General features: G+C 44.0%; 5 protein-coding genes, 1 long non-coding RNA gene and 3 pseudogenes across 9 annotated transcripts; 3 read left to right on the forward strand and 6 right to left on the reverse strand.

Moving 5' to 3' along the window:
• Positions 1-2,063: 2,063 nt before the first annotated feature.
• LOC114210297 (interferon-induced protein with tetratricopeptide repeats 5 pseudogene) lies at positions 2,064-5,421 on the reverse strand (annotated as a pseudogene).
• Positions 5,314-30,785, reverse strand: LOC114210299 (antiviral innate immune response effector IFIT1-like). 2 transcript variants are annotated; one of them, XM_088020008.1, is made up of 3 exons: positions 30,623-30,785; positions 21,794-23,260; positions 5,314-5,374 (listed from the first exon to the last, which is right to left on the reverse strand). In XM_088020008.1, the coding sequence occupies exons 1-2, from the start codon at positions 30,625-30,627 to the stop codon at positions 21,823-21,825; spliced, it is 1,443 nt and encodes a 480-aa protein (XP_087876134.1). In that variant the 5' UTR covers positions 30,628-30,785; the 3' UTR covers positions 5,314-5,374; positions 21,794-21,822. The 2 variants fall into 2 exon arrangements, with proteins under 2 accessions (XP_087876134.1, XP_027960376.1); XM_028104575.2 differs by lacking the exon at positions 5,314-5,374 and having other exon boundaries at positions 21,520-23,260.
• A 10,159-nt stretch (positions 30,786-40,944) lies between these two features.
• Positions 40,945-45,439, forward strand: LOC114210259 (triosephosphate isomerase-like; annotated as a pseudogene).
• A 239-nt stretch (positions 45,440-45,678) lies between these two features.
• LOC114210298 (protein IFIT1 homolog B-like) lies at positions 45,679-73,588 on the reverse strand. Its single transcript, XM_028104574.2, has 2 exons — positions 73,506-73,588; positions 45,679-48,334 (listed from the first exon to the last, which is right to left on the reverse strand). The coding sequence occupies exons 1-2, from the start codon at positions 73,532-73,534 to the stop codon at positions 46,915-46,917; spliced, it is 1,449 nt and encodes a 482-aa protein (XP_027960375.1). The 5' UTR covers positions 73,535-73,588; the 3' UTR covers positions 45,679-46,914.
• Positions 66,581-73,589, reverse strand: IFIT3 (interferon induced protein with tetratricopeptide repeats 3). Of its 2 annotated transcripts, XM_028104572.2 has the most exons (3): positions 73,506-73,588; positions 72,851-73,124; positions 66,581-68,516 (listed from the first exon to the last, which is right to left on the reverse strand). In XM_028104572.2, exons 2-3 carry the CDS (start codon positions 72,859-72,861, stop codon positions 66,998-67,000), a joined length of 1,530 nt encoding a protein of 509 aa, XP_027960373.1. In that variant the 5' UTR covers positions 72,862-73,124; positions 73,506-73,588; the 3' UTR covers positions 66,581-66,997. The 2 variants fall into 2 exon arrangements, with proteins under 2 accessions (XP_027960373.1, XP_027960372.1); XM_028104571.2 differs by lacking the exon at positions 72,851-73,124 and having other exon boundaries at positions 73,506-73,589.
• Positions 73,590-78,581: 4,992 nt separating this feature from the next.
• LOC148162229 (uncharacterized) lies at positions 78,582-83,263 on the forward strand. Its single transcript, XR_015767063.1, has 3 exons — positions 78,582-78,961; positions 80,901-81,075; positions 82,999-83,263. It is a non-coding gene; the product is annotated as an uncharacterized LOC148162229 (long non-coding RNA).
• A 485-nt stretch (positions 83,264-83,748) lies between these two features.
• On the reverse strand, positions 83,749-91,191 carry IFIT2 (interferon induced protein with tetratricopeptide repeats 2). Its single transcript, XM_028104576.2, has 2 exons — positions 91,007-91,191; positions 83,749-87,042 (listed from the first exon to the last, which is right to left on the reverse strand). The coding sequence occupies exons 1-2, from the start codon at positions 91,009-91,011 to the stop codon at positions 85,641-85,643; spliced, it is 1,407 nt and encodes a 468-aa protein (XP_027960377.1). The 5' UTR covers positions 91,012-91,191; the 3' UTR covers positions 83,749-85,640.
• An 8,669-nt stretch (positions 91,192-99,860) lies between these two features.
• On the reverse strand, positions 99,861-111,602 carry LOC114210370 (interferon-induced protein with tetratricopeptide repeats 2-like). 2 transcript variants are annotated; one of them, XM_028104648.2, is made up of 2 exons: positions 111,416-111,602; positions 99,861-105,160 (listed from the first exon to the last, which is right to left on the reverse strand). In XM_028104648.2, exons 1-2 carry the CDS (start codon positions 111,418-111,420, stop codon positions 103,654-103,656), a joined length of 1,512 nt encoding a protein of 503 aa, XP_027960449.1. In that variant the 5' UTR covers positions 111,421-111,602; the 3' UTR covers positions 99,861-103,653. The 2 variants fall into 2 exon arrangements, with proteins under 2 accessions (XP_027960449.1, XP_087876047.1); XM_088019921.1 differs by lacking the exon at positions 111,416-111,602 and adding an exon at positions 106,595-106,786.
• LOC114210251 (small ribosomal subunit protein eS25 pseudogene) lies at positions 108,836-111,213 on the forward strand (annotated as a pseudogene).
• Positions 111,603-142,898: the final 31,296 nt, after the last annotated feature.

A 142,898-nucleotide genomic window follows, 5' to 3' on the forward strand; every position in this document is an offset into this window, starting at 1 on the left:
TTTGTCGTTGATTAGGAGTTATTTGAAAATGAAACACAAAACTCTGTTGGAGAGTGATGTCACCAAGATGGTGAAGTAGGGGATCCCGCCGCCCCCAGTTGAGATCCACAGTTACACACCTTATTCATGAATAAAACCAGCTCCGGCAAAGCTCAGGTGTCCGCTTACCAAAATTCAGCAACAATGGAAAAAAATAAAAAATAAAAACCCTGAGAATAACTTTTCAAAGAGAGGAAAAGAGCTTCGTTTTGTCCCCTGATTCCACCTGCCCTGGCTGGCGCTGCTCAGTGCCCACAGGGAACTCCCAGCCAGAAAGGGTTCTCCCTGGGAAAGGAAGAGCCCGGTGAGCACCCAGCTTTCTGAGCCTTTCAGGGCAGCATGCAACGGACCTCCTTTGGTTTTGCTGCACCCAGAGACCGGCAAAGCTAAGACATGTACAGATGGCTAAAACAAGGAGGAGCAGGAGCTACAGTGTCAGCAGATGGCGGTAGTGATCCCAGTTCCCAGGGACCTGCCCTGCTGAGGACCCAGGCAGCTCTGGTCACTGAAGAAACCAGTGGCCACTCAGTACTGTAGTGATGTGAGAATGTCTCCCAACTCATCTCATCTTGTCAGCGCACATCCGAGCATCTGCGTGTCTGCCCAGGTGATAGTAGACCCAGGCGTAGTTACCCCAGGTGACCAGACTTCGGGTTTCTGCTTGATCCGAGTGCTCCCGCTGGATCAGCTCCTCCGCCTGGCGCAGGTGCTCCAGCGCCGCCTCACTGTGGCCATTCAGGTGTTTTATGTAGGCCAAGAAATTGTACATTGTCGCTTTGGACTCAGGGTTTAGGAATTCAATCTGGTGACATACTGTATCTTCTAGATCACCTGAGACGCTGTCTTTCTTAAGTAAGTTCCATGTGAAATGGCATTTCAGCTGTGGAAGGATTTTCTCCAGAGAATCCTTGTTGGCCTCACTGTGGAGAAAATAAACACGGTCACTGTGATGGCACGCCTGCTAGACATTGCACCAGGGACGCAGTTACAGGTTGATTTTGTGTGTCAGCTTGCCAGGCTGTGGGACCCCCGATGTCTGTTAAACATTAGTTCTGGGTGGGGGGAGGGGGTGTGACGGTGTCCCCAGGAGAGATTAGCAGCTGACTCAGTGGACTGAGTGAGAGCAGACTGCCCTCCCCCGTGTGGATGGGCCTCACCGCGTCTGCTGAGGGTCTGAGTAGAACCCAAAGGCAGAGGAAGTGTGAATTCCGTCTGTCTGGCTGTGTGAGCTGGACATTGGTCTTCTCCTCTCCTTAGACTGGAGCTTATACCGTCGGCATTCCTGGTTCTCAGGCCTTCAGACTTGGACGGGAGCCCTACGGCATTATCCCTCCGGTTCTCGGGCCTCTGGACTCTGACTAGAATTACACTGTTGGCTCTCTCCTGGGTCTGTAGCTTGTGGACAGCAGGCCACGATTATGGTCCTCGGCTTCCAAAATCATGTGAACCAATTCTTTTTTTTTTTTTAAGATTTTATTTATTTGACAGAGAGAGACACAGCAAGAAAGGGAACACAGGCAAGGGGAGTGGGAGAGGGAGAGGCAGGCTTCCCGCGGAGAAGGAGCCCGATGCGGGGCTCGATCCCAGGACCCTGGGATCATGACCTGAGCCGAAGGCAGACGCTTAACAACTGAGCCACCCAGGCGCCCCCATGTGAATCAATTTTTTCAATGTTTTAATATCTAGTGAATTTTAAAGTCATTTAATAGACTTTAAAGTCTAATATTTAATTTTAGAGGCTTTTAGCTGTATTATTGTTTTGATATCATAATTGTATCTTATTGTGTATGGAGTCCATACTTGGGAACATAACCTTAATTCCAACATTATTCCCAGTGACTTGCTGCAAAATAAAGTATGTGCTGCAAAATGTGATAAATACTTCTTCTAAAAAAAAAAAATGCTTCTTCTGACAGGATAGGACTTCATCCTGAATTTCTGAAATACTTGATCATTCCCTTCCCTGTTCTTCCTTCTTGAATAAACAAATGAAGTTAGTAAAATAAAAACAGCAGAGACTTAAGTAAATCAAACTTTTAAAAAATTTTAATTCATGAAATACATTGCAGTATGGATGTACGTTTGAATATGCATAGAAAACACATCTGGAAGGATACCTATTGTTCACGAGTTACCACGGGGGTATGGAGTTGGGTTAGGGTGAGGAGTGCCTTACTTTTAAATTCATATGCTTCTGTCTGTTTAAAATTTTACAATGAGAATTCATCACTTTTGTAATAAAATCAGAACAGAAATTTAAAATAAAAATAGTAACAATAAGTAAAAAGTAAACATCCATAGTAGTCTTTAGGCAGTGGCAGTGCAGAGAATCAAACCACAAGGCACACTTTTCCACTAATACTGTGGTGGTAAATATAACTGTAGATGATAATCAGAGAAACAACTTTAAAGAAGCCACTTTCATCAGCATCTCAACTTAAAAAGCCCCCCAGGGATAAGAGTCCTTAAGCAATAGACCCTTCAAGGTGGATATCCAAGCCAAAAGCAGGGCTTAAGTATTCCTGAAAGATCTACAGGAAAACATGTAAATCTGAAACCTTCAGGTAAAAGAAAAAGCTATCCAGAAGTAAGTTTGGAATACTAAAGGAGTTAACGAAAGGCCAGAAATTGGAGGTACAAGAACCACCCAGTCCAGACTCAAAACCAAATCACTGAAACCTTGGTAATCTATGGATGTAGAATGGGGACATCTATTTTACCCATTTTTTTAAATCATTTTTCCCAATTTCTCAATCTGCTTTCTGTCTCAATAATTTAAACCCCAAAACTCTGCAGTTTTAGTTGGAATAAAATTAATTCCATTTAGGTTAGGTTTATTCTTCTAGTTAAAAGACCAGAGAAACTTGAGACTAACGATTTTCCATTGTTCATTTTTTTCTCACAACTGTTTCTAGTTATGCAGTGAACATTTTGGGGAGATAACACTTCTGATTTCTCATGGGTCCCTAAAGTTCTATATTTAAAGAAATCCTTTCCCCCCTATTTTAGTTTTTTTCTCCTTTTATTGAAGTCATCATAGATGGCAGACTTTTTATTATTATGAACTTTTTCTTTCAACAAAAAGGATTCTTTAAGTGACTGTTAGGCTAATGATTAAATATCCTCATCAGAGTCAGAACTGGATAGGATCCATCTTTTGCAAGCTGCATAGTTAAGAGCTTAACTAATATAATTTTGCACTCCTGAAAGAGCGTTCTTGACCTAGGGGTCAAAGGCTTATGCAGGATTATGCTTCCTGCATAAGTGAGCAATATGGGAAATATGACAAAATTTAATCAGAAAGTTATTATTATTTAAAGATTTTATTTATTTGAGAGAAAGTGAGGAAGGGGGGAGGGGCGGAGGGAGAGGGACAAGCATCAAGAGTCAAAACACTTAACTGAATGAACCACCCAAGTGCCCCTAATCAGAAAATTATAAATAGCAGAGATAAGGGGGATATAGTCATAATGGCCATACCATTTTTGAAAGGTGCATCTGGAATGTTTTTGTTTTCAAATGGATACACTATTTTAATTAAAAAAAAAAGCCAAAAGATTCGTCACATTTAGCATGATGCCTGGTATACAGTAAACATTCAATAAAAATTGGTTCTATAATTTACAATAGGGGGCACGTGGGTGGCTCAGTTGGTTGAGTGTCTGCCTTCGGCTCAGGTCATGATCCCAGGGTCCTGGGATCGAGCCCCACGTCGGGCTCCCTGCTCTGCGGGAAGCCTGCTTCTCCCTCTCCCACTCGCCCTGCTTGTGTTCCCTCTCTCGCTGTATCTCTCTGTCAAATAAATAAATAAAATCTTGAAAAAAAATGGATTAAAACAATAAAAATATATGAGCCCAAAATGGTAAGAAAAGCTTAAAAGCAATTTCCTAGAGTATATATTTAAATAGAAAGTCGAAGCTCACAGAGAGCAGCAAGGAGCTCTGCATTTTCTGGATCTATCCTCTGGGCCCGCTCATAGTACTGAGCAGCTTGCCTCTCTTCTCCCTCCAGCTTGTAAACAAGCCCCAGGGCACATAACTGCACATCTGAAGCATCATGACCAAGTCTCTTCAGAGCCAGTTTCTTCAGAACACTTGTCAGTTTGGGACGGAGGGATGATTGGTCACTGATCTTTAAGGCCTCTAAATAATGGTGGATGGCAGTACTTTCTGACTTACAGTGAAATTCCTGAAAGCGGCCGTAGTAGTAGTGGATCTGATGTTTGTGATCATCAGTTATGTTCTCCAGATGAAGCACTTTCTGGAAAACTTCTTCAGCTTTATTACACTGGCCTGCCTCGACATACATGCTCGCCAGGGCTGTGTAGACAAAGGGGAACTTGAAGTCTCATTGCACAGCTACTTTGAAATGAAAGATAGCCATTGTAATAAGCCTGTCCATCCTCAGTTTATCCTCCCCTGTAGGTCTGTTGCCTGTGGCCTCCTTGATGTCGATCATTTGCGCCCGATAGCAAAGTCCCATCTGGTGATGCAGGAACGAAGACATTGGTGTCACCTTCAAGGCCTTTTTCAAAACTTCAAGAGCTTTGTCCCAGGAATTTTTTCTCCTGTAGAATTTGGCTGCGTAACGAAGGACATGAGGTTGGGAGGATATTTGGTCCAGGATTTCTTCAATATACCTTTCCCCTTCATCTTCTGCTTGTACATCTTGAAGCTTCAGTGCCAGTAAAACCTTAATGTAGGTGTTACCTGGGTTCAGGGAGACAGCCTTCCTCAGCGGGCCCAGAGAAAAGCTCTTTATACACCCGTGTCTGTCAGTGTCGTCCAGCCGGTACACTGTGATGGCATAACCGATGTTAAATTCTGGATTGTCAGGTTCCACTTCCAGAGCCTTCTCAAAAGCCACTTTTGCCCTGTGGTAATACTTTCCTCCAAATTTCAAGAGTGCCCACCCTTTCTCACAGTCAATCTCAGGCCTGTCCGACCTGTAGTCAGAAGGACTGGACAGTTTCTTACAGGTGGTCCCTATCTTGTCTAAATGCTTCTGAGCTTCCTTAAGCTGGTCCATGTGATAATACACCCAGGCATAGTTTCCCCAAGTGACCAGATGTCGCACTTCTTTGTCTGAGTGCTCTTGCTGGATTATGTGTTCTGCTTGTTCCAAGCATTCTAGGGCATCTTCATTTTGGCCTTTTAGATGTTTCACATAGGCCAATAGGTTATAAAGAGTAAGTCTGGATTCTGTGGTGACAGATTCAAGCTGCTGCCCAATTGTATCTTCCACATCAAACAGAATGTCTTCCTTAAGTAAATTCCATGTAAAGTGACATTCTAACTCCAACAGAATGGCCTTCAAGGGGTCCTTAGGAATTTCACTGTCAAAGATAAAATCCTTTTTATATTTTTGAAGAAATAAGTCCATTTTTAAACCTTAAACATTGTTCTCTGCTTAGCAACCAAATTGATCTTCTGTTGGAATTTCCAGTTGAAGCACTAGGCCCCTATAACTTTATATTAGTTTCCTCTGTGTACAGCTATATCCTAGAAATATTTCATTAAATTCTCATTATTTATTGCAAAACCAGTTCCACAAAGATGGCTGGGTATCGATTTCCTTTTGGCAGTCACTAACTGTGCCAAGTACCACTTATTTTTACAGAGAGAAATTTAAATGTTTTGTTTACTAGCCTTGAAAATTGAGTATCATAGATCTGTAAACAGTCAATAACAAACATCAAAATTCCACTTCTGTGTTATCAATAGGAAAGGAAAGAAGAATAGTCAGAAATAAGAAAAAGAAGTACACTGAAGGAGACACGGAAGCCATACCAATACATCATTTTTGCTGAGGGAGGAAGGAAACCCCACAGAGAGAAAAGGCCCAGAAATAGACAGGAACAGGTCTGTCAAGAGATGGGGAAAGCATTTTCGGTAGATAAAAAGGAGAGTAACAGATTTCAGAGAAGATAGGGAAAAGGCAAAAGGAGGCTAAGTAATAAGCTCAGTACGTTTTTTTTTTTTTTAAGATTTTATTCATTTGAGAGAGACAGAGAGGGCACACAAGCAGGGGGAGAGGCAGAGGGAGAGGGAGAAGCAGACTCCCCGCTGAGCAGGCAGCCCACCCCGCGGGGCTCCACCCCAGGACCCAGAGATCGTGACCCAAGCCGAAGGCAGACGCTTAACCATCTGAGCCACTGAGGTGCCCCAAGCTCAGTAGGTTTTGCTATAAAGCACTACCTCCTTTTGTCCTCTGGGGTTGTGGGCAAAAGTAGAGGCTAAGGGCTATTATGAACTTATCAGTGCCCTTAATATTTACTTCACAAATATTTGCCCAGCTCCCTTTGTGCGAGACCCAGTATAATTTCTGCAGAGCCCACTGGAAACAGGATCTCTGAAACTAGGAAGGTGAAGGGGAAAGGAAGGGAAAGGAAATATTTATTCATTATGAACAGCCTTCTATGTGCAAGATCTTATAAATAACCCTGGGGATGGAACCCTGAACGAGACACAGCCCTGCTTGTACAGAGCTTATAAGTAAATAGTCAATAACAACTCAGCATTCCAGCCAAGGTTCACGGAAGTGACCCGGACAGTGTACACAGTCCAATGCTGTGGACATCTCTGGCTTCGATTTGGTGAGGATCCCTTCTCTTGGATTTCATTTCTGGAACATCCTCTCCTCTACTATCGGTCCATGTGATTGGAGATGGGCGGTGCACCATTCACTCCGGTCTGGGAAAACACACGATATTCCAGCCATTCCCTGGTCCCAGTGATTTACTCAGAGATAGTCCAATTAAAATATCATTTTGCTGAAATGAGGCTTCGCTAGAAGTATGTCTCTTCCTTCTAAAAATTTTAAACTGGTAGAATATAGGTTTGGGTTTCCTGGTGGCCATCTTTCCAGACTTGAGTATGGCCTGCCTGAGAAGGAATCTAACAGAGCGGAAAACAGAGCTTCGACAGGAGGAAGGACAGAATGCCCAAGAGAGTGACTTAACAGCCTTGCCTGGATCACCCTGTCTACCCCTGAACTTCTCTTAAAGAAAGAAAGAACTCTTTCTTTGTTTAAGCTAGTTTGAATTAGGTTTCTACTATCTGCAATGGACAAAGTCTGGATTAATATTCCTAGTTTTATTTGTTTGTTTTGTTGATGGTGGTGGTGAGGCAGTCAGGAAGGACTTTCTAAATCTGCCACTGGCCGTAATTAAGAAATATACAGAAAAAAATTCCTTAAGGCTTCTCTCGAACAGAGAAGTGCCCTGCTTATGGGATGAACCGGGTACACTGTGTGTGAGAACATGCATGTATATTCCCCTTTCTACTGTACACAGGACCCCCACCCCCACATGTATTTGTATAAATGTTTATGGGCAGAAACATCAAAACATTTATCGACCACCTCGTCATCCGTGCCAGTTCTAGTTGTAGTGGATACAGTAGTGAGCAAGTAAGTTCGAAAAAGGCCCTTTCTTCATGGTAATTTCACTCTGGAAGAGGAAGGAGCCAAAGGAGTTGAAAGAAAAGAAATATGGAAACAAATCAATATGGAAACACAAATGGACAGCATGATTCCGGATAGTGAGGAGTGTTAAAAAGAAAAAAAAATCAGATTAATGGTATTAAGTGGTGGTGGTATGTGTGTGTGTGTGTGGGGGGGTACTTTAGTTAAGATTGTGAAGGAACAGCCCATGTAGAAAGGAGCAATTGAAACAGTAAGATCTCAGCAATGGAACAGAAGCAGCCCTCAAAGATCTGAGGGCAGAATGGTCTAAGCAACCGCTTCTCAACGAGGGTGCTTTTGCCGTCCCTCCCCCGAAACGTCTGGTAATGTCTGGAGACAACTGTAGTCATCGCACTGGAGGAATGCTACTGGCATCTACTGATCAAGGCCACGGATGCGGCTAAATATCTGACAGCGCACAGGGAGGCCCCACGCACCATGAGTTATCGAGCCCAAAATGTCAGTCATACTGAGGTTGAGAAACCCTGGTTTGGGCTGAGGAACCAGCAGGTGCAAAGGCCCTGAGGTGGGAACAGACTCGAAGTGTTCAGGGACCAGAAGGAAGGAAAGTAGGAAAGTGTATGTGATGCATAGTGAAGGGGAAGAGTGGGAGATGAGGCATGGTTGTAGCAGGGACAGAGGTGCAGGGCTTGCAGCCCATGACAAGGAGTATTAATTTTACTCTGGTTGTAATGGGAAACGACTACAGGGAGATTTTTAAGTAGGGAAATGAGAATGTTTGATACAGGCTTAAAAAAAAAATCCCTCTGGCTGCTCTGTGGAGAATAGACAATGGGGGTGGGAGCAAGAAAGGAAGTTGGGAATCTGATAGGGAAGTATTTATTCAACAAATAATTATCCAGAGAATTTATTCAGGGCACTGTTCAAAGTGTTGAGATACAGCAGTAAACAAAACAGGGGAAAAAAAAAAAAGCCCTGACTTCATGTATCTTACATTCTAATGAGGGGTCGGGGTGGGGAGGGTGTGCCATAAGAATATCCCAAAATAATTGAAAATATAGAGTATGTGAGATGGGTAAGAAGTAATAAGGAGAACAATAAAGCAGAAAAGGAGAAATGGGAGGCTGGCAGGGGGTCAAATAGGTGGTTAAAATTTAAATAGCATGGCTGAAGCAAATCTCCCTGAAAAAGACACGAAAGCAGCTGCTGAGGGGATCCAAGGGGAGTGGGAGCTAGCCAGTGCTGGGGTTGCAGTGGAGGTTTAGTGGGGTCTCGGTGGTTATGTCCGGGACAGAGCTGGCAGCTCTTTCCGATGGGTTGGGTGTGGGGTGGGCCAGAAGGAGAAGAGGGAACCCCGGGTAACGCTTACACTTTGACTTCAGGAACTGAGCGGGTAAGTCGAGAGGACTATTTGCAAATGTTAATTTTGAGATGTCGGATGAGACATGCAAGTCAAGAGGTCGTGTATGAAGTTGGATATTAATGAAGAAAATACTGGGGATGAAGAGAGTGAAGTTAGAACTAGGGATATAAAACGGGGAGTCACTGGCATGCACATCAACTTTAAAACCGTGAGTTCTAGAATGAAATTACCCAAGGAGTGAGCACAGGCAGAGAAGGTCAAAACGAAGCTGTACTACACTCCAGGTCAAGCAGAGTAGGAGCAGGAAAGGAGGCCAAGCACGAGCAATGAGTGAGGGAGCTGGAAAGCACTGGTGTCATGAGAAGAACCGGTATTGTTAAAACGTCCATACTACCCAAAGCAATCTAGAGATTTAATGCAGTTGCTACCCAAATACCAACAGTTTTCACAGAACTAGAGCAAATAATAAAATTTTTATGGAACTGCCAAAGACCCTGATCAGCCAAAGCAATAATTAAGGAAGAAGAACAAAGCTGGAGATACCACAAACCCAGATCTCAAGATTTACTACAAAGCTGTCGTCATCAAAACAGTCTGGCACTGGCACAAAAACAGAGATCAATGGAACAGGAAAGAGAGCTCAGAAATAAACGCACGCTTACATGGTCAATTACTCTTCAACAAAAGAGGTAAGAACATACAAAGGGAAAAAGTCTTTTCAACAAATGGTGCTGGGAAAACTGGACAGCTACTTGGAAAAGAATGAAGCTGGACCACTTTCTTATACTATACACAAAAACTCTTAGGGGCGCCTGGGTGGCTCAGTGGGTTGAATGACCGACTCTTCGTTTCGGCTCAGGTCACGATCTCAGGGTCGTGGGATCCAGCCCCGCATCCAGCTCTGCACTTAGCACAGAGTCTGTTCGAGATTCTGTCTCCCTCTGCACCTCCCCTCACTCACGCATTCACGCGCTCTCTCTCTCTAAATAAATAAATAAAATCTTCTAAAAAATTAAAAAAATAAACTCAAAATGGATTAAAAACCTAAATGTAAGACCTGAAACCATAAAACTCCTAGAAGAAAATATAGGCAGTAATTTCTTTGACATTGGCCATAGAAACATTTTTCTAGACATGTCTCCTCAGGCGAGGGAAAAAAAGCAAAATTAAACTATTGGGACTACACCAAAATAAAAAATTTTGCACAGCAGAGGAAACCATCAACAAAATGACAAGGCAATCTACTGAATGGGAAGAGATATTTGCAAATGATAGGGGTTAATATCCAAAATATATAAAGAACTTATAGAACTCAATACCAAAAAACCCAAATAATCTGATTAAAAATGGGCAGAGAACTTGAAAAGACATTTTTCCAAAGAGGACATACAAATGGTCAAGAGACACGTGAAAAGATGCTCAACACCACTAATCAGGGAAATGAGAACAGCAGAGTTTCCTGAAAAAACTTAAAATAGAATTACTATATGATCCACTACTGGGTATTTACCTAGAGAATATAAGAACACTAATTTTATTTATTTATTTATTTTTAAAGATTTTATTTATTTATTTGCCGGAGAGAGAGAAAGCATAAGCAGGGGGAGTGGCAGGCAGAGGAAGGAGAAGCAGGATCCCCACCGAGCAGAGAGCCTGACATGGGGCTCGATCCCAGGATCTGGGATCATGACCTGAGCCGAAAGCAGACACTTAACCAGCTGAGCCACGCAGGCGCCCCAGAACACTAATTTAAAGGGATACGTGCACCCCTATGTTTGTCACAGCAGCATTTACAACAGCCAAATTATGGAAGCAGCCCAGGAGTCCATTGATAGATGAATGGATCAGGAAGATGGCGAGATACACAATGGAGTATTACTCAGCCATAGAAAAGAATGCAGTCTTGCCATTTACAACTACATGGATGGAGCTAGAGAGTATAATGCCAAATGAAATAAATTAGTGAAAGACAAATACCATATGATTTCACTCATATGTGGAATTTAAGAAACAAAACAAATGAAAGGAAAAGAGACCAACAAAAGACCAGACTCTTAAAACACAGAGGAGAAACTGGTGGTTGCCAGAGGGGAAGTGGATGAGGGGATGGGTGAAGTGGATTAAAAAAAAAAAAAAAAAGGAAAAAAAGAAAAAATATCCATGATGTCCATGATGTCATGAAAGCCTAAGGAAGAAATATTTATTTCAGGAAGGACAGATGGCTATCAATATGTAAATGAGTCTAAGAGGTTGAAGAGATTACCGTTGGTGCTGTAGCAGAGCTGTGGGGGACCTTGATGAGCATTTTACTAGAAAGGCAGGGCTGAAAACATTACTGGTTGGTGGGACAATGGGAGGTGAAAAAGTGGATATGGGGAATATAGGCCACTCTTTTCAAGGAATTTTACTATTAAGGGAATAGACAGAGCTCCATCTGGAAGGAGGCTGAGAGAACTGTCAAAAAAAGTTTTAATCATGAAATTGTTAATGATTTCATGATATGTCAGTGGGAATGATTCAGTATCAGGGGAAAGAATGATGCCTGCAGCAGAGAGGTGAGGATAATTGCAAGGAAGATGGAACATGAAGCAGAAGTGAAGCTCTACATTGTTAATACTCAAATATTTTAACTCCAGCCTCAAACTCGGAACCATGGTTGCCATGCCCTTCATCATCTGTCCCATGTCTACGTCTCTAGCCTCATTTTGTACAATCTCCTCTTATTCATTGTGCTCCAGTCATACTGGCCTTAAAAAAAAGTTTCTTTCCTCCGCCAAGTCTATCTACCTCAGGGCATTTGCACCTGCTTTTTACACCCTTACTCTGAACTCTTCCTAAGAGAATTCTAAGGATTACTTAGTCTCATAATTCTGATCTTGGCTCAAATGTCAGCTCTTCAAAGAGGGGTACCCCTGACCACTCTAGCTAATGCTGCACCCTCACCTTGCCAGTCCTCCTAAAGTCTGGTATATCTCATTTTCCTGTCCTGCATCACACTCATATCAATATTTGCTGGGAGCTGGGAAGGAGAAGAGTACTTTGAATCACATATGAGATTGAGGTTTTAATCTAATCTACTACTCCATGAATTGTTTTCCAACTTTTATAAAAACTAAATTTCATCCTTAATGACAATATTGTCTTTAGCACACATTTAAGATAATTTGTAGATTATTAATTTCAGTTTTATAATTTTCATATTTATTCTCACTCTCTCTGTGTGTATCACCTTTTAGTGATTGTAGGTTCTAAACCAGAGCTTGCCAACAGAACTTCCTGCCATGACGGAAATGTTCTTATGTGTGCTGTGCAATATGATGGACACTAGCCACAAGTGACCACTGATCCCTTGAAATCTGACTAGGATGGCTGAAGAACTGAATTTTAAATTTTATTTACTTTTAATTAATTTGAATAACCACATATGACTCGTGGCTCCTGTATGAGACAGGACACAGGAGATACTGGGCCTGGCCAGCTTCCTAGAACAAAAGGCCTCCAGAACAACAGGTTAGAGCTCTCCTTTTAACTTAAAATTGTTTGATATTTTATTCAAGGTGAAGAGCTAAATTAAATGGCAAATCAAGATAGATTTGAAAAAACAACTTTATACATATGACCTGGGCTCACTGCTGATTTGGCTCAATAATGTAAATGCTGCACCATTTATAATATATGATCCAGAATCAATCAGATGAGCATTCAAAAAACAAAACAAAACAATCCCCCCACCATAAAAAAACAGAAGCTGCCATTCATCACTAGTTTACTGCATGCCAGGCAGTGTGCCAAGCACTTCCAAATTACATTTAATTTTTATAACATTTTATTATTTTCACAGTTGTATGGATGAGGACTGGGGGACAGAATTTAAATTACATGTCCGAGGTTACTCAGCTATGAAGTGGCCGAGCTCAGGTTCAAACCTGGTTCTGCCTGATTCAGAGTGCATAAAGCTAGTGTCTTTCAACCATAATGCTATTCTACCTCTTTAACATAAAAATTGGAAGTTGTTTTTTAGAATAGTTTACTTTAAAGTATAGGATATATGTAATGTATTTAAAATTCATTTTGCCTGGGGAGGACCTAAAAAGAAAATGTGAAGGGATTTTAGAGCAGCTTAAAGAACAGCTAAGAGGTCTGTTTGGCTGCCCATGGGGAAGGACAAGCCAGGTATTTAAAGGTCTCAGGTTAAAGTGATGGTTTCAAATATGAGCCCTCAATCAAAAGTCCCAACATTCTACATTATTGCGGTCATTTTAGATGGAGCCGCCTCTCACCAGGACTTGCGGTGCAGAGTGCTTGAGATAAGAAGTGGCAGAGGGATTTCTTTAAGGATGATTAGTGGCTCTCTCAAACAACGAAAGAGCTAGGTAAATATATATTAAAAGTGATCCAGGGGCACCTGGGTGGCTCAATTGGTTAAGCATCTGCCTTCAGCTCAGGTCATGATCGCAGGGTCCTGGGACTGAGCCCCGCATCGGGCTTCCTGCTCAGCGGAGACTCTGCTTCTCCCTCTCCCTCTGCCGCTCCCCCTGCTTGTACTCTCTCTCTCTCTCTCTGTCAAATAAATAAATACAATCTTTAAAAAATGATCTGAAGGAAGGGCATTGATCTTAGTTATCAAAGATACAATTATCATCAAAAGAAATGAATTAAAATACTTTATTCCTACAATCCAATAAAGACTTCCTCATATACCCTGATGACCTTCCAGCATACTTCTTCAACTTCTGATCTCTCCCCTGAACTCCAGACTTCAGGAGTTTTTAGTTCACATCTTCAATTAGAAGTTCAGTTGGCCTCTGAAATAAACATATCCAATACAGAAACCTGGACTCCTTGATCCTGTTCCTCCTCTCTTCCCCATCTTGTTTGACAAATAACCTAGGAGTAATCTTTGATCCCTCCATTCCTCTTGTCTTAATCCCTCATCCAATCCAGTACAAGGTTTTGTTAATTCTACCACATCTCAAATCCATCCACTTTTCTGCATTTCCACTGCTGTTTTCCTAGTCTGAACCACAATCACCTTTCCTTGGGGCTGGGGCAAATCTCCCTGTTTCCTGTCTTTATTCCCCATACAGTCCTGGTAAACTTTTGAAACTATAAACCAGATCATATCAGTCTTCTGCTTACAATCTCCCAATGGCTACCCAACACCCGTAGATACTAATCCAGCCCTTGCCATTTCCCACAGGTCCCAAAGGAGCCTGGCCTTGCCTACCCGTCCGACCTTTTTCCTCCTACTCTCCTCATTCACTGTGTTTGAGACATACTGGACTTTTCTTCCTATCTCAAACATGTCAAGTTTAAGGACTTTTATACCTGTTGTTTTTACTCTACTTGGGATGCTCTGCTTCTAAATTTTTGCGTGACTAGCTCATCCTGTTACTCAGCTCATATATATCCTACCCAAGAGGCTGCTGGGGCAGAACTATCGAAAACGGCCCCCTCCATTCTAGGTCACTCTCTTAGCCCATTACACTATTTTATTTTCCTTGTAGCTCTTATCACTTTCTGAATTATGCTGATTATTTACTCACTTACCTATTTATTTCTCCCATTTAAATATAAACCCCATGAGTATAGAGACCTTATTGTGATTTTATTTTTTTCACCTCTGTGTCTGCAGCATCTACTATGCTAGGCAGATAATGGAAGCTCAATAAATATTTGTTGAATGAATGAAACTGTAGATAATATCCTGGCAGCTCCTGGCACATCCAGCCCCGAAGTTAGGCTTAACATAAAAAGCACCTGGACTCCAGATGACGAACTCCCGCTAGTTCTTCCCTTCCTGCTAATGGCTCCAAACTTTTTCCCACTGCGGTCTTCCCTATCCCACTTGGCTTTATATCTTGGCCAGCTCTCTGTCTGGCCCTGTGTTTGATTCTGAAGATAGGGTTTGGACTGTCTTCTGTGGTCCTGACTGGGAAACCTGGTATGATTGTCCCTTGGTGAAGGTTAGTGGTTTCTTTCTCCGGTGCAAGTGCACCAGAATCATGGCAAGACAACCCCTTAACAGCCTGCCCAGGCCCCTGCCCATCCACACAGTACGGTGGCACTCTGCTTCTGTTTTGAAGGTCCACCCCAGCCCAAGGAGGTTGAGGAGGGCTGTCCCAGGGAATATGAATGTGGCCGTGAACTATCCAAGGGTCACTCAGTCAGCCACTGAAGTGCTTTGCCCAGACCTTGGAATTTGTATACAACTGGATGCCATGATAAGTTTTACTTTTTAAACTTTGTCCAGTTAATTTTCAAACTTTGTCTCTGGGAAGCTGGCAGAGAGAGGCTCTTGTGTCTGAAAGAGGCAACATTTATCTTTAGGCAACTTTGATTTTTGGCCAGGAAGGAGCAGCCTTTCATTATTCTTGGGGGACAGTCCCCAGTGGGGTTCACTGGCTTCCAGGCCATCCCACATACACATACAGGGCACCCCTTTTTCCTCCTTTCTTCAGGCACCTTCCTGAAACCTCCCTCCCTTCCTATGGATGTGAGAGGTGGGGCACTTACTAAATTTCATTTTTTTTACTTCATATAATAATCATCAGCATTTGCAAATATTAACATGCTAAGCAGTTGATTAACTCTTTCCACAGTCCTAAGATTTGGATGCCATTCATTTTTACGGATAAGAAACAGACTCACAGAGTTTAAGAAATGTTGCTTTGGGTCATCCAACTAGTAGGTGTTTGGAGTCAGGACTTGGAACAAGAATTTAGCCTCTAATCCCTCAACTCATTAATGCAGACGGTTCACTAATCAGGTGCAGGGCAGGGTGCTAGCGCAGCGCACACAAACCGGGTGAGAAAAACAGCCCTGCGCCTTAACTTGGTAAAGGAGACAGCTACAGACATCCGCACAAAATCGCGGACTGGGCGGATCACCAAGAATCTGTAGCTCCCAGGAGGGGACGAGCTGAGACCCCGAAGTTAGAAAGGCACCAGGGCGGTAGCAGCAGGTCCAGGTGACAAGCCGACAGTGACAGTCCCGGAAGGGAGCGGGAGGCCAGTGCAGGCGGGGCCCGGGCTCGCGCGGGCGCCCCACCCCGATGCCCGCTGCGGGGCGTCCAGGGCTCGCCCCCGAAAGGACCGTGGCGCAGCGCGGGCCACGGAGTCCGAGGCCTACGCGTAGTTTGGGAACAGAAGCGGAGAAAATCCTCACTCATGGTGGTGGCAGGCCGTCCTGGGAGGCGGCCGTCCCCTCAGGCTTTCTGCTCAGGATGGGGAGCCCGGGCTACTGAGCGAGGGGAGTGAGCTTGGGGCGCGGGCAGGCGTAGACGCTGCCGGGGGCGCGGAGGCGGCCGGGCCGGGAGTGCGGTTCCCGCGGGCAGGCGTCTGCAGCGCGAGTTTGGAGCCCTGCGGAGCCTTCGCCTTTATGAACATAGGCGCACCGAGCGGGAAAACGAAACTAGGTAGTCACTCTGTTCCTGGACTAGGCGGAGGCCAGATCCAGGAAACAGAAGCTCTTGCAAGATCCTGGTGTGGGATTTGCAGCGGGGCCTCTGGCATCTGGTCTGGGGTCTCGCCTGCCTCGCCGAGTATGCACAAACTCGAGTGACTTTTTTTTTTTTTAATAAAATGACAGGAGAGGGGCACCTGGGTGGCTCATTCGGTTGAGCGTCTGCCTTTGGCTCAGGCCATGATCAGGGTCCTGGGATCGAGCCCCGCGTGGGGCTCCCTGCTCTGCCGGGAGTCTTCTTGTTCCTCTGCCCCTCCCCTTCACTCATGCGCGTGCGGGCTCTCTCTCAAATAAATAAATAAAATCTTTAAAAAAATAAAACAACAGAAGATTATTCCGTGTTATTTTTATTGTAAGGGTGGCAGTGATGCTCTTTGTATCTCTCTGCATCCTAAGCGGAAATCCCTGCTTCCCGTCCTGATTCAACAGACAACGTACCCATTGCACAGGTGGGCTGCTGTGTCCCTGTACCATTACTCCCAGCGGTAAAATTTGATAGCTTTTGCCGAATGGCTTTGCTGAGAGATTTCTACACCCCCTACCCAGAGTTGTATGACAGTGCTTGTCTTCTGTGCCCTTGGCAGCCGTGCTTTGCTTAATATACTTCTAATAAAGGTAGGGGTGGTATTGGGACTCTAAGCAGAAAATGCCAAATACCCATACACTAAAATTTTTGCCCCCTTCGACTTCAATCATTCATTCATCGATTCAACAAATTATATTGAACTGCTAAGAGCCAGACATTGTGCCAGACACAGTCCGTACAGCAAAGAAGAAAACAGACAAGGGACCTACCTTCATGGAGTTAATTTCTGGAGAGAGTAAAGATAATGAACAAATAAAGCATTGTGTGTCAGATGGTGCTATGGAGAAAAAGCATGGATAGGGTAACAGTGCAGGATGTTTTCCATTATAAATATGTGGGGGAGGAAAGGTTTCACTGAGTGACATTTGAGTAAAGAGCTGAAGCAGGTGAAGGAGTGAGCACTGTGGTTATGGGGCCAGAGAAGGATGTTCAGGCAGGGAAAGTTCAAAGCACTGTGGTTATGGGGCAGGGAAGAAAGTTCAAACCCCGGGAGGTGGGAGCGTCCTTGCTATGCATGGATGGTGTGGTTGGAGTGGCAAGAGCAGGGAAAACATCTTAAGAAATAAGATCAGAGTGATACTGTCATGGGCCTGTTTAACTGAAGCAGGAAGCCACATTTTATGTATTTATTTATTTTTTAAAGATTTTATTTGTTTATTTGAGAGACAGAGTGAGAAAGAGAGAGAGAGCAGGAGCAGGGAGAGGGAAAGGGAGAAGACTCCCCACTGAGCAGGGAGCTCGAGGTGAGGCTGGGATCCCGGGATCATGACGGGGATGAGCCAAAGGCAGACGCTTAACCAGCTGAGCCACCCAGGTGACCCAGGAAGCCACATTTTAGAAAAGGTACTGAACAGTTTGTTGTGGGTGAAAAATAAACCCACAATTTCCTCCTTACCAAGGATGTTGAAAATTTCAGTAAGCACTCCAGTGCTTGAAAAATTTTTCAGTGCGTTATTTTCTGCCTCATTCCTACTTCTTTCCCTTCTTTTCTCTTAACCATATCCGGGCCAAGAGATTGTCTTTGCTTATTACAGTTTAGATGGATAGCAACTAAGTAATCAGAGGTAAACATGAAAGGAAAAAAAAATCCTGGTTATCTACTTATATTGTTTAGGAATTCAAATTCAGAAACACAAAAGCCATCTGTAAAAATTTCAAAGATACATTTTCAGGATTGAGAAGAAACACGCCTGGCTGTTGAGTGGGTGTTGAACATACCAAAATTACTAGATGGAATTTGAATATTGATCTTTTTTCACAGACTGTTGGATTGGGTGAGTTCTTAGGAAAATCAGTAGTGCCTTGTCTTTTGAATTTATTCTAATCAACACGTAAAACACAACAGCTACCAACAAAGGGACATAGAAAGTGAAACATGGCAGGTGATCTAAAATCTGCTTGGGAAACCAAAACTTAAGCAATAACTCTTCTCAGAAATAGGTGTAGGAGAGGATTTCTCAATGTTGGCGCTATTGACATTTGGGTTGGATAATCTGTGTGGTAGGAAGCTGCCCAGCATTGTGAGATATCGAAGCGGCATCCTTCCACATACCCACTAGATGTTAGTAGCACCCTGCAGTTGTGACAAGCAAAATTGTAAATTGCCAAAGCAACTTTTTTTTTTCCTCTCAGGGGCAACTTTCTCTTCTGCCCTCTCACCCTCCCTGCTTGAGAATCAGTGCTATAAATAATACCCTCCTGTATTTGTTTACATTCATTTGAGTTAGTCCTCACAACACAGCCTGGAAGAGATAGAGCTGGATTTCAGGTAGGAGAGGAAGAGTGGAACACAGATGAAGAGCAGTTGGGGACGGAACTTGAGTTTAAGAGGAGGCCTGGTTAAAAGGGTAGATATCAAGGGGCATGTCAGAGCAGGCCCACTCCCTTCAACCTGGGACTCTGGAGTGGAGGTGGCTGTATCACATTTGGTCTGGCTGGGGACAAGCCACAGAGCTGTGGATTCAGACTGAGGGTGGGTCATTCAAGCTGGGGCAGGCTATGGGTACGGGCCCTCATTCCCATTGCAGTTCTGGCACCAGCAGCATCATGAGAATGGAGACATCAGTGGCCAGGGAGGGTCCGCAAGGAACTGAAGCTTGCAGTGGTGTGCAGACAGCAGTTAGCAAAGATCTGGCCTGGGGCACCTTCACAGTAGTGAATAGCAGGAGCTGTGGCTTGGCCCGATTTAGGGGACATGAGAGATATTCCCTAGGCACTTGAAGAAATTTTGGAAACTCCAAATAAGGACACCAGCTGAGGTTCTGTCAGTCATTTCCATGGGAGGAGCCAGCTCCCGGAAGTCAGCTGTCAATTTAAAGAGACTTCTTGGTAATGGCTGGAGATAGTCATGTGTAAGCTTGGCAGTAGCATTTTCAATACTAAAAAACATCTGTTTTTCTGGATTTGCTGCTTGTTGTTTTTCTCTGCAAACATCAAGACTGTTGCAAACGTTAGAGCTACTGAGCCCAGAGGGTGCAGAGAACTCCTCCAGAGTAGGGAGGGAGGGGATAGAGAGATGGTATTAGGTTATAAGACACTAATAACTGTGGTCTTTGCAGATTGTCAAACACACCTCACACAAACACATCACATAATCCAGAGACTTATTTTGCATGAATGAGCTCTGCTTTTGGGTGATAAATGATGGATAGAAATATCTGGGAAGAGTTGCCTAGTAGAGAATCAACCAATTATCCAACAATTATTTACCTTCAGTATTTCTCACTCTGGGAGAGTTGGCAGTGGTCAGACTTCTTTTTAGGACCACCTGGCCTCCTGCCCCAATCATAAGCACTCTAAGATGCCATTTTTGTTCGATCTAGTAAATCTCTGGTTTTAGTTATAAGTAAGTGCGGAAGATTGCATCTCTGTAACTCTGATGTCTGCCCTTCAATGATAAAAAAAAAATCTGGTCCCTTCAATTCCTATAGAATTCTGGTAGAAATCCAAAGGCCTGTGCAGTCTGTCTGTGAATTCCTTGAGGACTTGTAGTCTTGTGGATTAGGGTCCCCACCAAGAAATACAGGCAGCCTCTAGTAGTTGGAAAAGGTACAAGAGGGCTTGTCCCCTAGAACCTCTAGAGGCAGCGTGGCCATGCCAACACCTTGATTTCAGTCCAACGAAACCCATTTCAGACTTCTTACCTCCAGGACTGTAAGATAATACATTTCTGTGGTTTTAAGCCACCGAGATTGTAGTCATTTATTACAGCCACAGTAGGAAATAAATATACCCACCCCCAAAATGAATGTAAGAATGAAAAAGGTCATGTGGTTTCCTTATTTTTTCCTTTTAAAAATATTCCTCGGTGTGCAACCCCTTTTAATAAAATGTCATAATCAAAAATGATTGTTACTGATGGTCTCTCAGATCATTTAGTATCCTTTTCCTATTTTTTTTTTTAAGATCTTATTTATCTATTTGACACAGAGAGAGAGAGGGAGAGCACAGGCAGGGGGAGTGGCAGGCAGAGGCAGAGGGAAAAGCAGGCTCCCCACAGAGCAGGGGGAGCCTGATGCGGGACTCGATCCCAGGACCCCGGGATCATGACCTGAGCCGAAGGCAGTCGCTTAACCAACTGAGCCACCCGGGCGCCTTCCTTTTCCTATTTCTTGATCAGACTGGAAAATGACTGAATAAATAGTGCTTCAAAAGGCATAAAACTAGAGAAGCTGCTTGGAACAATTTGGCAATGAATAATTGAACTTCCATGCATCTTCATGGAGAAAGCTGACCTTGAATTGACTGTGCACTTGTTTTACTGTCTCTCTCTCTAGATTGTGAACTTCAGGAGGTTTGGGGAAATGTCTGCTTGCTCCATTGAAAGATAGCAGAGTATGCACCCCCAAAATATGCCACGTTGGCATATGGATTATTATTTTTATTTTTAAAGATTTTATTTTTTTTTTCAAGAGAGAGAATGCGCATGCACACGAGCAGGGAGGGGGCAGAGGGAGAAGCAGACTTCTTCTCAGGGAGCCCGATGTGGGTCCAATTCCAGGACCCTGAGATCGTGACCTTAGCCAAAGGCAGATGTGTAGCCGACTGAGCCACCCAGGCACCTGGCATATGGATTATTTTCAGCTGAAGGCAATTAAGAAGCAGATGTAAGAAAAACTCTCTGCAATCCCCCTATCTGCCTGAAAGCAGTACATAAATTGGTAAAGGTATCCCCTTACCCTCTCTACTCAGCAAGAGAGAAGTTGATTGCCTGAGACACCTCTAGGCCCTTATCAGCCCAGAGTCACTACCAGAGAAATCTACATGACAGACCTTATTAACTAGCTCTTATTTTCCATTAATCTCCCCCATATATTTACCTTCCTACAATTTGCCACACTAGAAACTCAAGGTTCTTTTCCTTTTTCTTATCCCTTCTCTAAATGTAATGTTCGTTTGTTAGGATGTTATGTAAGTCCAAGTTCTAACCACCCTTTGAGTTACTCGTCACTGGGAGTTCCCATGTGTATGTGAGATGCATGTGCTCATAAACCTCTGTTTTTCTCTTGTTGATCTGTCCTTGTCAGTCTCATTCAGGGTCCTGGCCAGTGAACCTAAGATGGGTAGAGTAAAAAGATTTTTTCCTCCCCCACATCACCATATTCAGTGTCTAACACTGAAAACTATTTGTTGATAAAACGAATGAATTAAACATTTTATTTTATGTAAGTCCAGTGCTTTATCTGCTACAAATCTACTCAAAAAACTGTTTTTCTACTAGATAACATACACAGAGAAATGGTTCCTCTCACTCTCACATACAGAAATGTATATATATCTGTTTCACTATTCACTATTGAATACAAACAATATTTTATCAGGTTTGAGTATAAATGTTAAAAACTTGTATCACTATAGTGGATTACTTAATATGTTTCTGAAAGTAGCAAGCAGAAAAAATGATTAAACACATTTACCTAAAAATCAAACAAAATGTGAACGTGGTTCATATTTCCACGGCTAGGGATTGTGTCTCAGAGTTCCCAAAGTCAGCAGCCAGCCACAGGGCCTGCTCATAGTACTCCAGGGCCTTATTCATTTCTCCTTTGACTTTGTAGATGAACCCAAGAATGCTCAAGCTTTCTACATCTGATGCATTTCTACGAAGTTTCCTTAAAGCCAATTTCTCCAAAGAATTCATACTTTTATCCTTTGACAATGATGCCTTCTCTATTTTTACTGCTTTCAAATAATGGATAATTGCATTGACCTCAGATTTCTTTTGAAATTCCTGAAATTGACCATAGTGGAAATGTATCTTTTGCAGTTTTTCTTCGTCCAGTGATTTCAAGCAGAACGCTCTTTGGTATGTGTCTTCAGCTCTTTCGTAGTCGTCAGCTTCTATGTACATACTTGCAAGGTGTATATAAGCAACTTCAAATGTGGGCTTTTGTTCCAGAGCAAACTGAAAATGAGATATGGCCATTCTTACCATTTTGTCAGAATTTTCTTTAACGTGTCCTCTGGGCTGCCAGTTGGCAGCTCTCTTTATTTCGATCATTTGTGCCCTGTAGCAAAGCCCTATCTGGTGGTGCAGGAAGGCAGAGGAGGGGGTGGCCTGCAGGGCCATTTTTAAGAGCTGAAGAGCTTTGTCCAGAGAGCCTTTTCTTCGGTAAAACTTGGCCGCGTATCGGAAGACGTAGGTCTGCGAGGACGTGTTGGTCAGTGCTTCTTCAATGTGCTTTTCTCCTTCAGCTTCTTGGCCTATGTCCTGAAGCTTCAGGGCAAGGAGAGCCTTAATATATGCATCTTCTGGATTTAGCCTGATGGCCTCTTTCAGGGTCTGCAGACAGAATGTCTCACTAACCTGTGTTGCTTTGTTAAAGACGTCCAGGCGGTAGGTGGTGATCGCATACCCAGTGCTAAATTCAGGGTTTTCCGGGTCCACTGCCAGAGCCTTCTCAAAGCAGGCCTTGGCCCGTTCATAATTCTTTCCTCCACATTTCAGCAAGGCCCATCCCTCCTCACAGTCCATCTGGGGACACTCCATCCTGTAGCGGGAGGGAGCCCCGAACTCCTTGCAGGTGTTCTCTACCTTGTCCAGGTAAGCCTGGGCTTCTTCGGGTCTTCCCATGTGGTAATACAGCCAGGCGTAGTTGCCCCATGTAACCAGAAGTCTCACGTCTGATTGGGCACCACGTTCCTGCTGGATTAAGCCTTCAGCCTCCTGCAGGCTCCCCAGGGCTTCCTGGTTCTGGCCCGCCAGGTGCTTCACATAGGCCAGCAGGTTGTGGATCCCCACATTGTATTTGGTGTCTAGGAAATCAATCTGATCCAAGATCCTGTTTTCCAAATCAGGCAGTTCGGTGTCTGCAACTAGCAACTCCCACGTAAAGTGACATCTCAGCTGGTCCAGCTTAGCTTTGACCTCATCCGTGTTCTTACTGTGAAAACAAAAACAAAACATTTTCTTTGTTGAATGAGGAACAATCAATAGAAAGAAGTCAAATAAAATGCCTCATTTTTGGAACTTAGCCTTGGAAAGGGCATGCCTGCTGTGGTTTTCCTTAGAGTCCTTATATTTCTAAGATCTGCACGAACTTTGGATGCAGCTTGTCTGGTCCCATACACTGGCTTCACCACTTTCCACCAAGTAACCTCTCTGTGGTTCAGAGTCTTTTTGGTAAGACGCGGACAGTAACAGACGCACCACACTTGAGTCTGGAGTTGGGTGAAAATAAATACGCCTGTTTTTGTGAAGCATTTAGAGCATACATCTTACGTGCTATAATAAGAGTGTCCTGTGTTCCTATATCTCTAATCAGGAGAGAAACCAGTTAGAGAGGTAGAGCCTTACGAAACATTATTCACTTCAGGACCTTAGTCTGTAGATTTTGCAACAAACGAAGACCACCTAAAAGGGATGATATTTGTTCAACCAAGTTTTGTTTTCCCCCACTTTTTATTTGGAAATAATTATAGACTCACTGATATTTGCAAAGAGAGTACAGGGGTGCGGCGTACCCTTCCCCCAGTTTCTTCCAGGGACTGGCCTTACCGATCGACAGTACCATAGCAAAGATACTGACTTTGGGAAAATATCTGTCAGTTCTGTGTCATTTCATCGCGTGAGTGAGTAAATCCATGGAACCACCACCTCAGTCAGGTGCAGAACTACTTTATCATCACAAACATCGACCTCATATTATTCCTTCAGAATCACACCTGTTGCCCTCCCTTCTCCTCACCAAACATCCCTAGCCTCTGGTCACTTGTTTTCATCTCTACAATTCTGTCACTTCAAGAATGTCATATCATGGAACAATACAGTATGTTACATTTTGAGATTGCCTTTTTTTTTTTTTCCACTCATCATAATGCCCCCGACATCCATCCAAGTTGTTGAGTTTATCGATGGGTCATTCCTTTTCACTGGGGAATAATATTCCGTGGCATGGGCATGCCATAGTTGGTTTACCTATGCATCTATTCTAGGACATTTCCATTGTTTTCAGTTTGGGCCTATTACAGTTAAATGTACTATGAAGAGCTGTGCACAGACTTTTGTGTGGACATACATTTTCATTTCCCAGAGATAAGTGCCCAGGAGTGGCATCCAGGTCATATGGTTAGCGTGTGCTTATGTTTTTAAGTAACTGCCAGACTATTTTCCACAGTGACTATCATTTTACATTCCTCCTAGCAATGCATGAAGGATCCAATTCTCTGCATTTTTACCAGCATTTGGAATTTCACTTAAAATTTTTTTTTCTTAGCTGTCTTAATAGGGGTTAGTGATATCTCACTTGGGCTTAATTTCCCTTCCCTATGGACTAGTGGTGTTGAAAATCTTTAGTACTCCTTTACCATCCACACATCCTCTTTGGTGAAATATCTCTTCATTTCTTCTGCCTGTTTTCTAATTGGATTGTTTGTTTTTTCATTGTCAGGTTTCAAGAATTCTGTATAGATTCTAGATATGTGTCCTTTGTGAGGTATGTGGTTTTCAAATATTTTCTCTCAGGGTGTAGCCTGTGTTCTTGTTTTTTGTTTTTTTTTTATCCTTTAATAAGCTCTTTTGAAGAGCAAAAGTTTCTATTTTTTTATGAACTATAATTTATTGATTTTTTTTCTTTCATGGATCATGCTCTTGGTATGGTGTCCAGGAACCCCAGAGCAAGCACGAGGTCCTGAAGATTCTCTCTTGTGATTTCTTTTTCTTTTATTTAGTTAATTAATTAATTTTTAAAAGATTTTATTTATTTATTTGCCAGAGAGAGAGCATAAGCAGGGGATGCGGCAGGCAGAGGGAGAAGCAGACTCCCGGCTAAGCAGGGAGCCTGATGCGGGACTTGATCCCAGGACCCTGAGATCAAGACCTGAGCAGAAGGCAGACATGTAACCGACTGAGCCATCCAGGAGCCCCTTTAATTTGTTTTTGTTTTTTTTTTATTTTAAAGATTTTTTTTTAAAGATTTTATTTATTTACTTGACAGAGAGAGGGAACACAAGCAGGAGGAGTGGGAGAGGGAGAAGCAGGCTTCCCGAAGAGCAGGGAGCCCGATGTGGGGCTCGATCCCAGGACCCTGGGATCATGACCTGAGCTGAAGCCAGACGCTTAACGACTGAGCCACCCAGGCGCCCTATTTTAAAGATTTTTATTTATTTATTTGAGAGAGAGCGAGAGAGAAAGAGCCAGTGTGAGCTGGGGGAGGGGCGGAGGGAGAGGGAGAAGCAGACTCCCCACTGAGCAGGGAGCCCAATGAGGGGCTCGACCTCAGGACACTGAGATCACAGCCTGAGCAGAAGGCAGGCGAATAACTGACTGAGCCACCCACGCACCCCTCCTGTGATTTCTTCTACACGTTTTACATTATATCTCTGATCCATTTTGAGTTAACTTTTGCATAATGTAAGAAGATTAATTTGCTGGCTTATTTTCTGCCTATGGGTATCTGATTGTTTCATCACCATTTGTTGAAAAGACTCTTCTTTCTTCGTTGAACTGCTTTTGCACCTTTGTGAAAAATCAGTTGGCAGTAATTATGTGGGATTATTTCCTGGTTCCTTATTCTGTTTCCCTGAGCTATGTATTTATCCCTACACCAGTACCATATAATTTCACTTATCATAGTCTTAAAATTGTGTGGGATGATTCCTCTCACTCTATTCTTCTTAAAAATTATTATCCTAGTTCCTTTGCCCTTCCGTATAAATTTTAGATTAATATTGTCTATATTTACAAAAAATCTTGCTGGAGTGTTTTTAATATTTCTTTTTTTAAAGACTTTATTTGAGGGAGAGAAAGAGAGCGTGTGTGCATGCAAGAGCATATGAGGGGGGTGGAGGGGCAGAGAGAAAGGGACAAGGAGACTCCTTGCTGAGCAGGGAGCCTGACTGCAGCTCGATCCCAGGACCCCAGGATCACGACCTGAGCTGAAGGCAGACGCTTAACTGACTGAGCCATCCAGCTGCCCTGTTGCTGGAGTTTTGATAGGAATTTTATATCAGTTAAGGGAGAATTGACAGTTTTGCTATGTTGAGTCTTCTAGTCCATGAACATGCTATATTTCTGTTTATTTAGACCTTTGCAGTATACAAAATCAACATGTAAAAATCAGTTGTGTTTCTGTGCACTAACAATGAACAGCCTAGGAAGCAAATTAAGAAAACAATTCTTTTTTAATAGCATCAAAAGAATAAAATACTTAGTAATAAAGTCAACAATAAAGCCTTCCAGTGAAAGGCTCGTACACTGGAAACTACAGAACATTGCTGAAAGAAGGTAAGGAAGACAGAAATAAAGTAAGAAGCATCCTGTGTTCATGGCCTGGAAGCTTTAATATTGTTCAGATGTCAGTAGCGCCCAAAGCAATCTACAGACTCAGTGCAATCCCTGTCAAAATTCCAATGGCTTTTATCGTTTGTTTGTTTCAGAAATAGAAATATCCATCCGAAAATTCAGATGGGAATCTCAAGGGATCTCAAATAACCAAAATGATTTTAAAAAAGAACAGAGTTGGAGGTCTCATACTTTTGGATTTCAAAACTTACTACAAAGCAACAATAATAAAAACCAGGTGGTATGGTCATAAAGATAGACTTATTGATCAGTAGAATAGAATTGATAGCCCAGAAATAAGCACTCACATTTATGGTTGCATTAGTCTTCTAGGGCTACCATAATGAAGTACCACATACTGGGTGGCTTAAACGGCAGACATTTATTTTCTCACAGTTCTGGATGCTGGAAGTCATGAATCAAGGTACCTACTGATTTGTTTCCTGATAAAAGCTCTTACTGGCATCCACATGACTTTTCCTCTATGGTGCATTGGATTGAGAGAGAGTGAGTGCACTTCCTCTTCTCCAAGGAGATCAGCCCTTTCAGATTAAGGCCCCACCCTTATGACCTCAATTAACCCTTAGTACTTCCTCACAGGCCCCACCTCTACATACAGTCACAGTGGGGGTTAGAGCTTCAACACGTGACCAGAGGGACACAATTCAGTCCATAACGATGGCCAAATGATTTTTGACACATGTGCCAAGACCATTTAATGGGGAAAGGTGTTTCAGTGACTGGTGCCAGGGGGTGCCTGGGTGGCTCAGTCAGTTAAGCGTCTACTCTCGGCTCAGGTCATGATCTCAGGGTCCTGGGTCCATCCGGCTCCCTGCTCAGCAGGGAGTCTGATTCTCTCTCTCCTTCTTCCTCTGTCCCTCTCCCCATTCATGCTTGCTCGCTCTCTCAAATAAATAAAATCTTTAAAAAAAATAACAACCCCCCCCAAAAAAAAACAAATGGTGCCAGGAAAGCTGGATATCCACATGCAAAAGAATGAAGTTGGATCCTTATACTGTATACTAAAAAATACAAAAACCCTCAAAATGGACCAAAACTACAAAAATCTTAGAAGAAAATAGGAAAAATCTTCATGACGTTGGATTTGGCAGTCTTGGTTAGGACACCAAAAGCACAGGCAACACAAGTAAACAGAGATTAAATTGGATTTCATCAAAATTAGAAATGTTTGTACATCAAAGAGCACTACTGACAGATGAAAAGACAACCCACAAAATGGGAGAGATTATTTGCAAACCACATATCTGATAAGGGATTAATATCCAGACTATATAGACAACTCTTGTAACTCAACAACAAAAAAACAAACAACTGGGGCACCTGGGTGACTCAGTCAGTTAAGCATCCAACTCTTGACTTTGGCTCAGGTCATGATCCCAGGGTCCTGGGATCGAGCCCCCCATCAGACTCCCCGCTCATCAGGGAGTCTGTTTGAGATTCTCTCTCTTCCGCTCCCTCTGCCCCTCCCCCTACTCACGCTCTTTCTCTCTCAAATAAATAAATAAAAAATCTTTAATTAGAAAAAACACAACAACTGACTAAAAAATGAGCAAAGGATTGAACAGACATTTCTCCAAAGAAGATACCAGGTGGCCTTAAGCACATGAAAGATGCTCAACATCACCAGTCATTAGCAAAATGCAAATCAAAAGCAAAATGAGATACCACTTCATACCCATTAGGATGGCTGCTATCAGCAAAACAGAGAAAACAAGTGTTGATGAGGATATGGAAAAATTAGAACTGTTGTGCATTTCTACGGGGAATATAAAATGGGGCGGTTGCCATGGAAAATGGTGATAATTCTTCAAAAAAATTAAATAGAATTGTCATATGATTCAGCAGTGCCACTTTGGGGTATATACCCAAAAGAAGTGAAAACAGAGACTCGAACAGATATTCACATACTTATATTCATAGCAGCATTGTTCACAATAGTCAAAAGGTGGGAGCAACCTAAATGGCCATCAAGAGATGAATGGAATATATATACAGTAGAATATTATTTAGCCTAAACATGGAAGGACATTCTCACACCTGCTACAACATGGATGAACCTTGAAGACATTATGCTAAGTGAAATAAGGCAGCCACAGAAAGCCCCTTCTTGCATGCTTCCATTGATATGAAATATCCCCAGTAGGCAAATCCATAGAGAGAAAGCAGATTAATGGTTGCCAGATCCTGGAGCAAAGGATGAGTGGAGAGTGAATGCTTAAAGGGTATGGGGTTTCTCCTCAGAGTAATGAAAATATCCTTGAAGTAGATACTGGTGATGGTTGGACAACATCATGAATGTACTAAATACCACAAAATCATATATGTGACAATGGCTAATTTTATCACACCATAAAATATTTTTATATATTTTATATATAAGTATATATATATTATATATATATAATATATTTTATCATATATACCTATATGATCACAATAAAAAATCATGCTGCTAACCCAGGAGAAATTCTACAAGTGATACATACATATTTTTCTCTAGTACATGTTGAAATAAACACAAAAGCATTAAAACAAAAACTAATTAGTATGCAGTCTGAAATGATCTCATGAACCCCCCACTGGTACACTTTTAAGAAATTTAGGGGCACCTGGGTGGCGCAGTCATTAAGCGTCTGACTCTTTGGCTCAGGTCATGATCTCAGGGTCCTGGGATGGAGTCCCGTGCTGGGCTCTGCACTCAGTGGGGAGTCTGCTTGGGATTCTCTCTTTCCCTCTGCCCCTCCCCTGCCTCTCTAAAAATAAATAAACAAATCTTTTTTAAAAAAAGAAACATTGGTTTGAAGGTTAAATAAGGTATCACTGAATAGAGACTCTGGCTCATGTCTCAGCTCTATCATTTGTTATCTGTGTGATCCTTAACGGTTCCAAATCTAAGATTCATTATTGCAAAATCAGTATGATCCGAGTACCTGCCTCACTGCTGTCTTTTGAGGGTTAAATGTAATAATTTACATAATACTTTTAGAAGCCAGGCTGGCACTTAATAAGCATCGAGGAAGTGACAGCTACTTCTATATTGTTAGCATTATTGTTATTTCCTTTATCGATGGTAACCCATTCCATCTGCCTATAGACCAGGGAGGAGGGTTGATCATAGGCCTGTAATTATGCACTTTCTGGAACTTCTGTCCCTTCAAAAGTTTGTCCACTGGAGCACTGAGGGGAAATTTGCAAGTCGATATTAATTAAAATTTTTTTAGTCTGTTGATATCAAGGGTGATTTAAATCAAGATTCAGTTTAGACAACATAGAAATTCCCACATTAGGGCCGTTAGCTAAGGAATATGTGGATGTTCCTAAGTACACAACTCCGATCAAGCCCCGTGGCCAGGATATCAGGGATCTGCAGACCACTGGCTTCCATAGGGAGAGGTAGTCTGCGCATCTTGAATCCAGTCAGGTTGAGAAGACCTGCCTTGGGAGCCCAGCAGCACAGACAGTGAGAACCGAAGTCTCCAGAGGAAGGTCTTGTTCTCTAGGCTGTGAGCTTCTGCTACCCCATGCCCACGGTATTTTCCTCAAGAATCTGAGAGAACCCAGGACTGTGGCTCCTACAGCTATGTGGGTCCCTTTTTTCCCCCATAGTGAGGAGCCAGCAGAAAGCACTGTCTCTTTCCAGACCAACTGTCAGACAGTAGTGAGTGTAGGGAAAAGAATCTTAGAGACTGGGGGTCATTTTCTCCCTTCCTAGAAAACTCTCATCCCACATCCCTCTGCTTCTTTGGGCTTTATTACGAGGTAAGCTTCCTCAGGGTAATGCTAACACAAAGGAAAATGCCTGAATTAATGAACACTCTGTCCCCAAGCAGATGCTCAAATAGAAGAGTAAGGAAACTTGAAGGGAAGTTTACTGGAGATGGTTTTGATTAACAGTTTTTCCAAAACTTGAGACTGAAAGGCGGGGGAGCAGAAAAATCCTTACCTCATGGCTGTGATGAATTAGACAGTGGTTCTGCAGTGTTTTCCTCTGAGATCCAGCCGGTCTTGAGGATGCTCTGGACTTAAAGCTCCACCTCGGGGCTTTATAAGATAAATAGCTAATGAGTAAGCTGTGGCCGTGTTGTTACCAAATTAAACTGGAAACCAAGATAAAAACCGAAAGTGGAAACTGAAACTAGTTAGCAGAGTTCCAGCTTGGGGAAAATGAAACAGGGATGGCTTTCTTTGTTCTGTTTGAAAAAACCGATTGAGAGGAGGCTGGTGAAAGCAGTTTCACTGATAAGGCGAATTCCTCTCTCAGGTTCTGCATGGCCTTATAGAGAGCTGGTTGGGGGCAGGGAAGGGGGGTGCACGGGGGAGGAATGCCAGGCACGTATAGTCCACTGAGCCTGGAGCCAGGGATGCCTGTGAGAATCGGCTTGTGTGAACTTGCCAAGCTCATGCCCCAAATCTGTGCCTTTGTTTGCTCATCTGGAAACAAAGTGTCCCTTTCATAGGATAAAATGCTGCATATATATTACTAAACTGGAGTCTCAACCCAAATTTGCTGTGATTGACCAAGAGGTTGTGTTTTACTAATTCTACTCTGCCTTTGTTTTGCATACCCTTCCTGAGAATGGCCAATGACAGTTAAGAGCCTGTATCTAACCTCTTCTTTGTTCACTGGAACAGAGAAAATATCTGTGTTAGCATCTTGAGACTTCAAACAGAACACTTTAGGCCTTAATGACGGTATTTTTAGTGCTCTCTGGGGTAGTGGTCTAAAGTGTTCTTACTTCTCAGCCCTGACTCGCATAGGTGTGCAGGAGCACTGTCCAGTTCTGTCCAGTTCTCTAGGTGCCCGTGGCTCTGTTTATTTATATTTTTAAATTTAATTTAATTTTATTACGTTACATTAGTCACCATACAATGCATCATTAGTTTTTGATGTAGTGACCCATGATTCATTGTCTTCGTATAACACCCAGTGCTCCACGCAGAACGTGCCCTCCTTAATACCCATCACCAGGCTAACCTGTCCCCCACCCCCCTCCCCTCTAGAACCCTCAGTTTGTCTCTCAGAGTCCATCGTCTCTCATGGTTCGTCTCCCCCTCCGATTTCCCCTTGTTCATTTTTCCCTTCCCTCTCCTAATGTCCTCCACGCTGTTCCTTATGTTCCACAACTAAGTGAAACCATATGATAATTGATTTTTTTCTTGACTTATTTCACTTAGCATAATCTCCTCCAATCCCATACATGTTGATGTAAAAGTTGGGTATTCATCCTTTCTGATGGCTGAGTAATATTCCATTGTATATATGGACCACATCTTCTTTATCCATTCATCTGTTGAAGGGCCTCTTGGCTCCTTCCACAGTTTGGCTATTGCGGACATTGCTGCTATGAACATTGGGGTGCATATGGCCCTTCTTTTCACTACATCTGTGTCTTTGGGCTAAATACCCAGTAGTACAATTCCTGGGTCATAGGGTAGCTCTATTTTTAATTTTTTTGAGGAACCTCCGTACTGTTTTCCAAAGTGGCTGTACCAACTTGCATTCCCACCAACAGTGTAAGAGGGTTCCCCTTTCTCCACAACCTCTCTAACATTTGTTGTTTCTTGCCTTGTCAATTTTTGCCATTCTAGCTGGTGTAAGGTAGTATCTCAATGTGGTTTTGATTTGAATTTCCCTGATGGCTAATGATGATGAACATTTTTTCATGTGTCTGTTAGCCATTTATATGTCTTCTTCGGAGAAGGGTCTGTTCATATCTTCTGCCCATTTTTGACTTGATTATTTGTTTTTTGGGTGTTGAGTTTGAGAAGTTCTTTATAGATCTTGGAAATCAGCCCTTTGTCCGTAGAATCATTTGCAAATATCTTCTCCCATTCTGTGGGTTGCCTCTTTGTTTTGTTGACTGTTTCCTTTGCTGTGCAGAAGCTTTTTATCCTGGTGAAATCCCAAAAGTTCATTTTTGCTTTTGTTGCACCAGCCTTTGGAGATGTATCTTGAAAGAAGTTGCTGTGGCTGATGTCAAAGAGGTTACTGCCTATGTTCTTCTCTAAGATTTTGATGGATTCCTGTCTCACATTGAAATCTTTCATCCATTTTGAATTTATCTTTGTGTATGGTGTTAGAGAATGGTCGAGTTTCATTCTTCTGTATATAGTTGTCCAATTTTCCCAGCACTATTTATTGAAGAGACTGTCTTTTTTCCATTGCATATTTTTTCTTGCTTTGTCGAAGATTATTTGACCATAGAGTTGAGGGTCCATATCTGGGCTCTCTATTCTGTTCTATTGGTCCAAATGTCTGTTTTTGTGCCAGTACCATGCTGTCTTGGTGATCACTGCTTTGTAATATAGCTTGAAATCAGGCAACGTGATGCCCCCAACTTTGTTTTTCTTTTTCAACATTTCCTTGGCGATTCAGGGTCTTTTCCATACAAATTTTAGGGTTGTTTTTTCCAGCACTTTGAAAAATGTCATTGGAATTTTGATCAGGATGGTGCTGAAAGTATAGATTGCTCTGGGTAGCATAGACATTTTAACAATGTTTATTCTTCCGACCCATGAGCATGGAATGTTTTTCCATCTTTTTGTGTCTTCTTCAATTTCTTTCATGAGTGTTCTGTAGTTCCTAGACTATAGATTCTTTACCTCTTTGGTTAGGTTTATTCCAAGGTCTCTTATGGTTTTTGGTGCTATTGTAAATGGAATTGTTTCTCTAATTTCTCTTTCTACAGTTGCGTTGTTAATGTATAAGAGAGCAACTGATTTCTGTGCATTGATTTTGTGTCCTGCCACATTCCTGAATTGCTGTGTGAGTTCTAGTAATTTGGGACTGGAGTCTTTTGGGTTTTCCACATAAAGTATCATGTCATCTGCGAAGAGAGAGAGTTTGACTTCTTCTTTGCCAATTTGAATACCTTTTATTTCTTTTTGTTGTCTGATTGCTGGACTTCTAGTACTATGTTGAACAATAGTGGCAAGAGTGGGCATCCTTGACGTGTTCCTGATCTTAAGGGAAAGGCTCTCAGCTTTACCCCATTGAGGGTGATATTCGCTGCGGGTTTTTCATAGACGGATTTTATGAACTTGAGGAATGTTCCCTCTATCCCTGTACTCTGAAGAGTTTTAATCAGGAAAGGATGCTGTATTTTGTCAAATGCTTTTTCTGCATCAATTGGAGGGACTATATGGTTCTTCCCTCACCTCTTATTAATGTGTTCTCTCACATTGATTGATTTGTGAATGTTGATCCACCCTTGCATCCCGGGGATAAATCCCACTTGGTTGTGGTGGATGATCCTTTTAATGTATTGTTGGATTCTATTAGCTAGAATTTTTCTGAGAATTTTGGAATCCATATTCATCAGGGATATGGGTCTGAAATTCTTCTTTTTGATGGGGACTTTGCCTGGTTTGGGTATTAAATAATGCTGGTCTCATAGAATGAGTCTGGAAGCTTTCCTTCTATTTTTTGAAACAGCTTCAGGAGAATAGGTATTATTTCTTTGAATGTTTGGTAGAATTCCCCAGGGAATCCATCAGGCCCTGGGCTCTTGTTTTTTGGGAGGTTTTTGATCGCTGCTTCAATCTCGTTACTGGTTATTGGCCTATTTAGGTTGTCAATTTCTTCTTGTTTCAGTCTTGGCAGTGTATAGGTTTCCAGGAAGGCATCCATTTCTTCCAGGTTGCTTAATTTATTGGCATATAGTTGTTAATAATAATTTCTAATAATTATTTCTATTTCCTTGTTGTGAGTTGTGATCTCTCCCCTTTCATTCATAATTTTATTTGGGTCCTTTCTCTTTTCTTTTGGATAAGTCTGGCCAGTGGTTTATCAATCTTATTAATTCTTTCAAAGAACCAGCTTCTAGTTTTATTAATCTGATCTACTGTGTTTCTGGTTTCTAATTCATTGATCTCTACTCTAATCTTGTTTCTCTTCTAATGCGTGGCTTAGGCATCGTTTGTTGCTTTTTCTCTAGTTCTTTAAGGTGTAAAGTTCATTGGTGAATTCGGGATTTTTCTATTTTTTTGAGTGAGGCTTAGATGGCTATGTATTTCCCCCTTAGGATCACCTTTGCAGTATCCCATAGGGTTTGGACCAATGTGTTTTCGTTCTCATTGGTTTTCATGAATTTTTTAAGTTCTTCTTTGATTTCCTGGTTGACCCAAACATTCTTGAGGAGAGTGGTCTTTAGCTTCCAAGTGTTTGAATCTCTTCCAAATTTTTTCTTGTGATTGAGTTCCAGTTTTAAAGCATTATGGTCTGAAATATGCAGGGAATAATCTCAATCTTTTGGTATTGGTTGAGACCTGATTTTGACCCAGTATGTGCTCTATTCTGGAGAAAGTTCCATGTGCACTTGAGAAGAATGAGTATTCTCTTGTTTTAGGGTGGAATGTTCTGTATATATCTATGAGGCCCATCTGGTCCAGTGTGTCAATCAAAGCTCTTGTTTCTTTGTTGATTTTCTGCTTAGATGATCTGTCTATTGCTTAGAGTGGACTATTGAGGTCTCCTACAATCAGTGTATTGTTATCAATATGACTCTTTATTTTGATTAACGGTTGACCTATGTAGATTGCTGCTCCCATGTTGGGGGAGTAGATATTTACAATTGTTAGATCTTCTTGTTGGATAGACCCTTTAAGAATGATACAGTGTCAGGGCGCCTGGGTGACTCAGTCGTTAAGTGTCTGCCTTCGGCTCAGGTCATGATCCCAGGGTCCTGGGATCGAGCCCCGCATTGGGCTCCCTGCTCTGTGGGAAGCCTGCTTCTCCCTCTCTCACTCCCTCTGCTGTGTTCCCTCTCTCGCTGTGTCTCTCTCTGTCAAATAAATAAATAAAATCTTAAAAAAAAAAGAATGATACAGTGTCCTTCTGTGTCTATAACTACAGTCTTTAGCTTAAAATCTAATTTGATATGAGAATTGCTACCCCAGCTTTCTTTTGAGGTCCGTTGGCATGGAAGATGGGTCTCCATCCCTTCACTTTCAGTGTGGATGTATCTTTAGTTCAAAATGAGTCTCTTGTAGACAGCATATAGATGGGTCCTGTCTTTTTATCCAATCTGCAACCCTGTGCCATTTTATGGGAGCATTTAGGCCATTCACATTGAGAGTGATTATTGAAAGATATGAATTTATTGTCATCATGTTGCCTGTGAAGACCTTGTTGCTATAGATTGTCTCTGTAAATTTCTGTTGTATATCACTCTTGGGGTCTTTCTCCTTTTTAGAATCCCCCTTAATATTTCCTTCAGGGCCGGCTTAGTGGTCACATATTCTTTCAGTTTCTGCTGGTCTTGGATACTCTGCATCTCTCCATCCATTCTAAATGACAGCCTTGCCAGATAAAGTATTCTTGGCTGCATGTTCTTCTCATTTAGTACCCTGAATATGTCTTGCCAGCCCTTTCTGGCTTGCCAGGTCTCTGTGGATAGGTCTGACGTTATTCTGATGTTCCTCCCCCCTGTACATAAGGAATCTCTTCCCCCAACTGCCCTTAAGATGGTTTCCTTGGTTCTAAGATTTGCGAGTTTTACTATTACAAGCTGGGGCATTGGCCTGTTTTCCTTGATCTTGGGAGGGGTCCTCTCTGCCTCTAGAACACGAATGTTTATTTCATTCCCCAGATTAGGGAAGTTCTCAGCTATGATTTGCTCAAATATATCTTCTAGTCCTCTCTCTCCCTCCACCTCCTCAGGGATCCCAATAATTCTGACATTGGAACGTTTCATGGTGTCACTTATTTCTCTATTTTCATGGATTTTGAGTCGTTTTCCCCTGGCCTCCTGTTTTTCCTTCTTTTCTATTAATTGGTCTTCTAGATCACTAATTTGTTCTTCTGTCTCGCCTACCCTAGCTGTTAGCTTATCTAGCTTAGATTGGATCTCATTGATAGTTCTGCCAGTTCAGCTTTCATTTCTGCCCTTAGAGACTCTATGTTGCCATTAATCATTTTCTCCATTCTAGCTGTTGTTTTCACAATTGCTACCCTGAATTCCATCTCTGACATCTTGGTTATATCTGTGGCAGAAGTCACAGTCTCTGAGTCTTTCCTATTTTGGGGGTTCCTCTTCCTAGTCATTCTGTTGAGGGGTGGTTGAGGGAATGTACAGAGTCCAAATTATTGACCACAACCGAAGCAAGATGCACCTGTTTTAAAGGGACCTTAGGGTTGCTGGACTCTTGTTTTCCCAGCGTGTCTTCTGGGGGAGGGGCCTGCTGTGCTGTTACTCAGGCAACCTTGTTTCGGCAGAGTTGCCCTGCCCCCTGTGGGGCAGATAGGATCAGTGAAAACCATTTTTGGGGGGGGGCTTTTGTTCTCTGGCAGCTTTCCCTGGTAGCTTCCCGGGTCTCTTCTGAGAGTCAGAGCAGAAGAGATTGTTTCCCACCCTTGGCCTCAGAGCAGAGAGATCGAAGTCAGTTCTTCAGTGAGCTCTCCAGGCCACACTATCTCCATTTCTGTCTGTGCTGCTATAAACTGCAGCAGCCTGGGTTGTGTGCCCCTCCGCAGTGCTACCAGTCCTTGCCTCCAATTCAGGGCAGGTCTCTGCCCTTTGTGCTTCTAAAACCGCCAGCCGCCCCCAGTTCGCCCACATCGCCCCGCTGCTCCGGTTTCTGTCTGGGGGCTGCCCTAAAGTCCTTTCCCCGCCACTACCGGTCTGTGAGTCTGTGCCCTGTCCCCAGCGCGTAAGGCTATCACTCACTGGCGGTGTAGGGTCCCCATGGCCAGGCTCCCTCCCCCTGCCGTTTATCCTCCAATATCTGCCCACAGAATCATGGCTCCCCGCTTGTACCTCAAAACCAAATGCCTGCGATATTCTGTTTGTAGAGATCCAGACCTATCTTCTTACATCTCAGGCTGATTTTGTGGGTGTTCAGAGTGGTCTGGTAGATATCCAGCTCAATGCTGGGGACCAGTTGGAATAGGGTCCCCTACTTCTCCGCCATCTTTTCCTGAACTGCCTGTGGCTCTGTTTAATCGGCTGAAAGAATAATAGGTGCTGGGGCGCCTGGTGGCACCATTGGGAAAATGTAGGACTCTTTGGCTCAGGTTGTGATCTCAGGGTGGTGAGATCGAGCCCCACGTCAGGCTCCACACTCAGTGGGGCATCTGCTTGAGATTCTCTTTCCTTCCTCTGTCCCTCCTGCTCATGCTCTCTCTCTCTAAAATAAATAAATAAATCTTAAAAAAAGAATATTAAGTGCTTATATAGATTTAGTATTCATAACAACTCTCCAGACTATAATAGCAATTAATCCAAATAAGTTTTAAGTTCATGTGCCCTAGAGTTCATCTTTTCTGTTTTGTTTTGTTTTTTTTTAAGATTTTAGTTATTTATTTGAGAGAGAGAGAAAGCACAAACCGAGGGAGAGGCAGAGGGGGAGGGAGAAGCAGGCTCCCCACTGAGCCGGGAGCCTGACGTGGGGCTTGATCCCAGGACCCTGAGATCGTGACCTGAGTTGAAGTCAGATGCTTAACCGACTGATCCACCCAGGCACCATACGGTTAAACTTAATAAATGAAAGCTAACTGAAGTTTGTTGGTTTAATTAAAACAGGCATGTTTTCAGAGTTACCAGCATTAGATGTAATGCAGATAAGCAACTTTTTCTACCTGGGTTTACTAATCATACAAGATCATATTACCTCTGTTACAGAATTTGTCAGCAAGAAAGATAAGTTAAAGATAACAGTTAGCTGTTTAATGTCTTGTGAAATGTTCATGACTCATCTAAACATAATTATTAAGAACAAGTGAATTAAGTAGATGTAAGTAAGATAAAGTTTACAAATTAACTTTCTGGCAATATTAATGTCTTAAGAAATAGTGTCCCCAAATCTTTTTGGTAATTTAAAACCTTGGAGTTTTGCTGAATTAAATTAGTTGGTGGCTAGTCATTAAATATTTATTTAAGTCATTTCCTAATAAAATAATATATTGAGACATTGATTGCTATGCATAAGTTTATTTGCTTTTGGCTTTTAATTTTTACAGAGAGATTGTAAGATTGTGTGTGTGTATATATACCTTATATATATTTAGGCCTATTAATAAATAGGTTTTATGATAGAAGAATTGAGATTACTATGAGGAGGAGTATACTTCTAGAATTTTGTCACTTTGGTTAAATTGATAAGTATTGTTTCATACTTTCCTGTGATCCTATTTAGCCAGGTGTCCAAACCTTCTGATATTCTTTATAAACCTCCCCAAATCAAAATCTAAATTAAGTCTTTTTGACCGGAAGAAACATTGGGGGGATTTTTTTAAGAGAGTCCCTGGAGCATTGAACAATCTATTAAATTAATTAGTCTTATCTGATATATTAAAATACATGGGAAGCATTGTCAAATAAAAAGTAATCCTGGGGCACCTGGGTGGCTCCATCAGTTAAGCATCCGATTCTTGATTTCAGCTCAGGTCTTGATCTCAGGGTCATGAGTTCAAGCCCTTCATTGGGCTCCACACTGGGTGTGGAGCCTACTTTAAAGAAAAAATAGTCATACTAAACCTTCTTTATGTTATATTTGCATGATGTATGTTAATGTAATGTTCCAAAAATTATATGAAATTCCTAACATTCTGACACCAGTTAAATGAGAGACTGTTCTTCTTGTAGCAGGACATTCAATGTAGCTTGCCTTCCTTTAATCCACAGCTGATAAAAAGGGATATGCTTCAATTTTACAAAAGCCTAATCAAATCCATAGAGGATAATCCTACTTTGGTAGAATAGCCTTTCCACAGTGTGCTCCTGGGAGACCAAGACATTGAACATCAGAGCCTCCAACCTGGAGATATGGTTTATTGGAAAAGACATCTCCACAAAGACTTCATCCAACCTCCTCTGGTGCCACAAAATTAGAAGGCACTGATTCATGGATTCATGGTTCTCATTCTAAAAAGGCTCCAACATCCAACTGGATGACCAAATCAGCTGAAAACCTCAAACTGACCACATCCCAGAAAAGAAGCAGACGACATCTGAATATATTTTCCCAAGAGCCAGGACCAAACCAGTACAATAACTCTTTCATAACTATCAAAATCTAATGGAAATTCCTAAGCTCACTGAGATTTTAGACTATTGTTTCTCTGTATAGGAATTCTTATGATTTTTGCTGTTTTACACTCAGTAGGACTTCTTCACTGGTGGTCACTAACTCTTAAAGGTGTCTGTATACCTAGTGTTCTTCCCTCCCTGTCTTTACATATATCCAACCTTCCCCCCATGGCCGCCCATCCCTAAGCTTGCCAACTCAATGAAACTTGTGGGACTCTCCCCCAAACTGACCCCTGGCTTGAGCTCACCTCCCTTCATTGCCTGTTAATGACTTTATGAGTACTGTCACCATGTCTGGTTTGATGTATGCACCTAAGGGGTATATTTTTCTTTGTGGATATGATCACCAGTCTTGGGCTTATGAATGTCTTGATAGTTGGAAAGGCTTTGGTGGCATGTGTTTTTGTTTTTTGTGGTATTTAACATTCTCTTTAACTTTCTCAAAATGGCTACAACCACTATTCCCGAATCTCACTCAAGAAGGAAAAGAGACTTACCGAGAATAGATGATTACCCTGATGAGGAACTTTTTGAATATGAAGACAACAGCTGTGGTCATAGCCAAGGCTGTGACCTTCCTGCCACATATTCTGGGGATCATTTTAACCAATACCTTGGAATCATAAATTCATGGCTTGGAGTAGACCTGGCAGACTTAGAAGTTATGATGAGAAACCTTACCAGAACTGTTAACAGAAGAGCTCGCTCCGCTCCCTGAACCATTAAGACCCAGCAGAAGTCTTTAGGTTTCCTAGCCCAAGTGATCCTTGGTAATAGAATAGCATTAGACTGTTTATCTGTAGCTCAAGGAAGGCTCTGTATCGTTGCTAACACCTCATGTTGTACATGGATAAATACCTCTTCACAGGTAGAAGCAGAATCCCTAAGTTACTCAGATGAGCTAAATCCTTAACAAGACATTCATGTTTTACATCAGAATGGTTTGATTTTAATTTCTCCTATTTTTCTGCCCCTCCCCCTGCTCCTGCTCTCTTGCTCTCATAAATAAATAAAATCTTTTAAAAAAATTTGTTAGGAGGAGACAATTAGACTTGCTTCCCTGGAAAGCTGAATCTGGGGCATGTCAGAGCTGTCACATAGGCATTTGGGTCCCCTTGTCAGCCATGTTTTTTCATGTGGCCTGAAAATAATAAAAACAGAAGAAGCTTGTTGAGAGAGAACAGCAAGTGGTTGAGATGAGAGAACAGAGAACTGAGGTAAGAGATGGAACGTTCTTATGGTGCCTTTCGTCCACAGCTTCACCATCAAGAGTCAAGGGCCAAGGACTGTGCAGTGTCTTGTGGGGTTTCCAGGTGAGTATGGAGTTGAATGAAACTGGATTACCAAAGACTGTGGACCTGCCACCATATTGAGGGGTGTTTCTAGTGGTGTGAAGACTCAGTGACTGGTCAGTGTGTGGACCCAGATCTGCCTCACACCCTACAGGAGAGCTTCAGCCCACTGTTGCCCGTGATGGAGGTTGGTGGCTAGATTCTGGATGGCTGTGTAAGAAAGGAAGGATTAAGGAAGGTAGCTCCATTTTCAGTCAGTCTCCTAACTATAGAAGGAATCTACTGTAACATATAAAAACCTACTCTTACTAAAGTGATCAAGATTCTCGTGGTTACTTTTGGTTTCAGCCTGACGGAGATAAACAAGCCACTTGGTTCAGGAATGAAGGAAATGAGCCAAATACCAAGAAAGCCTCTTAATCCCTGATCACTTGGACAGGAGCTAAGAGCAAGGTGTTGTGGTTTGACATAAGAGTGCCCAGCTCACCGCCCAGCTCAGGCCTCACCGGTTATATAAGCTTCCTCGGAGGCATCCTGAACTAGCCAGAAAGTTCTGCACAAATAAAAACTTCTCAGTACCTGAGATAGGTTTATCCCTGTGTTCTGACAAATGCTCAGGCAGTAAGCAAATGCCAAAATACATGAATTAGAAAAGCTCTCCTGTTTTGGGAAACACGTGTCTTTGGAATTCTTGTGGAGAAAAGCGATTGGGGGGCGCCTGGGTGGCTCAGTTGGTTAAGTGACTGCCTTCGGCTCAGGTCATGATCCTGGAGTCCTGGGATCGAGTCCCGCATCGGGATCCCTGCTCGGTGGGGAGTCTGCTTCTCCCTCTGACCCTCCCCCCTCTCATGTGCTCTCTCTCTCTCTCTCTCATTCTCTCTCTCAAATAAATAAATAAAATCTTTTAAAAAAAAAAAAGAAAAGCGATTGGGTTTGTAATTTTCCAAACGCACTGGATAGCATGCAGAGACATAGACAGAATGTTTGTCATTGTTGTGAATTTGGCAGCGGTCCCAGTTCTAAGGGGCTTTGGCTCAGAGAGAACAGATTCTCAGAATCTTGTCCATGGGTGACATTAGAGAGATCAGAGAGCAAATAGCCAACAAAGGACACACACATACACGCCCGTGTGTGTGTGTAGAAAACTAAACTTTCAGAAAACGAAATTTCACCACTAGGCGATGAGTGGTGTCGGACCAGCTCCCTGAGTGAATGACCAGCTGGGATGAGTTGCTTCACCTCCATGAGCCTCAGACTCCTCAGCTGGTAAAAGATGATTGGATGTCAACCCTCACTGCACACTAGAAGCATCTAGGGAGGTTTTAAGAATAATGCTAATGAAGGGTCCTGGGTGGCTCAGTGGGTTAAGCGTCTGCCTTCAGCTCAGGTCGCGATCCCAGGGTCCTGGGATCAAGTTCCTCATTGGGCTCCCTGCTCAGTGGGGAGCCTGCTTCTCCCTCTGCCCCTCCCCCTGCTCATGCTCTCTCTCTCTTTCACTCTCATAAAAATAAAAGTCTTAAAAAAAAAGAATAATGTTAACTAGGCCCCATCCCAGGCCAACTGAGTACATGTCTGGGAATGGGCCCCCACTCCTGTCTCTGTGTTAAACAGAAATCCTCAGGTGATTTTGATGTACACCTGGGCAGGAAGCAGGGCCTAGATGATGCCTGTAATCTACTGTATAACTGAGATTCCCTGAGTGATCTGAGACTCCATCCCTGGACCTACTTCCTGTTCTGTGTGGCCCAGATTCAGTGTCTTCATTACTCTGTGCCTTATTTCCCCTCCTGCACCATGGACAATTAACCCCACAGTCTCCTCCCGATCCACAGGATGGCATGGGAGAAGAATGGAATTTTGAGTGTGCGGACCACTATATAAAAAGCATGTTCTTGGCTTTTGGGATTATTCCCAAGTACTTGCAATTACAACCGTGAAGAACTCAAAGACTCAGAAATCCTTTGTTGTGAATGGTCTGATGGATTTCACATCTTCGGCTCTTCACGCATTCTCTCAGTCCACCTTGACCCCCAGTTTGGCCTATTGCAACATATTCAAGTACTAACTGAATTTTATCATTGTCTTTTTGACATTTCAGGCTTATTTTGAAATATTTACGGGTTCACAGGAAGTTGTAGGAAGAGCCTTGTATGCCTTACACTCCATTCCCCCCCAAACCCCCACCCCCCCAATGGCTAATTCCTATATAACTGTAGTACTGGCTCAAAACCAGGAAAGTGACATTGGCACTGTGTGTATCTTTTAAAGATAAAACAGATCATGAGTTCACCTTACAAATTCAAGTTTATAAGATTTTTACTTAACCTAATTGTGTATCTTTTCTCCTGAACTGAATGTCTAAGTGAGGCTGGTATTCATACGATCTATTCCACAATGTGCTACAACAGCCTCAGAGTAAGAAAATCAACAAAACAACCTTCAAAACGATTGCTGAGTAGAGTTTAAGATTTTTTTTTTTTGCTTTTCTTTTTGTCCATAAGATATATCCTTCTAAAAATATAGAGATAAATTACAGCGTACTGAAAAATCACGGGGTGGGGGTGATACTGGCCTTCTGTGTGTTGGTTCCAGTGCCATGGTGCCCTCAGGAAGTTCTTCTTGGTGGGGAGCACTGTAAGAAGAGTCTGGGGGGACGCATCACCTCTCTGAACACTGCCAAGCTGCGGCAGATGCCTAGGTAGTTTGTGTGCCCCCCACGGCCACATGGACTTGGCCGGCAGAACCCCAAGACCTGGCTGGGAGAACTGCTGCCCAGTGACGGACGGGGCCTTCCCTGGGTGATCAGCCCTGGCCCTCCTGAGGGCACTCAGAAAAAAGGCCTGTCTCTGGGGAGTCAGATGAGCAGATAGGGCAGAAAGGGGCCCGCACCCTTGCAAAGGGACTGTAAGTAATCGCCTGCACTGGGGAGAAAGAAGCTGAGTGAGAGGGAAGCTGGCATCACTGAGTAGGCACTTTTGAGCAAACCAAGGCCACCATAGATAATGCAGAGGACTGGAACAAGGTTGTCCTGGCCTATGAGCTCATGTGGGCCATTGGTACTGGCCAGACTGCAACAGGAAGTACACGAAACACTCCAGGGATGGCTTAAGTCTCACGTGGCTGATGCAGGGGCTCAGAGCATCCTGTTTATGTTGAAGGTTCTGGGACTGGAGCAACCTGCAAGGAGCTGGCAAGCCAGTCTGCTGTGGGTGGCTTCCTCGTGGGTGTTGCTTCCCTCAAGCCCAAACTGGGGGACATCATCAATGCCAAATTGCGCCCCTTCCATTTACCCTACTCTTCCTGCTCAGCCAGGGACAAGGTAACTCAGAGGCCCAATCACTGCGTACCCAACTGCCCCCCAAAGCTGCACATGCTTCTGGATGGTGTCACCTGCTCCCTCTTGTGGCCTAATCCAAACTGTACCCCTTCTTTACTTTTACCCCTTACCCTGTAATAGTTGGGAGAGGCCTTTCCTTTTCTGCTTACCATCATGGTTGGCACCACACAGGTGACCAAGGTGGCTTCTCCTTGGCTTGAGAGGGGAAAGGGGTGGAGTTTGTTCGTGGGTCCCCTTGGTCCTCAATGAGAGCAGTAGAGAGACGCCATCCTCTTCTCCCGACTCGTGCCACAAGGTCGAGGGCTGAGAGCCAGGGGTGTGACTCTGTCCCGCGGTGCCAAAGACTGTGTTATATGTTATGTGTTTGCAAAGTTTCACGTGTGGGGAAAAGAAACACCCGGCACGTCAAACAAATCACTTGGAATATTTTCTCTCCATGCACTTTTATCCTCTAGCCCATATATATTTTGTTTCCCTTGCCTAATTTTGGTTTCCCTTTTAGATATGGCTTTTTTTGACCTTTCTATCCTAACCGTTTTGTTTTGAGCATCATCAGACAGAGAAAAGTTGACAGAACTTTACAACAAACACTAGTATACTCACCACCTAGATTCTACAGTGACATTTGACTGTATTTGCTTGATTCCATATCTACTCATCCATCAGGCCTTGATCCATTAATTTATCTTCGTTTTTGTTGTGGTGTAAGAAAGCAATCGGTTCCATTAGCTGATAAAACACGTCAGCATGGGACACCTGGGTGGCTCAGATAGTTAAGCGTCTGCCTTTGGCTCAGGTCATGGTCCCAGGGTCCTGGGATTGAGCCCCGCATCGGGCTCCCTGCTCAGTGGGGAGCCTGCTTCTCCCTCTGCCTGCCACTCCCCCTGCTTGTGCTCTCCAATAAATAAAATATTTTTTAAAAATGTCAGCGTGCATATTGTGATGACTTTAGTCCCATCTTGTTTACAAGAAAAAAGACAGTATTCCTGCTCTAGTAGTTTTTTGCAGGTTAAATATAATAAATCAGTTCTTTTTTAGTAGCGACAAAGTTGAAAAGGGTGCTAATTACGTTGTTTTTTGTTCCCCAGATGTCTTCTGAATGACCAGCCTCCACACCAGTCAGTTCCAGCTCTCAGGGAAAAACCAACCTTACAATTCCATGGCCTGTAGAACTAAATCCCTACCCAATATTTTAAAAGATTCTTGGTGGTGTTTGTATTCCCAAGGTTTCAACCCCTCTGACCTTCTATTGCCCTAGACGTTGCTTCTGTTTTTCGACTTCCACCCAAACATAGAACATACATCTTTTAAAAAATTTCACCCATAAAATTCACTCAAAGACTTTGTTAGCTTATCAAGTGGTTAATTTTACTGAATGTTTTGGGAGAAAATATTTTAGTTAGAAACTGGAGAAGGTTGTATCATGCACCACACAGCAAGCACTTAAAAACTGCATTATTGTATTTGTCATGTTTAGCTGGCAACTCTTAAATAGGCTTTTCCCTTATTTGTCTTTCCCCAATACACTTTAATTTTTCTTAGATGTGAGTACATGTCCAGCCACATGTCTGGAACACATAGATCCTTTGTGATTGCCAGTGGCTGGACAAACGTATACGGAAGAGTTTGAGTTTCTTATGAGGTTAGAGATTTGACTCACTGAGCAGCAGGTCTTGGCTGCAGGAGGGCCCTGGGAAATGGGCCCTGGGGCTGGAACATGGTAGTGACCCCCTGAAGTCCCTTCTCCTTTTTTTCTTTCTCATCTTTGCTCATTTGCTTTGCCTTCAGATCTGATAGGTCAGTGCCCCTGGCCATATGAAAAAGATATCCTTTCTGTTTTTGTTTTCTGTTTCCTATGCTTTTTAACTTCTGAGTGGGTAGTTGGTGTCAGATATTTTCCAAATACAGAATGCATATGTGCACAAATATGCAGGAATGCGCCTGTGTGAGCTCAAGAATCAGCGTGTGTGGAGAGGGATGTGTGAGGCATGTGTATATGAGCAGCCTGTGCCCCTGGTTCAGGATCACCGTCTCCAGGAATTCATGCCTTGAGTGTGTGAACCAAGCAGCAGGAGTGTCTTTGGACCAATGTGTGGGCCTCCTGTGGTTATGTGCCTGCAGATACACGGGTGCGTGCACACAGCTACACTGGCATGTGACTGGTGTGTGGGCCCAGGAGGGGCTGAAATCTTCCCTGTTTAAGACTCCTCTGTCCAGGAGACCAGATGGACTGAGGATGGAAGCTGTTCATTCCAGATGCAAAGCCAGAAAGAAAAGGACTCTTGTTGGTCTAGCAGGTAACAGGTGCCCCAAACAGCATTCATTGGCCTTGGCCAATGAGCACAGGGATGTGTTATAGAAGAATGGATGCTCCTTTCATGGGTGCATGGACAGAAGGGGAAAGAAGGGGGGAGGGGTCAGCGAGGAAAGAAAGAGGGGGGTCAGCAGGCAGCTGAGTCTGTGTTCTATCAACTGTTTTGTATTTCAGCATGTTCTATGTTTCTGAAAGCGGTGATCAGCAAAGATGTTTGTTATATTTAGCTATGAACACATTAAACAGGTAATGGTGACCTCTAGTTCAAATCACGGTGTTGAAGTCAGCAGCCAGCCTGAGAGCTTTCTCATAACACTCCAAGGCTTCACTCGCTTCCCCTTTCAATTTGTGGATGAACCCAAGGATGCTCAAACTTTCCACCATATGTACATTTTGTTGAACCCATCTTTTAGCCAGCTTCTCTAAGGCAGTGAGAATCTTTTCCCTGTTGTGGGAGGCTCTCTTGATTTTGAGACCTTCTAAATAATGGGTGATTGCTTTATGTACAGATATCTTGTAAACTTCTTGGAAATGGCCATAGTGGTAATGAATCTTTTGCTGTAGATGATCGTTGATGTTCTTCATGCACAGCACTTTCTGAAAAGTGTCCTCAGCCTTTGTGTGTTGGCCTAATTCTGCATACATGTCAGCCAGTACAACATAAACCAACTCAAATGTGGGCCTTATCATCAAAGCCTTTTGAAATTCATCTATAGCCAAGTGAACCAATCTGTGGACATTTTCTCTAATGTGTCCTCTGGGCTGCCAGTTGGCAGCTCTCTTTATTTCGATCATTTGTGCCCTGTAGCAAAGCCCTATCTGGTGGTGCAGGAAGGCAGAGGAGGGGGTGGCCTGCAGGGCCATTTTTAAGAGCTGAAGAGCTTTGTCCAGAGAGCCTTTTCTTCGGTAAAACTTGGCCGCGTATCGGAAGACGTAGGTCTGCGAGGACGTGTTGGTCAGTGCTTCTTCAATGTGCTTTTCTCCTTCAGCTTCTTGGCCTATGTCCTGAAGCTTCAGGGCAAGGAGAGCCTTAATATATGCATCTTCTGGATTTAGCCTGATGGCCTCTTTCAGGGTCTGCAGACAGAATGCCTCACTAACCTGTGTTGCTTTGTTAAAGACGTCCAGGCGGTAGGTGGTGATCGCATACCCAGTGCTAAATTCAGGGTTTTCCGGGTCCACTGCCAGAGCCTTCTCAAAGCAGGCCTTGGCCCGTTCATAGCTCTTTCCTCCACATTTCAGCAAGGCCCATCCCTCCTCACAGTCCATCTGGGGACACTCCATCCTGTAGCGGGAGGGAGCCCCGAACTCCTTGCAGGTGTTCTCTACCTTGTCCAGGTAAGCCTGGGCTTCTTCGGGTCTTCCCATGTGGTAATACAGCCAGGCGTAGTTGCCCCATGTGACCAGAAGTCTCACATCTGATTGGGTACCACGTTCCTGCTGGATTAAGCCTTCAGCCTCCTGCAGGCTCCCCAGGGCTTCCTGGTTCTGGCCCGCCAGGTGCTTCACATAGGCCAGCAGGTTGTGGATCCCCACATTGTATTTGGTGTCTAGGAAATCAGTCTCATCCAAGATCCTGTTTTCCAAATCAGACAGTTCGGTGTCTTCAACTAGCAACTTCCACGTAAAGTGACATCTCAGTTGAACCAGGCTCTCTTCGAGGGGATTCCCATTTGATTTGTCACTGAAAAAATAGACAACAATTATTTGTAATTTTAGGAGCGTTCAGTCTAATGGAAATGAAGCCAGCACTTTGAATAGTCACATTCTACCCCACAGTGCTCTTTTCTTCCCAATGTGTGTTGCCTCTCTGGCTTCTGTGGTCGTTGACATAAAAACCCTGAGGAAATGCTCATCACTTCATGGCACCACCAGGTAGGTTATGTGTTCTCTAGAAGGCAACTCGAGAGATATTAATTCTGCTAATGTCAAAATCGTTTTAGCCCTACCCTCAACACTACAAAACCCTTCTCTCCCTCTGTGCCCTCTCAACACTGCGGTACATCCCTAATGCTGTCAGAAGAAAACTGGAGACAGCTTCCCCTTGTGTTTGGCCTTTTTTGGACCCCGCTGGATGGCATTCATATTTTTGTCTGTGTTCACACATGGTTATGGAGTGGCCTTGTTTTTGTCATAATCTGTCATGGTGTCAGGGTGGCCTTGTCTGGTGCTGAGGCAATGTGAAGGTGCTATGGGAGGACACAGGTTCTTGCTGTGGGTTGCTGTCTAGCAACACCAGGGTCTAGCCTAGAGTGTTGGGCTGGCTCCCAGATGTCTGGGGCTCTTTCTTCTTTCTCTTCAGGCAACTTCTACATTATTGCTTCAGCACACAGAGTGGTGTCCTGAGACTTCTTATGTTGAAGGTTATATAGACAAGAAGGATTAACCAGAAAAGGAATATCAAACAGGAAATGTATCTGTTTTATGCATTCCAATATAAAGAATTTTTTAGGAAAAGTGTGTGCTTGAGAAGGAACGTAGTACAAGATCTCTCTCTGGATGAGTTAAAGACATCTTTCTATCTCTCATCCAAGGAGGGACTTCGGCAATTTGCAGTAGACCACATCTGCCCGTTCCATTGTTCCCAGAACAATGTACTGGCCTTCTTAACATCTTATAAGCACAGGAGATGGCTTAGATTTGTGTGTTCTTCCCCAACGCAACACATCTCAAGACTGCCCACAGAGAGAGAATCCCAATCCCACTCCCGAAGTATACTCTAATGATAGAAGTAGCAGTAAAACTCTGTAAGCAAAATGGGAGCATGGAAATGGAGAGTGGAGTACCCAGGGGGGCAGAAGGAGGGGAACCAGGACCAAGATGGCCCACTGTGGGAGCAGAAGTTCACTTAAAGGGATGAGTGGCTTTCAGCCAAACATTGTTTTACGTGGAGGGAGAAATCCAGGGGCATTTGAAAACATGTCCAAGACCTGTCACTTGACAGAATCACCTGATGGCGGGGAATTCTCCAGACATATACCGTCTCCCCTACTTTAGGGCTATGTGCTCCGAATGCGAGAGGTTGAAGCTCCATCATGGAATAATTTTTATTCTAGATATGGGGCCAACGGGACATTTTTTTTCCCTCTGAGATCCCCTTCACTCCTCCCCGGCTTGGGCACAATGAGAAATAGTAAGACATTTTGCCTTCATTTGCTTTTGTGCACACAGACCAATGGTGCTCGGTGGCGAAGGCTATCTGGAATCACAGTGTCTGGGTTCAGTGCTGGACTTGACCACTGTTGGCCATGTGATCACGGGCTACTTGGTCCACCCTCCTAAGCTCTAATTCCATACCTATAAAATCAGGAGAGTACTAGATCTTTCCTCACGGGTTGTGGTGAGATGAAATTCAATACACATGGCAAGTGTGTCTCACTGAAGAGCATTCAGCAATTAGGGGTGTTGCTTTCATGATGTGTCCCAAGTCGCTCCATCTGGGCAGTGGGCAGTCTACACTGGCCTCCAGCTAGAGCCCTTTCCCATCTGGAGCATATGGAGCCATAACTCCACAGCATTTGGAGAATGCTGCCATATTTCTGACTGTGCAGTTACTGAGACAGGGTGCTGTGCTGTGAGCTTCAGGCCAGAGCAGTCTGGGTCTTCCGACCTTAGGACCCAAGTCAGGGAGCCCTGGGCACGCCCACACACAGAGCCTGGCGAAGCCTCAAGGGCAGTAGGCATCCAGCCTTTCCCTGGGAAGGGCTGACCTGTGTGGGGGAGAAGAGATTTTTGGAAGGGGGATCACTCCGCTTCAGCTCTTTCCTTCTACTTGTGTATCAGAAGGGAGGTTTCTAGCAGGCCAGTTGAGTTTTACTTTCTGTAAGTTGCCAGCCCCAAACCAAATCTGAAAGAAAGGTGTGGAAATGTAAGCTGGTACTGACATGAAGTTTAGAAGGGCTGTTTGTACTGACAGCTGGGTGGCTCTGGAATTTTTGTGCATAAAATTATTATGCATAAACATTTTTTACTGAAGTATAGCTGACATGCAATATTGTATTAGTTTCAGATGTAAAACATAGTCATTTGATGTTTATATATATTTTGAAATAATCACCCATGATTAGTCTAGTGTCCACTTGTCACCATACAGAGCTATTAAAATATTATTGACTCTATTTCCTATGCTGTACTTCACATCCCTTGACTTATCTGTTGTATAACTGGAAGTCTGTGCCACTTAGTCCCCTTCACCTATTGACATCTAGTGACAACATGTCAGAAAGACAGAGGAAGTGTTCATGTGTCCCGTGATTGCTATGATTCCGGCAGTAGTCCTGGTTCTGTGGGGCTCTGGCTCAGGATCAGTTTTGCAGAATCTTGCCCACTGTCTCCTTGGGAAAAACAGACCCACGAGCTACATGGGACAGAGCAGCATCAGGGAGAGAAGAAACAGCCAATAAAGTGTGTGAGTGTGTTTACGTGTGTGCACGTGCACACGTGCGCCGATGTATATTCACAAATTAAAAAGAGCAATAGAGAGCAAGATGGCGGAGGAGTAGGAGACCTAGATTTCGTCTGGTCTCAGGAATTCAGCTGAATAGGGATCAAACCATTCTGAACACCTACGAACTCAACAGGAGATCGAACAGGAGAGTAGCAACAACTCTCTGAACAGAGAAGCGACCACTTACTGGAAGGTAGGACGTGCGGAGAAGTGAATCCGAGGCGATCTTCGGGAGGATAGACGGCGGGGGAGGGGCCTCCGTCGGCCGCTTCTGGCAAGTGCTAGAGCCGCGGAGCACAAAATCGGACCTTTTAGAAGTCGGCTCCGCGGGGGGACGTCGCTGCAGTGGCTAAGCGGGGGGTGGAATCCTCCCGGGACAGTGTGGTCTCAGGACCCTTGGGGTCACAGAGAGACCGGGGGTGCCTGAGTGCGCCAGAGCTCCCAGGTATCAGAGCAGGGAAGCTGGCTGCAGATACGGAGCAGAGGCGCGGGCTCTCAGCTCGGGGTGGCCATAAACTGTGATCTGCGGCCCAGTCGGGGCACGGCTCCCCCAGCAGGGACCCAACAAGCGGCAGATCCGGGGAGACTCCCCTTCCTTCCCGGGGAGGAGCGGTGCGGGAACGCACTGCAGGGATCTGCTGGGTTTGGAGACTCCGTGCAGGGTCGGGTGCCAGAGATAGAAACGCTCGGTCACAGGCCGGGTGAGCACGGAGTGCGGCCGGAGACCGGGGACACGGGAGTGACTGCTTTTCTCTGGGGGCGCACTGAGGAGCGGGGCCCCGAGTTCTCAGCTCCTCCGAGTGGAGATTGGGAGGCCACCATTTCTGCCCTGGTCCTCCAAAGCTGTACCGAGAGCTTGCAGGGAACGAAAGCTCCTGAGAACAAACCGGAGCAGCTTCCTTAGCCCGGACCGACAAGGGCGGGGCAGTTCCGCCTCCGGCAAAGACATTTGGAAACCACAGCAACAGGTCCCTCCCCCAGAAGATCAGCCCAAACAGCCAGCAAGCCAAGACCAAGTTGATCGATCAAGGAGAATGGGAGAACTCCAGCGCTAGGGGAATACTGCACATAGATTCATGGCTTTTTTTTTTTTTACCATGATTCATTATTTCATCAAAGTTAATTTTTGTTGACTGTTTTTTTTTTATTTTTCTTTTTCCCTTTTTCAACCAACATCTTATCAATCCCTTTTTTTAAAAAAAATTTTTTTTATTTTTCATTTTTAGAGTCATATTTTATCCCTTCATAGTAGTTACCCTTATTTTTGGCATATATATATATATATATAAGTTGTTCTCTCTTTAAAATTTTGAGGTACAGTTTCTTCTAACAGATCAAAATATACCCTAAATCACTAGTGTATGGCTTTGTTCTAGTCTCCTGCCTGATCACATTCTCTCCCTTTTTCCTTTTTTTTTTCTTTTTTCCTTTTTTTTCTTAAATCTTCTTTCTTTTTTCAAACAACTTATCTTACCAAGTCCTTTTATAAAATCTTTTATAATTTTCATCTTTACAGTCATCTTCCATCCCTTCATTGTATCAACCCTTATTTTGTACATATATGTCTTTCTTCCTTTAAAATTTTAGGAGGCACTTTTTTCTAACAGACCAAAATACGCCCAAAATCTAGTGTGTGGCACTGATCTATGCACTAGCCTGATCATATTTGATCATATTCTGCTTTTTTTTGTATTGTTTTGTTTTTGTTTTTATCTTTTTTTTTCATTTTTTTTTCTTTTTCTCTTTCTTTTTTCTTTCTTTCCCTTTCTTTTCCCCTGGTTTCAGGTCTTTTCTGATTGGTATACAGTATATTTGCTGGGGACATTGTAAACCTGTTACCATTTTGTTCTCTCATTCATCTATTCTCCTCTGGACAAAATGACAAGACGAAAGAAATCACCTCAGCAAAAAGAACAAGAGGTAGTACCGTCAGCCAGGGACCTACTCAATACGGACATTAGTACGATGTCGGACCTAGAGTTCAGAATCATGACTTTAAAGATACTAACTGGGCTTGAAAAAAGCGTGGAAGTTATTAGAGAAACCCTTTCTGGAGAAATAAAAGAACTAAAATCTAACCAAATCGAAATCAAAAAGGCTATTGATGAGGTGCAATCAAAAATGGGGGCACTAAATGCTAGGATAAATGAGGCAGAAGAGAGAATCAGCGATATAGAAGACCAAATGATGGAAAATAAAGAGGCTGAGAAAAAGAGAGAGAAACAACTACAGGATCACGAGGGCAGAATTCGAGAGATAAGTGATACGATAAGACGAAACAACATTAGAATAATTGGGATCCCAGAAGAAGAAGAGAGAGAGAGAGGGGCAGAAGGTATATTGGAGCAAATTATAGCAGAGAACTTCCCTAATGTGAGGAAGGAAACAGGCATCAAAATCCAGGAGGCACAGAGAACCCCTCTCAAAATCAATAAAAATAGGTCAACACCCCGACATCTAATAGTAAAACTTATGAGTCTCAGAGACAAAGAGAAAATCCTGAAAGCAGCTCGGGAGAAGAGATATGTAACCTACAATGGTAGAAACATTAGATTGGCAACAGACCTATCCACAGAGACCTGGCAGGCCAGAAAGGACTGGCAAGATATCTTCAGAGCACTAAACGAGAAAAATATGCAGCCAAGAATACTATATCCAGCTAAGCTATCACTGAAAATAGAAGGAGAGATAAAAAGCTTCCAGAACAAACAAAAACTAAAGGAATTTGCAAACACGAAACCAGCCCTCCAAGAAATATTGAGAGGGGTCCTCGAAGCAAAGAGAGAACCTAAAAGCAGCAAAGAGCAGAAACGAACACAGAGAACAGACAGTTAACAGTCACCTTACAGGTAATACAATGGCACTAAATTCATACCTTTCAATAGTTACCCTGAATGTAAATGGGCTCAATGCCCCAATCAAAAGACACAGGCTATCAGATTGGATTAAAAAACAAGACCCATCAATATGCTGTCTGCAAGACACTCATTTTAGACCCAAAGACACCCCCAGATTGAAAGTGAGGGGGTGGAAAACTATTTACCATGCTAATGGACACCAAAAGAAAGCTGGGGTGGCCATCCTTATATCAGACAAACTAGATTTTAAAACAAAGACTGTAATAAGAGATGAGGAAGGACACTATATCCTACTTAAAGGGTCTATCCACCAAGAAGATCTAACAATTGTAAATATCTAGGCCCCGAACAGGGGAGCAGCCAATTATATAAGGCAATTAATAACAAAAGCAAAGAAACACATTGACAACAATACAATAATAGTGGGGGACTTTAACACCCCCCTGACTGAAATGGACAGATCATCTAAGCAAAAGATCAACAAAGAAATAAAGACTTTAAAGGACACACTGGACCAAATGGACTTCACAGACATATTCAGAACATTCCATCCCAAAGCAACGGAATACACATTCTTCTCTAGTGCCCATGGAACATTCTCCAGAATAGATCACATCCTAGGTCACAAATCAGGTCTCAATCGGTACCAAAAGATTGGGATCATTCCCTGCATATTTTAAAAGATTGGGATCATTCCCTGCATATTTTCAGACCACAATGCTTTGAAACTAGAACTCAACCACAAGAGGAAAGTCGGAAAGAACTCAAATACATGGAGGCTAAAGAGCATCCTACTAAAGAATGAATGGGTCAACCAGGAAATTAAAGAAGAATTAAAAAAATTCATGGAAACCAATGAAAATGAAAACACAACTGTTCAAAATCTTTGGGATACAGCAAAGGCAGTCCTGAGAGGAAAGTATATAGCAATACAAGCCTTTCTCAAGAAACAAGAAAGGTCTCAAATACACAACCTAACCCTACACCTAAAGGAGCTGGAGAAAGAACAGCAAATGAAGCCTAAACCCAGCAGGAGAAGAGAAATCATAAAGATCAGAGCAGAAATCAATGAACTAGAAACCAAAAGAACAGTAGAACAGATCAACGAAACTAGGAGCTGGTTCTTTGAAAGAATTAACAAGATGGATAAACCCCTGGCCAGACTGATCAAAAAGAAAAGAGAAATGACCCAAATCAACAAAATCATGAATGAAAGAGGAGAGATCACAAGCAACACCAAAGAAATACAAACAATTATAAGAACATATTATGAGCAACTCTATGCCAGCAAATTAGATAACCTGGAAGAAATGGGTGCATTCCTAGAGATGTATCAACTACCAAAATTGAACCAGGAAGAAATAGAAAACCTGAACAGACCTATAACCACTAAGGAAATTGAAACAGTCATCAAAAATCTCCCAAGAAACAAAAGCCCAGGGCCAGATGGCTTCCCAGGGGAATTCTATCAGACATTTCAAGAAGAATTAATACCTATTCTCCTGAAACTGTTCCAAAAAATAGAAATGGAAGGGAAACTTCCAAACTCATTTTATGAGGCCAGCATTACCTTGATCCCAAAACCAGACAAAGACCCCATCAAAAAAGAGAATTACAGACCAATATCCTTGATGAACATGGATGCAAAAATTCTCACCAAAATACTAGCCAATAGGACCCAACAGTACATTAAAAGGATTATTCACCATGACCAAGTGGGATTTATTCCTGGGCTGCAAGGCTGGTTCAACATCCGCAAATCAATCAACGTGATACAATACATTAACAAAAGAAAGAGCAAGAATCATATGATCCTCTCAATAGATGCAGAAAAAGCATTTGACAAAGTACAACATCCTTTCTTGATCAAAACTCTTCAGAGTATAGGGATAGAGGGTACATACCTCAATATCATAAAAGCCATCTATGAAAAACCTACAGCGAATATCATTCTCAATGGGGAAAGGCTGAGAGCTTTTCCCCTAAGGTCAGGAACGCGGCAGGGATGTCCACTCTCACCACTGCTATTCAACATAGTATTAGAAGTCCTAGCCACAGCAATCAGACAACAAAAAGAAATCAAAGGCATCCAAATCGGCAAAGAGGAAGTCAAACTCTCACTCTTTGCAGATGATATGATACCGTATGTGGAAAACCCAAAAGACTCCACCCCAAAACTGCTAGAACTCATACAGGAATTCAGTCAAGTAGCAGGATATAAAATCAATGCACAGAAATCAGTGGCATTCCTATACACCAACAACAAGACAGAAGAGAGACAAATCAAGGAATCTATCCCATTTACAATTGCACCCAAAACCATTAGATACCTAGGAATAAATCTAACCAAAGAGGCAAAGGATCTGTACTCAGAAAACTATAAAATACCCATGAAAGAAATTGAAGAAGACACAAAGAAATGAAAAAACGTTCCATGCTCATGGATTGGGAGAATCAACATTGTGAAGATGTCAATGCTACCTAGAGCAATCTACACATTCAATGCAATCCCCATCAAAATACCATCCATTTTTTTCAAAGAAATGGAACAAATAATCCTAAAATGTGTATGGAACCAGAAGAGACCCAGAATAGCCAGAGGAATACTGAAAAAGAAAAGCAAAGCTGGCGGCATCACAATTCCGGACTTCCAGCTCTATTACAAAGCTGTCATCATCAAGACAGTATGGTACTGGCACAAAAACAGACACATAGATCAATGGAACAGAATCGAGAGCCCAGAAATGGACCCTCAACTCTATGGTCAACTTATTTTTGCCAAAGCAGGAAAGAATGTCCAATGGCAAAAAGACAGTCTCTTCAACAAATGGTGTTGGGAAAATTGGACAGCCACATGCAGAAGAATGAAACTGGACCATTTCCTTACACCACACACAAAAATAGACTCCAAATGGTTGAAAGACCTAAACGTGAGACAGGAGTCCATCCAAATCCTAAAGGAGAACACAGGTAGCAACCTTTTCGACCTTAGCCGCAGCAACTTCTTCCTAGAAACATCGCCAAAGGCACGGGAAGCCAGGGCAAAAATGAACTATTGGGATTTCATCAAGATAAAAAGCTTTTGCACAGCAAAAGAAACAGTCCACAAAACCAAAAGACAACCGACAGAATGGGAGAAAATATTTGCAAATGACATATCAGATAAAGGGCTAGTATCCAAAATCTATAAAGAACTTATCAAACTCAACACCCAAAGAACAAAGAATCCAATCAAGAAATGGGCAGAAGGCATGAACAGACATTTCTCCAAAGAAGACATCCAAATGGCCAACAGGCACATGAAAAAGTGCTCAACATCGCTCGGCATCAGGGAAATCCAAATTAAAACCTCAATGAGATACCACCTCACACCCGTCAGAATGGCTAAAATTAACAAGTCAGGGAACGACAGATGTTGGCGGGGATGTGGAGAAAGGGGAACCCTCCTACACTGTTGGTGGGAATGCAAGCTGGTGCAACCCCTCTGGAAAACAGTATGGAGGTTCCTCAAACAGTTGAAATTAGAGCTACCGTTCGATTCAGCAATTGCACTACTGGGTATTTACCACAAAGATACAAATGTAGGGACCCGAAGGGGTACGTGTACCCCAATGTTTATAGCAGCAATGTCCACAACAGCCAAACTGTGGAAAGAGCCAAGATGCCCATTGACAGATGAATGGATAAAGAAGAGGTGGTATATATACACAATGGAATATTATGCAGCCATCAAAAGGAATGAGATCTTGCCATTTGCAACGACGTGGGTGGAACTGGAGGGTGTTATGCTGAGTGAAATAAGTCAATCAGAGAAAGACATGTATCACATGACCTCACTGATATGAGGAATTCTTAATCTCAGGAAACAAACTGTGTGTTACTGGAGTGGTTGGGGGTGGGAGGGATGGGGTGGCTGGGTGATAGACATTGGGGAGGGTATGTGCTATGGTGAGCGCTGTGAATTGTGCAAGACTGTTGAATCACAAATCTGTACTTCTGAAACAAATAACGCAACATATTTTAAGAAAAAAGAAAAAGAAGAAGATAACAGAAGAAGAAAAGGGGAGTATGTCAGAGGGGGAGACGAACCATGAGAGATGATGGACTCTGAAAAACAAACTGAGGGTTCTAGAGGGGAGGGGGTAGGGGGATGGGTTAGCCTGGTGATGGGTACTGAGGAGGGCACGTTCTGCGTGGAGCACTGGGTGTTATGAACAAACAATGAATCATGGAACACTGCACCAAAAACTAATGATGTAATATATGGTGATTAACATAACAATAAAAAAATTAAAAAAAAAGCAATAGAGGGGCACCTGGGTGGCTCAGTCGGTTAAGCATCTGCCTTCAGCTCAGGTCATGATCCTGGGGTCCTGGGATGGAGCCCCACGTCGGGCTCCCTGCTCCGTGGGGCATCTGCTTCTCCCTCTGCCCTTCACTCTGCTTGTGCTGTCTCTCTCTCTCTCTTGCTCTTGCTCTCTCTCTCAAATAAATAAAATCTTTTAAAAATATATAAATAAACTTTACCAGTTGCTTCATCAGTTAAAGAAAAGGGTTAGCCTTGGACAGTGGTTTGCAACCCTGGCTGCAAAATGGAAAGTTCCCTGGGAATCTTTGAAAAATAAAAACGAGTCCTGACACCTGAGCTGATCTCTAGTCCAACGAATCAGAATCTCTGAGAGGGAGGCCCAGGCATCAGAATTATCACTGATTGATGATTAATTCATTCATTAAGGAAGGAAGGAACTCCAAGGTAATTGTGTTGTTCAATAATTGTCGCTAAAAACCAAGCTAGACTTTGGCTTCTCAGTATGGTCTGTGGACCGGCAGCATCAGCATCAACTAAAGCTTAGGAAGTCCAGAATCTCAGGGCCCTCCACAGACCTACTATATTAGAGTCTTCCTAATGTCCATGTAAATCACATGGACATTGGTATGTTGGTATGTTAAAGTTTGAGAAGTACTTTCTTAGATAATCCCTAGGTCCTTTTCTGGCGGGAGCGCTATGGAAGAGTGGTCAGGAGCTCACTGCCAATACCTACCTGTCTTTCTATGGAAGAGGGGTCAGGAGCTCACTGCCAGTACCTACCTGTCTTTCTATGAGGCTCCGAGTCAGTAACTAACTTCATTCCCCCGTGCCTTGGTGTCTCCACGTGCACCTTAATAATTCACACAATATGCTAAAGCAATGTAGGTCAAAGTGCTTTGACCTCTAAACACCTTTCATCTCTGGAGGTCAAAGCCTGGAGGTCAAACCTTGGCGATTACTCACTTTGGCAAATACATGCCATCACATCCATAAGAGAAAATACTCAGCCACCGTGAACTACTCTTTTCCGAAAGGTACACTAATTTTCATACCATGTGAGGGGTTTTAATGGCTGTGTTTGAGCTACCATAAATTAGATTTCCAGCTGACTCCCTTGTGTTGTAGTTATGATTAGATTTTTGTGTCTCTGTTTTTACTTGTCAATTATTCATTTGCTTGGCATCGTCGATGTACATTTTCAGGCACATTTACAAACTTGAACTAGGCTCAAGGTCTTGCGTAGCATGCTCTTATAATATCTGTGAGATAGGTTATCAGGATCTAGGAGGCTAACAGTTCTAGACTTGTCTGAAGTATCATGGGACTTGGAGGGGTTCCGTGTCTACTAAGAGAAATGAGAAGAGGTGAAGCTATTTTCCAGTTGCAGTTGAAATTTAGAAATCTAAACTGGGCTGCAAAGCACAAGTTCCACTACTCATGTCATTTCCAGGCTCTGGGAAGCCCATAGGTGTTTACGGAGCCTGTGGTTAACAGGTTGTTGGCATGTCCAAAGCAGCCTTCACTGCCATGAGCTCCTTATGCATTTCAAAACGAGTGACCATTAGTTACGTGTCTGTTGGGACATGGATATGACCTGTTTCCTCTTCTCGGGTGACTTGCCATCTAGGTGGAGAGACAGATTCATAAGCATTTAATTGTAAAAAGAGCAGTCGACATTGGTTGCTTTGTAATCACAGAGGAAGGGTTCTTTCTAACTGAAAAACCTTCTTGGGTTAACTCTTAATCTTTCAACTGAACTGTTTTGCAGAAGCATAGTCCCCTGACTCCCTACGCAGAGAAGACTTCCAAGAATGTGTGCTGTGACCACACCTGGCTCTGGAGGGGGGTGTTTTGAGGCTTAGCTGGCTGCCCACACTAAGGCTTCCAGAAGGCTCTAGCGTGGGACCGCCAAACCAACACTTGTATCTCAAGTCATAGAAAACCTCCAGAAGCAGATACGAGGAATATGTGACCGTGAAAATGCCAGCTGACCACCAGCTTGGTGTTCTGGAAATGGGACATTTTGTATGACGGGTGCCCCAATATGTGGTTAACATCCTTAGTGTCCAGCCAGGCATGTGTTTGTTTCAGGTGTCTTGGCACTGGCCCTCACCAAAGATCATCAGTTGTTCGAGGGTCTTTAGGTCAGATCTAGCCCCTCACTGTTCCTAGGACAGGCAAAATACCACCTGGGGATTGGACTCACAGAAGCAGAGGTGCAGGGCTGGATTATACCCATCTCCTCTCAGTGAACTGGCTGATCAGGCACCACTGTTGGTGCCAAAATTGGAAGTGATCAAGACTCAACAGATGAGGGGGTAAACAAACTGTGGTACATTCGCACAACGGGATACTGTGCAGCAGTTAAAATGGATGCACTATCAAGCTACAAAGAGGACATGAAGGAATATTAAATGCACACTGCTCTGTGAAAGAAGCATCCTAAAAAGGCTGTGTATCCTGTGTGAATCCAACTTCGTGATGTTCTGGAAAAAGCGGAACTATCGGAAGGGTAAAGATCAGTGCTTGCCAGGGCTTTAGGAGAAGTGGTATAGTTGGGGCACAGGGCATTTTTAGGGCGATGAAACTCTTATGATGATAAAGTAATGGTAGATCCGCAATGTTGTGTTCAATACAAGGAGCCCTAATGTAAACCATGGACTCTAGTTAGGAGTAATGTATCAATATTGGTTCGTTTAGTTGGAGCTAATATACACACGAATGCATGTTCATAATAGGGGAATCTGGAGGAGGGGTGAGGGTGTGGAGAAGGGAAGTATATTAGAAGTCTGTACTTCCCGTGCATTTTCCCATATGTCTAAAAGTGCTCTAAAAATTGAGTTTATAAAGTGGGGGAAAAAAAGACTTGCAATAAGAGACAGTGATTATGGCAATTGGGAGACAGTTCTGGTCTTAAGATCTGCAAGTATCTGAAAGATTAGTCAAAAGAGGGCTTTTCCTTGATGTAGAGGTATAAACAAGGCTGCAAACAAGGTGTTGGAGGGGAGGGGAGAGGGTGGCAATCTTTCCTTGTTGTCAGCCAAACGTGGAAAGGGATTGTTTGGCCTTCCAATGCTCGTTAAACTTCAGGGGGGAGTCAAATTTCAGGCTCTCGTGGGGAAAGAGAGAAATTTGGCCAAGTTGAATTTACAGGCATTTTGTTCTGGCTGATCATGGAGACAAATAATTCAGCTGATCATTTATGAGACACAGAACGGGAATCTGGAGGGTCTGGGTCTGGCCTCATCAGAGGGAAACGTGGGGCCCGTGGCGAATTTTATCTAAGTAATACGGGAGAAGGTGTTTCTTCATGGTTTAACGAAAAACCACAAGAGAAGTTGAAGTGGACAAGTTTATCCCTCACGGGTCCTGAACCCACATGATGGGGAGGTGAAGGCCGACCACAGGCAGAGAGAGAGAGAGAGAGTCATGGCGGGAGGCCTTTATCGTGGGTCATGAGTGAAATGCTTTGGGGCTCTGGGCCAAGGGCTGGATTGGTCCCTTCAAACCAAGGAGAGTGGGGTTTTGGTAAGTTCCACAGGGGCTTATCTAAGGGGAGGGGGACAGAAGGGGAAGGCCCTCGGAGGTGGGGGAGATTGCTGCTCAGGCGGGCTGCTGGGGAAATCATATCAGGAACCTACATTTGCTCGTAATTCTGCAGGCCATTATCAAGGGTGTGCACTTGCCCATGAACGCCAATGTTAGTTCAAGATGCCCCTCAGGCTGCTTGGCGAAACAAAACAGATACTGAGGCTGCAATCCCCTGGAGTAGCTTAGCTTAACTCTTCACATTCTCAGACACCAGAGTTGGGGGGTGGGCAGAGTTTTTGACCATAGCATTTGTCCAGTAGTACAGGGCTCAGGTAAAGTTCAACGTGGTCAACATCATTCCAGATTGTCAGGTGCTTGGTGCTGCCGCTGCAGCATCCCAGTTCAATTACCTCTGGCCTCTCTGGGCTCCACGTGTTCATGGAGACAGGAGACCCCGCACTAGACTATGAAGCCTTAGAAAAATTCAGTGAGGGGCGCCTGGGTGGCTCAGTAGGGTAAGCGTCTGATTTCGCTCAGGTCATGATCTCAGGGCCCCTGTGTTGCATCTGGCTCCGTGCTCAGCAGGGAGTCTGCTTGTCTCTCTGTGCCCCACCCCCCGCCCCAGGCTTATGCGCTCTCTCTCTCTCAAATAAATAAACAAAATCTTAAAAAAGAAAAAAAAGGAAGAAAAGGAAAATCCATTGACATTATGATGTCAGCAAATTCATTCTGCCAGGTTTGAGTACCAGCTGAAGGGGATTAGGTCTGCCAGTGACTTACCAACACTGCATGAGGGTCTATAAGCCTCGATCATCTTGCACCTCTGGAAGCCACGTCTTCCTTATGAACTCCTGCGTGTACGTATGTAATTTAAACTATTTTTTCTCTTGTTCACCTGGCTCTGATCAGTTGGATTCATGGGCCCAGTCACTGAATGTAGGAGGTTAGAGGGAGAAAGATTTTTGCTCCCCTGCACTATATAAGCTCTACTTCCATTCACCCCTTTGAGTGACGCATCTCTGGGCTCCCCCATGTGTATGGGTGGATGTCCCAGTTAATAAAGAGCTGTTTTTCTCTTGCCAATCTTTCTTTTGTCAGCCTAATTGGCAGGGCCCCTGCTGGACAAGCTGGGAGTGTAGGTGGAAAAGATTTGTTTTCCTCCCTTACACTATCGTAAAACTTACTGGCGATTCTGCCGGCATGCTGCGTATGAGTCCTTTTAGCATATTGGCGAACCTCAGGGGGGTCGTGGGTCCCCTCACTCCGTGCTTGAAGGACCCTCACTCACCAAAACACAGTGAAAGCACTGTTGGGAAAAGGAAGGATAAAGGGGTAGATACCTGTGGTACACGAACACCAATGGGTTGAACTGCAGGAAAGGGTTAACATATCAGGCCTTCGACTACGATCCTTAGAAAGGCCTGCTTGCAAGGTTTGCCCTTGGCTGGCATCTGGGAAGTGGGATTTTGGGAATGATCCCCCCATTCCCTAACCGATTAGTTTGGTTTACTGTGCCCATGAGGTTTGTGCGAACCATGTGGTTAATGCTGACACCTGCTTTCCTCCTGGGAGTCTGGAATTTTGATATGTGCTAATTGATATGTGCAGGGGGTGCCCGTGTGATGAGTCTCCAATAAAACCCTTGGGCACTGAGGCTCCAACTAGCTTCAGATGTGTGGTCACATTTGATGCTGGAGGAATTAAGCACATACTGTAGGATTCTACTGGGACAGAACTCTGGGGAATTTGTGCCTCGGTTTCTCTCACCTTCACCCCATGCACTCTTTCCCTGTGCTGAGTTTGCTGTTGTTGTAATAAGTCTAATGCTTGAGCAGGATGGTAGGTTGAGTCCTGTGAGTTCTTCTAGTGAATCATCAGACCCAGGGGATGTCTTAGGGACCCCCCGATGCCAACTTCCTGGGATTCTCATTGGAAAACACAATGTAGCAGCCTATTAGGGAATGGTAACTCTATCCAGTAGAGCAAAGGAGAGAGAAGACAGGCCACGACTTGCTGAGTGTGGCTCTCTCCACCCTTCCCAGTTTCCTATGACAATGAATCGAAAATGAACTGCAGGGCACCTGGGTGGCTCAGTTGGTTCGGCAACTGCCTTCGGCTCAGGTCATGATCCTGGAGTCCTGGGATCGAGTCCCGCATCGGGCTCCCTGCTCAGCGGGGAGTCTGCTTCTCCCTCTGACCCTCCCCCCTCTCATGTGATCTCTCTCTCTCTCTCTCTCTCTCTCATTCTCGCTTTCTCAAATAAATAAATAAATAAAATCTAAAAAAAAAAAAAATGAACTGCAGAGGAAAAAAAGTCCGAGGCTAGTATACACTGAGAGTTTAAGAGATCTTTGCTGTCCGGGCCTGACTTTTAAAAAATGGAGCTCCCTGTGTCAGCTGCTGGTGGTTCTGGAGGGGCCGTTTCAGCCCTGCACAGACATAATTCTAAATTTCTTTGCATGTAGCTTGAGGAGCATTACCACTCTCACGGTCCTGTGAATTTGCTGTATCAGGATGCATTTAAAAACCTGACACTAGATTGCAAAACACAGAGGGAAGGAGGAGTAAGATGGAAAGCCAGAATGCTCAGGAATCACACGCAGGAGTCCATGTGAGGGAGGGGAGTTTGGATTCAGTGGAGAAAATGACAGGAAAAGATTCTAGTAGAAATCTACAAATCGGGGCTCTGAGCTGCCCTTGCAGTACAGCCTGAAAGCTCTTGGCTTGTGCCAACAAAATCATAGCACATCAGAATGCACAGAAATTCATGGGAGCAGGGTGGTTTGGTTTCATACAGTTATGGGCTTGAGTGCCAGTCACACCCCTCCCTAGCTGTGTGCCCTCGGACAAGTTAGCAAACCTTTCTGAGCCTCGTACCTTCCACACTGGTTTTTAGATGCTAGCAATGCGCTTAGCACAGATCCTAGGTCAGAGGCCAGCACATAAACGTGCCATTGTTTTATTGTTACTGTTCTGTAGCTTGGGACACTTACTGTTTCATCTTCCCAGCACCCTCTTCTAGGATTTGGAGAAGTTGTCTTGGAAGATGTGACTCTGAGCTGGTGATAATGGCAGTGTCAAATTCTCAGGGGAGACAGTGTGTTCCTATATTTCTCAAAAGTTTTTGAGAGCCTCATTCATTCCAGGCACTATGGGGATGGGCATACAGTTGTGCGCAGAGGAGTTAGAGTCCCTGCTTCTCTGGAGCTGGTAAGCTTGAGGGGAGGAGTCCATGGTTTCCCCTGGGGAGACTGATCCCCCACCCCCCCGCTCCTCCAATTGTCTGTTTTGTGGACAGCCCTGGAATCTGCTGGGACATGCTGTGTGACCACCAGCCGAGCCTGCCTCATAGCCTAGGTGGTAAAATGGCATCGGTCTCGGAGCTCTAAGTCCCCACCAGGTTACTAGTTGGGTAAGGTTGGGTATGGCCCCAGGAAATAAGGAGGAGTGGGTGTCTGTGAAAACTGGCAATTTATGTTACTGCCCTCTGGGTCTCCGGAGGCAGAATTGTGCGAGGTCAGGGCCACACATCAGGAAGTGCAGATTGAGGGTATTCCCGCAGACAGTGGTAGATTGTAGATGCAGAGGCATCTTTTCAATAAAATTGTCTGGGCAGCAAAATAAATCACAGCATATGTGTGTAGGTCAGGACCAGTCAACAGCAATTCTGGGAGGCTCAACACCGTCTGGAAGGTGGATGGGACTCTGAGCATGGAGGGACAGCCTGGGTGGTGTCCAGGATCCTTCTAGGAGTCATCTATGTGTAATTCCTGGGGATGGAACCAGGTACCTCTGTTGGGGAAACCTCCAATCTCCCTGATCACCACTCTACTATTTAAAATCTGTGTCCTTGAGCACGTGTGTTTGCATATGGTAGGCCGTTCCTCACCTACACTGCCCCTCCAGCTGTCGCTGTAGCCAGTCCCCACCTTGCCCCCAACCGCACGCTCTTCCACGCTCTCAGTGTTAGTTTCATATATTCATATTCCATGGACCCAGCAACTCCCCTGGAACTGGACACAAGAGACGGCGCTGCTATAGGTCAAGGCTGGCCAGGAGTCAGCAACTGACTGCCGGGCACTCGGCTGCTCCGCCAGCCTTTCGGGAGCCAGCAGATAATTCAGGGCTGGGGGGCACCCTCACCAAAGTCTGCTGCTTTTATAGCCAATGTAGCTTATGAAGCACCTTCCCAGAATTCCCCTTCTGCATGAGGAAAGAGTCAAGTTTCTGACCCTCTACTCACAAAGGAATTGGGAATGCCAGGCCCTCTGTCTTGCCTGGGAACTGGCATATAACAGTCTTCCTCTGTACACAGACAATCAGATGATACCACTAGGAGAGCATACGAACGCAGGCCTTGCAGTGGGGTGAGGAGAGGTGGACAGTTGCTGCATGGTGGACGACACTCTGGGTTTCCCCAGCGGGGAGGTGCATACTTGAATATTTTCATCCACTCAGGAGGGTGAAGATCTTTGTCTCCAGCCAGCCTCGTACTGGTGCCCCCTACACACGGTCGGGGAGGCCACTGCCCAGGTACTTCTGGGTGCACAGCCGTCCTGCTCAGTAGCAGCAGCTGCTGACTGGGCCCTGGGCTCAGCCGAGGCCCTGGCCTGGAACAGAAGTCAAGGGCAGGCCGGCTCCACCACGGAGCTACCATGGGCACATTGAGAAGGGTACGGTATGGCTGTATCATGACCCACTATCCCTAGACAGTGTCCCGAAGAGAAACTTGGGGAATGAGTATAACCCTTAGTCACACATGCAAACCACACACTTTCTCCAATCCTGAGTCGCAATTTTAAAATTTATTGTAGCATCACTATCCAGAACACACATTTACTGGAGTGTCACAATCGAAAATATATATAAACACATGGCTGAAGCCAAGAGGAAGACATAAGGAGTATTCCGGGGTTAGTCCAAAGGTGGTCTTTCAGGGGCTCCAGAAGGCTAGATAGCAAAGGGGCACAGTCTGGGAGAGCTGTTGGCAGGCAGTGGCCAGCTAAGAGTCTCAGTAAGAAGGACAGAGATGGGGGAGATCTGATGAACGGAGGGCGAACTAAGAACGAGTCAGCGTCGTGCAGGCCTGAAGCCCTGTGTCCATGGGTAATTTTGTTGTCAGGCCCACAGGCTAGAGGGGTGTGCACGGCTGGGATGGAAAGGGGAGACAGACATGAGGAAGCAACGCTACAAAAATGTACCCTAAAGGAGTCCCGGGGTGTTGCGGGTTCCCTGACTCTGTTCCCATCCCTCCTCTGCGTTTCCGCTCGGGGTTCTGGGAACTCTGGGAGTGGGGTTGTGCGGGTCCCGGCCCACTGCCTCACTGCCTTCTTCAAGCTCAGCCAGCGGCAGGAGAAGGCTGCCTATGCCTGTGGGGCTGTTCCTTAGGAGGTAGCCCAGCTCCTTCTCGTAACATTCGAGTGCCTGCTGCAGCTCGTCATTCAGCTTGTGGATTAATCCTTGGAGATACCAAGAATTCGGTGCATTTTGTGGAAGCTGATTTCCAGCGGTGTTCTGTGGTGGGTATTCCGTCTTTCCTTCCTCCGTTGCTTTTGTGCCTGTGGGCAAACCCTCCAAATCACACTGGGTAGCAGTGTCTTCAGACTTCCTGTGATGCCCCTGAAAGTCGCGATAGTGCTGGCAGGGTTGTTGCCTCTGAGTGCCGGGGAGCTCCTTACTGCAAGCTATCTGATAATAGTCTTCTGTTTCCAGGAGCTCGTCAGAATATGCATACAGTGGATCTACTCCCTTCTCAATAGCTTTAATCACATAGTCAACAGCATACTGCTTTAGTTCTCTAATTTTCTCTCCATTCCTACTAGCTTCAGATTCTCCTGTGTTCTGAATTTGTTTGACTTTGGCCCTATAGCAGCACGCAATCTGGTGATAGAGGTAACCATTGTTTGGAATGAATTTCGATGCCCTTAGAAACAGTTCAATAGCTTTGTCTAGATCACCTTTTTTTTGATAGAATGTGGCTGCATTGCGAAGGACATCTGTTCGGCAAGGCGTGTTCTCCAGGGCTTCCAGAACCAACCGCTCCCCGTCAGCTTCTTCATTCATCATCTGCAATTTCAGGGCCAAGAGCACTTTGACGTATTGATTGTTGGGATTCAGCTCAAGGGCCTGCTTCAGAGCATCCATGGAGAATGGCGTCTGTCGTTTATTATCCAGACGGTATGTCGCGATGGCCAGCCCAGAAGAGAATTCTGGGTTGTTGGGCTTCTCCGCCAGAGCTTTCTCAAAACACACCTTGGCCCTTTCATTGTGCTTTGCCCCACACTTCAGCCGTGTCCACCCTTCTTCGCAGTCAAGCTCGGCACACTCGATACTGTATGGGTTTGAAAACTTCTCACAGGTTTGTCTCACCTTATCAACGTACATCCGAGCATCTGCATGTCTGCCCAGGTGATAGTAGACCCAGGCGTAGTTACCCCAGGTGACCAGACTTCGGGTTTCTGCTTGATCCGAGTGCTCCCGCTGGATCAGCTCCTCCGCCTGGCGCAGGTGCTCCAGCGCCGCCTCACTGTGGCCATTCAGGTGTTTTATGTAGGCCAAGAAATTGTACATTGTCGCTTTGGACTCAGGGTTTAGGAATTCAATCTGGTGACATACTGTATCTTCTAGATCACCTGAGACGCTGTCTTTCTTAAGTAAGTTCCATGTGAAATGGCATTTCAGCTGTGGAAGGATTTTCTCCAGAGAATCCTTGTTGGCCTCACTGTGGAGAAAATAAACACGGTCACTGTGATGGCACGCCTGCTAGACATTGCACCAGGGACGCAGTTACAGGTTGATTTTGTGTGTCAGCTTGCCAGGCTGTGGGACCCCCGATGTCTGTTAAACATTAGTTCTGGGTGGGGGGAGGGGGTGTGACGGTGTCCCCAGGAGAGATTAGCAGCTGACTCAGTGGACTGAGTGAGAGCAGACTGCCCTCCCCCGTGTGGATGGGCCTCACCGCGTCTGCTGAGGGTCTGAGTAGAACCCAAAGGCAGAGGAAGTGTGAATTCCGTCTGTCTGGCTGTGTGAGCTGGACATTGGTCTTCTCCTCTCCTTAGACTGGAGCTTATACCGTCGGCATTCCTGGTTCTCAGGCCTTCAGACTTGGACGGGAGCCCTACGGCATTATCCCTCCGGTTCTCGGGCCTCTGGACTCTGACTAGAATTACACTGTTGGCTCTCTCCTGGGTCTGTAGCTTGTGGACAGCAGGCCACGATTATGGTCCTCGGCTTCCATAATCATGTGAGCCAATTCCTGATAATAAATCTCTCTCTTTTTCATTTTGTGTGTGTATACACACACACACACACACACACACACACATATTTTTTAAACCAGCAGCAGGTGAGAATCTTTATTTTAATCTTTATTTTATTGGAAAGCAGAGAAAAAGTAGGTAAAAATCAGTATGTTTAGAAACTGTTGTAGAATAAAAAAGAGGGTTAAAATTCTCAGTGAGGAAAACCAAAAACTATGTTCAATTGTATAAAGGCCTTTCCCTTGCAAGAAATGGGAATAAAGCTGTGAAGATCCAGTTTGGTTTTGCTGTTGACTGATACACAAGGTCACAGAAAACCCAGCTGAGGTCGACCCTTGTGAGTCCACTACTTGTACCTGCCCACTTTTGATCTGAGCAAAGTTGCTGGCGCCAGTGCAAGGCCGAGCTGATGAGAGGACAGCCAAGAGTTCTCCATCCCGGAGTCCATCCTGTCTTAACCTTCAAGTAGAAGCTGAAGACAAAGCCCTTAGTGAAGCCTGAGCTCTGGAGTCGGCTGACTGAATTTCCTCTATTATGGTGCTCAGAATCATCTGCATCTTGGCCAGCAAACACAGGGAAGAGCCTAAAACAACTACCGTTAGCAAATGCTTGCTACCTCTCCGCAGCCTTGGTGGGTGGGGCCTGACATCACCCAGCAGCTGAAATGTACTTATATGTGTGTCCTACTAGTTCTGTTTCTCTGGAGAGCCCTGACTAACCCACACCCTAAGTTTTTCGAGACAGAAGAAGAGGTACCCTTCCTCTGGCTTCCTAACTTTGCCTCCTGTAGTTAGGGTCTGTGCAAGAACCCACGGAGCACGTGCCTTCCACTGCCCCATGCAAGGCGACATGGGGTGAGGTGGACGGGAGGGGAGGACCCGGGATCTCTTGTCCTGCTCCGTTAGAAGTCAGGGCTCAGGCCTCACATTCCGGGCAAGGTTGATTCAGCCATCCAACGTCCCTTTACAGGGCCACTCCTTTGCATCACTTGGTTAGTTTTGAAGGATCCTAAGATGAATAAAGTTTGGTTATCCTGGCCCTCTCTGGCCTAGGAGCCCCCAGACTGGTTAGAAGGAGCCATGTAAAGAAACGAAAGCCCAGGGGTGTTTGCCATCATGCTGTGAGACTGGATCTTTCCGTTTAGCTTCTCCACCCTTCTCCACCCTCTCCCCATGGTCACACACAGAGACACCTGGAAGCTCGCTGTCAGTCTCACCGAGGCAGAGTCCCTGACACAGGCCAGATCCCCAGACAGAAAGAATGTATTTTGAGAAACAAACAAAATTGACAAATTTGAGCTTTGCGGTTGGAAGGTACCAAGGGAGATCATTTGCCTTATTCAGGTCAATAAGTTACTGAGTTCTCAAAGTATGTTCTCACATCGGTATTTGCCTGGGGCTTGGGGGGTGTTTTACTGAGTTTGTGTTCCTTCTTTCTTACCAGTAGATTCCATGGGCTTGGAAAGAACCTCCAGAAATCATGAAACCCAGTTATTGTCCGTAGTTTCAGATTTCACGGACTAGCACAATATCAGAAAAAAGTTAGGAGCCAGATAGGGTTGCCAACTCACTGTGGAGAAAACGTATCCCCAAAGACATTAACCACCTCTGCTTACCAACGCTGTATTAAAACAAAGAGAAAAAGAGAAGCATTTTTATCGTTACTGAAGAAGGAAGAAAAATAAGATCAGAATAAAGGGAAGTCCTTTAACTAGTCAAAATACATTTTGCTCACTGACTTTATTCGCAGTTTCCTGTGGAACCAGCACCGGCCCGCACACACTGCTGCAAGTGCTCTAGCTTCTTCTGTCTCTCCAGCAATGTCTAGCTAAGCCACTGCTGATCCAGTGTGATTGCATCTGAAACGCCTTATAGTGAGAGTCACAGAGGCGAGGGAATGGACCCAAGGCAAGAGAAGAGGGGGAGGTTGCTGTCTATCTAGATATCCTTTTATGGGTGGGCCTCTATTCTTGGAGAAAAGCTGGGGTCCAGGCTGATTTTATTTTCTGCTCCTGGATCCTTGGCAGATGCTGAAGAGACTTCCACCCGGGGAAGCTAGCCCCGAGGTCTGTGCTTTTATCAAACAGGAAAGGATAATGACCCTGATGTCATGCTGTCTAGATCCGCTCCGAGGAGAAGCTGAAACTGAATGTGTCAAGAGCTGAAGTCAGCGTCTGCTGGGAACAGGGTTCCACACCAACTGTTTGGGGATTTGGTAAAACGCATTGTGGATATAGGCCCAGGGCGTCTGTTGAAATCTGAGGGTGGGCCTGGGCTCAGGAATCTGCATTTGTACAAGCCTCCTGGGAATTCTGTACCTGCAGGAGCCCCTCCCTGTACCATATTTTGAGAAGCACTGTTCCAGAGGGATTTTGAAAAGCAGTTTCCCATGTACTTGTCAGAGATAATGTAGTGTATCAACCGGTGAGTCAGACAATCTAGAATAAAGGAACATGACCACAAGACACCTGGAATTGTTCTTTCTTTGACCTGCTCTGGAATATTTCCTAAAATCCTGTCACTAAGCCCCATTTCCTTTCATTCAAAATGTCCCTGAATGAATTTACTTTTTCCTTCCATCCAAATTACAGGGAACTATGCCCTGGGGAGATCCCCTTTTCCTTCTTCTAAGGTGTGACTTTGTGCACTGGAAGGTGTGAGTTTCCCTCCAAGACAGCCAGCCTCAGTCTCCAAATAGGGCCACTGAGAGACGAGTCCCTTCAGTCCCTGCCCCTTCTCTCTGACGGGAGCAGAACTGAAAGCATTAAGCCACTCCACCCTTTGGGCCTTTATACACAGTTACAAGACGCTCAGCACTAATGACCTGCTCTGACAACTCCCTTAGGCAAGTAATTTGCCCTCGGAGCCTCATTTTGCTCATCTCGAAAACGAGGCTAATAAAAAAAATCACAGTTCTTCCTTCCTCGAGCTATTGGGAAGATGATCTGAACGTGGAAAGGACTTTGAACAGAGTAGGGCTACTAAGTGCTCACCACAGAGAAACTGTTACTGCCACGATTGCTGGCATATTCGTGTCATAGTTCTAAGTGAATTTTTCATGGGGCAGAGGAGGGTGTCCATCGGCCGGCCGGCCGGCAGGTGCTAGCACTTTCCCCGAGGTGCTTTTCCCTTTTGGCAGTTTTAAGCCCTGTTGTCGAGGAGCAGCCCAACCTGCCCCTGTCCCTACAGCCTCTGGGGACAGGGCAGCTTGATGTGGGCGTCAGTCCAGCAGAGTCCAGAGATCCCCTACCCCCCAGACTTCCTCGGGTCAGGGGCTCTGGACACACCCAAGCACAGGCCACCGTAAAGCCTCTTGGGCAAACCCGCTAACACAGCGCTGGGCAGGGCCACATTTTCTGGTCAGCCCCACTCATGGAGACACATAGTTAGGAAACCATAACCCGAGGCACTTGGCAGTGACTTCCTCTTACCCAGCCCATCCCCAAATACCAGCCCCCTCAGAGCATTTGGGGGGGCTTTCTTTCCTCACTCCCTGAGTGGTCACTGGGATCCTCCGTCCCCATGGGTGTTTGATGGGAACAGCTTCGTCTCTCAGCTCTATCTGATGGCAGATCTTAAGCATGTCTACGTGCATTTTAAAAAAACCAAGTTTGCTAAGATTGTACTTTACATACAATAAAATTTTAAGTGTACAGTTTGATGAATTTTAACCAAGGTATATACCCAAGCAACCACCACCATTATCTCCTTATAGACTCGATCTCATCCCCAAAGATACCCCAGTGTGCCCTCCTTGCCAGCGCCAACCCCCTCCACCATCCCAGGCAACCACTGACCTGCTTTCCATCACGAGACATTACATCAGTATTAAAAAAGAGATTAGGTCATTCTGTTTTGAAGGGAGATTGCTTGCTGCTCCCCAGCTCTCATCACAGAAATAAAAACAAACCCTCAGCTTCTTGTTTTGTTTTCGTAAAAGATTTCTGGAAAAATGCCCATCTGTAATAATTGTTTCTTCAACTTCCCACCTTGGACTGATCAAACGTTTCAGGACAAAATTCCTCTCAGCAGGAGTTGCGTTTACACTACCAATTCCACCTATAATAATATCTGTTGAAAAGAAATGCTTCCTTTTAAAACGGCAAGAAGGTTTTAACCTCTTAGTCTTTTCAAAGAAAACCACCACCGAAAGCCCATAACGAGTAATTCCCCCGAGGTCTAACTTTAAATCTGCAAACTGTGCCCGAGTGGGTCTAACGTTCCTGCCAAGCCTTTCTGTCATCCAGGCTCCCAGCTAGGGGAGCAGTTCTGGAAGCTCCAGGAGCCTGAGTGTGTCCCCTGGAAAAAAAAAACAAAAAACAAAAAAACAAAAAACCACACACAGAGAAAGTGCACGCTTCATCCGTGAGCAACCGGACCACACAGGACCCTGCGTGCACCCAGAAGCTCAGTTTACAATCTGCATCCAAGACGCATTCCTGTGTCACTGACCTCATGTCTGCCATCTGCTCGTCTTCCATTCTGAAAAGCGGGGCTCCCAGCTGATTGGTTCTTCTGAAATTTTCGGATTCTGCCTCAAGTCAGTGCTGAAGGAATTATATAAGGGGCGTGGGGGCCAAGGAGCGCGGGGGGGGGGGCACATCAGATGATGTTTTCTCCCAGTTTCTGAGCGATTGCGTCAGTGAAGGGAAATGGAAATGGAAATGAAACTGATTCAGTTCAAGAGGAGGAAAAGAAAACCTAAGGTGGAAATCTGCGATGACTCAGTCAAAGCATGTCCTTTCAAAACATGACTCTGAAACTTACAGTTGGAGAGAATGTGAAAGCACTCCCAGGAATCTGACCATAAATCTAGGGCAAGTCCCAGGAAATGGCTTTTCTTTTCTTGCAAGTGAACATTTTATTTTATTTATCTTGTTTGAAAACAAAACAAAACCCATTAAATACAATAAAGTCATACAGGTACAAGATACAAGAAAAATATTTTTAAAATAACTTGTTTTTCTATTGAAAATGAAAAAGAAAAACTTAATGAAAAACCTAGAATGAGGAAACAAAAATATAAATGTTATGGTGTTTGTGGGTCACCTAGTATTGAATCCCTAGTATTGAATCAAATGCTAATCAAGGTGTTACTTTGAAGGCATTTTGTAAACGTGACATATTCAATTGACTTTTTTCTCAAAATTAAAAACTTATTTTTTTTTTTCTAGAGAGAATGAGATTGAGCGCTGGGTGAGAGGGGCAGAGAGAGAGGGAGAGAGAGAATCCCAAGCAGGCTCCACGTCCGGTGCGGAGCCCAAACACGGGGCTCTATCTCACAACCCTGAGATCGTGACCTGAGCCAAAGTCAAGAGTTGGCCACTCAGCCGACTGAGCCATCTGGGTGCCCCCAAAACTTTTATTTTAGTGTAGTTGACACACAATATTGCATTAGTTTCCGATGTACAACTCAGTGATTTGACGATTGCATAGGTTGTGCTACGCTCCCCACAAGTGTGGCTGCCGTCTGTCCCGTTACATCGCTATTACAATATCATTGACTGTATTCCTTATGCTCTGCTTTTTATTCCGGTGACTTACTCACTCCAGAACTGGAGGCTGTGTCTCCCTCTCCCCTTCATCTGTTTGGCCCAACCTCCCACCTCCCTTCTCTCTGGCAACCGTCAGTTTGTTCTCTGTATTTATAGTTCTGATTCCGCTTTTTGTTTGTTTATTCTTTTTTTTAAGTTTCCACTTACGAATGAAATCATATGCTATTTGTCAGAGTCTGATTATTTCACTTAGCCTAATACCTTCTAGGTCCATCCATGTTGTCTCAAGTGGCATGATCTCTTCCTTTTGGGGGGCTATGTAATATTCCTCTGTGTGTGTGTGTGTGTGTGTGTGTGTGTGTGTACACACCTTCCTTATCCATTCATCTAATTATAGACACTTAGGTTGCTTCCATATCTTGGCTATAGTAAATAATGCTGCAATAAACATAGGGATGCAGATATCTTTTTGAATTAGTGTTTTCATTTTCTTTGGGTAAATATCCAGTAGTGGAATTATTGGATCACATACTATTTCTAATTTTAATTCTTTGAGGAAACTCCATACTGTTTTCCACAGTGACTGCACCAATTTACATTCCCATCAATGGTGCACCAGGGTTCCTTTTCTCCCCCACATCCTTGCCAACACTTGTTCTTTCTTGTCATTTTGATTTTAGCCATTCTGACTGGTATAAGGTGATATCCCATTGTGGTTTTGATTTGCATTTCCCTGATTAGTGATTGATCTGTATGTCTTCTTTGGAAAAATGCCCATTCAGGCTTTCTGCCCATTTATTAATTGGATTGTGTGGTTTTTTTGGTATTGAGTTGTATAAGTTCTTTATATAGTTTGGATATGAAGCCATCATTTGCAAATATCCTCCTTCATTCGATAGGTTGTCTTTCTGTTTTGTTGATGGTTTCCTTTGCTGTGCAAAAGCTCTTAATTTTGATGTAGTCCCAATGGTTTACTTTGCTTTTCTTTCCCTTGCATTAGGAGACATATCAAGAAATTGTTGCTATGGCCCATGTCAGAGAAATTACTGCCTTTGCTCTCTTGTAGGATTTTTATGGTTTCACGTCTCACATTTAGGTCCTTAACCCATTTTGAGTTTATTTTTGTATGTAGTGTAAGTAGGTGGTCCAGCTTCGTTCCTTTGTAAGTAGCTGTCCACTTTTCCCAGCACCATTTGTTGAAGAAACTGCCTTTTCCCCATTGTATATTCTTGCCTCTTTTGTTATAGATTAATTGACCATATAATTGTGGATTTATTTCTGGGCTCTCTATTCTGTTCCATTGATCTATGTGTCTATTTTTGTGCCAGCACCATACTGTTTGGATTACTATAGATTTATAGTAGATCTTGAAATCTGGTATTGTGGTACCTCCAGCTTTGTTCTTTCTCAGGATTGTTTTGGGTCTTTGGGGTCTTTTGTGGTTCCACACAAATTTTAGTAATATTTGTTTTAGTTTCGTGAAAAATGCTGTTGTGGGGGTATGCCTGGGTGGCGTCTGCCTTCGGCTCAGGTCATGATCCTAGGGGCCTGGGATGGAGCCTGGTGTCAGCCTCCCTGTTTAACGGGGAGTCTGCTTCTCCCTCTACCCCTCCCCTGTTCATGTCCTATCTCCCTCCCTCCTGCCCCCCCCTCAAATAAATAAATAAAATCTTAAAAAAAAAAAAAGAAAAATGCTGTTGGTATTTTAATAGGGATTGCATCGAATCTGTAGATTGCTTTCGGTAATGTGGACATTTTAACAATGTTAATTCTTCCAATCCATGAGCATAGAATGTCTTTCCATTTGTTTGTGTCATCTTCAATTTCTTTCACTAGTGTTTTGTAGTTTTCAGAGTACAGGACTTTCACCTCTTTGGTTAAGTTTATTCCTAGGTATTTTATTCTTTTTGGTGCAATTATAGATGGGTTTTTTTTTTTTTAATTTCCCTTTCTGCTACTTTGTTCTTTGTGTATAGAAACGCCACCCATTTCTATATTAATTTTGTATCCTGCCACTTTACTGAATTTGTTTATTACTTCTGTAGTTTTTTTGGTGGAGTCTTTAGGATTTCCTACATACAGTATCATGTCATCTGTAAATAGTGACAGTTTAACTTCTTCTTACCAACATGGATGCTTCTTATTTCTTTTACTTGTCTGATTGCTGTGGCTAGGACTTCCAGTATCATGTTGAGTAAAAGCGGTGAGAGTGGACATCCTTGTCTTGTTCCTGACCTTAGAGGGAAATCTCTCAGTTTTTCACCATTAAGTATGATGTAAGCAAGCTGTGGGTTTTTCATATATGTCCTTTACTCTGTTAAGGTATATTCCTTCTAAACCCACTTTATTGAGAGTTTTTATCATGAATGGGTGTTGAGTCTTGCAAATGCTTTTTCTGCATCTGTTGAGATGGTCAGATGATTTCTAGCCTTCATTTTATTGATGCGGTGTATGGTGTTAATTGATTTCTGAGTACTGAGCCATCCCTGCATCCCTGGAATAACTTCCACCAGATCATGGTGAGTGATCTTTTTAATGTATTATTATATAAGATGGTGTGGACCTACTTGGGTTCATCTTGTTTGGAACTCTCTGTGAGTCTTGGACTTGGATGTCTGTCTATTTCCTTCTCTAGGTTAGGGAAGTTTTCTGTTATTATTTCTTCAAGTAAGTTTTCACACCTTTCTCTCTCATTTCTTCTGGGACTGCTATAATGTGAATATTTGCTTACTTGATATTGTCCAAGAGATCTCTTCATTTATCCTCATTTTTTAAAAATTCTTTGTTTTGCTGTGCAGCTTCTGTGTTCTCTATCACCCTGTGTTCCAGATGGCTGATACATTCTTCTGCATACTCTCATCTACTGCTGATTCTCTCTGGTGTGTTTTATATTTCAGTTCTTGTATTCTTCAGCTCTGACTGGTTCTTTTTAATATTTTCTATCTTTTTATTGAAGGTCTCACTGAGTTCTTCCACTCTTTTCTCCAGCCCAGTGAGCATCTACACAATAATTACTTTAAATTCTTTATCAGGTGGGATACCTAGCTGGCTCAGTCAGTAGTGCATGTGACCCTCAATATCAGGGTCATGAGTTCAAGCCCCATGTTGGAGCTACTTAAAAGAATTTTAAAAAATTCTTTATCAGGTGTGTTTTTTATCCCTGTTTCACCTAGTTCTTTTTCTGAAATTTTTTTCTTGTTCTTTTTTTTTTTTTTTTCTTTTTTGGAGCATATCCCTCAGTATCCCCATTTTGCTTGACCTTCTGTGTTTATTTCTGTGGATTAGGTGGAATGGCTATTTCTCCTAAACTTGAAGGAGTGGTCCTGTGAATGGTGCCCCCTCTGTAGATTGTGTTCTCGATGTCTTTAGCTGGCTGGCTGGAGCTGCGGCTGTATGTGCTAGTCATTATTTTAAACAGTGCCTTTTTAGAAATGTCAGTCAGAGAAAGGCAAATACCATATGATTTCACTCCTATGTGGAATTTAAGATGAATATAGGGGAAGGGAAAGAAAAATAAAATAAGACAAAAACAGGGAGGGAGGCAAACCATAAGAGACTCCTAACCATGGAGAACAAACAGGGTTGCCTGAGGGGAGAGGATGGGGGAATACGCTAAAAGGTGATGGGCATTAAGGAGGGCACGTGTTGGGATGAGCACTGGGTGTTGTATGTAAGTGGTGAATCACTAAATTCCACTCCTGAAACCAATACTACACTGTATGTCAATGAATTTAACATTGAATTTAAATAAAATCTTGAAAGGAAAAAAATAAACGGTGGTGTTCTACAGAGAGAAGAAAATAATGAAGAGAAGAAAATAATGACACTGCTAATAATAATAATGATAGAAAAAGAAAAGAAGAAAAGGAGAAAAAAGCAGAAAAGAAAAAAATGAATAAGGAGAATAAAACAAAACCAAAAAGAACACAAATTAAAACAAGACAAGACAAATTTTAAAAAATTAAAAAGTAAGATAAAATAAAAATTAAGAAATAGGTTGTAAGTAAAACGAAAGCAAAACAAAAAAGGAAAAAATACCCATGGCTTATTTTCTGTCTCCCAGCACCACAGAGGTTTGGGCTTGTGGACACCGGGCTTGCTGAGTTTACAAGCTCTCTGTGGTTCCCGGACCCACCACTTATGGCATCCAGACCCTGTTCCAGTCTGGGCTTTTAAGGTGGAGGGGGACAGTTCTTTGGCTTTTAAAACTCTGGCTTTTTTTCTGTGTCTCAGTGAGACCAGGGCTGGCGTGGGCTTGTGGACCCGGGGCTTGCTGATGTTGCAAAGTCTGTGACAGCTGGACCTGCCTATGATGGTGTCCAGTCTCTGCTCCGATCTAGGCTTCAAGGTAGAGTGGGAACATAACAGTCCCTCTGCCCCAGAGAGGGTACCCACAGCTCCTCCTCTCCAGGGGTGAGTTCTCCCCTTGTCTCTTTCATATGTTAGTTGCTCTTTCAAACCACATCCTTTTTTCTGTGCCCCAGGACAGAGGGATGTGTTCTCCATTCTCTGTCCCTCCGTATCTCCCTCCCCACTGCCCTTGACAGCGTGGGTGCCATTCCCTGCAGTGTCTCTTGCTGTTCTCTTGCCATTCTCCCTGCCTTTGGTTATTCAGTAGCTCTTCAGTCAGCCCTCAGTACTTCAGGGGAAATTGTTCTATCAATAGGTGTAATTTGTGTTCTGGTGGAGGAAGGGAGTTCAGGGTCTTCCTACATTGCCATCTTGGACCTGACTCCTGGGAACTCCTGGAAACTGCATTTTTAATACAGCCTGCAGGAGATTCTGATACAGGGATTTCTGGGACCACACGATGTGAAAGACTATCCAGAAATATTTTGTAAAAAGTAGTTTCTTGCAGTAAATTTACTTGTGGGGGACAATTTGCAACAGGAGACCTGGATGAATTTTGCGTGGTCAGTTTACTAGCTGTGGGATGATCCATGAGTCAAATCACTGAGTCTGAATTTCCTTGTTTTGCCCCACACCAAATACAGGACGCCAAAGCCCCGGAGTGCAGTTTAGATCTGTGAGGCCTAAGACCATCCTTTCGTTTTTCCAGCTGTAAAATGGGAATAGTAACCCATGTAATACTGTTTAAAGGCTGTCTCATAAATTCATGTATTTATGCTTCAAGCTCTGAAGGACTGATTAGGATCCTGAGATTTTTTTTTTTTTAATTTTTGTAAAACTTCTAGCCATGATGTATATAATCATAAAAACCTAGGGAGTATAGTTTTCATGGTTGATTTGATGAAAGAGTGGTCAGGTAGATAGGAGAAAGGCTCCCTCCATTCTTGAAACTACAGAAAGCAGAGACTCTTGTGTAACAAAACTGACATATGGTTTCCCCAACAACAGGAGTATCATGAGCTGTTTTGAGTCCAGGGATGATTGTTGTATCTAGTGAGAGGAGCCTGCAACTTGGAAAAGTCTGTAACTCTGATTGGTTCTCTTACTTCACAATTTGTTATCCTGGTCATCATAAAGTGACATACCTCTATAAATGGTACAAATACTTGTGGTACTGTAAACGGTATAAATACTACCCTTAGACTGAGGTAAGAGGGGCCCCTGGCTTTGGCCCTGTGCTTTAGAGGGTCCCACATTTCATAGACACACACAAAAATGTAAATTTTTAAAAGAAGACGTGGTGTCTCTGCTGCTCAGAATCTGGTGCTTAACCCTAGCAGAGCAGGACTTGCACAACCTAAACATCCAGCCCAGGGGAAATGTGTCTCTGTGTTTACTGTCTTTGCTCAAAGAGGAAGGAAGTTGTATTGTGCAAATTTCTGTGTTGGGAGGGTGCTGATTTGAGAGACATAAACAGGTTTGGAGTGCAGGGAGGAGCTGAGCAACAGAAGTGGTTAGATTAGGGAAAAGGCAAATTTATCCACCTGGTCAAAGCCTTCCTTTCAGCCTGAATGAAGAATTATTTTCCAGTACACTAGTACCGGTTGCCTCTCTTCATGCTTCTCTTCTTACTCTAATTTCTGGCTCAAGAAGCACTCATGAATCAGTACAGTATTTGCAACAGTTGCATATGGTAGTCAAATGACATTCTGCAAATTAAGAAATTCACAGTCCTCTTACACCTGTAAGCATGTATTAGATTTCTACATGGAGTCAAATTTCCTTCTGCATTTGGACTCTTCTTTGGAACCAGTTTGCCCATGAATGGTTGTTCAGTACCAGTGTTTAAAGATAAAATGATATAGGACCTGATTTTCATACCCATACTCTACTCAGACAATAGGATACGGGAGTTCTCCAGCCTATTTGTTGAGTACAAAAGCAGTAACAGTATTTTATTTATTTTTTATTTTTTTTTAAATTTTATTTATTTATTTGACAGAGAGAGACACAGCGAGAAAGGAAACACAAGCAGAGGGAGTGTGAGAGGGAGAAGCAGGCTTCCCGCGGAGCAGGGAGACTGATGCGGGGCTCGATCCCAGGACTCTGGGATCATGACCTGAGCCGAAGGCAGACGCTTAACGACTGAGCCACCCAGGCCCCCAAAAGCAGTAACGGTATTTTAAATGCTAGTAATAAGAAGGGTACAGTACAATGAAAACAAACCTAGAGGTTAAAAATAGAAGGCAACAGAAGAGCTGGCTTTCTTTATATTCATTTGGAACACGAGTCAATTCATCAGTTGATTAATCTACTTTTTGGCTATTATGAGTTTTTTAGTAGTTACATTGAAATGTAATCTATATACCGTGCAGTTTACCCACTTAAAGGGTCCAATTCAATAGCTTTCAGCATTTCACAGAGCTGTGCAACCATCACCACAGTTAATTTTAGAAGATTCTCATTACTCCCAAAAGAAAATTCCATGCCCCTTTGTTGTCACCTATGATCCTGCCACTCACCCCAGCCCTAGGCAACCCCTATCTACTGTCTATCTCTATAGATTTGCCTTTTCTGAGCATTTCATATTAATAGACCTTTTGTGATTGGCTCCTATCATTTAGCATAATGTTTTCAGGGTTTATCTATATTGTAGTATCAGTGCTACATTTCTTTGGAATAAATGTAATAAGTACTATACTTATTTATACTGCTGAGTAATATTCCACTGTGTGACTATCCCTTATTTAATAGGTCAGTTCATCAGTTGAAGAATCTACTTTTTTTTCTTTTTTTGAATATTTTATTTTTTTATTTGAGAGAGAGAGAGTGAGAGAGAGCACAAGCAGGGGGAGGGGCAGAGAGAGAGGGAGAAGCAGACTCGAGCCTGCTGCGGGGCTCAATCCCAGGACCCTGAGATCATGACCTGAGTGGAAGTCAGATCCTTAACCAACTGAGCCACCCAGGCACCCCTTATTGAATCTACTTTTTGCCTATTGTAAATAATGCTGCTATGAACTCTCACATGTAAGTTGATAGCATGTTTTCCTTTCTCTTGGGTACATACCTGGGAGTGGCATCGCCGGGCTATACAGTAACACTACGTTTAACCATTTGAGGAGCTGCCGAACTGTTTGTGAGTCCCTGCGCCGTGTTATACAAAGAATTTTAGTTGTTTTCCCTCTTGCAGCCTCCCAGGAAGGTACAGATCACCAGCAAGAAGCAGTTGTACTGTAAACCAGAAGGAAAGTTTCTTACTTATTAGTCAAACCAAATGACTCCCTTCCCAAAACTAGGTGATGGGGGGATGGTGGAGGAAGGGTGGGGAGACAGGAACACATGGTCTCTGGGGAACCCACATTTCCCTGGTTGGCATCCCAGGTTGATTGTGCACACGCTGCACTGGGCGCAGATTGAAAGGCAGTTGATAGGAGGTAGGAAGAAAGATAAACATGGACCATGACTCGAGGTCTGCTGCCCCTGGGGACTGTCTCTGAGCTCTGTGGTAAAAGGGGCTACGGGCAGAAGCTGATGACTCTTTCACTGAGGACTCTGAGGCTGGCAAATCAGTACTCAGTACTCCTTGGCACCCAGCCAGATGAGAGAAATTCTCCTTACTCCTTCATGGTCACTAACGTATTTGAGAACGTCTTTGTCAGGGTATCAGGACTCTCAGGGTGGCAATCAGATGTAGAGAATGATGAGACGTGTTGAAGCAGTTTTGTGGGCAGAGGACATTAGTGCGTATGGGTGCCCGAGGAGACACATAACAGATGCGATCGGGTCATTCTGACGGACTTGTTCATCAACACCCAGACCACGCCTACCAGGGGCTTGTTATTTTCCTCGGTGGGTATCTGAGGGGAGTCAAATGTCGTGCACTGAGAAATGACGCTAAGAGCCAGGGGATGACGAGTCATCCCAGGTAACGTGGCTCCATTCATTGTCCCTGGATAGTGAGATTTCAGGGAACGTGAGCTATAAACATAGTTTTGTTTATTGTTTTCTAATCATTTCCATGGGCTTTACATCCTCGAATAAAAATTGAGTGTACTATGTCATCTGTCTCCTCCCTATTCTTTCCACCTTTTTCCCTTCAGGAACCTGTTCTAGCAAGGGTTTTGCTGCATGGGCAAGATTGCGTACACCTGGTGGGCCTTCTTCAGCACTCTACAGGGACTAGTGGTCCTCTCGCAAGGTCAGTGTGCCTGCCTCTCTACCTTCCATTCAGAAGACCCCTGGTTTTCCTCCCCAGGCACCAGATCCAATAAAAAGGAAGCTAAACCTTTCCCTAAGATGTACGCTAGTCCAATTCAGTCCGATGGAATGAGTTTACCTTTTCAGCTGGTGTAAATCTTATTTTCCATCAAGACCTCTCAGAAAACAAGAGAGACTTCAGGGCTGTTTGTCTCTTTCTATTCTTTAATTAATAGGAAAAAACTCTCCAACATGCGTTTGGATCGCCTCCAGAGTGGCATATAACAGAATGGGCGACACTTCCTCATTCTCATAATGGAGGGCGGAAGAGGAGACAGAATGCAGATGGAAACACATGGTGTTAACAAGATGTAACAGAGAGGAGAAACAGTCCACCCACTGTCCGAGTGTGGGGGCTGGGGGTTTGTGTGCACGGGGGTGCACGGTGGTGGGCGTCAGGGTGTAAGCTAGAGTCCTGGATTCTTAAGGCTTAGAGAGAAAAAAAAAAAGTCTGTTCCATTCAGTGGTTATAATGTTAGACCAGTCTGGGTTATATGGAGCCAGTTTGCAACCAATAAAACGTTGCATTACTCAGTAGCTGGGTCTAGAAGACTTATAGTGCAGCAAAATTCCAAAAAAACCCAGAACACTCCTTTATGTTCCATCACCTCTAAGTTATTTATTCATTAAATCTATGGCTTTTTTCAGGAATCCATACTATGCATACTGCTGGTCTCAAGTGCACACAACACAATTTTTAATACAGAAAATAATGTGAAAACCATTATGGTAGTTGGAATTTTTAACTTAAAAAAATCTTGAAGTTTATATAATGTTTTCATTGCTTAATAAAAATGTTAATATATACTTAAAGTTGTTAAAGTACATTTCACATATAATACTGTACAAATTTAAGATTGATTTGATACATGTATACATTGTAATATGATTGTAGCGAAAGTTACTGTAGTGATAGTTATCACCTTTATCATATAATTATCATTTCTTTTCTGTGGTGTGAATAATCAAGATCTAGCCTCTTAGCAAGTTTGATGATTATAATACGATATTGTTGTCTATATCCAAGATACTATACTATACCTTAGATCTCCAGGACTTATTTACTAGTTGTAAGTTTGTACCTTCAAACAACATCTCTCCCACCTCCCCAACCCCCAGCCCCTGGTAACCACTATTTAAATTTAAATTAATCTGAACAGGCAAATCTTTTGCAACCCAGAGGATGACTGAGGGTCTGTTTCATGCTGGGTCACCTGAGTCTGTTTTGGTTCGCACTAATCCTGATATCATGGGCCATTCAGTATTTACCTAGAAAACTCCAATCACCCCACGCAAACCATGAATTTTATGATTCCCTTGAGGATTTTCAGGGTGAGAAGTTTTATTTCACCTAACGTACAACATGTCTAATTGGGGAAAAAAACTCTCTGTTATTGATGTCATTTCACAAGACCTTTCGCTAGGTCCTTGGTGTCCAAATGAGCCTTCTGTTCTGCTGTTTTTTTATTACCTTGGGCCTGCGCTCATCCAAGCATTTCCGAACAAAGCAAGTCTTCGTTGTACAAGGAAATTTTCCTAACAGTGGCCAAGAAAATGAGATTTTTCTCCATGTGATTACAGTCTACAATGACAGCATTCTTCTCTCTTTCTCTTGTCTACTCAATCCCTGTGCCTACTGGCATGACATTTATTTTTCCAGACATTTTAAAGAAATGAATTATTTTGCTTTCTAGCATATTCTACAGAATCCCCCTTTTTAATTCTTCACATGCTGGAATACAGGGAGGGCAGAATGGAGGCGAAATCTCCCCATGTGCCTTCTGAAACTCTTGGACCCTGATGGCCTGACCCCATTGCTTGTCTTGGATGTGTTCTTTCTAAATTCAACCTGTGCTCTGTTCTCTTTTTTTCAAACTATGTTCCCACCTCAGTCAATGGGACAACTGAACTCAGGTTGTATAGGACAGTCTAGATTGAGGACTGTCTGGGGAGGAGGCGGAAGTGAGGGGGAGGAGATACCCAGTCCTATGGAGGCTTTGGTCCCCTGGCCTTTCAATGGACACAGCACATTAGCGTCTATGCAGGGCCAAACTGTGTAAGATCTAAAATGACTCCAAGGGTGGAAAAACATTGCAAAAACGGACCACACTGTTACAGATGTGAGGGATCTGGCTGCTTTATATGAAACCTAGACACAAACCCAAGGCATCACCGCATGGAGGATGACTAAGGGAATGTCACAATGCAAACTGCTCCCAAGAGGTCACTTGGGAAGTAGCCCCCTAACCAAGCCCTGGGACCCTCTCCGCTCCAGTCTAGTCCCTGTCTCAGAATTCCATGAGCAATTCATGTTTTAACACTCGGCCCAGCAGGTTCCTCCACAAACCTGGTCCAGACCCATGGCCGGCAGCCCAGTCCATGCCTATGCCACTGTACCAGTTGTCCAATATCGTGAATACCCACTTGGTGGTGGGGTTTCTGCTCCCTTCCCTCCATCGTCCCACTCGCACCGAATCCCGATTCCTCATTCCTCAGCAAAAGATGCTGAAAAGAGGAAGCTTCCAGAGTCCAAATGCCTCTCAGGATTTTCCTCTGCTGGCCGCATGTCTCTACTCAGCTCCTGAAGAAACGCCAAGAGGTGCAAAGCTACGGAATCAGCTTCATTTTTAGAAAGCCTGATACAGGCAATTTTTTGGAGCTTATTTTTCATCTTTTCTTTCTCCTTTGATTCCAGGTCGATTTTCACACCCTGTATGAAATGATGGATGGCCTTGTCCTCACTCTTCATTTGATACAGCTGGAAGTTGCCATAGCGCAGATGGAGCACCTGTCTGGCCCCAGGAGAAAGCGCTTTGCTGAATTCTTTTTGGAAGTAATGCTCCGCGTGGTCATACTGGCCTACCTGCGCACAGAGGCAGGCCAGGTAGGAGCAGACACAGGGGAAGTCTGCATTGGCCTCATCCACTCTCTTTAAATGATGCACAGCTTGTCCTATGGCTTCCTGTAACTTCCTTCTCCCGTACATCTCATTCGTTCCTGTGTCCTGGATCTCGAGGACTTTTGTCCTGTAGAGGCAGCCGATATGCCAGTGCAGGGAGGCATTGTTCGGCATGCCTTCTAGAGCCTTTCTCAGCAGCTCTATAGCTTTGTCCACCGCCCCTTTTCTCTGATACAGTTTTGCTGCTCCGCAGAGCACATCTGTCGCGCACGGGGCTCCCTTCAGCGCCTCCTCCACGAGCCTGTCTCCTTCCCCCTCTTCGTTCATCTTCTGAAGTTTCAGAGCCAAGAGGACTTTGGCATACTGGTTGTGGGGATTCAGCCGAATGGCCCGCCGCAGAAGGTCGACGGGATTCTGAGACTGCGGCCAGATATCCAGACGGTAGCTCGCGATGGCCAGTCCGGAGGCGAACTCCGGGTTCCTGGGCTCCTTTTCCAGAGCCTTCTCAAAGCACACCTTGGCCCTCTTGTGGTGGTGCCTCCCTGCACACTGTAAGCGGGCCCACCCCTCCTCGAAGTCCAGCGCAGGACTCTCCATTCTGTAGGGGCTGCGAGACTTCTCGCAGACCTGTCTCACCTTGTCGACGTACATCTGAGCGTCTGCGTGGCTGCCCAGGTGATGGTAGACCCAGGCGTAGTTACCCCAGGTGACCAGACTCCGGATTTCCGCTTGAGCCGCGTGCTCCCGCTGGATCAGCTCCTCCGCCTGGCGCAGGCGCTGCAGCGCCGCCTGGCGGCGGCCGCGCCGGCACTCTATGTAGGCCAGTAGGTTGAACACCGTGGCTCTGAATTCGTCGTTCTGAAACTCCGTGGCGTCACGCACCTCGTCTTCGAAATCATCCAGGGGCTTTCCCGGCTCCACCAAGTCCCAGGTGAAATGGCATTTCAGTTGCCGTAGGCAGCTCTCCAAGGCGGTCCTGGTGCTCTCACTGGAGGGCAAAACAGAAAGAGGCACGCTTTCAGACACAGCGCGGATTCTCCGGGCAAGAAGCGGGGAGCGTGGCAAGTATGAATCTCTTACTCCTCCTCCCCGACGGTGTTCACCCCAACCAGAAAAGAACACGACTTCCTTTTCGTTTCTTTCTATGTTTTGGCGTATGCGTGAAGTGCACGGGACGCCGGGTTGGTGACTGTGGGCGGCAGAAGGATTAGGGAGAGGGTTGGAGTGGGCTAGGATTCCCTGAATAAGGGCCGTTTGTGTCAGGTCGAGCTGGCCCTCTGCCGTCTGCCCTGAGAGCCTGTGCCGGGGCAGACACATCTCGGGGAACGGGCTTCCAAGGAGGATTGACTTCATGCAGCTTTTTGATTTTAAAGATTTTATGAAAGAGACAGAGAGAGCATGAGCAGGGGAGGGGCACAGGGAGAGAGAGAGGGAGAAGCAGACTCCCTGCTGAGTGTGGAGCCCAAGGACTGGGGGGGGGGCCCTCCACGTGGCGCTCGACCCCCGGACCCTGAGATCATGACCTGAGCCTGAGCCACAGTCACACGCCGAACCAACTGAGCCACCCAGGTGCCCCTGACTTGATGCAGTGTTTAAGAAAGGCCATTTGATTGCTTTGTGTTCCTGTTCTTCATCTTGCGTAGCGAAAATGCTTTCCTAGTTTGAAAATTTTAGCTTTAGAATTGTCTATTCTGTTCATGTCTTGCCGGCTTGATTTTAATCTCATTATCCCTCTGAAATCCAACTGCATTTTGCCTCCTATAGTTTTAGTTTCTTAGTTCTCCTTAATTTGTCCTTTTTGCCCTTAGTACTTTACATTTCCTGTCTTATTAGTTGAGCTTTCCATATATCCTTAATTGATTTTCTTTGGTTATCCAAACTTTTTTTTTTAATCAAATTGGTTTTGTCTTGTCTTTTTATTAATTTGGCATTCCAAGTTCTCCTTTTATCTGACCTTTTCCATTTTAACCATTTAAATCATATTTCAACAATTCTAAATGCTTACTTATTTCCTCTGCTTTTGTGTTATTCTACCATTTAACTTTATTATCATCGTATATCTTAGCAATGTTTTAAACTTTTATTTTGGAATAAAATATAATTATTTTTTTCTCTCCTCCACCCCACCGCTATTTCTTAGACTGGTGATTTCTGTTCTTAACATTTTTTCATGGTATATATTAATTAGCCCTTTTATGAGGAGCCGATATAGTAAATATTATGGATTCTGACATAGACAAGCAGTGGATATGTGGGAAGTTATGTTATGTGGCAAAGACCGTCTTTGAAATGCTTGTCCAAATGGAAGATTATATTCCCCCATTTTCTTCCTGCCCCCTATCTTCCACTTTTTAGACCCCTCTCCCCAATTTGATGATTAGATCAGGGCTGAGCACCAAAACTCAAGTGGAAGCTGGAAATGGAGCTGGTGCGGGGGGGCGGGGGGGAGCCAGGTGTCTGGAATTAGGGAGAGCACCGTGCATGCTGGAGGGCTCTCGGGGGCCATGATCTGCTGCATGCCCTGCAGAGAGTGTGACCTGGACGTACATGGAGCGGACAGAGTCTGGGTCCCCCACGCTCTCTGTTGTCCTGTTCTGGCCCTTCTGGGGTTGCTCTAGTCCTGTGTGTGGATCCTGTGAGCCATTCCAGGAACTTTAAATCAGTTCCTGTTCATTTCTGTTACTTGAATCAGATGGAGACTTAACTACCCCAAGTAGAATAAATAGAGAGAAAGAGAAAATGGGTAGGAGTTTCTGCGTGGGGAAGGACCCTCTGTCCATTCAAAGTCCTGGACAGGTCTTCGTGAGGAGCCAGGTTGTCTGAGCCTCTTGATGTAATATGGGGAATGGCATGGGTGGTGTGTGTATGTGCGTGCACACGCGTGTGTGTGTGTGTGAGCCCAGGAGGGTGCCTGGCCTGGTATCTGGCATTGTAATGACAGCAGCCTCCCCTTCAAAAGTGCGTGTCCAATCTGATCTATTTTCCTTCTCGGTAAGGTTACATAAGCTTAGCAATAAGCTTTTTAGCGACTTTCTCATTTAATTTTTTTAAAGATTTATTGATTTATTTTAGAGAGATAATGAGAGCAGGGGGAGGGGTAGAGGGAGAGGGAGAGAGCGAATCTCAAGCAGACTCCCCGTAGAGTGTGGAGCCTGACATGGGGCTCGATCACACGACCCTGAGATCATGATCTGAGCTGAAATCAAGAGTTGGAGGCTTAACTGACTGAGCCACCCAGGCGCCTCGCAACTTTCTCATTTTATAAAAGAAGCAGAGAGAGTGAATACAGTTGAAATTTATCTCCAACATATAGAGCACATAGTCAATTGTGCATTTGCAGGATAGAGGCATTTACTATACACACTTAGGTAAAATCCCTTTGAGCAGCCATTCAAAAGTACCCCATTTCACTGGGTGATTATGGGCTTTTATTTTCACCAGTAAATCAGAAGCTGGTTCCAGACGTTTGCTTCCTGGGCTCAGACTTCTGAGACCTATGTTTCTGATGGCTCTAGAAGTTCCAACTGTTTACACACAGCAATGTCTTGCCTTGCTTCTTGTCCTCATGAAAGCCACAGTGACACCGCTTACCAGGCCCAAAACTAATGCTGCCACCAGTGTCTTAGGGCATTACTCACACCACTGAGGAACCTGTTAGAAATGCACATCCTCGGACCTCAATTTAGGACTACCAAATCAGAATCTGAAGTGGGGGGGGGGTTTGAGCCCAGGAATTGTCTTTAGCAAGCCTTCCAGCTAGATCTTACACATGCTCAGATTTGAAAACCACTGTCTTAGAGCACAGGGCCAATGCCTGGTGACAGTGTCTATAGCTAAGGGATCAAAGAAAATTAAGAAAGAGACTGGTGGGTTTGTGTTATTAAGGGAGAGATTCGAAGAGAAGACCATGCTAAAGTTCTAAGCAGTAGGAACAAGGTTTCTAAATATTCTGAGTTACTCTAGAAATAGACATCTGGAGAGATATCAGATCTTTTTCTTTCTTATCAGGAAGACATGCAGAGTAGCAGAAAATATATTGCTCCAAGAAGAGACATCAGGAAGCTTATAGAAGGAGGGCAATGTGTCCTCTAGGAAATGAGAGCTGGGACTGGCGTTCCTGCACGCTGGAGCTCCCCGGACTGAGGCTGAGACATCTAGTCTGGCCACACCCTCACACTGGACAAAACAGAAAGCTCCCTTCCTACCCTGCTTCCTCGCAGGGCAATCTTATGTTTCTGGGGTGTAAGAGCATTTTAGAGGTAGGGGCTATTTTCTCCAAGCACCCCACATCCAATTTTAGAGGTAGGGGCTATTTTCTCCAAGCACCCCACATCCAATTCATACTTCAGAGAGAAGGACTCTAGCCAATCAGTAGCATTTTGGGGTAAAATATATTTCTGTCGAATGAATGGATACATTTTACCAGCCCTAATGCACATATGAGATGAATGAACACATTAAAAGTAAAATCTACCTTAGCATGAGCTGGGGTTGCTACCCGGAGTACATTTTAACCTTATCTGCTAAAAACAGATCCTTTGTTAAATAAGAATCTTATTAAAAGCCCCTCGCATCATCCTTTCAAATAAGGAACAAGAGAGAGAGACAGTCTACAGGAGCCCCTCCCCCCCGCCCCCGCCCCCGCCGGACCCATCTTTAAATGAAGCACCTGCCGATAAACATCTCTCCGTCTGCCCTCCCTCCCTCCTCTGGCCCTCAGCTGTCAGCTTCCCCGTGAGAGATGCCCTGAGGAAGCTTGACAGTGTGGGTCCGAAATTCGCAGAAATAAACAAGCCAGCAGTGATGAGACAAATACACGACCTAGATCACGGCAAGGCTACAGACAGACACTGAGGCAAAACAACCAGGCGCTTGAGCTTACGGAGTAGGGATTTGCATTCCACAGCAAGACTGATTGGACATTTTCAACACGATCAGGGCAGGAAATTTACCTCATGACTGAGGAGTGCTTCCCGGCTGTTCTGAAAGGCTGCAATTCAGGCTACAGTGCTCTTCAGAAGTCTTCCTCCTCTGCCTCCAAGAGATGCTCAGGAGGCCTATATATGGAAGCATTTCTTGGTTCCTTTGCCTTGTTTTCCTGCGCTTCGCTTTAGGAAAGAGAAACTGAAACTGGAAAGTACAACTAACAGGGCTCTAAGAGGAAATGAATCTTGAGTAAGAGCCGCGCCTATAGCACCCCCCAGCCCCCACCCTGTAGTGAGTCAGAACTCCCTCTTTCTGACGGTCGTGATGTCCCAGATCAGCTGACATGAAGGGGGCCCAGCTTGGAGAAGGACACAGATACCAAGCACCAAGCACCCTGCCTCATTACCGCAATCTTAACCCATCCTCGCTCTGCCCGCCCTTATCACCAGCATGGCCCTCAGACCCCAGTAAGGGGCACATGTGGGCTTTTGTCTGTTTCATTCACTGCTGAATCTCTAGTCCCTGCGGTAATAGCTGCCACACGCAGGCATTCAGAAGGTAGAGGTTGAATGAATGAACACGTGATCAGAAGTGTGGGCTGTGATGTCATCTGTCTGGATTTAAACCCAGGCTCCATGTGTGAGCTGTGACACTGGAAATTATCGAACGTTTCTCTGTACCTTAGTTTGTTCTCCTGTGGAATGGGGATCCCACTACTAGTACCAACTCATAACGGTGTTGTGTAGATCAAATGGGTTAAAGCCATGAAATGTCCTTGGACTATGCCTGGCACATGAAAAGTGCATGCAATTTTTTTATAATAATTTATAGCTGTAGTCATTATTAACCAAAGAGACCAGAAGGGAAACTTTTGATGTTGCCTTTTGGAGAACCTTAGCTCCCCTGATAGTCCACCATCCATCCGTCACGCACGCTAACCTAAGCCAAACGGCTCCTAACACCTGTACACATTCTGGGCTTCCCCAAGCACCACAACGTTTAAAATCCCTTGGCTCACCCTGGTGTCTGGCACTCCCACATCGTAATTTGGAACCATGGCAGTTTGCTATAATGGAAGAAATGCACTTTCTTTGCTTTTTCCTTATTCATACCCTTGATCGCAAAGGGATTACTGTATGTGTGGACCCAAGAGGAAAAGAGGTAACAGCACTAGGAGTCTGATGTCAGGAAATTACACAGAGCACGAGGGAAGCCTACTCTCCAGGACCACTGAGTACAGCTGAGGCACGTAGTTCAGTCTTGGAGAAAGCCTTATGGATGGCGGGTTATGTCTGCGAGCAGTGGGGCGGAAGCAGAAGCTATGCTTCTTGATGGTTCTCTACCCTTTGATTGGGACACACAGCCCAGCCTATCCCAACTGGAAACCCTTACTTTTAGGTGTCATTCAGGAGTTACAAGTTCTAGTATGTATTTATAGAAATGTATGTTAGGGGCTCCTGGGTGGCTCAGCTTGGGTCAATTTGCATTCAGCTTGGGTCATGATCTCAGGGTCCTGGGATCCAGCCCTGTATTTGGCTCCCCGTTCAGTGGGGAATCTGTTTGTCCCTCTGCCCCTTCCCTTGCTCATGCTCTCTCTTTTTCTCTCTCTCAAATAAATAAATAAAATCGTTTTAAAAATATATGTTAGGTGTACAAGAAATGCTGCAGAAGGAAACTAGGAACAGCATGGGGTTTTTTTGGTGTTGTTTTGAATTTGCACTCAAGAAGATGATTGGATAGAAATGTTTAAATCTTTTTTTTTAATTTTTTTATTGTAATGTTAATCACCATATAGTACATCATTAGTTTTTGGTGCAGTGTTCCATGATTCATTGTTTGTTCATAACACCCATTCCCCCAGCAGAACGTGCCCTCCTCAATACCCATCACCAGGCTAACCCATCCCCCTCCCCCCCTCCCCTCTAGAACCCTCAGTTTGTTTTTCAGAGTCCATCATCTCTCATGGTTCGTCTCCCCCTCTGACATACTCCCCTTTTCTTCCTCTCCTGTTATCTTCTTCTTTTTCTTTTTTCTTAAAATATGTTGCGTTATTTGTTTCAGAAGTACAGATCTGTGATTCAACAGTCTTGCACAATTCACAGCGCTCACCGTAGCACATACCCTCCCCAATGTCTATCACCCAGCCACCCCATCCCTCCCACCCCCAAACACTCCAGTAACACTCAGTTTCTTTCCTGAGATTAAGAATTCCTCATATCAGTGAGGTCATGTGATACATGTCTTTCTCTGATTGACTTATTTCACTCAGCATAACACCCTCCAGTTCCATCCACGTCGTTGCAAATGGCAAGATCTCATTCCTTTTGATGGCTGCATAATATTCCATTGTGTATATATACCACATCTTCTTTATCCATTCATCTGTCGATGGGCATCTTGGCTCTTTCCACAGTTTGGCTATGGTGGACATTGCTGCTATAAACATTGGGGTACACGTACCCCTTCGGGTCCCTACATTTGTATCTTTGTGGTAAATACCCAGTAGTGCAATTGCTGGATCGAACGGTAGCTCTAATTTCAACTGTTTGAAGAACCTCCATACTGTTTTCCAGAGTGGTTGCACCAGCTTGCATTCCCACCAACAGTGTAGGAGGGTTCCCCTTTCTCCACATCCCGCCAACATCTGTCGTTCCCTGACTTGTTAATTTTAGCCATTCTGACGGGTGTGAGGTGGTATCTCATTGAGGTTTTGATTTGGATTTCCCTGATGCCGAGCGATGTGGAGCACTTTTTCATGTGCCTGTTGGCCATTTGGATGTCTTCTTTGGAGAAATGTCTGTTCATGTCTTCTGCCCATTTCTTGATTGGATTCTTTGTTCTTTGGGTGTTGAGTTTGATAAGTTCTTTATAGATTTTGGATACTAGCCCTTTATCTGATATGTCATTTGCAAATATTTTCTCCCATTCTGTCGGTTGTCTTTTGGTTTTGTGGACTGTTTCTTTTGCTGTGCAGAAGCTTTTTATCTTGATGAAATCCCAATAGTTCATTTTTGCCCTGGCTTCCCGTGCCTTTGGCGATGTTTCTAGGAAGAAGTTGCTGCGGCTAAGGTCGAAAAGGTTGCTACCTGTGTTCTCCTTTAGGATTTGGATGGACTCCTGTCTCACGTTTAGGTCTTTCAACCATTTGGAGTCTATTTTTGTGTGTGGTGTAAGGAAATGGTCCAGTTTCATTCTTCTGCATGTGGCTGTCCAATTTTCCCAACACCATTTGTTGAAGAGACTGTCTTTTTGCCATTGGACATTCTTTCCTGCTTTGTCAAAAATAAGTTGACCATAGAGTTGAGGGTCCATTTCTGGGCTCTCGATTCTGTTCCATTGATCTATGTGTCTGTTTTTGTGCCAGTACCATACTGTCTTGATGATCACAGCTTTGTAATAGAGCTGGAAGTCCGGAATTGTGATGCCGCCAGCTTTGCTTTTCTTTTTCAGTATTCCTCTGGCTATTCTGGGTCTCTTCTGGTTCCATACAAATTTTAGGATTATTTGTTCCATTTCTTTGAAAAAAGTGGATGGTATTTTGATGGGGATTGCATTGAATGTGTAGATTGCTCTAGGTAGCATTGACATCTTCACAATGTTGATTCTCCCAATCCATGAGCATGGAACGTTTTTCCATTTCTTTGTGTCTTCTTCAATTTATTTCCTGAGTATTTTATAGTTTTCTGAGTACAGATCCTTTGCCTCTTTGGTTAGATTTATTCCTAGGTATCTAATGGTTTTGGGTGCAATTGTAAATGGGATCGACTCCTTGATTTGTCTCTCTTCTGTCTTGTTGTTGGTGTATAGGAATGCCCCTGATTTCTGTGCATTGATTTTATATCCTGCTACTTTACTGAATTCCTGTATGAGTTCTAGCAGTTTTGGGGTGGAGTCTTTTGGGTTTTCCACATACAGTATCATATCATCTGCAAAGAGTGAGAGTTTGACTTCCTCTTTGCCGATTTGGATGCCTTTGATTTCTTTTTGTTGTCTGATTGCTGTGGCTAGGACTTCTAATACTATGTTGAATAGCAGTGGTGAGAGTGGACATCCCTGCCGCGTTCCTGACCTTAGGGGAAAAGCTCTCAGCCTTTCCCCATTGAGAATGATATTCGCTGTAGGTTTTTCATAGATGGCTTTTATGATATTGAGGTATGTACCCTCCATCCCTATACTCTGAAGAGTTTTGATCAAGAAAGGATGTTGTACTTTGTCAAATGCTTTTTCTGCATCTATTGAGAGGATCATATGATTCTTGTTCTTTCTTTTGTTAATGTATTGTATCACGTTGATTGATTTGCGGATGTTGAACCAGCCTTGCAGCCCAGGAATAAATCCCACTTGGTCGTGGTGAATAATCCTTTTAATGTACTGTTGGATCCTATTGGCTAGTATTTTGGTGAGAATTTTTGCATCCATGTTCATCAAGGATATTGGTCTGTAATTCTCTTTTTTGATGGGGTCTTTGTCTGGTTTTGGGATCAAGGTAATGCTGGCCTCATAAAATGAGTTTGGAAGTTTCCCTTCCATTTCTACTTTTTGGAACAGTTTCAGGAGAATAGGTATTAATTCTTCTTGAAATGTCTGATAGAATTCCCCTGGGAAGCCATCTGGCCCTGGGCTTTTGTTTCTTGGGAGATTTTTGATGACTGCTTCAATTTCCTTAGTGGTTATAGGTCTGTTCAGGTTTTCTATTTCTTCCTGGTTCAATTTTGGTAGTTGATACATCTCTAGGAATGCACCCATTTCTTCCAGGTTATCTAATTTGCTGGCATAGAGTTGCTCATAATATGTTCTTATAATTGTTTGTATTTCTTTGGTGTTGCTTGTGATCTCTCCTCTTTCATTCATGATTTTGTTGATTTGGGTCATTTCTCTTTTCTTTTTGATCAGTCTGGCCAGGGGTTTATCCATCTTGTTAATTCTTTCAAAGAACCAGCTCCTAGTTTCGTTGATCTGTTCTACTGTTCTTTTGGTTTCTAGTTCATTGATTTCTGCTCTGATCTTTATGATTTCTCTTCTCCTGCTGGGTTTAGGCTTTATTTGCTGTTCTTTCTCCAGCTCCTTTAGGTGTAGGGTTAGGTTGTGTATTTGAGACCTTTCTTGTTTCTTGAGAAAGGCTTGTATTGCTATATACTTTCCTCTCAGGACTGCCTTTGCTGTATCCCAAAGATTTTGAACAGTTGTGTTTTCATTTTCATTGGTTTCCATGAATTTTTTTAATTCTTCTTTAATTTCTTGGTTGACCCATTCATTCTTTAGTAGGATGCTCTTTAGCCTCCATGTATTTGAATTCTTTCCGACTTTCCTCCTGTGGTTGAGTTCTAGTTTCAAAGCATTGTGGTCTGAAAATATGCAGGGAATGATCCCAATCTTTTGGTACCGATTGAGACCTGATTTGTGACCTAGAATGTGATCAATTCTGGAGAATGTTCCATGGGCACTAGAGAAGAATGTGTATTCCGTTGCTTTGGGATGGAATGTTCTGAATATGTCTGTGAAGTCCATTTGGTCCAGTGTGTCATTTAAAGTCTTTATTTCCTTGTTGATTTTTTGCTTAGATGATCTGTCCATTTCAGTCAGGGGGGTGTTAAAGTCCCCCACTATTATTGTATTGTTGTCAATGTGTTTCTTTGCTTTTGTTATTAATTGCCTTACATAATTGGCTGCTCCCCTGTTCGGGGCCTAGATATTTGCAATTGTTAGATCTTCTTGTTGGATAGACCCTTTAAGTAGGATATAGTGTCCTTCCTCATCTCTTATTACAGTCTTTGTTTTAAAATCTAGTTTGTCTGATATAAGGATTGCCACCCCAGCTTTCTTTTGGTGTCCATTAACATGGTAAATGGTTTTCCACCCCCTCACTTTCAATCTGGGGGTGTCTTTGGGTGTAAAATGAGTCTCTTGCAGACAGCATATTGATGGGTCTTGTTTTTTAATCCAATCTGATAGCCTGTGTCTTTTGATTGGGGCATTGAGCCCATTTACATTCAGGGTAACTATTGAAAGGTATGAATTTAATGCCATTGTATTACCTGTAAGGTGACTGTTAACTGTCTGTTGTCTGTGTTCGTTTCTGCTCTTTGCTGCTTTTAGGTTCTCTCTTTGCTTCGAGGACCCCTCTCAATATTTCTTGGAGGGCTGGTTTCGTGTTTGCAAATTCCTTTAGTTTTTGTTTGTTCTGGAAGCTTTTTATCTCTCCTTCTATTTTCAATGATAGCCTAGCTGGATATAGTATTCTTGGCTGCATATTTTTCTCGTTTAGTGCTCTGAAGATATCCTGCCAGTCCTTTCTGGCCTGCCAGGTCTCTGTGGATAGGTCTGTTGCCAATCTAATGTTTCTACCATTGTAGGTTACATATCTCTTCTCCCGAGCTGCTTTCAGGATTTTCTCTTTGTCTCTGAGACTCGTAAGTTTTACTATTAGATGTCGGGGTGTTGACCTATTTTTATTGATTTTGAGAGGGGTTCTCTGTGCCTCCTGGATTTTAATGCCTGTTTCCTTCCTCACATTAGGGAAGTTCTCTGCTATAATTTGCTCCAATATACCTTCTGCCCCTCTCTCTCTCTCTTCTTCTTCTGGGATCCCAATTATTCTAATGTTGTTTCGTCTTATCGTATCACTTATCTCTCGAATTCTGCCCTCGTGATCCTGTAGTTGTTTCTCTCTCTTTTTCTCAGCCTCTTTATTTTCCATCATTTGGACTTCTATATCGCTGATTCTCTCTTCTGCCTCATTTATCCTAGCATTTAGTGCCCCCATTTTTGATTGCACCTCATCAATAGCCTTTTTGATTTCGATTTGGTTAGATTTTAGTTCTTTTATTTCTCCAGAAAGGGTTTCTCTAATAACTTCCACGCTTTTTTCAAGCCCAGCTAGTATCTTTAAAGTCATGATTCTGAACTCTAGGTCCGACATTGTACTAATATCCGTATTGAGTAGGTCCCTGGCTGACGGTACTACCTCTTGTTCTTTTTGCTGAGGTGATTTTTTTCGTCTTGTCATTTTGTCCAGAGGAGAATAGATGAATGAGAGAACAAAAGGCTAACAGGTTTACAACGTCCCCAGCAAATATACTGTATACAAATCAGAAAAGACCTGAAACCAGGGGAAAAGAAAGGGAAAGAAAGAAAAAAGAAAGAGAAAAAGAAAAAAAAAAGAAAAAAAAGATAAAAACAAAAACAAAACAATTCAAAAAAGGCAGAATATGATCAAATATGATCAGGCTAGTGCATAGATCAGTGCCACACACTAGATTTTGGGCGTATTTTGGTCTGTTAGAAAAAAGTGCCTCCTAAAATTTTAAAGGAAGAAAGACATATATGTACAAAATAAGGGTTGATACAATGAAGGGATGGAAGATGACTGTAAAGATGAAAATTATAAAAGATTTTATAAAAGGACTTGGTAAGATAAGTTGTTTGAAAAAAGAAAGAAGATTTAAGGAAAAAAAAAAGGAAAAAGGGAGAGAATGTGATCAGGCAGGAGACTAGGACAAAGCCATACACTAGTGATTTAGGGTATATTTTGATCTGTTAGAAGAAACTGTACCTCAAAATTTTAAAGAGAGAACAACTTATATATATATGCCAAAAACAAGGGTAACTACTATGAAGGGATAAAATATGACTCTAAAAATGAAAAAAAAAAATGTTTTTTTTTTTTTTAAAAAGGTATTTGTAAGATGTTGGGTGAAAAAGGGAAAAAGAAAAATAAAAAAAAGTCAACAAAAATTAACTTTGATGAAATAATGAATCATGGTAAAAAAAAAAAAAAAAAAGCCATGAATCTATGTGCAGTATTCCCCTAGCGCTGGAGTTCTCCCGTTCTCCTTGATCGGTAAACTTGGTCTTGGCTTGCTGGCTGTTCGTGCTGATCTTCTGGGGGAGGGGCCTGTTGCCGTGGTTTCCAAATGTCTTTGCTGGAGGCGGTCCGGGCTAAGGAAGCTGCTCCGGTTTGCTCTCAGGAGCTTTTGTTCCCTGCAAGCTCTCGGTACAGCTTTGGAGGACCAGGGCAGAAATGGTGGCCTCCCAATCTCCACTCGGAGGAGCTGAGAACTCAGGGCCTCGCTCCTCAGTGCGCCCCCAGAGAAAAGCAGTCACTCCCGTGTCCCCGGTCTCCGGCCGCACTCCGTGCTCACCCGGCCTGTGACCGAGCGTTTCTCTCTCTGGCACCCGACCCCGTGTGGAGTCTCCAAACCCAGCAGATCCCTGCGGTGCGCTCCCGCGCTGCTCCTCCCGGGGGAGGAAGGGGAGTCTCCCCGGCTCTGCCGCTTGTTGGGTCCCTGCTGCAGGAGCAGTGGCCCGACTGTCGCCGATCACAGTTTATGGCCACCCCGAGCTGAGAGCCCGCGCCTCGGCTCCGTCTCTGCAGCCGGCTTCCCCGCTCCGATCCCTGGGAGCTCTGCCGCACTCAGGCACCCGCGGTCTCTCTGTGACCCCAGGGGTCCCGAGACCACACTGTCCCGGGAGGATTCCACCCCCCGCTTAGCCACTGCAGCGACGTCCCTCCGCGGAGCCGACTTCTAGAAGGTCCGATTTTGTGCTCCGCGGCTCTAGCACTTGCCAGAAGCGGCCGACGGAGGCCCCCTCCCCCGCCGTCTATCCTCCCGAAGATCGCCTCGGATTCACTTCTCCGCACGTCCTACCTTCCAGTAAGTGGTCGCTTCTCTGTTCAGAGAGTTGTTGCTACTCTCCTGTTCGATCTCCTGTTGAGTTCGTAGGTGTTCAGAATGGTTTGATCCCTATTCAGCTGAATTCCTGAGACCAGACAAAATCTAGGTCTCCTACTCCTCCGCCATCTTGCTCCGCCCCCCAGAAATGTTTAAATCTTATTATAAAGGTACCAGGTGGGGAGAAGCATAGGGAAAGCATGTGGTAGCTGTGTTTTGAAATGCCTGGAGCTACTGTGTTACGCTTCAGAAATCCGTATGGCCAGGGCCTGTGTATATAGTGCGTTCACGTTCACTAGAGGGTTGCACCAGCGGCTCTGGCAGCTGGGTTCGTGTTAGAAGATGCAGTAGGATTGCAAAATAGAAACTGGAAAAGAAAACCAACTCTCTTCTGGTAATATGTCTGTGATGAGAAAAATAAAACTTACTCAGCGAGAGTTCTGATTAGTCAGGCTGTTACAACTCTTTATGTATCTTTGACCCAGACGCATAAATGTAGGCCTGAGGCTGTCCCTGTCTCCGCCTAGCCTAAGGGAGAGTCCTTGTTTGCTGTTCTCAGAATGCGGAAAGCCATTTCCTCATTGCGTGGCCACATCAATCCCAGGAAATTTCAGTTTCACCTGGGAACCTGTCACAAATGAAAATTCTCAGGCTCCATCCTCAATAAAATGCATCAGAAATTCTAGGAGTGGGGCGAAGGAATCTCTGTGTTAGTAAACTTTCCAAATAATCCTAATGCACGCTATAAAGTATGAGAACCACATTATATTTTGACTGTAAGTAAAAATTCTTTTAATTCCATAAAACAAAACTCTACAGGTTTTTCTTGAGATTCATGGGGAAAAATGGCCCTCTTTTTTGTTCTCTGCCTCTGTAAAGAGTGTTTGACATAAGCTTTATCTACCTAGATGAGCTGGTGGCTAGTTCAATACTACTCACATCTGCTAGAGGACTCTTCACACCCTAAATACCCACAATGTGCCCTTCTTCTTAAACACAGAACATACTCAGGCCTTTCCCAAGAGTGTCAACCCAGAGTCAAGGCAACCATTGTGCCCAGCTATGCTCAGGGAACTCTTGGTGATGCACAGTTCCCCTCAATGGACAGGGTGTGGCTTCCTGTGGCCTGGTGAGAAAAACACCTAAAAGACTAGATAAGATTAGGTAACTCCTGTGTGTTCTGTTTGGCACAAGAACCATAGGAAACATCCCAGTTGAAGAAAGGGAACATGGAGGAAGCTCAGAGGTCACAAGTCAGTAGCAATGGTGAACGTCTGCTGGATAGGCATTTGGAAGATTCTTTCTTAGACCCAGATTCTGCTCTCTGATGAGAACCTTGCCAACATTCTCCATATCCCCGGCTCCACCCCCTGGGACGCTCTTTGTGACATTAACTCTCGTGTTCCCACGTCCTCTGCCATGGGCTGGGGTTCTGTGTTCACTTTCTGGGCCCCAGAGACTCCTGTGTGCACACAGAACCTCTGTTGATGGTATCCCTCGATGGAGAGCATTTATTCAATGAAGCAGTGCCTTCAAAGTATGCCTCAAATATTTGTCAGTGTCTGATTCTGAGAATAAAGAGTTTTAAAAGTTGATTATCACGGAAGCATTCATAGATAAAAGAGAGATGAAAAAGGCCACATAAAGGTATGAGGGACAGCAGAGGTGTGGAAATGCATCTCTGCATGTATATCGACTTCTGGTTCTCTTTGAACTTAGCAGCAGGAGCTTTTCCACCTCTCTCACCGGCTGCTTCACCAGCTCTCTGGAAGCAAAACCGTGGCTACTTGAGTTTCCAACCAGACTTGGTATGTTCCTTTGGGTTCCTCTTGCAGTTACTAAAGGGCTACAGGCAGAGATCCCCATAACATGCAAGGCCAGGCAACACCGGTTAAGATTGCCCCTAGGTGTCAGGGAAGGGAAGCGTCACCGTGAACTCTTTGGAGTTTGTGATCTGAGGGAAGGTTAAACTTTCATCCATCTAATGACAGAGGGGGGCAAGCCCTGCAACCCTGGCAGCACACGGGGTGGATGAAGCTCTTCCCTCTTTCTCGGGGAAATGAGACAGCTACAGGGTGAGTGCTGTCGACAGAAGCACAATATTGCAGCACGAACTTAAAGAGTTGTGACCTTCATCTTGGTACATTCTCATTCATCACATTCCTTGACAGCTTTGAGGAGCTTGAGAGAAGTTTGTTGCACAAAAAGTAAATTCCTGAACACGGATGGCGAAAGAGCAGAGTGGGATAGTTGGAGGAGAGCAGTCAGAGCAAAGGTCCAGGACATGGTTACAGTTTCAAGGATCAGTTGCGATGGACACCATTATGGATCGGCGAAGGGAGCAGAGGACACGTTGTACATGTTAGTGGTGAGGTGAGTGGGTGGGTGGTGGGAGTAAAGATGAAGGCATGGAGGAAGACCGGGAATCCAGAGACTCGTCGATTAGGTACAGGGATCTTCAGACGTTGATTAGTGTGGCTTGGACCCAGCAGGAACCAGTTGCAGAATAGACACCAGTGGGGTGGTCCTGGCATTCTGGCGTGACCATCTTTTGTTTTGAATTTGTTCTGTTGCATACTATTTTTGACAATGTGATATATGCTCTGGGTATCAAATTCAAAATTTAAAAATCTCTGCAGTTGAAATATATGTCTTCCTCCCATACAGACTCCCAGACAGCCCGTTCCTTCTCTGGAGGCTACCCTAGAGGAAATACATCCTTTTCCAAATAGTCTATGCATAATGTGATATGCTTTTCTTCCTCCTTCTACCCTTCCTTTGAACAATGTTAGCACGCTGTATACACTCTTCTGCATTTTTATTCTTTATTTTTTAATATATCTCAGAGATAGTGTTCTATATTTTTACATTTAGAACTACCTTATTAGTTTTTACAATAGCTGCATGCTGTTCTGTGTATGAAATATGAAAATTGAATTAATGAGTCCCCTAGTGATGGACCTTTGAGTTGTTGTCAGTCCTTTGTTATTATAAACAAAGCTTCATGAGTATCTTTAATCATGACTTTGCATGCATATGCAAATACAGGATAGATTAATGAGTGGAATTGCTGGGGTGAAGATTCACGAATGCCGAATTGCCATCAACAAATGCCGTCCATCTACACGATTTATAATCTCAATGGCGTTGCATGATGGAGGCTGTTTCCCCACATCCTTGTTAGTACCCTTTTCTTGAAAGGTGTTTCTTTGGTTGACCTGAGATGACCTCTCTTAATAGTGTTGGTTTGCTTTGCTCTTAATAAGAGCAACATTGACAATCATTTCACGTGTTTAAGCCATTTTAATTTCCTGACCTTTGCCCATTTGTCCAAAGGATCTGTTTCATCATTAAGGAAGTTAATCCTTTACCCGGTAATGTACTAAAACCGTATTTTTAAGTCTGTCATTGATCTTTCGACTTTCCGGAGGTCCCTCCTCTAGGAAGCGTGTTTTAATGTGGTTGAATTTCTTAATACTTTTGCCCTTTCGTGTTTTGTTTCATACTCACAACTTCCAGACCTGTGATTTAAAAAATCCTCTCAAGAATTCCTGTAGAAATTTTGTGATTTCTATTTTTTAAACATTTAAATTTTTGGTTTGTACGGAATTCATTTGGGAGCAGAAGGAGCAAGGAAAGAGGACCAGGCCTCAGTGATGTTGTCTTCTCTTGTTCTGTCAGCGGTGTTGAGTGCCTACTGTACGCGAGGCCGAGTGCAAGGTGCTGGGTGAGAGCTGGGGGGTGCAAACTGAGACTAAAGCAGAGTCCCACGGTCCCAAAGCAAGTGCTTGCCCTCAAAAGAGCTTTTGCTCAAAATATCTATAGGACAGAGGAAAAGTGATTCTGCATTTTCAGGTCTGGCTGAGAGAATTTGGGGAACCCGGAAAAAGAGACAGCAAAATGAAAAGCCCAGCCATCTGGCCCAGCTCCTGCAAGTTGCAGCTTCTCTGTCTCTCTGTGTCCCCGTTTCCCTCGCCTTTGTGACCACCTCGCCAGGCCTCCTACCCCTCTGTCTCATTCTCGCTCTGTCTCTTCTCTCTCGGAAGCCCTGAAGACTGGTTACAGGCTCTCTCTAGGGCCTTCCGCTCCTCTGGGTGGTGGGCCCCACCCGCGCCCCCTGTCATTTCCTCGCTGCCCTTCTCAGCCCGCAGGGCGGCCTCTGGGGGCGGACTGTCCCACGGGTGCCCCTTTCTATTCAGCTCGCGAATGAACCTGGAGAGTTGCCAACCCACAGCATCGAAGGTGTTTTCAGAGAGTCGCTTGTGGGCAATTTTTCTTAGGTTGACGATCAGCTTTTCCTTCTCGGTCACTGTCCCATTGATGTTCAAGCCCTGCAGGTAGTGGCTGATGGCGGTGTCATCACGCTGCTGCTGGTACTGCTGGAAGTTTCCATAGCGCAGGTGGAGGACTTGTCTTTCCGCTGGAGGCAGATCCTTACTGAATTCTTTCTGGAAGTAATACTCCGCCTTATCATACTGGCCCATGATGGCATAGAGGCAGGCAAGGTCTGAGCAGGCGCGGGGAAGGTTAATATTCAACTCGACAACTCTCTTAAAGTGATCCACCGCGTGTCTCGTCATCTCCTGCAGCTCTTCTTCATTCTCCTTCGTGGTATACCTCCTTGACCTCTGTATTTGCCGGATTTTTGCTCTGTAGCAGCATCCGATCTGCAGATGTTGATAGACGTTGTTCGGTACCGATTCTAAAGCCTTTTTAAGTAATTCGATAGCCGTGTCCAGAGTACCTTTATTTCGGTAATATTTGGCTGCACTGCAGAGGACGTCTGTTGGGCACGGCGTTTTCTTCAAGGCCTCTTCGACTAGCTTATCTCCTTCAGCTTGTTTCTGGGTCTTTTGGAGAGTCAGAGCCAGGAGAACGTGAATATACTGGTTGTCAGGATTCAGTCGGATGGCCCGCCTTAGCAGGCAAATGGTGTTCTCTGTTGGTGCTTTGTCACCCAGACGGTAGAGTGTGATAGCCAGTCCCAGGGAGAATTCTGGATTGGTGGGTTTCTTTTGCAAAGCCTTCTCAAAACACTCCTTAGCCCGTTCATAATACTTTTCTCCCCATTTTAAAAGTGCCCATCCCTTTTCACAGTCAATCTCAGGGCATTCAATTCTGTAGGAGCTTGCAAACTTCTTGCAAAGATGTCCTACCTTGTCAACGTAAGCCTGTGCCTCTGGAAGCCTGCCCATGTGATAATAGACCCAGGCATAGTTTCCCCAGGTGACCAGACTTCGGATTTTGCCTTGGCGGGCCTGTCCATGCAGGATGAACTCTTCTGCTTGCTGTAAATATTCCAGAGCCGCCTTGTTCTGGCCTCGGAGGTGTTTAACATAGGCAAACAGATTGTACATGATTGCTTTGAATTCTTTGTTTAGAAACCGTGCCTGGTCACGCACTCTGTTCTCCAGATCATCTAAGGAACTTTCTTCATCATGTAAGTTCCAGGTGAAATGGCATTTCAATTGCAGTAAGATATTTTCCAGGGAATGTTTGGTGATTTCACTGTAGGGGAAGAAGAGCAGACATTTGGGGATATGAGTGAGCAGATGGACAAAGCAACAAGTTTAGGGCATGGCCCCCTGACCATTTCTGAGAAAAGGCCCAAACAGTGCTGGCACTCTGATCCGGAATTGTGAGAAACGAATTTCTGTTGTTTATTATAAGCTACCAGTCTGTGGTATTTTGTAAAAGCCCCCCAAATGGATGGAAGTCGATGGGATGGCCCAGAAGGAAGGGGGAGTGGAGGAAATTTATTACCCAGGGACACCCCAATTCCACCTGTCTTAGAGAAGGATGGGCACAGCAGTCCTGGACCTCCAACTGCAAAGCAAGGAAATTTCTCTGTAGAAATTATCAGAGAATGGTGCGGTAGTTGAGTAATAATATTTAGTGAGGTTGGTTTTTTGTTTCCTCTCTCAAGCATGGAAACCAGGGTGTGAGCCTGCACTTCTGATCCACCAGAATATTCAGGGAATAAGTAAGAGGAAATGCTGGGCTGAAGACACCAAGAGATGAGAGGGGGATCATTTGGGGCTGGGTGTGAATAGATATCCCTCAGGGGTCCTTTCCAAGAGATGGAGTGTGCACAGAGTGTTAATTTATTCAGGTTGGCTCGGGGCAGGCTTTTGGTCCATCTGACATTGGGCCAACAAGGGTAGCCCCGCCTGTGTCACTGTCTCTGCCTTTGCTGAGCTGGCTCTTCGGGCAGATTCACGAACTAGAACAACTCAAATACTCTCCACTCTCTCCCCGGGTGGGTGCCACCTGATGCTGTGGTCCACCACCCTTTTGATTTGCTCAATGGTCACAAAGACAGTAGTCAGGTTCCTTACAGAGACATCTAGAGCAGAGGAGAAACAGCACACAAAGAGCCCACATGCAAATGCTATTCACAAAAATCAAAGGACAAACTAGAAAACAGATTATAAGCATGCAAGAGGTATTCCGTTTAATATCTAAAAGGCACTTTTAGTATTCATATTTCAGTAGATACTAATATGAGCAGGTAGTTCGAAACACACATAAAAAAACACACATATAAAAAAATGGTCACTAATCAAAGAAATGCAAATTAAATTAACGGTATTTCAATGGCTTTTAAAGCTTCAGTTACACAAAAAAGATTTTTAAGAATCACAGCTGGGCATTTTTACTTATACATGATGGTTCGGAACATACTTTGACATAAAACTTGCAGGGAATTGTGGCAAAACATACAAGGAGCTCTTGACTAAAAATCTGAATATTAAGAATGTATAGAAAACCAGATATTCAGTCAAAGGTTGTGATGGCCTATGCATGTGTCATGTTGGCTAGGCTATTGTGCCCAGTTACTAGATCAAACATGAACCTAAATGTTGCTGTGGAAGTATTCTGTAGACGTGATTAAAGTCCACAAGCATTTAATTTTAAGTAAGAAAGATTATTTTATTTTACCTGGGTGGGCCTGGTTTAATCAGTTGAAAGGCTCGAGGATAGTGCTGAGGCTCCCTGATGAAGAAATTCTGCCAGTGGACAGCCACTGACACCCATGCCCTGGAGTCCTGGTCTGCCTTCCTTGATGGTTTGCCCTGTGGAGTTGGACTTGACCAGCAGCCCTCATCATCACATAGGCTGATTCCTTGCATCATATCTCTTCTTGTATATCTCCAGCCTCAGCTTCTCTGGCTGCACCCTGACTGCCGCAGAAGTTTGTGAACAAGGGATGTTCATCGCAGGATCAGTTACAACTGCTTAAAACTTTAAACTAGGTGATGGTGGAAAATAAATAAAGGTATCATGAGACTATCCATTGAACACATGAGACTGTTTTAGCTCCCTCCTTGATCAAATCCTACCAAGATGACATGGTCTATGAAGGCTTCTAACCATAAAGGAAAGAGAACACAAGGACGGCAGAATCTCGGAAACCCTGACACAGCTAGACAAGTGGGGATTGGTTTTTCCAAACATGGGAACATGGGAAAGCTAACTCTGCCACCAGTGGGGGAACCTAAGAAACAACCCATTGATACTGCAGAATTCCCCAAAGGCTCAGGAGTTAGCAGCACAAAGTGCTGCAGAAGTGCGTGTGTGTGTGTGTGTGTGTGTGTGTGTGTGTGTGTGTGTGTGTGTGTAGGGGTGAAGAGGGGTCCCTGGGCTCTCCAGCAATTGAAAACGACCAGACGCCAAACAGGAAGCTCCGGGCAAGTCTTATATTGGGGCTTATGCCCGAGCACAAGGCAAGCAACACAAGGGAAAGGACCCTCCGTGCTGGCTCCCAGAACAAAGGCCAGGGAAAGATTTTAAGAAGAGACTGAGGCAGGAAAGGAGTAATGTCTAAGCATGTAGGTGGGGAAGGGAGACAGGAAGTTGGGCATGCAGGTGCAGTGGACAGAACCTACACCAAAATGTCTCATTAGCATGTTAAATCCCCGCCCATGGACATGATTTTTAGTATAAAGATGGAGAAAGTTTGTCAAGGGTCAGCTCTGGGGTCCACCTCGGAGCAGACTGGTTTGGTTCTGTCTTTACCAATCTTCCTGGTGGAGCCCCCCTTTGTTAAGCTTCCTGCCCCCTGTGTTCCTGCAAGGTGTGCTATTCGGGGGCATGGTTTCAGCTGTCCGGGAATGCTGGGGTTCCGATTAGGATTGAGGGGACCCGAGTCTAGTCCGGCTCTGTTTCAACAGGAACACTGATCCCATAGACTCTGCCTCTGGTCCTCGCAACGCCCACGCCCTAATGTAGCAGAAGGTTGTAGTGTCTTCTGTACAGAGGATAAAAGAGACGGTCCTGGACTATGGTTATAGGCACAGCTGGATGCCTCGGGTACTATACAGCAAATGAGAGAGTTAAATAAATGTTTGCATGTAGAATTTTGAGATCACATCTTCCCGAGTCAGCTCTAAAAGTGCGGCAGCCAGGCTTATTTCTTCTGGGCAAGGGATGAGTAGCCTGTTACGGAGGAAGTCAAGGAAGTCCAGGAGACAGACATCAGGGGTTCCTCCTCAAATGGGGCAGTGAGGTCACCGTGAAAGGAAGCCCCTTGCAGGTGCTCCAGGCTTCCTTTTGGTATTTTAGTGTTTCTCTCTCAATCATGAACGGGCGTCAGAGGATCCCCAGATATTTTAGGAAAGGCTTCTCACCTGGAGGACAGTGGCCCAAACAAGCACATGGTAAAATTGTCCTGAAGGGAGCAGAAGACTTAAAACAACAAGAATAGGAACAAATAAAGGGTCATCAATAAATTGAGATACGAGAGAAGATGCTGCATCCGTGGAATAAAAGCAAATGCTTTAAAAAACAAAAAAAAGCCCCAAACATTTAAAGAACATGGAAGAAGTCTTGGAAATTAAAACAATTAATTTAAGTGAAAAACTCAGAAGATTAAGATTGAAAGGAAAAATGGTAAAAAAAAAAAAATCTTTTCAATAGTACAACCACCAGATAAAAAGAGGACAAATACGATACATAACATGGAAAATTAGAGGGACAGCCTTGGAGGAGCAACGGCTGAATAATTTGAGTTCTAGGTGGAACAAGGGAAATGAAAGGAAGAAAGAACATTCTAGAAGAATGCAATAAAGTTTCCCTGAATGGAAGGCTGTAAGTTTCCACATGGTAAAAATAAACTTTAGCCCCTTTTGTCGGACATCTTAGCGAGGCTGCAGGGGGAGCATTAGCTCCTTGAGCTTTTCGATGCCGCCCAAGGACAAGAAGAGAGATACCAGGAAGTTGGCTAAGAAAGACAAAGATCCAGGGCACAGATCTGGGGGCAAGGCCAGAAACAACTGGCCCAAGGGAAAGCTCAGAACAAGCTCAATAACCCAGTGTCATTTGACAAAGTGACATATGACAAATCTGTGCAGAGTTCCCAACTATAAATTTAGACCCCCAGTGGTTGTTTCTGAGAGACTCAGGACTTCCTGGCCAGGGCAGCCCTCCAGGAGCTTCTTTATTAAACTGGTCTCAGAGCACAGAGCTGAAGTCATTTACACCAGAAACACCGAGGGTGGGGGTGTCCCAGGTACTGGTGAAGATGCTCGGAACACATCCCACCAAAGGCACATTTTGAAAAATAAGACCTTATTAAATAATAATAATAAAAAACTAACCCTTTACCAAGTACTTGATGGTAAGCTTTTAGAACACTGGTGACAGAATTCTACAGTTCCAGGGGGAAAAGGGTGTATATAACACAACAAGAATCCAAATGTTGTTGAACATCTCGACAATGACTCGAAAAGCTAGAAGACAATGGAGAAATGCCTCCCAAAAGCTGTGGGAAGATAATTTTAAATTTCGCCACACAATCATTTAAATGTGAGGAAAGCGCGGAGACCCTTTCATACACGTAAGCAAAAAATTTACGTTACAGACACTTGTTCAGGAAGCTGAGAGGAGATGCCCCCCTCAAAATTAGGAGTAAACCCAGGTAGTAAATAAAGAAATGGGATGTGGGAAACACAGGGCTCAGCGCAAGAGAAGGTCTTACATAAGATGGGAGGGAGAAGGAAATAGTCCATGCTTTTCCACGGACCTGGAGTGCAGCCAGGGTAGACAGGAGTAGGTCACAGGTCCTGTGAGGGATTGCCTCCAAAATATGACGAGGGCAGCTCGCCTCAGATTTGAAAATATGGAAAGGAGTTTTGTTCAACTAGAATAGAGCTCGGGGCTGAGATGGTGATAAGTACTTAGAAACCTAAAAAAAAAGAAACAAAAAACAAAACCACTTTTGTTTGTTTGTTTCCTTTAACTTCAGAAAAAATGAAACGAAATATGGGAAAAGAAAGGTCGTGGGGGAACCAGACAGGATTCAGCTGTGAGTAGGGTTTGTGTCGTTGTAATAATCCAAATACCGAATATCGATCCAACCAAAGTCACAAAGAGATATTGGGAGGGGACGATGTAGGAGAGGATGGGGGGGGTGTGTTGGGGAGGGGCTTCAATGGTGGAAAACAAATAGATAATGGCCAAAATTGAAAAATCAAGAACTACCAATATAATCATGTTATTGAAGTATATGGCTATAAATAGCACAAGCGTCCCTAAAAGAATTACCGATGGCCTCTGGAGAAGGGGAGTATGGTGGGGGTTGCGGGATGCTGTTTTTCTAACCCTGTAGATCATGTTGACTATTTAAATGGTGTGAATGCATAAATTTGATTATAAAGTAAGGAATCGGGAGAGAAAGAAGGAGGAATGGAAGGGGGGAAGGAGGGAGGGAAGAAAGAAAAAAGGGAAAGAAGGAAGGAAGAAATCATAATACATCCATATTTTGCAGCATTATCGAAGACCTTGATACTCATGATGTTGAAAAATTTTACTGATAACACTCACAATATAATGTTAAGTGAAAAGATAAGATGAAACTGTATGGAATCTATACCCTCAACTTTGAAAAGATTTCCCCCCAAATCTACTTAATAAAGTGTATACACACACACACACACACACACACACACACACACACACACATATCTCTCTCAAATGTTGAAATAGTTTATTCCTGGTGGGTTATATAAGAGACAATTGAATTTTTCCCCTTAGACTAGCTGGCATTTTCCCCAAGTTCTTTAGCGTGCTCATTGTATCTTTATACTGAAAAAAGTCCTTCATGATTCTAGTTGGATTTTTTTGTTTGTTTTTAAGAGATCACTGAAGATTAAAAACAAAACAGAAAAGGAAAGCGTGGGTACTGGGACTGATGGAGCCCAGTTTCTCTGGAGGCTCTGGGCAACCTCAGAGATGTGAATTCTGGTTTAATGCCCCACTGCGGTTCTTTGGAAAATAATTAGTTAAATCCAGCCCATCCTTTATTAGGGCGTCCAATGCTGAGCTTATAAAGAGTATGCTTCCCTTAAAAATTATAATTAAATAACCCCAAGCTCCTGACTTTTCCTTTCATATGAAAAACAGGAAAACAAAAGCTTATAAGAATATTTCTGCGGGGTTGGCATCCTTAACTGATGAAAATTTGCCTGCAACAGAATGAAATAAACTTGCCCCTCCCCCTTCCCCCAATGCCTCCTGTGTCTTTTCTTCCTTGCTCCAGCCTCTGGCTGCTTCCTGGCTAGATTTCTAAAAGCTTCCACTGGGGAGAGCCTGTGTGCATCTGAAAAGTGCTGCAAAATTTAAAATGCCTGCAACAATTACGATCCAGATTTAAGGTACATTAAATATTTAAGCCGGCGCCGAAATCTAGCACTTAAGAAAAATCTGTCTTGAGATTTTTCTAGACACAATTTCAAGAGACCAATGCAAGATAAAACCTTTTACCTCATGGTCGTAGGCTGAGGGCTGCCCAGCTGTCCTGCAGTGTCCTGGAAGGCTGATTTGCTGCTCAGAAGTCTCCCTGAGCTGGAAGCCGCCTCGGCCCCCTGGCCAACCTAGTAGTCTTTAAGCCCACGTGATTGATTAACTAAATCTTTCTTCCCATATCCATAGATCATGCATTCTTGATAGAAGGAGCGGAGCACTTCTGCACCTCACCAAACTCTCCTGCACCACCTGCTGGGCACCAAGGAACCAGATCTCTTGCACAACTTCTGAGCACCACAGTAACATCCATAGCCGGCACTATAGAGTCTGCACGGAATCAAGAAATATTACAGACCACTGCACTCCCTTAACGAATTCACTGCCCTAAACCCCTTTAAAAAAGTCTCTGGGCCACGCAGAAACCTTGGAGTTGGCCTTTGGACAAGGGTCTACCTACCACCTTCTCCCCAGGTGGCCCACCAACAGAATAAAGCTCATCTTCCTTTCCATTCAAAACTCCCATCTTAACTGGTGGCTTTTGGAGCAAGGGGCAGCCAAGCTTGCTGACTGCAGATTCCTGAGGATGAGAAGCACAGCGCTGCTGACCAGGGGTACCTTTGTCAGTACTTGCACATCTGAATGGAAAAATATCCTGGCAAGTGCAACTGACTTTCAGCTATGCTGGTTTCCCATTGTGGGGAAAGGAGATGTGACCAAGGAGAGCTTTGATCTTTCTGATTGGGAACTCACTGGGACAAAATGTTTGGGAGGAAGCATATGTGAGGACATTCAGGGTGGAGGAAAATTTACTGGAGGGAGGACCCAACTTGTAGCAGTCAGAGAGCTAGAAATCGAAGTGACCACTGCACCCGTGTGGCTTCAGGAAACTATGGCCGCGGTTGGACCACTAGCTAGTACTGATGGTGAAGCTCTGCTCAGGGCTTTATAGGACTCATCTGATTTACTCCATTTGACCCCCATGTGAGAGATGGCCCTTTAGCAGGTGAGTAAGAGAAGACTCAGCTTACTTATGCAACATGCCCAGGGAGGCAAGTCCCGATCTGTCTGCTTCAAAGACCTCACTTGTTTAATTGTGGGGCTTATGAGCCCAAAGAGTCTCTTGGTCTGAAGATCTGAACTACATGGTTCATTTATATACTGCTAGCAGGAACGTAAGCTGGTATAGCCATTATGAAAAACAGTATGAAGCTTCCTCAAAAAATTAAAAATCGGGGGCGCCTGGGTGGCTCTGCTATCTAATTATCTATCATCTATCTATATAAATATCTATCTGACTATCTGATTATCTATCTATCTGTCTATCACCTGTCTCCCTCTCTGTCAGTCTGTCTGAGAATCTTTTGCTCAGACTCAAGAAATTCTTTCAGTAAGTTACTGGCCATCTTCATCTGGGATAATCATAAGTTAGGAGCTAGCAAACTACAGCCTGAGGGCCAAATCCATTCCTCTGCCTATTTTTATATAGCCTTCAAGTTAAGAATGCCTTAAAAATTTTTTTTTACAATTTTAGAGTTGTAAACACACACACACACACACACAGAAAAACATGTGACAGAGACCATATGTGGCCTGCAAAGGCTAGAATTATCTATCTGGCCCTCTGCAGAAAAAAGTTGCTGACCCCTATCATAAGCGAATTCAGTAAGTCTAAAAAGGAATTTATCTTTCTCCCCAAAACTCCTCTTCTTCTAGTCCCTATATTCATGAAAGGCCCCATCATTTACCCGATTATGCCACCTCATGGATTAGTAAAGATCTGGGGGAATGTTTTATATTTACTGCCTGCCATGTCCAGATTTGCTTAGGGGGAAGTTGCTACCATCAGAACATGCTTTTCTCAATGGGATGCCTTCCTCAGTCCTCATCAATGAGCCCCATGGCAGCTGGTACTCCTGGTGTGTAGGACATGGCCTTGTCTTCAGAGTTTACTTCATGTGGCTGGAAGCTGCTATATTGCAGATGTACCAACTGTTTCCTTGTAGGAGTTCACTCCTTTCTTAATTCTCTCTGTACGTAGCCTCTTGCTTTTCCACACTCGACTGTCTCCATTTATGTATGAGCCAGATGTCAGCAGGCAGCAGATATTCTCATTGGACTCAGTAGCTGCCTTTAAAGAATTTAAACCATTATGGAAAACAATATGGAGTTTCCTTCAAAAAGTTAAAAATAAAACTACCATGTGATCCAGCAATTCCACTTCTAGGTATATATCTGAAGGAAAGGAAGCCACTATTTTGAAAAGAGATCTACACCCATTGTTCACCGAAGCATTATTTACAACAGCCTAGACATGGAAGCAACCTAAGTGTCCATCGATGGATGAATGAGAAAGAAAAAATGGATATATATCACATTTTTAAATATATATGGATATAATAGAATATTATTCAGCCATAAAAAAGGGAAATGTTGTCATTTGTGACAACAACATAGATGAGCCTTGAGGGTATTATGCTAAGTGAACTAAGAGAAAGACACATACTGTATGACTTCACTTTTATGTGAAATCTAAAAAAAACAAAAAACAAAAACAAACCCAAACTCATAGAATAAGAGATCAAATTTGTGGTTGCCAGAGAGGCAGGGGTGCCGGGGTATTGGGTGAAGGTGGTCATATGTACAAGCTTCTGGTTATAAGATAAATGAGTACTGGGGATGTAATGTACCGCATTGCCACACTTAACAATGCAGTGTGGTACATTTGAAAGTTGCTAAGAGAGTAGATCTTAAAAGTTCTCGTCACAAGGGAAAAAATTATTTTTTGTAACAAAAATTTTCATGAGGTGATGGATATTAACTAAACATTGTGATAACTATTTCACAATATGTAGGGATATCAAGTCATTGTGCTATATGCCTTAAACTTAAACAATGTTATTTGTCCAATTATATCTCAATAAAAATGGAAGAAAAAAATAACAATAAAGGTACTTATTGAAAAAAATTGATAGCACACCTTCGAGCCTGTACAATTTATTCATTCCCATATGCTTTTGCATTTTGATTTCATCTGGCTTTTTCCCCAGAGGAGTTTCAGATCTGGAGAACCAGGTAGGCTGTTTGTGGTTAGAATTCATAAAACTTTTATAAGTAATTCAGAGCTTTTTCCAGATTTCCTGTTCTGCATCAAACTTTGCCCTCAGTACAGAGTTTGCATCAAGGCCTCTGTTATTGACCTCTCTACTCTTTCTTCATGTTTCTTCTGAATTTTCAAGGCCAAAATAATTTAAGGTATTATTGGTTAAGATTCAGCTCAAAGACCTTTCTCAGGAAATGGAGGGATTTCTCTCTTGGTTGTCTCTATCATTCTTTGTGGTTTGGCTAGAATTTCTGGTCTCCAACCCAGGGTCATGGCAGGACCTTGGTTTATGTCAATGCATTTGGAAATCTGAAATCCTTCCTGAAGATGGGAGCCTCCTTCTTTCTCATTTCTCCCTGGATTCCCCCACCTGCCACTCAGAGAGAAAGTTAATCCCCGGTTGCTTTTCCAGAGCTGTCCCCCAACCTCATGGCTGCCCAGGGCCTCCGCATACCCAATATCCATCCTCTTCTAAGGAATAGTCCCTTTAGACTATTCACTGGAGATTGAACGCTCACTAAGCTAAGCAGAAGGGAGGAAGGTGGGGTATGTCATAGAAGGGAGAAGGTGGGACAAGCAGGTTTCTGCTCATCTCTAAAGCCTGGAGTCTCAGATGAATGCATCACACCAAACAGAATCTCATGACCAGTGAGCTTTGAACAATTCTCATCTCCCTTTTTTTAAAAACTGCTCTACTTCCTGTAATGCAGCCAAAAATTGCAACTGTTTTTCTGGGGCATATCAACTTGATACCAACTAATCTTTCACACAAGCCACGTTCTTAAGTGTATTTTTTATGAGCTGCAGTAAAGTGGTTGTCGACAAAAATCTCTCCCATTCTGTTTCCATTATATATTCTTTTAGAATATATTTTATTTATTATAATATACTTATAATTTATTTAGAGCATATCTGTATACTCTTTTAAATGATAGTATATATGAAATTTAAAATTAGTATTATTTTATATTATATAGTGTAAATACACTATTATTATAGCAATATTTAAATATAGCCTAAATATAATGCAATAAAAATATATCAATGTATTATACAGTATTTATATTATTATCATAATGTTTTCTATATAATATGTAAAAGTAATATATTCTATCACGTATTATATCATTATATTATATATCTATATAATTTGTGTATCTGTGTCAGTAATATATATTCTATGTGCTTCTATTATTACTTTTTTAAACTAAACTTAAGACTTTATATTTTTCACAATTCAATTATATTTTGTGAGATTTCTTGCTTTTTCAAAGCATAAAGGACTATTTGGAACCTGTCTTTATAATTTTATTTATTTTTTGGCTAATATTCCAAACTAACATAATTGTCTAGTCCTCTAGCTCTGAAGTAAAATAGGGCAACACTCTAGATGTGTGTCCTTGAGAAAGTTACTCAACCTCTCTCTGCCTCTGATTCTTATCATATTTGTTTCTATCAGGATTAGATGACATAAACCAAAAAAAGCCACTGATAAATGAAAAACCCACTGATAAAAGAAAACCCAAATTGTGAGCCACTGATAAATGTGAATTACATTTTATTATTGTGTGGCCATTCCATGGGCCTTCCTCCACACCTCCCTGATACGCCGAAGCAGAGAGAAACTGATCCCTTAAGTCTTGTTTGTAGACCTTCTGGACACAGTGACGAATCCCAGCTATTCTTGTTTTGGAGTCAGTCCAGTGTGGCCTCTCTTGCTTGTCAGAAGTTTTATATAAGGAGAGCACAAGTCTTGTTCCGTCTTCTTTCTCTTCCAACCTAGATAGGACATCGTTGGAACTGAGAAAATAAAACCACTCTCATTATACTGCCCGAGAAAGAAACTCCGTGAATTACTTCGGTAAGAATCACTCTTTTTCCTGCTGTTACCCTCTTGCTGGTCTCCCTGAGACTCTCGGCCCTGAGCCAAGAGATTCACACAAAGACTTATTCCGACCAAGGAGAGGGGGACTAAACGAAAGAGGCAGGATTGGATGACAGGTCCTCAAATCGTTAGTTTGCTATGTCCTGTCCCCACATGTATGCAGCCCTCTGTATGTTCAGCTGAGACTGGAACCCTTAAAAACAAAACAAAACCACAAGGCGGGGGCATGCTCCCATAAGGAGAGTGGGAAGGGGCTGTTATTTGTGTAAAAACAGCCATAGAGTAAAAGACTTGGGGAAGGTTCAAACTTTCCCTGCATGAAAGGAGGCACCGCTGCTCCCAGCCCAGTCCCAGCCCTAAACCTGATTGTGGGCAGCAGAGTCAGTTCTAAATGATTTCCGCCACTTATAAATGATCACCAGCAATTGATCAACAACTGTTCCCTCTGTTGTGTGTGTGTGTTACTTTTCTCAACAGCTGAGGGGAAATTCAGGAAAACTGAACTCGGAATACATATTTTGTCTGTCCGTCCATCCATCCATCCATCCATCCATCTCTATTCATTCATAAACTCAGTCAATATTTATTGAATTTCAACACTGTTTTGTACCTCTAATATTTGAATATAATACAAATAAATGCGAAGATAACTAACATTTATTGATCCTTAGCCATGTGCTAGGAATTATTTTAGTTGTTCTGCATATACCATTGTGTTTTCTCTCTGAAACAGCTTTATCATATATATTGTGATTATCCCCTTTGTAGAAATCAGGAAACTGACTAAAAGGGATTAAATACTTTGCATAAGACCGAATACTCGAGAGAGCACGGGGGAGCTTTGCTTCAGCCCTGGTGACTTGGCTCCAGAACCTGAACAGGGGGAGAGGAGGTGAATGAGGACCTATGGAATCAAATTTAAGGAGGCACTTGGTCTCAGGGGGTATAAATGCTGCCCCTGCACTTGCATGACCTTGAGTGTGAGTGTTCCCTTAAATGATGTGCCCTAGGAGCCCCACTCCTCTCACCCTACCTTGTCTGAGCCCTATCTAGCACCTCCATTCTCAAAAACTGCCCTTTACAGATTAACATTCTCTACACAATTATGCTCTGGGATAGAAAGGTCACACTCTGACCTGAGCTGGCTGTGAGTGCCGTCACATAAACCGTGTAGTCTGGGGTTGAAGGTAACGTAGAAATGAACGAAATCATAACAGAACCTTTGTTGCAGTTAGAGGCTTTTTTAAAAATTTTTTATTTAATTGCAATTTAGTTAACATATACTGTATTATTAGTTAGTGACTCATCAGTTGCATGCAACACCCAGTGCTCATTACATCACGTGCCCTCCTTAACGTCCATCACCCAGTTACCCCATCCCCCCACCTACCTCCCCTGCAGCAACCCTCAGTTTGTTTCCTAGAGTTAAGAGTCTCTTATGGTTCGTCTCCTCTCTGTTTTCATCTTATATTATTTTTCCTTCCCTTCCCCTATGTTCACCTGGGGAACCACATGAGTGAAATCGTAAGGTATTTGTCTTTCTCTGACTTATTTTACTTAGCATAATACCCTCTAGTTCCATTTGTCTTTTTAACAGAGAGAAAGCAGAATACCAGTGTACTTGAAAAAAATCCATTCATTTCGGGGCACCTGTGTGGCTCAGTGGTCATGATCTCAGGGGGACCGAGCCCTGCATCGGGCTCCCTGCTCAGCGGGGAGTCTGCTTCTCCCTCTCCCTCTGCCTGCCCCTCCCCACCGCTTGTGCTCTCTCTCTCAAATAAATAAAAATAAAATCTAAAAAAAATCCATCCATTGCAACCGTAGTCCGTCCTGACCACACATAAAATTCCCTTCCAAAGATTTCCCTTCACAGACCTTCGACAACTTCCTGTTGCATTCAGATTTTGTCCCAAGCTATTTCTTTCCAAACAGCCAGTCTCATTTGGGACAAAATTACCTTCTTTTACCTTCAACAAAAATGTATTCCCATTCCTCATACCTTTCGTACACACACAGAATTGCTTACTCCCATCAGTCTTAATTACATTTAGCAGAATTTTAACTCTTAGAAACCCTAGTCTCCAGGGAAAACTAAGGAGTAACCAATTGTGAATTGTCACATCAGAATTCTTTAGATGGCAAATTTACGAACCATCTAAGCACAAAACATGTTTTCCAACAGACCAAAATATCCTAGTCTCTTTGCAATAAGTCAAAAACACCAATCTACATCTAATAATCAATGTGTTAGCACTTCATCGTATTTGGAAAGGACTAGATATCCAATGAATTCAGTCGAGTCTATCATCCAAGCAAAACTTTAGAGTTTCAGGTTACCAAAGACTTTGAGAGCTATCTTAACAATTACCCATAAAAACTTTGGGACAGACAAAATTAACCATCATCTTAAAGCATCTTTTTTGCTGACAAATTGCAACAAGGGATCACATGAGTTTATTTGACCTTTAGCAAACCTTGGTAGAATCAAAGTTTCATATTCAGTGCTGATAACGCTAAAGACACGTCCATTGTAATTAACCCACCAAACTTAAATTAGTTTAAATACGGTGAGGGAGAGTCCCCTTAGGGATGGCCTGTGTTTTCTCCAGCAACCTGGATTCTATTAGGAGGAGGCCTATTTAGAAAATTATCATCCTATAGGTCAGGAGGGAGTTTACTAGCCTGGTTACTGACCAGACATGTTTGGCAAGGGGCCCTTAGGTCCGAGTCCTGGTTTAGAGCCCCAAAAGCCTGGACTTTGAGTACCTTTGTCTATTTGCCCTGTTTCCTGCCGGAGGGATCTAACAGATAGATCCTACTAAGGCCATGCAGTGTTACAGGAACTCAGTCCTTTCCTATGTTTTGCAAACTGAATTGTCTCCAGTGGGTTAAAAGGCATTCCAAGGGCATGTCCTTGGGAACTGAAGAGAGAGAAAGTCCATTACCCAAATCCCCCCCAACTCCCGAGTGGTGTCCCATGCAGAATATGTCAGAGGTTCCAGGTGTCAAAAGCCACCAGAGGTATGTTCCCTCAAACGAAAAATCGCTATTGATCACTATCCTACCTCACCGTAAAAGCCCCATGGGAGGGATGCTAGCGTCCCCCTGCTTCCCCACTGCATCCGAGGCTACAGATGGGTGCCTGGCGTATGGACTGATACCCTGTGCCGTGCTGTCCCATGCCCTGAAGGCTGGGTTATCGCCCTGCTGTGAAGGTTGTGCTGCGAAGAACCTGCTGTTTTTAACCCATGGAAAACACTAGAAAAGTTTTACAACGGGGAAATTACCCAATCTTGTAGCTAAGGTAGTTAGTAGAGGACATTGACAGAAAACAGTAAAGATGGAAAGCCTTCGTGATCTAAGCGACATTCCAACACATGCGGTCTTTACAGCCAACTTCCCTGGGAAACCGTCCCCAGGGGGCTTTTGATTCAGTCGGGTACTGGTTTCTGCCTGCTCCCATTGGAGTTCTCCCGGCCAGAAGCGGCTAGACCAGAGATGTGGAGGGGCTCACATGAGACCAACGAGGAGGAAACCTCACACCGGCAGTCTTAAGATTCGCAGCTGTGCTAGTCACTTAGGTGGCTGTCCCGTGCCCAAGACAGACAACTTTGTATGAGGACAGGAATGAAGAGAAGGCATCAGGTTTCTGGGTCTTACTACCATTTCAGCCAGGGTACTAACCTCCAGCCAAATATATACATCATGTAATATATAATATAATATCGTATATATGTATATATATATGTATATATACATATATATATGGCAAAGGCCAAAGAAAAAAATTAAATTTCCTTACTGCCTACAGCCCACTGACAAGTCCTTGAAACAGGCAGAGTGACCTTCCTCTAGGAACTCAGCTGCCTCGATGTTGACACTCTGCTGAGGGTCATAACATCCCTTGATGGAAACTGAAACCACCCCTCAAGCAATAAGGATTGCCCAGAGGAAAAGCTCCCGTGGCCCAGAGCACCCCGACCAGTGTGAGCTTAAACCCGACTCACGCCTCCGCAGATGGACCATGGAATGACCCACGGTTACCTCTACCTCATTATAACACTAAAATCTCCACCCAAGGAGGAACACAAGCCTATTTACATAACATGCTAAGTGTGTACAGGCATGGTCCCTTAAGGTGCATGCTCAACCTCATCCCTGCCTCTACATCCAGTGACAAGGCTCCCCTACCTAAATACTCATCCTAACCCTGAATAAAAGGAACCCACCCACCCTTTTTCTTTTTTAAATAGGAAACACAAAAGAAAAATGGTTGTTTTTTTTTTTTCTAAAGCACTCACTTCCGAGGAGGAGGCAGGTAGACCCATCCCTGCAGACGGCTTCCGAGGTGCTGGTCACTAGGCCAAGCAAGCCCCCTAGTGAGGAAGCCTGTTAGCTCTCTCCATTCCTCTAGGTTCTGTTAAAATTGCCTTTGTAGAGGAAGTTCCTTGACATGGGTCTCGGCAATGACTTTTTGGGTTTGAGACCCAAAGCACGAGTAATAAAAGCAAGGATCAACAAGTGGGAGTGTGTCAAACTAAGAAGCAAAAGAAACAATCAACAAGAGGCAACCTAAGGAAGGGGAGAAAATATTTGCAAACCGTATATCTGATCAGGGTTAATATCCAAAATACATAAAGAACTCATACAACTTAAGAGCAACAAATTTAAAAAATCGCTAAAAAAATAGGCAGGGGACTTGAATAGACATTTTTCCAAAGAAGACGTACGAACCAGTCAACTGCCACGGAGCTTTTGCAGCGAAGAAAGCTAGGCAATTCACTGGTGTGAGGCAATTTACCAGGAGAATGGGGGGCTAATGTACAAAGTCACAAACTCTCCAGTGGCAGACAAGGGAGGGTTTTTAAAGGCAACAGTTAGAGTTAGGGCCTCAGGCAGGCCTGACATTCAGCAATGAGTTAATATGTATTGCGGTAATTCATCCTGTGATTCCTAGCCATAGTAACTTATTACATGTAAGCGTTTTAAGTAATTTCAGTATTACATTAAGGATTGTCTATTTTTTTTAAAAAAATATTTTTTAAAATCTTATTTGTTTGGGAGACAGTGCGGGGCAGGGGTGGCAGAGGGAGAGGGAGAAGCCGACACCTTGCTGAGCAGGGAGCCCAATGCAGGACTCGATCCCAGGACCCTGGGATCACATGCTTCACGGACTGAGCCCCCCAGGTGCCCCTGCGGGCAGTTCCTTTACACAAGGGGTAGTGTCCACCAGCCAAGGAGCTCTGAAACTTGCATCTCTGGGGTCGTCCCAGGGTCCCAGAAAGGGGGCCTAGTAAGCAAGTCCTTCTCAAAGGGCTACCCAAAGCAGCATTTCTTTGGAGGGACAGTGTGGGATTGGGCTGCCAGAATGGTGCCAGCCCACCTGTTTGAGAAGACCCAGATTGTTTGTATAGACAGGAGACTCACAAATGTTTGCCTAGGGTCTGCACAGCCCAAGGATGGCCTTGCCTTGAAGGCAAGCATGGTTATGATTGCCATTTTATAGATGAGAAAACTGAGGCTTAAGGAAGCCAAGAAATCTTCACCAAAATCCCCCATGAGAGCTGAAACTCGCATGTTACCTTGACTTCAGAGCACAAGCTCTTAGCTATTCCATGACATTGTCTTTTCTTCCTTTCCTGATGTCGGTGTATGCTCGCTCTCCCCAAATGCTCCTACAGGTGGAGGCAGGGTGTTGGAGCCCTGTGATTTCCTGGCTCTGCCTGTCACGGCACATCACATATGGCAGCTCAGGAACTGTAGTCCTCGATTGAAAAGCTGGAACATTCCCCCACAGCTAAAGTCAACCCGGTGAGATTCCTGATCTCCAGGATTCCTAGCTGCCCCAGGAAGGGAGCCGCTCCTGGGTCCGTAAAGGCCTGAGTGGAGATGCTGAAATGTTCCCAGATACCAAAAACCTCCCAACTCACAGATCTGAGATGGATGAGAGAGACCAAGGGGGAAGGGGAGGACCAGACGACCACAGGGTTATGCTAGAAATCCAGGAAAAGAATAGGAAACCCTTAATGGGCTCTATTTCTGGAGATGTGTTTTGTAATTCAAGGGTATTATCCACATTTCATGTAAATTATTTTTATTGATCGAATTCGCTAAATTATAACAAGTCTTACAAATTCTGTCCATTGGCCTCTTTTTTTTTTTTAAAGATTTATTTATTTATTTGAGAGAGAGAGAGAGAGAGCACATAGGGAGAGGGAGAAGCAGACTCTCTGCCGATCAGGAGCCCAGTGCAGGGCTCGATCCCAGGACCCTGAGATCATGACCCGAGCAGAAGGCAGACATTAACCCAGGCGCCACTCCACTGGCCTTTTAAAACAAGCTCACTTCCAATGCACTCCAGCAATGACAGGCTTTCAGTAATGCAGCACTGGCTTTGGAGCCCTACTGTCGCCAGGCTTCCCTGGGCCATTCTAGCCTGGAGCCAAATCCAGGGTTTCCATGGGAGCAACTGGTAAGAAAAACCAAACTCTTTCTCCGGCTCCATTTCCACCCCCAAAAGCAGAATCCGGTCCTGCCCTGGTCCACCTCCCACTCCCAAATATTTCTGGGAGCTCCAAGGAGTGTCCGCAGTTTCTCCTCCCTGCTCCACATGCCACAAAGACACTTTTGCCAGTGCTTTCTCTAGAGCCCAAGCCACGCCTGGTGTTGGCTGTTCCGCTGCTTCACCAAGCCACCTGCTCCCCGGTGAGCTGGGACGTAGGTTGGCGCTGCCCCGCTGCGTGTAGCTGAGTTATCACCTGGGGACACTGCAGTGACAGTCTCCGCTCCTCCAGGCTTTAGCACAGGTGCCTAGGACGGGGAGGGAAGGCAGATCTAGAACACAAAATATGCCCAAATTCTCCCCTCCCTTTTCACACGGAGCCGTGTTCCCTGCGCCAAACTTCTATTCTTTCTCTCTTCCCTTTCCTTAAACTCTTAGCCAAGAGCCTCCTAGTCACTTCCACAAGAGCCCCCCGGAAGGGCACCACCCCAAACAGTGGCATGGGCACGCCATTAACAATGGGTCCCTGAATGTGCGCGCGCGCGCACACACACACACAATACACATATACACACATCAGTGTTCACACTTACACACATTCACACATGCACACACGGATTTGCTTCCTGTTTGAGATATTCCCTTCGTCGATCACCGTTGGCCTTCTACAGGTCACCCACCCATTGCGTCCTCCTGACCTTTCACAGGAGGATGGACAATCTGCTCATGCAGCCTCGAATCAGACAAGTACAGTCCCTCCAGTTGATTTTTGTCCTCCTGATACAACCCTCTGGATGAGCCAGCAAGAAGTCATTAGATCTTGCGGTGCCTCTGACTCTGTCATAAAAGTAGGACAGTGGGGTGGGAGTGGGGGGAGATGTATGGAGAAGAGCTAGAGCTAGGGGTGGGGAAAGGGAGTTTGAGAACCAGTTTGGGCTGCACTTTGGCTGAACTGAAAATAGGAAGGGACTCCAGCACGTCCAGCCATCAGTCACCAAAGCTGTGGGACCAGCTGAGCTCTTGCCCGGCACTCTAGGCCGGAGGCTCCTGTAGCTGATGCAACAAATCATCCCAAACTCGGTCGCTCAAAGCAATGGAAATGTATTCACTTAGTTCTAGAGGCGACGGTCTGAATCAAGGTGTTGGCAGCGCCCTGCTCCCTCTGAAGGCTCTCAGGGAGAATCCTTCCTGCCCCCAGTAGCTTCTGGTGGCTCCCGGTGTTATTTATTTATTTATCTTTTTAAAGGTTTTATTTATTTATTTGAGAGAGAGAATGAGAGAGAGAGAGAGAGAGAGAGAGAGAGAGCACATGAGAGGGGGGAGGGTCAGAGGGAGAAGCAGACTCCCTGCTGAGCAGGGAGCCCAATGTGGGACTCGATCCCGGGACTCCAGAATCATGACCTGAGCCGAAGGCAGTCGCTTAATCAACTGAGCCACCCAGGTGCCCCTGCTCTCGGTGTTATTTAGCATGTGGCTGCCTTATCCAGTCTCTGCTTCCACTCCCCCATGGTCTTCTTCTTTGTGTCCCCGTGTCTTCTCCTTTTCTGTCATAAGGACGCTGTCACTGGGTTTAAGGCTTAGCCTAAACCCACGATGATGTCAAGGTCTTTAACTTAGTCAGTAAAAATAGTAGCTCCACTGAGAGTGTACTACACGCCAGGCACTGCCCACATACTTCATCCAGTTCTAACAACCACCATGCAAAGTTGGGCGTTATTAGTCCCATTTTAAAGATGGGGAAAAGTGAGGCTCAGAAAAGTTGCCCAAAGTTTTAGAGGTAGACACTAACAAATCTGACCATGTTTACATAACATACTCCTTACATCCTTGTTGCCCCTCTTTGCTCCCTCCTTCCTTCTTCCTTCCTTCCTTCCTTCCTTCCTTCCTTCCTTCCTTCCTTCCTTCCCTAAACATTGAATGCCTACTTCATGTGAGGAACCACTCTAGGTTTTGAAGATACAAAAAACAAAACAAAAATCTCTGCACAAAGCTGATAATCTAATGGGAGAGACAGACATTAAGCAAATATGCAAAATGTATAATATATTTTTTAAAGATTTTATTTATTTATTTGACAGAGAGATCGAGAGCATAAGTAGGCAGAGAGGCAGGCAGAGGGAGAGGGAGAAGCAGGCTTCCCGCCAAGCAGGGAGCCCGATATGGGACTCGATCCCAGGACCCTGGGATCATGACCTGAGCCGAAGGCAGCCACTTAACTGACTGAACCACCCAGGTGCCCAAAATGTATAATATTTTGAATAGTGATATTGCTACGGAAAAGCTATAAAACAATGTATGTACCTTATTTAGACTTTTACTCAAACATATCAGCTGTAACAAGACATCTTTGAGACAAAAGGGAAATTTGAATGTGGACTGGTGTATGATACTGTTAATTTATTACACCCGATCATGACATGGTGGCTGTTTCTAAAATGTAATTATTTTGGGACGCCTGGGTGGCTCAGTCGGTTGAGCGTCTGCCTTCGGCTCAGGTCATGGTCCCAGGGTCCTGGGATCGAGTCCCACGTCGGGTTCCTTGCTCAGTGGGGAGCCTGCTTCTCCCCCTGCCTGCCACTCTCTCTCTCTCTGGCAAATAAATAAATAAAATCTTTAAAAAATAAAATAAAATGTAATTATTTCAAGATGCAGACTGAAATATTTATGGATAGACTAAGATTGCAAAAATATTGATTATTGATGTTGGATGATAGATTCCTGTGGAAGGGCCTTTATGCTTTTTACTTTTGTGCGTATTTGAAAATTTCCATAATACAAAGTTTTGGATAGGAGCGGCAGATAAGACATGCAAAGGATGTTGTAAGACCCAATAGGTAGCTGAGGGAGGGCCTCACTAAGAAGGTGGTGTTTTAGCAAAGGCTTAAATGGGGCATGGAAGGAGCTATATGAAGAATGTTCTCTGAATGTTCCAGAAATAGGAGCTCATGCAGAGCTCTGAGGTGGGAGTGTGAGAAGGGAGAGATTTACCCCAAAGAAACTGGGCAAAACTATAAATATGAAAATATGACAGCCAGCTTCCCATCAGCCTTATAGATATTAATAATGTACTTTATTGTGTGTTATGCAACAGAACATTTTCACATGGTATCACAATGCTAATTAAGTTTTGGCATCATTTTGAGACCAATCCTTCTTTAAAGAAAAAGGAGTTGAAATTTTAAGTGCAGACATTATGACTCTTCAAAAGTCAAAAATTATGGCCGATTTTCAAACTAGAAAAGGCCACCAAAGTATCTTATGGGTTTAACTTCTAATAAGGTAAATATCATTTGCTATAACCCACATAAACAAAAAGCGTTTTGGGGTCCTTTATGTTTGTAAAAGACTAAGGGATTTTTGAGACCACAAAGTCAGAAAATCACTGTGGATTATCCCCCAGCCTTGGTAGGTCTGTTTCTTCCTATGGTCTCACACTGAATTATTGTTCTGGAATTCCAAGGACCAAAGAAATTTCCTGGCTGAAGCTGCTTTTCAATGACCTGAGGCACTTTGACCAAAATTAACTGTTTCCTCCCTGGTGTTTTTGTCTGTTGTTACTAATTTCTTTTTTCTTTTTCTCATTTTTTTATTTTTTCGATTTTAAAATTTTCTTTCCCTTTTCCTTCTTTTTATTCATTTCTCTGTAGTTAGAATTTATTTATTTTTGTCTGGCACTGTGTTTTGATTCTGTCATAAATTTCATGAGGTGAACTTCAAACTGATTTGGACTACCAAACTTCTCACCGGCTTTTCCCAAATGTAAGCTGACCTCAGGACCCCTTGAACTCAAGCACAGTGGCACATCCAACATGCCATGGGGCCTCCGGCCCTCTCTGCTGAGGAGAGACTCGTATCCACAAAGGTCTCCTCAAGACCACTGGGCAAGGGTGACTTGGCCGTGGTAAAGTGGGTCCAGCACATCCTGACCAGCAAGGTGACAACCATGAAGATCACTGATGAGACTCAACATAAGTCCTCCAGCCTCCAGAGTCCATCCCGCCAAGCAGGAATCATGGAGGCATGGATCATGCCAACAGAGTGAAATATTTGAAGTGGCAGAGGCTGAGAAAAATCTCCGTGTTGCTGGGAAGGGCGCTAGTGGAAGGGAGGTGTTCGAGCCCCTAGTGGCTCCTGGCGGGGAAGAGAAGAAGCTGAAGGCTGATGCCATCGGATAGTGTCTGCTATGTCAACTGTCACCACAGGTATGTTGTCCGTAGAGACTTAAAGGCAGAAAACCCACTCTTGGATGCTAGCATGAAGATCAAGAGGGCATACTGGGGCTTCAGTGGCACGTTCATCTTTTACAACAAGCCGCATATCTTCCGTGGCAGACCCCTTCTGCTGCCCCCAGGACTCTTCCAGGGTCAAAAGTACAACCTGGTGGGTATATGGTGTCTGGAAGTCATCCCGTATGTGGTTGACGGATTCCTGCCTTTCGAAGGACAGAAACTCAAAGAGCTCTGAGAGTGAGTACTGAGCAGAATCTATCACATTCCATTCTGGTCAGTGGTGTGTGAAAACCTGCTTGAGAAATTCCTCCTTCTCAATCCCAGCAAGACCTTTGGGGCAAACTGTGAGGGCTCTGTGGATTCCTGTGAGTCGCAAATATGAGGAACTAACGCTCTGTGTGGAGCTGCTCTCTGACTACAAGGACCCTCAGCAGCCTGAATTTGGGGTGCCCGTGGGTTACACATGGAAGGAGGGACCCAGGACTCACTCACGGGCCAGAGATGCAATGAGGTAATGGCCAAATATCTGTTCCTGGGTTATAAGGGATCCGAGCCAGAGAGTGACCCCACCGCCCTGAGGCCTGAGCCTTTAGCTGATCTAACTAATAGCAGCTCTCCGGCCCCCCCCCCCGCCCCCGAAGTTACAGCAAGGGGCTCTGCCACCCTCAGGCCTGCCCTTCCCACCACGACTGCCGCTCAGTGAATATTCAGAGGACCCACACAGATCCTGAGGAGGCTCAGGGGGACAGGGCGAGGGCCCCAGCACAACCAGGCTGCCAGGCCCCTACCCAGCCTGCAGCCTGCAGGGCAAGAAGAAACCCCCACTCCCCTCCCCCGTCCCCTGCCGCCATCAGGGACCTCGCCACCAGCACAAATCAGAGCAGGAATTCCTCACTTTGGGAGCAAGCCAGCCTTGGCCAGGCTTCCATGCAGAATGCCAAAGGCAGCCTAACCATGCCAGGTCCCTGGCCCCGCGGCTTTTGCTTCTGCCACAGTCTCCTAGCACCCCTGCCCCACGAACCCAAGTGCCTGTGGGCTGCTGTGGGCTGCACCCCATGGAGAGTACCTGTGAGGAGTCACCACCCAGGAAGACCCCCCAGTGTGTCCCTGTGGCCTCCCGTCTACCTACAAGGTCAGCAGAGGTGGTGGAGACCCAGGGGTGTCCACAGGGAACCCTGGCAGCTGAGACAGGGGCTCGACCCAGAGATTTTGCCCTAAGGTGAGACCCTCGCCTCCCCACGGCAAGGTCCACGGCTGGCAGGGGACTCCTGGGAGCTTCTTCAGGAAGTTCAAGTTCAAATCTACAGGAAGAAATCTTTGTCCAAAGTTTGCCAGAAAAAAAACTCGAATGAACCTGAAAGCCAAGAAAGAAGGAAAGCACTTTGAGAAACACAACTTTGAGTGTGACACAAAGAGTTTCCAGTGGCCAAGCCACACTGACTACACTTTAGGTGGAGGGTAAAGGTCACACGGGCTCTGGGGCCCAGCAAGCTGATGTGGGAGATAGGCTGGTGATCTGCACAGAAAGCTACGGTCCACCCTCCAGGGCAGTCTCCCAGCCTCGGGGAATGTAAACACGGATCCCATACCTCCTTGGCCTTCAGACCTCTGCCTCCAAAACCACCAGTGCTCAGGGGCAAGAGGAGAGGCGGCTCCCAGCTGCAGGCCACACTGCCCAGCTGGGCCAAAGCACAGCCGGGCCCTGGGCGTTTCCCTGGAGCACAGGGCCTCTCCTGCCCTTCTCCGTCTCCTCTCCTGCAGGGTGGGGAGGGCAGCTGGCTCTGTGAGATAAACAAATACAATTCCAGTCAGGACAGAGGGAGGCTGATTGCCTGGAGCTTGCGGAAGGGAGCGGGCCACCACCCCTTGCTTTGGGGGGAGACTCCAGGCAGCCAGGGCAGCAGGAAAACTTGCTGGTGAAAAGGAAAGAGTCCACCGTGCTGATGGGAGGCTGTTGGCACGGGGAAGCTGGAGGAGGGCTTAGGTAGAGCAGGGCACCTTATGTGATTGGTCTGGGGAGCAAAGGTAGCTTTCTCTTGGTGGTCCTGAGTTGGAAAGGGAGGGTGAGTATAGGGAGAGGAAAAAAAAAAAAAAACAGGGGTGCCTGCGTGGCTCAGTAGGTTAAGTGTCTGACACTTGATTTCAGCTCAGGTTATGATCTCAGAGTTGTGAGATCAAGCCCTGAGTCAGCTTCTTGATCAGTGGGGAGTCTGTTGGAGATTCTCTCTCTCTCTCTCTTCCTCTGCCCCTCCCCACCCGCTCTCTCTAAAATAAATACATAAATCTTAAAAAGAAGAAAAAAAAAAGAAACAGAAGGGGGCAGTTGCTGATCCAAGTTATGGTGCCTGTGGCTTTACTGGAATAAGGAGCTCCAAGGGGCCACGTAGCCATTTCAGGTTGCAAGGTAACAGAGCCACAAATCAATGTAGATCCATAAGTCTGGACATGTCTCCCTCCAAGGAAGATTAATAGCCAGAACTTTTCAAAGCTTTTCCACTGGAGGAATTTCCCATAACTATTGTCCTTCAGAACCATCCCAAAATAGGGCTGGAGTGCTGCAGTTGTCTACTTCCGGGGGTACTGGCATACTGTGCAGAACCATGTATAATTGGCTCAAATAGTCTCTTCCTTGGCACCAGGCTCGGTGCCTCTTTCTCAGTGGTGGGAGGGAACAGATGCAACACCTTGTCCTTCACACTGGAAACCACATGTCCACATGGCTCGGACACTGGACTCCTAGAAATGTCACTGAGGTGGCAGACCTCTGAAATTTCAAGGGGCTTACTTCCCACCTGCTGATACACATGTATCTAGAATGGTTGCAACTCCTGCCTGCCACATCCAAATCGGCCTAGTGCCACCACCATCATGCTGGGCCGGCATGATGTCTTGTCAAATGGAGAAACGATCAGTTTGCTGCAGGGGAAGTAGCAATAGAGGACTGGAGAATTACAGATCCCTGAGCATGGGCAGGGAAAGGGGATTTCTGGTCCCACCAGCTGGAAGCAAACTGCTCTTCTCAGTTTTCACTAACACACATAGAGAATACAGCATTGACCAGATACACGTCTACATAGCACCTGCCAGAGAATGTGTTGATTTGCTCTAGAAGCAAAAAGACACCTGCGACCACAGCTAAATTGGAGTGGCCACCCGATTAAGTTGAAAATAAGCCAATGTCACCCAAATCCACCTGCCTTTTGTATAGACACAATTGAGCATTTCTTTAAAAAGGAAGAAATCAAGATTAAGATTGTGCAATAAATGTCTGACCAGAATTCAAACCCATCTGTCTGGTTCCAAAGTTTAAGCCATTAGACCTCAGTGGCTCTGCAGTTGCCTCACATTGTAACCTGTAAGACTAGACCTGCAGCAGATTCATGACTGGGAAGAGTTAGTCTCACTTCCTGGCAAAAAATAAATTAAGAAAAAAATTCACCCTCTTCCCGGTCTTAAATGGATCACGAGGTAGTTATCCAAAATAAGATCTAGTCCTTTCGCAATCATTGCACGGGTTCTGATGGAAGTCCAAATGGTAACTGGCTACCTTGGTGGCCGTTTGGCCACAAATCAGTAGCCTCAAGGGACGAGCTGGGCATGAGTGTCTGGCCAAGCTGCGGGAGGCAAGCAAACGCCAGCAGAGATTTTGTAAGATGAAAAATGCATTCTCAAGCTGCCCACCAAGGGTAAAAAGACCTTAGAGCCTGTGGCCGAACTGCAAACGGCCATCGCAGAACGTGAGGGCTGGAGGGAAAAAGCGCACGGTTCCATCGTGCAAGGGCAGGCCGTGCACCCAGGTGAAAAGGCACTGTGCGCCCGGGTGTGGACACAGACAGGGCCCCGAATTCTGACACTGACACTTAAGATTCCAGGCCCCGTTCCTGGCTTTCCTCTGTGGATACCAGCAGGCCCTCCAAAGCAACGTCGTGCAAGCAGGGACTGCGCACTCCTTTCACGAAGGGACAGAGGCTTCCCAGGTGGAGAGGGCAGCGCCCAGGCGCACGGGCATCCTCCACCCCCGGGGCTGGTGGGCACCTCCCTCCGCACCCACTATAGAGTCCAGCAGAAATTGCTCCAACTCTGACAGCCTGTGTACTGATCTGGTTAAAAGGATCGCCACTGCACACCACTGCCACTTAGGTGGACACCGCTCACTAGAAAACACAAGTACTCTAACTTGACAGCCTTCATCGTGCAACTCAGAACTCGGAAAAAGCGTCGTGCATGAGAGTGCAAAGAACTCAAGCCCCAAACCCAGTGTTCCCACCATGCCAATGTGAAGCAAAGGCATTGCCTCCCCAACAAAATGATTCATCACCAGGGAAGAGGGTTCCTGTTTCCCCAGGAGAAACAGGGCTTAAGGATTAGAAACACCTAGATGACCTCATCACAGCTGGGCTCCTACCACTTCCCCGCATGCCCACACAGTCTTTCATAGAAAGAGCACCTCAGGAAAGGCAGAAACAGGCGCGAGGAGATGCAAACCAAGCGCACAGAACAAAAATGAGCTGAAAGACTCAATATTAAACCGCAGAGCTACCATTCTGAAGACGGGCATTGGGATCATCTAAGTCTCTCGCTATTGAGATGGGGTCATCTTATATCAAGCTTTTTGACAGTATCAAGGTCAGTGTCAGACACGGTTGAGGGCAAGAACTTTATAAAGTGACACTGAGGAAGCTATTAAAAATGCCCAGTTCATCTGTCAGAAGATGATGTTCGTGTGCTTGAGAAGTTTAATGTTCGAATATTGCGTTTCATCACATCGTGTTAGACTTTTGCACCATGTCAGGCATTGCTCTGAGTGCTGCTTAGAGTAGAGCACTTTCTTTTCTCCTTTAAGCCAAATGAACAAAGATCACTGCTTTTTTGCCTTATTCTCACCCTGTTAATTAATATTTATTCTGTTTCTTTCAGTGAAGTACGTAGTTGTGCCAGGCAGCACCTAAAATGAATTAGGAAAGAAGACATAGGTCTTTTTTTGACTAAAGAAGGGAACAGTTCTAGAGAATTTTAGGCATAAGGTTAGTGAGATATGGGGTGGCTAGGGGTGCCTGGGTGGCTCAGTCTGTTGAGCATCTGCCTTCAGCTCAGGTCGTGATCCCAGGGTCTTGGGATCGAGTCCCGCATCGGGCTCCTTGGGCAGGAGGGAGTCTACTTCTCCCTCTGACCCTCCCCTGTCTGATGCTGTCTTTCTCACTATCTCTCAAATAAATAAATAAAATCTTAAAAAAAAAAAAAGGTTTGTCTATAGTCAAGCCCCATGCACTCCTCGAGACACCTGTCTCTTATTTTGTACCCAACGTGATTGATGGTGATGATGTACAAAAGTAATCTTTCCTTCCTTGCTTGCTTCCTCTTTCCCTCCCTCCCTCCCTCTCTTCCTCTCCTCCCCACCGCCCTGCTTCCACTTGCAACAGGGGGAGATGCCTCCCCTACCCTCTAGGGGTAGTATTACAGAGTAGCAAGGGTACAGAAATTATCCTGGCATAATGCACGACCAGAGACAATCCTTTGCTCTGTTCTATTATTGGGTTAATATTTACTTAAATCAGAACTCACAGAATGGACACCCTCACAGATGAAGGAAGTGTGGGTCACATTCTAAATGGCAGAGGAAGTCCCTGATTGGCTCCTGTAGGATTGTGCAGGACCCAGCACAATGACTGTGGCAGCATCTCAGAGGGATACCTGGAGGGGCCACAAGAAGCCCCTGGAGTTTATACCATGGAGAAACTGAGGCTCTCCGGCCCTGCATTTTTCACGCACATTAAGAGCATCTTGAGGGAATAAGCTGCTCTAGTCGTGTGATCTACTTTGTGCTATCAATCCAATGTTAATCCTGAAGTGGTCTATCATTAAATATAATTTTATCTAAGGGCTAAATATGTAAAACTCTTTGCTATAAAGGACCAGAAACTGCGTGGTTCAGCTAATTTTATCCTGCCTCTGCCTTCTCCTTAGTGACATTCAGAGAAATAGCAATCAGTCCCTCTGCTTTCACTGCATGCACAGCAAAGACTTATGCAAAATACAAATATGTTTAACAACTTGAGAAAAACCAGTCAAGTGACAAAATATTGTTGATTGTCTACTGGATGTTCTGTGGAACACTGAAGCCATATGCCACAATGAGTAAGTGTGCCCAATACAGTATCATTTGTTTGACCACTTAATGCTGAGTCCTATATTTTGGCCATATTAGGGACTAAGCAGCTGTCCATCTGAGGGGCAGGTCACATCTGGCAAGCTTCATTGGTGAATATTTTTTATTTTTATTTAAAAAAATTTTTAGCATTCTTTGCTCTTTACTTTCATTTTTTAAGTTTTTAAGTTTTTATTTTCATTCCAGCTAGTTAACATACAATGTTATATTAGTTTACAATATAGTAATTCAACATTTCCATACGTCACCCCGTTCTCATCACAAGTGCACTCCTTAATCCCCATTACCTCTTTCCCCCATCCCCCTACCCACCTTCCCTCCAGTGACCATTAGTTTGTTCTCTGTAGTTAAGAGTCTGTATCTTGATTTCTCTCTCTCTCTCTTATTTTTTCCCTTTGCTGTTTTGTTTCTTAAATTCCACATATAGTGAAATCATATGGTGTTTGTCTTTGATTCATTTATTTTGCTTAGCATTATACTCTCTAGCTCCATCTATGTCATTGCAAATGGCAAGATTTCATTCTTTTTTATGGCTGAATAATATTCATATATATATATTTATATATTTATATACCACATCTTTTTTATCCATTCATCAGTCTATGGACACGGGCTGCCTTCATAATTTGGTTATGGTAAATAATGCTGCTGTAAACATAGGGGTGCCTATATCCCTTCGAATCAGTGTTCTTGTGTTTGGGTAAATACCTAGGAGTGCAATTGCTGAATCATAATGTAGCCCTATTTTTAACTTTTTGAGGACCCTCCATACTGTTTTCCAGAGTGGTTGCACCAGTTTGCATTCCCACCAACAGAGCAAGATGGTTCCCCTTTCTCCACATCCTCACCAACACCTGCTGTTTCTTGTGTTGTTAATTTTAGTCATTCTGACCAGTGTGAGGAGCATTTCCCTGATGATGAGTGATGTGAGCATCTTTTCATGTGTCTGGTGGCCATCTGCATGTTTTCGCTGGAGAAATGTCTCTTCATGTCTTCTGCCCATTTTTTTAAATTGGATTATTTGTTTTTTGGGTGTTGAGTTTGTTAAGTTCTTTATATATTTTGGATACTAAACCTTTACTGGATATGCCATTTGCAAATATCTTCTCCTATTCTGTAGGTTGCCATTTAGTTTTGTTGACTGTTTCCTTCAATGTGTAGAAGATTTTTATTTTGATTAAGTCCTCGTAGTTTATTTTTGCTTGCCTTGCCTCGGGAGACATATTGAGAAAAAACTTACTACAGCCAATGTCAAAGAGGTTGCTGCCTGTGTTCCTTTCTAGGATTTTTATGGCTTCAGGTCTCACACTTAGGTCTTTCACCCATTTTGAGTTTACTTTTGTGTATGGTGTAAGAAAGTGGTCCAGTTTCATTCTTCTGTATATGGCTGTTCAGTTTTCCCAACACTGCACAGCAGCATGTTTGTTGAAGAGGCATTCTTTTTCCCATTAGATATTCTTGCCTGCTTTGTTGAAGATTATATGACCGTATAGTTGTGGGTACATTTCTGGGTTTTCTACTCTGTTCCACTGATCTGTGTGTCTATTTTTGTGCCAGTACCATACTGCCTTGATGACTACAGCTTTGTAATAGAACTTGAAGTCCAGAATTGTGATACCTCCAGTTTTGTTTTTTTTTTTTTTTTTTAAAGATTGCTTTTGCTATTTGGGGTCTTTTGTGGTTCCACACACATTTTTGGATTGTTTGTTCTAAGCTCTGTGAAAAATGCTGTTGGTATTTTGATAGAGATTGCACTGAATGTATAGATTGCTTTGGGTAGTATAGACATTTTACCAGTATTTGTCCTTCTAACCCATAGTGAACATTTTTTTTTTAAGTTTTAACAGGTTTTTAGATTTACCTAGACCCATTGGAAACATGTTTTGAGTTGCCAAAGTTTCATAATATTTAACACTAGCCCTTGCCTTTAATGAGTGCTCAATGCATGCTCATTGACTCAGTGAACACTTTTTAAAGTGCAAGAGAAATTAAAATAATTCTAGTTCCAATCCTCAAGAACCAAAATTTTCTTTCTGGAGCTCTTGGTTCATAAAGATGAAGGTTACTTATACCTTATTAAAAATGCTTTTCCACAAAAGGATGTGTTTACTGTTTTCATAAGATTTCATAAGCTGTTAGCACTTTAAAATCTATGTTCATCAAGTGACTTGCGGTAAATCATAACTCTCTGTACGTGTTTATTTCCTTTGTGTGACATGTTTGGCAGGGTTGGAAGACAGAAATAACTTCTACCATGGTGAACAGAAGGAATCTCAGAGATTGGGTTGTTTTCCCCAACATAAAACCAACCAAAGATCCAAGAATATTAAACCTAGTATCTCTCGTTATTCGGTAGCAATCCATTAAAAGATTTCTGGCACAGTTTCTCACAAAATGGAACATCGCATAGGTAAAGTCTAACACCAAGAACACAACCTCCTCTTCCTTTTATGGTCTTTCTTTATAAAGTCGGAAGATTATTTTGACATATCTCAAATTGAAACAATGATTCCTGCATGTACAAAGCTTAACAAGTTTTTCTGCAGTTTGAGAGTTCAGAAAAAAAAGTGGCCACACCCATGAAAAGTATGGAGGGGTGGGAGAAATTGAGGAAAGCAGATTGGGAAATTGGAGGCTCAGACAGAAGAATCACTCCTGACTCAATGCCGCCGAATGAACTCGTCGGAGGAAGGTGACCGGGGCCATGAATTTAAAGAAGAAATGCCACCGTTGGGCTCAGTTTCCATCCCCACACTATTGCTAGCAGACAGGACTCAGATTCAGAGCTTCAGGCATTAGACCGGCTTCCACTGACCCATCAGCGACCTTTCCAACCTTTGGTTCTGATAGAAAACAAGCTGAATTGAACCTCCCTCTTTTGGTATGAATTGATTCCCTGAAGACCTAAGAGGGAAAGCTTCTTTAGGGCTTGCCCAAACAATAACATTATGGGCCAGAAGAAGACATCTTAGTTGTCACTTCCTTAAATTGTATGAGGAAGGACTCCTGAAACAGTGGATTTTCAAACTGTGCGTTCACTGCTGGGTCAAGGCAGAAAATTGGAACAAGATCACCATCCTCGTGGTGAGACTAAGCCTGTTGCCATTCAGCACTAGGGACCAGGCTACACCATTGTAAATTCATAAATTACTGCTGGACCTAATAGGCTTGCTTTACACTCAGGACACTGGAGCTGAGGGATTCTTAGAGGTGGTGGAGGTTAATTAGGAGGAAGAGAAGGGAAAGTAACAGCTAAATGGGTCCCCATACCCTGATACTTCAGCTGCCAATGGTGACATGCCAGTCTACTTCAGTAAGTTCAGACGTTTTGGGGCTTGTCACTTTCAACTGTCCCCTAGACTGTCATTGGTCAATGGCTGTGTTGGTCCTTGAGAAGAGAAGAGAAGAGAAGAGAAGAGAAGAGAAGAGAAGAGAAGAGAAGAGAAGAGACACTTGGCAAGTACCCGCTAGGATTTCTGATGAAGTGTGAGCAAAGAATTTGGAATTATTTTAGTGAAACTTACCAGAAAAATATGGAAAATATTTTCAATATATAAATGTTTTCCTGAGTTGGTATCTTGTAAAGTATACTTCTCAAACACTCCTCATATGAGTCACCTGAGGATCTTGTGGGTATACAGATTATGACTCAGTAGGTCTGGGATGGGGTCTCAGATGCTGCATTTTTTTACGTACTGATGTCAGTGTTCTGACCTGTGGACTGTGCTTTACATAGCAAAGCTGTGAAGGTTGGGACAGGCTGATAACGCCAGCAAAATGGAGATATGAAAACATCAAAGTGTGCTTGGAAAAGCTGGGACTCAGCATTTTTTATCATCCAAAGATAGTGAGATTCTACCACCTCCACCCCCATGGCACCAGACGGGGACATTAGGCTCCTGGCAGACAGAGACCAGGAGACTGCAGGAAATGCTGAATGTGAGAATGAAGGGACCATGAGAATAGCTTGGTAATAGAGTCCAGGCCTGCACTGAGGCCACTGAGGGAAAGGTCACCAGAGATCCAGTCCCCCAACCTTTTCTTTAGAGAGAAAGAGTGTGGTGGGGAGGAGGGGCACAGGGAGAGGGAGAGAGAGAATATTTTTTAATTTTTTATTGTTATGTTAATCACCATACATTACATCATTAGTTTTTAATGTACTGTTCCATGATTCATTGTGCATAACACCCAGGGCTCCACGCAGAACGTGCCCTCTTTAATACCCATCACCAGGCTAACCCATCCCCCCACCCCCCTCCGCTCTAGAACCCTCAGTTTGTTTCTCAGAGTCCATCGTCTCTCATGGTTCATCTCCCCCTCCGATTTCCCCCCCTTCATTCTTCCCCTCCTGCTATCTTCTTCTTTTTTTTTTAAACATATAATGTATTATTTATTTCAGAGGTACAGATCTGTGATTCAACAGTCTTGCACATTTCACAGCGCTCACCATAGCACATACCCTCCCCAATGTCTGTCACCCAGCCACCCCATCCCTCCCACCCCCCACCACTCCAGCAACCCTCAGTTTATTTCCTGAGATTAAGAATTCCTCATATCAGTGAGGTCATATGATACATGTCTTTCTCTGATTAACGTATTTCACTCAGCATAACACCCTCCCATTCCCTCCACGTCATTGCAAATGGCAAGATCTCATTCCTTTTGATGGCTGCATAATATTCCATTGTGTATATATACCACTTCTTCTTTATCCACTCATTGTCGATGGGCATCTTGGCTCTTTCCACAGTTTGGCTATTGTGGACATTGCTGCTATAAACATCGGGGTGCACATACCCCTTCAGATCCCTACATTTGTATCTTTATGGTAAATACCCAGTAGTGCAGTTGCTGGATCATATAGTAGCTTTATATTCAACTGTTTGAGGAACCTCCATACTGTTTTCCAGAGTGGCTGCACCAGCTTGCATTCCCACCAACAGTGTAGGAGGGTTCCCCTTTCTCCACATCCCCGCCAACATCTGTTGTTTCCTGACTTGTTAATTTTAGTCATTCTGACTGGTGTGAGGTGGTATCTCATTGAGGTTTTGATTTGGATCTCCCTGATGCCGAGCAATGTTGAGCACTTTTTCATGTGTCTGCTGGCCATTTGGATGTCTTCTTTGGAAAAATGTCTGTGCATGTCTTCTGCCCATTTCTTGATTGGATTATTTGTTCTTTGGGTGTTGAGTTTGATAAGTTCTTTATAGATTTTGGATACTAGCCCTTTATCTGATATGTCATTTGCAAATATCTTCTCCCATTCTGTCGGTTGTCTTTTGGTTTTGTGGACTGTTTCTTTTGCTGTGCAAAAGCTTTTTATCTTGATGAAATCCCAATAGTTCATTTTTGCCTTTGCTTCCCTTGCCTTTGGCGATGTTTCTAGGAAGAAGTTGCTGCGGCTGAGGTCGAAGAGGTTCCTACCTCTGTTGTCCTTTAGGATTTTGATGGACTCCTGTCTCACATTTAGGTCTTTCAAACATTTGGAGTCTATTTTTGTGTGTGGTGTAAGGAAATGGTCCCGTTTCATTCTTCTGCATGTAGCTGTCCAAATTTCCCAACACCATTTGTTGAAGAGACTGTCTTTTTTCCACTGGACATTCTTTCCTGCTTTGTCAAAGATAAGTTGACCATAGAGTTGAGGGTCCATTTCTGGGCTCTCGATTCTGTTCCATTGATCTATGTGTCTGTTTTTGTGCCAGTACCATACTGTCTTGATGATGACAGCTTTGTATAGAGCTGGAAGTTGAGAATTGTGATGCCACCAGCTTTGCTTTTCTTTTTCAATATTCCTCTGGCTATTCGGGGTCTCTTCTGGTTCCATACAGATTTTAGGATTAGACTGCTCTAGGTAGCATTGACATCTTCACAATGTTTGTTCTTCCAATCCATGAGCATGGAAAGTTTTTCCATTTCTTTATGTCTTCTTCAATTTCTTTCATGAGTATTTTATAGTTTTCTGAGTACAGATCCTTTGCCTCTTTGGTTAGATTTATTCCTAGGTATCTTATGGGTTTGGGTGCAATTGTAAATGGGATCGACTCCTTGATTTGTCTCTCTTCTGTCTTGTTGTTGGTGTATAGGAATGCCACTGATTTCTGTGCATTGATTTTATATCCTGCTACTTTACCGAATTCCTGTATGAGTTCTAGTAGTTTTGGGGTGGAGTCTTTTGGGTTTTCCACATACAGTATCATATCATCTGCAAAGAGTGAGAGTTTAACTTCCTCTTTGCCGATTTGGATGCCTTTGATTTCTTTTTGTTGTCTGATTGCTGTGGACTTCTAATACTATGTTGAATAGCAGTGGTGAGAGTGGATATCCCTGCTGCGTTCCTGACCTTAGGGGAAAAGCTCTCAGCTTTTCCCCATTGAGAATGATATTCGCTGTAGGTTTTTCATAGATGGCTTTTATGATATTGAGGTATGTACCCACTATCCCTATACTCTGAAGAGTTTTGATCAAGAAAGGATGCTGTACTTTGTCAAATGCTTTTTCTGCATCTATTGAGAGGATCATAGGATTCTTCTTCTTTCTTTTGTTAATGTATTGTATCACGTTGATTGATTTGCGGATGTTGAACCAACCCTGCAGCCCAGGGATAAATCCCACTTGGTCATGGTGAATAATCCTTTTAATGTACTGTTGGATCCTATTGGCTAGTATTTTGGTGAGAATTTTTGCATCCATGTTCCTCAAGGATATTGGTCTGTAATTCTCCTTTTTGATGGGGTTTTTGTCTGGTTTTGGGATCAAGGTAATGGTGGCCTCATAAAATGAGTTTGGAAGTTTTCCTTCCATTTCTATTTTTTGGAACAGTTTCAGGAGAATAGGTATTAATTCTTCTTTAAATGTTTGGTAGAATTCCCCTGGGAAGCCATCTGGCCCTGGGCTTTTGTTTCTTGGGAGATTTTTGATGACTGCTTCAATTTCCTTAGTGGTTATAGGTCTGTTCAGGTTTTCTATTTCTTCCTGGTTCAATTTTGGTAGTTGATACATTTCTAGGAATGCATCCATTTCTTCCAGGTTATCTAATTTGCTGGCATAGAGTTGCTCATAATATGTTCTTATAATTGTTCGTATTTCTTTGCTGTTGGTTGTGATCTCTCCTCTTTCATTCATGATTTTGTTGATTTGGGTCATTTCTCTTTTCTTTTTGATCAGTCTGGCCAGGGGTTTATCAATCTTGTTAATTCTTTCAAAGAACCAGCTCCTAGTTTCATTGATCTGTTCTACTGTTCTTTTGGTTTCTAGTCCATTGATTTCTGCTCTGATCTTTATTATTTCTCTTCTCCTTCTGGGTTTAGGCTTTATTTGCTGTTCTTTCTCCAGCTCCTTTAGGTGTAGGGTTAGGGTGTGTATTTGAGACCTTTCTTGTTTCTTGAGAACGCCTTGTATTGCTATATACTTTCCTCTCAGGACTGCCTTTGCTATATCCCAAAGATTTTGGACAGTTGTGTTTTCATTTTCATTGGTTTCCATGAATTTTTTAAATTCTTCTTTAATTTCCTGGTTGACCCATTCATTCTTTAGTAGGATGCTCTTTAGCCTCCATGTATTTGAGTTCTTTCCGACTTTCCTCTTGTGATTCAGTTCTAGTTTCAAAGCATTGTGGTCTGAAAATATGCAGGGAATGATCCCAATCTTTTGGTACCGGTTGAGACCTGATTTGTGACCTAGGATGTGATCAATTCTGGAGAACGTTCCATGGGCACTAGAGAAGAATGTGTATTCCGTTGCTTTGGGATGGAATGTTCTGAATATGTCTGTGAAGTCCATTTGGTCCAGTGTGTCCTTTAAAGTCTTTATTTCCTTGTTGATCTTTTGCTTAGATGATCTGTCCATTTCAGTCAGGGGGGTGTTAAAGTCCCCCATTATTATTGTATTGTTGTTGATGTGTTTCTTTGCTTTTGTTATTAATTGCCTTATATAATTGGCTGCTCCCCTGTTCGGGGCATAGATATTTACAATTGTTAGATCTTCTTGGTGGATAGACCCTTTAAGTAGGATATAGTGTCCTTCCTCATCTCTTATTACAGTCTTTGTTTTAAAATCTAATTTGTCTGATATAAGGATGGCCACCCCAGCTTTCTTTTGGTGTCCATTAGCATGGTAAATGGTTTTCCACCCCTCACTTTCAATCTGGGGGTGTCTCTGGGTCTAAAATGAGTCTCTTGCAGACAGCATATAGATGGGTCTTGTTTTTTAATCCAATCTGATAGCCTGTGTCTTTTGATTGGGGCATTGAGCCCATTTACATTTTAATTTTAAGCCGGCTCCACTCCCAGCTGACACGGGGCTCGATCTCACGACCCTCAGATCATGACTTGACCTAAAATCAAGAGTCAGATGCTCAACTGACTGAGCCACTTAGGCGCCCCTGAGAGACCCAGTCCCATTTAATTAACGCCTCATTGTCTGCATGAAGGTGTGCCTGGATTTTTGTTTTGGAAAGTTCAGTCCAGTGGTGTGTGCTAAACGAGAGCTAACAAATGTATGCCTGCATGTAGAGGATACTGAGGGCATGCAAGACCTCAGCCCAGTTGTGTGAAAAAAAAAATCTCCTTTTTCTACCGTCTCATTTGATTCTAGCTTGGAGAAGTCAACAGCACGGATTAGGGGTAAGTGAAAAGCAAGGGAAGGGGACTCCCTCTTCCTGAGGCTGAGCTCCATCTCAAGGCAGGTCTGAGGTAAAGGAGTGGGGTGTTCAGGTTGGAATTGGACTGGTCATAGCAAGGATCAGCCCAAGGGACTTTTGAGGGACAGGGAGATGATTTCAAAAATAGCTCCTTGGAACACAGTAATATTCTTTCTCCACGTACCCCGAAAAGCTCATCCCACCAAACATAAACCATCAATGCACAGGCTTGAACAAGGAAGATTAAGAATAGATTGCAGAAGGTGAAGGGAAGGAAAAGTAAGGCCTTTTCTCCTCCATACTGCAGGGTGGCTGAACTTGAACTCAACCCCAGGGTTCTCCTGCAACTCCAACTCATCTATTCTCTTGCAATCGAGAGCCAGCTTTCTCCCTGCTCTCACTGAAGGCTGAAAGACCCGAAGGCTTTGATTTTCTGAAAGCGTTAAGCTCTGACTCACGCAGGAAGGGGAAGGGTTGCAGGAATGGGTGGAGGATAAGGAGAGATTCTAGAGCATTGCCTACAAAATTAAGAAGAAGCCAGCAGATAAAAAAGCACAGAACACCTTCTAAAACGAACGCTGCATCTGCTAATTGCATCTGTAGCCTGAACCACGTGCAGATCTGTGCTCTCTAGAAATATGTGAGTGAATTCTGCAATACTTGCAAAGAGTGATCTTATTGAGTATAGTTGTGAGATTGGCCCCGGCATCTAGAATTGGCTGGAACTTAGAGTGGGCACTGCCTTCCCTGCTCCCAGGGTTTCCCGTGTAACAAGGATCCTGTGGGAGAACCCAGCATGACTGGCCACTGGCCCACTTTGACCTTTCCTGGTCTCAGCCGGCCCCTTTCACTTGCCTCCTGAAGGTCCCAGGGATTTGACCTAGTCCTTCTCTTCTCTAGAAGATTCCTTGTCTGTGCTGAAATGAATGGTACAGGCTAAACGTGTAATGCCCACTCTGTCTCTAATCTCTCCCCCCAAGG

Source organism: Eumetopias jubatus, unplaced genomic scaffold (assembly GCF_037043125.1).
Source record: "Eumetopias jubatus isolate StellerSeaLion01/CBP00866 unplaced genomic scaffold, mEumJub1_p1.0 scaffold_17, whole genome shotgun sequence".
Lineage (NCBI taxonomy): Eukaryota > Metazoa > Chordata > Mammalia > Carnivora > Otariidae > Eumetopias > Eumetopias jubatus.

What these genes read in the sequence shown, in the direction of transcription:
- IFIT3 (XM_028104571.2), bottom strand. Translation starts at nt 73,534, where the DNA reads ATGGAAGACGAGCAGATGGCAGACATGAG. An exon ending in GAGCAGATGGCAGACATGAG is followed by an intron (nt 68,517 to 73,505) that starts GTCAGTGACACA and finishes TTTTCTCCACAG; the next exon opens with TGAGGCCAACAAGGATTCTC.
- LOC114210298 (XM_028104574.2), bottom strand. Translation starts at nt 73,534, where the DNA reads ATGGAAGACGAGCAGATGGCAGACATGAG. An exon ending in GAGCAGATGGCAGACATGAG is followed by an intron (nt 48,335 to 73,505) that starts GTCAGTGACACA and finishes CTATTTTTTCAG; the next exon opens with TGACAAATCAAATGGGAATC.
- LOC114210370 (XM_088019921.1), bottom strand. Translation starts at nt 106,785, where the DNA reads ATGCAAGGAATCAGCCTATGTGATGATGAGGGCTGCTGGTCAAGTCCA. An exon ending in ATTAAACCAGGCCCACCCAG is followed by an intron (nt 105,161 to 106,594) that starts GTAAAATAAAAT and finishes CTTCCCCTACAG; the next exon opens with TGAAATCACCAAACATTCCC.